The sequence below is a fragment of the Rhopalosiphum maidis genome, chromosome 1 (genome assembly GCF_003676215.2).
Source record: "Rhopalosiphum maidis isolate BTI-1 chromosome 1, ASM367621v3, whole genome shotgun sequence".
In the NCBI taxonomy this organism is placed as follows: Eukaryota; Metazoa; Arthropoda; class Insecta; order Hemiptera; family Aphididae; genus Rhopalosiphum; species Rhopalosiphum maidis.
This window is the reverse complement of record NC_040877.1, coordinates 61,540,568-61,654,723: the sequence shown is the minus strand read 5'-3', so window position 1 is coordinate 61,654,723 and position 114,156 is coordinate 61,540,568. Positions and strand designations below refer to the sequence as shown.

Sequence of the window (114,156 nt, the reverse complement as noted above, 5' to 3'; positions counted from 1 at the left end):
TTATATATATATATTAAATTATTTAATAATTGTTCTTATTATAATTGATCACTCTATTTTAGGTCTATCTTTTGGAAAACAATGGATAATAGTTATTGATAATTTTTATCATAAAAATCGAGTTATTTTTAGATTATTGTTGCTAGAAACGAGCGAAGTTAAGAATGCTAACCAAAATGTTGTGGCGTATCTACATAAAGGTTCCTATTTACAATTTTTTTGGACCACGTGTGTGAATCATCCAACGGATGTAATGTTTGTGGGTACATTTTAAAATTGAAAATAATACAATGTTTACGAAATTAGAATAATATACCTATTATTTGTCATAAATCCTGGATAAAAATATTTCTAATTAGTTTTCCTTAGAAAAAAAATACAAAAACTATATTTAAGTTAGATTACAGATTGTAGTTAATATTTAATAGTAATTTTGAAGGGAACGATTAATATATTTATTACTTCATTACACAGCATATTTTAGTGGTTTATTATTATTTTTCTGTAAAGTAAATTGTATTAAAAACGTTATAATATATAACGCTTACTTACATTTTTGAGTTTTTGGTGTATTATGTCACTTAAAAATGTCGATTTTCAGTAAATCTTAATATTTAATATCATTAACACAGAATCACGTCTCCGCACCCACAGCTTGCCTTCATAAGATAAATAAAGCCCTGCGCAGTTTTTCTATTCAAGTTTTGATTGTTGGTGTCAGTTTTCTGGATAATAATAAGAAAATTAAAAAAATTAAATATATATAAAGTACAATTAGTAATCGATCTATGAAATATATAACATAAAATAAACGTTTCAAGGAGTTTTACTGTTTTAAAAAATATGCGTTATAAATTATCATTATTGTGCGCAGATTTTAAATTTAAACATGTGTATAAACCTATTTTAAATTTAAAAATGTTTGAATATTATTTACTATTGATATATAATAACAAGCAATAATTTATAAGAAATTGTGACTTCAGAGCTTAGAGTAAACTCGATTTTATTCAAATTCTGTATCTAGTTTAATTTAATTTTTGTATTTATAACACTGCGAAGTACGAATAGTTGACTAAATTAGCAATATCACCACGTACACATCACAAATAACTATTCTTATTTACCTATCTTAAAATATTTAGCGATCTCGCAATAGGATTTTTTTAGGAACTTTTTTGCCGATTACTTAAGTTAATAACACTATGAGGACTGCGTGTTACTGTCCTACCTCGGGGTATTTTCTTGCTACATTCTACAAGTTAATAGATTATGCTCGTACTACGGACCTAATATGCGCTTTCTGTATTACTGAAACACCTATATACTTATGCGTCTCCTTTCGAATAACCAGTTTTGACGAGTTCAGAGCATGAACTGCAATAGACGCTCATTACATATTAATTATAAATTATTATTCTTTATTTCGATATAGTAAATCTTAGACACAGTAGCGTTTATTCAAAAAAAAAAAAACATATGCACACAATTAAAAACGTTATTTTTCATTGCATGACCACCTTTAGAGTACTTATTGTTGCAAAACGATATTATATCATCGGTTCCAATGCCTGCGCTATAAAAGCATACACGTACACGCAATCAATCTTAATTAAAGGGCGTCTCACCGCGTGTTTGTCTCGGTCAATAAACCCGATTGGCAAAAGAATATATAACCGCGTATCACTTCAAAACTACGACTGATGTTGCAGTTCGTACAATATATCTCCATTTACCTATACTAAAAATTTAATAATTACAATTTTTGTATTCACATGTCTCACAATAAGTATGCAAGACATAATTTTTGTGGAAATATTTAAAATTTGACTAATAAAAGTCACATATAATATTTAAATATGGTATTTGTCAACAATAATATATTCCTGAAATCAATTAATACGCATACACAAAATAAAACAAGTATATTATACTAAATTGAATATACCTATTTAACCAAAAATAAAATGCACCATTATTTTATGGAAATACATTTTTTTAAATACATTATATTTTAGGATAAGTTGATTAAAAACTGCTAGGGTCTTGAGTCTTACGGCTGAGCAACAAATACTTGAAGGCTGAAATATACATTGACATTGAATATAGTAATTGCTCACAAAAATAATATTGATTAATTGACGTACACAAATTTATCAAGAATGTATAGAAATCTAAAATTAAAATGAATGTTCAAATAATAATTATTTTATCATCACAATGTTTTTTCCAGATAAATACTCTTTTATTTCTAACTACTAACTATAAGCTGAGCTGGGTTAATAATTAATTTTTTTTGTCATAAACATAAATTCTGTAATTTAGCTGTTAGTAGGTACTCAAATGTCTTTAAGTGAAATTTTAAGTTAATAGATAAATATTAGGTTTACTTATAAGCAATTGTAGGCTCATATAGTCACTATTATTGTTGTAAACCTATATATAAACACACACACACATATATATATACACGAGTATATATTTACGTGAATAGTATTATAAATCAACACCTATCGTCCTTGCTGAGCACACATGTTACATGTATAATACACTAAAATGTCTATGCACGTAGGTACGTGACCGTGTCAGCATCAGCAGTCGCATAACATCGTCATTGTCGACTTCGCGAAGACCTTCGGCCAATTTACATAACGGAATTGAAATCAGTACCTACAGATCTGCCATATACGCACAACATGATGTAAACCTATAATACATAAATATTTTATACGAATTGAATTACTTAAACTCCGATTAAACGCATTGTACATAAACGAACTATGTTTATAGGTTGCTTTCGTACCGTAAATTCCAATGGATTACCTGATATACTAATAGCTGTTAGGTATATAAATATTATAATAATATAAACTGTATAACATGAATAATATTTGTGTTTTTGAGAAAAATTATTGATATCAATTTTAGAATATTTATTGACAAAATACGTTGAAAATAATATATATAATATTTATCCGTAGTGATTTATAACTACAGACATGCAAACTATTTTTATTTAATGTTCTCGGTTAGATTTCGTCATTATTGGTATGGTAACCTAAATTTAATGTAGAGAAAATATTGATTATGTACCTATTTATAAGATATCTAATTACGCTGTATGTACTTATAACCTATGTGATGTTATAATAGCATTTTAATAATAATGACCATGTTACTGTGAATTCGCACTTAGAAAATGCAGTTTTATTACCAAAATGTGTAAGGAGTAGGTTTCTTATATATTATAATGTAAAGTACAAATATAGTATTTGCGTATTATATTATAATTTATAATTATATAATATGTGCGCGTAAGTTATATGTTTGAACCACTTAAATATGATAAAATATTATATTTTAAAACTTTCATTAAAAAAAAAAACATAATTTTTTGAATGAGTAAGTACATTTCTTAAAATATTTTATTTTAATAAGTTTATTATTATAGTTATATTTTAGATTAGATTAACTACTTAAACAATGTACTTGTTATACTTAAAACTAACAACATTATTAATATTTTTATTAGATATACCTAGCTATTTCTTTACAAAATAAAATTTTAATTTTTCAAAAAATAACAATTATGTACAAATTTCATATTTAAATGTCTATAAATATAGTTAAAAAGTGGTCAAAATATTTTTAAATTAATAGGTACTTTGAGTAGGAAACATAACATTTGGTGGACATTTCATATACCTACAGCTATTTAATTTTGTTTGACGACAAATAAACAAAATTGATTTTATCAAATACAGTAGATTTGTATGTAATAATATATTTTTACTGCCCCAAAATAAAATGAGGGAAAAAAATACATATATCATTATGAAATCAATACAATCATCGTTCCGCTTAGAATCTAAAATGACAAACATCGTTATTAAATAAATAGATTTCTTGCCCCTTTTAAAATCTTATTAGTAAAAAATAAATGAGAAATATTTATTTTTACAGCTTATTGCGAATTAAACCATATAGCCGCTATAACTCGCGTTAATTTTTTGCCAAATGTCGGTCAATAATATTTATGGTTAACAGGCAACGTGTATAAGGTTCAATGCTTTATAAAACTAAAAAAAATGGTAAAATTAAACAGACAAATCGTTATTACCGACGTTAAAATTGTTTTAAAAAAAGATTTAGGCAAAACTGTTGGTCAATTACACACTTAAATCATAAATTCATAGGTATACTTATTAGTTTTAAGTAATAATTCGTCGTGTAACTACCTAGGTACTAATATTATTTTAAATTATTATCCCGAGATTTACAAGTAATTACTAAGCAATTAATGAATAAATGGTAAACTAATAAATAATCTCTTAACATGATGATTTATAGTGATCCATAAACGGAAACCCATCAATTGATCTACATATATACGTACTTTTCAAAATATTTTCAATTTCTTCTGATTTTTACAGTTTATGAGAAGAATACACAAATATAATATATATATACATATATATATATATATGTCATCACTCATCACACATTGTTGTGTTTTGCAATTTATTGTCATTTTTTGACCACGCTGTATAACTTATATAATAACATACAAGTTATTAGATATTTACAATGTTTTTATTTACATGCATAATTATCTGAAGTCGACAACAAATCATAATAATATTATACCGTGCCTAATAGATGTAAATAATATGATATAATATGATATACGTATTTCGAAAATTGTGAGAATTCCGAGTGTAATATACTTTCCGTACGTTTAAAACACTCGGCTACACGGTTTATATGTGAATTACACATATACACGCAGCGGGATCGGCAGTATTGCAGGATCGATTTCGGCGTCCCTTTGCCCTAAAAATTACTATACACAGTATGAAATAAAAATAAAGTGTTTCGACCCGAAGCACATTTGAAAAACGCGATCATCGTAATAGAAAAAAAAACCTATTACTTTTGCAATACGTAAATGTATATCTAAATATATATATATATATATATATACTTAGGTATTGTTACCATAAACTCGCGTTTTGACGAAGAATCGATTATGTTGTGCGGTCCACAGAGACTATAATATTATTGCGGGAATTCGATACGACTACGCGTACTGTATGACTAGGTTTGACGGACGGACGGACGGACCGTTGAGAGATCGTGAAAATAATCGTCAAACGGTCGCCGAGCCACCCGTTTATTCCACGCCCTACGTAATATTATATATTAAGGGCTCTCGCTTTCCTAAACCGTGTACGACTTGCGCATATTGCCGTTATAGCTATACTGATCGAATATTCGACGGCGATCGGTAATAGAAAATAATAAGAGATATTTACATAAAACTTGACGCCCTTTACTGCGCGCTATCGTTATTTTTTATTTTGAGATTAGTTGAACCAAAAATCCAAGTGTATAGGTAATACCCACTTAACTTTTGGCAGTCATATTTCAAGAATATTAGTTAGGAAAAAGTCGTCGACGCAGTGGCTAACAATTTTTTTTTATTGCGATGAAACTACGCCTTATATATAATGTTTAGGTATAAGTACAATATACAAGGTAGTTATTTTTAGAACAAAAGCGTTCACAGTCTAGAAAAATATTAACGTTTTCATAGTTTTGGAAAATTTAAGATGTATGAAATCTAAGATTCTATAACGTCCATTATGTTTATATAGGAATGATTAAACTATTGGGCCAGTGACTTCATTTATACATTTTTATACTAATATCTGAAATGTCTAATTACTTAACATTATGAAATTAAAATTGTAGGGTGCGATTTAAAAATGAAAAGTGGATAGTCGTGGCTTCGACAACAGTCATATAGTATAGGGGCAAATAGAACAATATAAAATGTTATGACTATACGATTCTAAAAATGTTAATAAATTATTTTCGAAAAAACTAAATTTGTTATAAACGACTAACAATTAAACGTATGCTTTTTAAAATATAAAGTGTTTTCCGTTAAGAGAATCACTCCGTATAAACGTAAAGTTCGGGAAATTATTATTTTACGGTCACATAACACTACAGAGGATTAAAAAGCATTGCACATAAATGGACACGTTTACGTATTAATGGATTATATTTCACGTGTTTCGAATGTAAACAGTTTATTAGTGAATTATACATACACTAAAATATATTTATGGACATCTATACGTTTTTTTAATAAAAAAATACAATTTTAATTTAAGTCGATGTTGTTTGCAATTTGTTAAACACTTATCAATATATATTTAAATATATATATAAGATAAGATAAGCATGTAATAATTAATAATATTATTATATTGTAAACGGCAACTGTTGGAAATTAAAATGCTGAAAATAGGATATTATTTTTTAGTTAGCACGTTATAGCGTTTAACCTAACCTAGTTACTATTACGACGTGGTCTGATGGTGTATACAAATGAAAATTATATGATTGATGATCACAGGTATGACGATCCGCTCTTGAAGCTACGCTAACAATTTCACATATTTTGATGTACAACGAGGTTACGAACTATCTATAGGTACTCATTAATATGGTAAGCAAGATGTTTTTAATCATTTTCAATTCTTAGTGAAGCAGAATCATACATTACAAGTTTATAAAAATTTTTCTTTAATGATACTATAAACAGGTATACTATAAGAAAATGTTTTAAAAGACCGTGTGATTATTTTGTCGGAAAAAACTGACCATGACACTATCGATTTGAATTTAATTAGTCAAATCAAAATGATTATAATTGTCGTTTTTTTTCACTACAACATATTATACTTCTATTGCCTACCACTGAAACGGTGTGGGTACAATCGAATCGGATAATAATGAACGCATCACACGCGCATTGTGCACTTGGAACTATCAAAGTAATTATGTCTTTATATTCATGACCTGACTAATGATATATCTACCTATACGTTGTTTTCCCTTTAAAACGATAATATGGTACTTACAAAATATATGTTAAGCTGGTCGATCGATAACACGGAGAACGGAGTTTCAAAATTTTCAAGAACATCATCGGCGCATGAAGTTCTCGTGTGTTGGGTGTACGCGAATCGAGTCTACGTTAAATCCTTTTCGAACGATATGCACACGCCTTTGCCCCTCCCCCTTTCACTCACACACACATCAGAAAACCGACAGCCCTAGATTATGCCTATAAGCGCGTTCGACTGCGACTGCGGTGGTATAAAATGACGATATAAAAATATTACTAAACAGTATAATATAATAATATAAACGCGCGTTCCTGTACATGTATAGGTGAAGCACAAAAAATAAAACAACAGTAATTGCGTAACGTTAAATAATATTATACATGGTCGGTCGTCGAGTATATATATATATATATATATATATATATATAGTCGTGTCGCAACTTCGTCGCCGCGAGAGTGTAATATATTAATATTATTATTATTATTATTATTATTATTACCGTCATTATTATCGTTGCATCTCACTCTATCTCTCCCTCTGATCGACCGCCATCGATGCCGTCGCCGCGACTTGACCCACTGGCTCACATTCACGCGGCCATCCATATTATTACGAATGAGCGCCCTCTTCTCGATCTCGATCCCGTACACATAATTTTAGATCGTCGCAATATTATTATATTGTGCGTTCGTATCAGTGCAACACGTGCGGACAGTCGTCTTAACACTCGTATATTATCATCATGCATGCCGCCGCTGCGTCTCCGATGCACCCGACCACGCTTCTGCTGACGGTGAGTGTGATATTATACGGTTATTGATAGAGCTATATTTTTTTTTTTTTTTACACTTTTAAGTCACCTGAACCCGTCAATTAGAAACCAATATTTTCGCCTCTTCTCCTCTCTCAAAAGTGCAATCGAAATGCCACGAATTTGTTTGGTATCAACGGTGCACGATGCATGTATTTTTTACGAATTCGTGTGATTTTTCATACTTTTAACACCGATTAAAATACTCGTTTCATGCATTTATGTCTTATGTAGTTATATAAATACGTTCAAACACTCGTGTGAAAGTCGTTTACACGCCAAATACGATTTGCCGGTTATTATATGCTTTGTTGAAAAAAGCCATCACGTGCTGATATTAAATCGAATTATTATAAAATTAGACATTTGGACATTGGACTGTCGCTGTAAATCATTAACATAAAATCGTCTTTAACATTGCGAAATGTATATTTATAGCTAAATTTAAGGGTATGATTATGAAATTCATAAGATAGGTGTAATTTGTATTCGATAGTAAATTACATTTTAAATCGTACCTATCTTACAAGTAAAATGGTATGTTATTGTTATTTCAATAATGGCCGATAATCAGTTTTATAATATGCCAGTCTATTCAATATTATAATAAATTCTGAAAAACACTGAATATTATTTACTAGTTATAGATACTTCGTAAAATTAAATTATCTTAAAAATTGAATGTCATTCACTAGATAAAAAATACTATAAATAATAAGTGCCTACTACCCACACACTCACAAATGAAATATTCTAAATTATAATGTCGATCAAAACATTATCGTGAAATAGAAAGTATTCAGTAACTTAATTATTAATAAAATATTGTTACGACACAATTTATATTATTGAGTTCATATTTATTTTAATCTTTTTAATTTTAATAGGTATTATTATATATTTTAACTATTTTATACATTTTTGTTGGGTTTATTATCATAGTATAAAACTTACTGTTTTAAATGTTTTGATAATTGTCTAGGTAAAATCGACATTAAATATTATAATTACAATATTACAAATGTATATATTATTATCGTTTATTATGCAATATCAAATTGTAATTCTCTTCAATTAATGCATATGTTTGTTGTGAATATTTTTTTTAAATTTAACATATTTAATTTTATAATTTAGAAAAATTGAACGGGTAATATTTATACTAAATTATATAATATGCGTGTATTAATTGTAAGCTATATGTTAATTGTTTAGCACTAAATTTTATTACTTCACACTTATACAATTATTTACGAAACAGCAAATTTGAAGACTGGTATTTCGATTGTAATTCCCGTGAATATAATGTGAATTATAATTAAACATGGTTTATTAATAATATAGATATATACAAAATACATTTAAAATACAGGATGATTCATCGTCTTTGCAACTACCAATACATTTTCTAGATAATGTTCTTGAAATCTGATTAGATGTAATTCCTACATTACTGTATTTTATTTTTGGAGGTCAATACATGCACAAATATTTTAAAAGTCAAATTAGTTATTTATGAATTTCCATTAAACATTTAAATAAACGTATTTAAAATAAAATATAAGTTATAGAAGGAGTCAAGTGTGCACAAATATATGATTCATACATCTATACTATAACTATAACAATGTATTTATTTTATGAAATTATAATTCAATTATTTTTTTTAATTTTGATGTAAAATGCGATGTGCCTGATTTAAAATTAAGTACTTGTCTTAGAACAAATTACCAACTCCCTGTTAAGTATAGTACTTCCAGAAATCGATGACGTGGCGGGAAGAGGTTTTGAATATACACTGATAAGAAACAAACAACTTAAACAATTTTAGTATTGTCACCAATGATTAATCTACTACCACCTCATATTACTGTCAGCATAATATTACTTAACAAACTGTTCATATATATTCCACAGTCGTCAATAATTGCAATGAAATATCTGCAAAATAACATGTTATATATATAGGTTACTGCCTAAAAGAATATGAAAGATTTTCGTTTCGAGTACGAGTTTTTCGGAAACATTCATGAACTCCAAAATAATTCAATTAAAACCTGAAACAACCGGTTTTTTTTATCAACTATATTGATGTTACGCCATAACAGGTTCAAAAAAAAAAAAAAAACACTAACTACTACTTACACTTTTTTGTTTTTTAGTATTATTTTCAAAAAGACTTAGGTCAATGTTCTCTCGTTTGCATGCGCGTCTCCACTAATTTGAATACAAACACGTGTACCTATACAATTTTCATTGTAAGAACTCAATATGTCTTAACGCAATGGAATAGGAAATCCGTTGACAGCAGTATATATTAAGATAACATTGAACTTTAATGTAATATTCGGTGACCAGCTCAAAAATGAATGAATGCATATTGCATAATATAGAATAAAAAACTCTCGATCTTTAAAAAATAAATTATAATAAATGTAGTATGATATAGCTGTAATAGTATAGAACTACCGCATATTATTATTTTTACGCATAATATAATATCTGAAAATGTATAAATAAAAGTAATCAAAAATTATATACCTATCAATATCTCTTTGATAAAATTATAATAGCATAATATACAAATATCATTAACAAAATAATTATTTTAAATAATGTAGGTAATTGTTTCATAATATAATATAATACAACTTTCGTGTGTGTTTATTTAATGTAAAATATATAAATTGAGGATTAACAAAATAACAAATCACAAAAGTTGGAAAAAATTTAATGATTTTTCTAAAACTAAATTATTCTTTTTTCTAAAATCTATTAAAATTATTAATTAAGCAGTGTATATTCCTAAACAGCATGTATCGATGATTAATTTGTGAATATTATACGCTATATATTATACACTATAATACTATAATAGTACCTACATATTATACTATACTACTCTACGCGATTTGCCAAACACAATCACATTAAATTATTCTTCTTCTTTTATTTATTTATTTTAAATTAATCATTTATTGAAATAGCAATCTTTACATTTTAAACTTTATAAGTAAATAGTTGAGATTATATTATTAACGAATACTTCGATTTTTTTTTTTTACCATTAAAAACTACTCGTTCTAATTTTGATTTATTGCAACAATGTTTTCATCAAAAAAAAAAAAAAAAATTATAAACATTAACCAGGAAAAAAGTTAGGACATACGTATATATAGTTAGTTAAAAATTTTTCATAAAAAATAAACGGCAGGTATTAGTGTTACAATATGTAGAAATTATACGTATAAATCGTATTTGATAAATGTACAAACTTTGCAGTCGTTAATCCTACAGTTGACTAATGTATGTATATGCGTGTGAACAACTGAGGGTGTTAATTGTAATGTGGTGCGTGAAGTGATGTTTAATTATCATAGGAGATAACTTTTGAAAACTGTTGAATAGAATGGTAATTGAACCGATTTCGAGCACAGGGCCATGAGGACAGTATAATATGCAATATAATATTGTCAACAGGGTGTATTTTATGTCGTTATACGCATGGTTTTTTAATGATTATTGATCGAAAATATGAAATGTCGAAAAAAAACAAAAATGACGTATTTCCTTACTTTTAACTGGCAATTTTTTCATTACAATTTTAAAATTTTGCACCAACAAAAATCAACTTAATATTTTTAAATGATAACAACTATAGTTATTAAAGAATTCTGGACGTAGTGATTTTTGTCAGAAAATTTTGTTGGTAGAATTATCAATTTCGGTTTGCCTGTTTATTAATTACGGTTCTCTAAATTTTAAAGAGTCTAAAGTGTAGTATATTCACTATTAGTGTTAATTGAAATAATTGGAATAAATTTCAATTACTTTAATATTTTCAACTATTTTTTTATACACAATTATTATGTACTATTTAAAAAACACGTGTTTTTCTTTTTTCCAAAATTTCATAACATCAATGCACGGTCATTAAAAAACCACGCGTACAACGATGTGGAATACACAGTATATTTTTTTAATCACTATGAGTACTACTATTAGGTCTAGTTGGAGCTTGATTTAGTTATATTTTGGACAGATTATACACAATTATACACAACTTCGATTCTTTTAACGTAGTACACTCATTATCTTGAACATTGTTAACTTTTGAAAACAAAACAGATATAATATATAGGCATATAATAAATGGTTACTATTAAAAGAATCTCTTATTTGTACACTCATACTATAGCCAGTATACATTATCAATTGAATCGTTCGCAACGATTCCAAAAGGTATATTTTCAGTTGGATAACTGTATAACGGGAAGAAGACCTTTCCGTTTTTTGGATTCTTCGGGACAACGGGACGAAATGCTGAAAAAAAAAAGATTTCCCATGTCGTATATATCGCGATCACTCTGAGTCTTGGATGGGGCGGGCTATCGTAATGCCTGATCACTAAGGCTCGTAGGCTTGTGCACAAAAAAAAAACACATATACGTATATACAACCTCGCTTTTAAAAATGAACTAAAACAATCTGAAAATGTGCAACATAAAAAACGGATTCCTATCCAATTCCTATATCGGTGATTACATGTTATCTATAATAGCATTAAATAGAATTCGACATGTTTGACGTGCAATTATTTATAGATGAACTTACGAGCCCGGCTAATAATCGTATGGTGATATAGCGATGTGATATACATTATACAGTCACCGCCGCTTATGGAACTCGTTCGCCTATTTGAATCAAACAAGGTAGTCTCGATTTACTCGTGTAAACTGACGCATGGGAAAAAAATCGTCTATTTGACTCACCAAACTGGTTAACGGGGCCAATGTGTGATTTTCAAGGACAAATCTCCACAATTTTTTAGTCAATTTCCCCGGTTTTATCGTATGTGTATTTTGACGATTAATGTACTATTTATTGGACGCATCACGTCGACAAGTATTAATAATAACCTTAAAAATCTCTATTTTTTATCGATCATCGTGTTTTTTTCCTAGGCGAACCGCAATATGTACATCATATACACATGAAATACATAAAAAAAATAATAACACGATAATGAATATTTATGAATACAAGGCCAAATTATGTTTCTTTATATCACGGCGCATATTATAGTGTATGCCTTTTTAATTTTAAACATTTCGTCTTAAATCGTGTCTCATCTCCCGGTCAATGGACTCGAAAATCGCTGTCTGCAAGTCGTCCCATAGCGCAAAACCAAATACGTATAAACGATGCGACTACTGTTCACTTTATTATCCGCATAGTCATAATAACACACGTATGTGGCGCCTCCGTCATATTATATTATTGTTATTATCATTATTATCATTATTATTATTATTATTATTATTACTGTTATTATCGTTATATTAATGTTGTCGTCGTCGTCGTTGTTGTTGAACCACAGACGTTTGCCGCCGCAGTGATGCTACAGGCTCCCGCGGTCCACGGGGGCATTATCGGACTCATCCAGAACAACGTGTTGGGCACGGCCGCTTTCCACAGGCAACAGTCGTGGCCGTTCGACCCGAACGTGAGCGCCCGCCGGGCACCCGAGTTCATCGCGCTGCACGGCGACAAGTCCGAGAGGCTGATCGAACGCATCGGCCTGGGAATAGACGGCCGGCAACAGGAGCGCCGCGAACAGCAGATGGTCAGGGACATCTTGTACGACCAGCAGCAGCAGCAGCAGCGAGACAACAACGTGCCCGTGTCCGGTTACCAGTACGTCCGATCGCAGCAACCGCCACATGGACCGGTGCAGGTTGTTCAGGCGTATCCGGCCGGTTACACGCGACGGCGGTGACCACATCCAGGTTTTGCCGGAGATGTCCGTCGATCACGCGTCATCATCGATCGCTCGCGGTAATACGCATAATAATATATTATTGCGTCCGAGACCATCGCCGCAGATGCAGCACTTGGCATCGGTGGTGTGGGTCCTATAATATATTGACGACGTGTGCAGCGGAATCCACGTTTCGCGTCTACATTAATATGATATTATATAATGTTGTGCATGAGATCGTGATGTATCAAAACGCACCTGTATATATTAAATTGAACGGCGATAATAATAATAATATTTGTAATTTGTATAAAAATAAAAAACTTTAGTTGTTAGAATTATTATGTATATACATATATATATATTATTATCATTATATATTTTGATTAGCGTGTCGCCCAGACGATTAGAATAAAATATAAATTATAATAGCATATAATACAGATGACAATACGTATCGATTAGAAATCCTCTATAAACACTATTTAATAACATTTCTATAGAAGATCGTTTCTTAGCTTCACCCGCGCCCAGCACTGCAATAAGTGCGTGTGCCTATGGCTATTATATAATTAGTGATGACACTCAAAAAAAATGTTTAAAAACATGGCCATTTTTTAAGTTTTGATTTGGAGATAAACTTTAAATTGGATTTAAAATATTTTAAACACTTATAAAGCGTGCTTGTCCGGTTTAAATCAAAATTATATATATCACCTTACACGCGTATTTTCGACGGAATAATTTAATTTTCATCAATATGTGGATCAGATAAATATTCACAAAAAACATGAACTCTAGAATCAGTTATAGCATAATTTTCAGTAATCATGGGTTACATAATAAAAAAAAATGTGGAAGTCAATTCTGAAAATATTTTGTTATCTGTTGGCTGTTTCACAATAATATTATTTTATCAGTAGATTAAATTTATTCGAAATCTCTAGACACCCATTAGTTATTAAAAAAGGTTACAAAATAAAAATACGTTATCCACGGACCAGTATATGAACCTATATGGCTATACATATGTATGCACCTTTACCATATTAGGGTTAGAAAATTTGTATCATGTAAGTAACAATACTATATAGATTTAAATTTAAAATATTTAAATACCTACAAAAATTGTTTTACGAATAAATTCAATACTTGTTATGTTTTATCATTAATATTAATTAGTTGATCGCTGATTGATAATACTATTATGTAAATGCAACCAAATGTATTTTGTAAATAACATATAAGTTGGGTTGATTATTATAAACGCATTATATTTTTATATTATAATTGTAAATTTTGTATTCTCCTTAACCAGGAATTCATGAAGTATGCAGTCGACTAGTTGAGTTATTCAATTAGTCTACAATTTACAAACGTATGTTTGTTTTTTACATGCACGTTATAAAAATAAAAATAAAACTAATTAAAAAATAAAAATACAACTCATCCTATTATAAACATACTACTTGTAGAAATTAAAATAATATTCTTATACTCACTGTCTTTTCTTTACGATTTTATGAAATATAACGTACTATTTTTATTTATTATTATTATTATTATTATTTTTTTTTTTTTTGATGACACATAATTAATAATTTAGTTGAAAATTGTACATTATACTGAATGATTTTTTTTTATCAAACAACACTCATTATTTCAAAATCCTTTATTATTTTTGAAACAAAAATTGTTTTCATAATCTTTAGTTAAAATTAAAAACAACATTTTTTTTTTTTAATATATAGTTTTTATTGTTAAATTTCTTTATTTGAGTGAGTTTTTACTTTTTTTTATAACACCATATATGTTTTTAATTTAGAAATAGAATACTTTTCAAGATATTTTAATACATAAAAATCGGAATATGGACGAGTTCCTAGTTTATGAGTTATAAATTTATAAGTATTTAAAGTTTAAGTAGGCGGAGTAGAAGTCCAACATTTTGCGGAATACTTCTCCACTCCGCTCATTTAACTTCAAATACTTATAATTCATAAGCTACTCTTCCGAGTTTCAATTTTTATATTTTATGTATATCGAAATACACCAAAAGATATTCTGCTTATAATATATTACTAAAAATTATCAAACAACATTTTTTCAAAAATGTTTATTGATTTTGATATAATGATTGTTGTTCGATAAAAGAATCACCCAATTTATATTATATTAAATATATAGTAATCACCAGTTATCTATTGACATCATTATTATTATTTTAATTTTGTAATTATTGTTACAGGTAACCGTTTTTACTTTAGTCAGAGAAAAATATGATTTATTTTCTATAGAAAATACGTAAAAAAGTAAGTTTATAACAAAAGTGTTTAATTAATTTTACTCAAACACCATCCGCAGGGTATACTGAGTAATGTCTCGTTCACGACAACTACAATCTTATTCACAATAAGTGACTTATTCACAATTTATATTTTATTGTTCATGACTACTGTCTTTTTCTTATGACTACTTTCTGTCTCACTGATATAGTATCACACGTATTACAATTATAAAAAGAAAATAATTTTAAATCAATCAATGACAAGCAAATTAATATTTATTACAATCTTTAATATTAAATTAAAAGTAATAAATATATTATACACTAATATTTTGGACATACCTGATACCTACCTACTGCATAAATCGTAAATAATTTGTCTACTGAAAATAAATAAATAAATAATTGTTGCGCACATTGTTCGTGTGAAAATGATCAGTTATTCTGCATCTGCATCTGAAATGTTTATAGAGATTTATTAAATAATAATTTATCCACAGTTCTTGGATATAATGTAAATAATGTATTACCATATTTCGTCCATTTCTAATTATATTCTAATCAATAAGACATTTTAATTTTAAAGTATGCACATTTATTTTTTTACATTTTTTAATCTACCTTTCATTTTGATTCAACCATTTGCATTTATTAGCTTACATTTTATTAATCTTTTTCTCGTGTAAACAATAGAGTTTGAAGTTAATAAACGACGAGGTATTCATTATTATATGTGTAGCAGTGTTAGTGAGGGTCTCAATCCATCACCTTTCATCATCATTCACCGTCATTAGATTAAGATTCCGATATTGAATGACTGCCATGATATACGCGCCTTAACCTCCACTTATTTACGTCACCTATACTGTTAGTTAACCATCAGCGTCCCCTGCAGCTTTAAATGTATGGTCAACCGCTACAAGCTTGGTAGTTTTGCTGTTGGGCCAAATAGCGTTGTTGATATAGCGCCCTAATTATTATAACTATCATCACCGTCCGTTATCGTGTATACATTATAACAAATAATAAAATAAAAAATGATAATATAGTAAATTATAGTAGTAGGTAAGCAATATACGAGTTGCAGTATAGCGGTAGGCATAATGCACAGTATGTTATTAGGGACCCACGGGAGGTATACATAATAAATTATAATCACCTAAACGTGCATTATGTATAAATATATATGCCTACATGATGTTATTTACTAACTATTATACATATATACCCTAAATAGTAAAAAAAAAACAAAAAACGGCGTGTTATATTCATTTGTGTAATTTGGTTTTAATTTTGTCAGAATAGCGTTTATTCGCGATACTACCTTTATTATATCTTATGTTTTCCCGTCCACTATATCATTTGAACGCATACACTTAAATATAAATGTTTAACTATCGTTGTTTACACATGTCGTTGAGCCGTTCGCAATTAAAAATGTATTATATAGTGTCAATTAACATATGCCATATTATACACATATGTACGGGCTATAATTCTTGTGTGTACGCCGTACTTACTCCCGAATAATGAATTTGAACTAAACGCGGCAGCATGAATGAAACAAAAAAAGTTCACGATAAAATGTCAATTTTAATGTAATATGGGCACTATATTGGCAGGTTATGTGATGATGATGTTTATGTATAAGCTCAAAATATAAAAGTCGATAAGTGTCATTGTACTCGCTTTAACGTTTTAAATTATTTATACTATGCAAAAAAAAAAAAATAATACAACGGCGTTTAATTCATTATATAATCGAATTAGAATATTTCTTTTCTCTTCGCATATCGTATATTTACATATAAAACTATTATACCTATTTAGTATATTTTTAGCAGGTGTGCTGAATGCATTTTATACTACAATAATAGGTTATCGTATATGTATAATATATATATATATATATATATGAGCATATCATGTGTACCTACATAATAAATATTAAACACTTGTATATCATATTATAATATACGTTTAAAAAACAGGAACATTTGCAGGTGGCGCATTAATCTTTTGCCTTTATACGTGTATCTAAATATTATACATGCACATCACCTGCGATCGTCATATTTTATTCTAGACACATACGCGCACGTGCATAATGTTGGTATTAACATTTTGAGGATTAATAAAGTCGTGCATTTCATGACTTGAAAAAAAACTAGAAATATCACAAAATAAAATATAATTAAAATAAACGTTAAAAAAATAAAACAAATTACTGATTACTATACGCATATATGTATCAATATTGTGCACACCGTATTTAGTGTGCATTATAGTCTACAGTATAATATATATACATTACCTATACTTGCCTATATAGCTATTAAACTAACTAAGCTACACGCATAGGTATGTTCGTTTATAAAATTAGTTGAGACATAGGATTTTTTGATAATGTTATACAGATAGGCAATTATATTTCTTATGCACTTAAAGTTATAAAATACAGAATATATAACCATGTGTGCAGAATGTATCACAATATTTTTCTTCATAGGTACACACGCGGCACGCCTAAACTATTACTACATTGTGACATTTCTACCGTGTTTTCCAATGTCTCTTGACTTAAAGGCATACGTCATAATGTTATACGAATATTGTAATTTAAAAATATATTTTGGTTTGGTATTGATAAAAAAATACGACGCGACGGCAATAATATTCAAAAGTCAAGTTTCCAAAAATGTTAATAGGAAAAAAAAAGCTGTTAGCAAGGTTATACGCAACGTACGTGTTCGTTCTTTATTTACCAATAACCGATGTGTGTATAATATATGATATGAGTAATAAATAATAATAATATACATTAATAAATTCTGGTTCCACATCGCCCTATATATTGTGCGCCTCGTTCGCGCCCGTAGTGGTGACCTACAAATACGATTTTGATACGTGTATTATAATGTTTCTAATTAAAATGTGCATATACCTACGACCTACGCGGAAAAAATGCACGTAGTACTCGGTGTGCGAGTCGTCGTGCCGCGTCCAACTGTAAAGAAATCGTCAGGAACGTAATAATATATAATAAACGAGTATATTGTTATTATTATTATCATACGGGTAGTCTGCTGCTGCTGCTAACACCACAGTGGCTGATACGGTTATTGGATGGTAAAAAAAAAAGTTATTACCTTTCGGGACGTCAGGCGTTGTCGTGCGGTTTTGAGTAACGCGATATTAGACGTACAACACAAAGTTATAATAATATTATACCCGACAATATAACGTGACGTGCAGATGACGTGTATCGAAAACTGTGAAAAACGTATATTATACGTCCTTTTGTATTGTGTATATAATATATATATAAATTACAAGTACCTACAGAGTACACACACTCGCAGGATGTACGGTGAAACGGCCCCACGCGAATAAAATGTACATATACAGGAGTTATAACAATATGGTACATATACGGTGCGGGAAGAGCGGCTAAAACCTTTTTACGGATAGTAATCGCGGTTTATCATAATGTACACACAATATTGTTGTCGCATCGTTCTGGCGCGCGTCAAAAACCGTTATAAATCATTCACCCACGCGATTAATGATATCATTATTTACTACACTCGATCGCCCGCTGTACACGACGTGTGCGTCTCGTCTGTGGACCATCACAACAATATAATCCATAAATGTCTAATTATAATAACAGTCATCGAAGTGGTCCGACATTCGTGTGCACTGAAGTAATTATTAACTTGCTAGTTGCTATACATGTGTTTGATATATTTAAGTCGCGTTTCCTTTGTTGATGTTGATGATTGTTTGATACATTATGTTGCATAATTGTTTTTAGTAATAAAATGGACAGTGTCGAATTATGTAAGGGCAGCCCACTCGTATACTAATCTTAATTGTTTTACTGGGAATTATCCATTTGCGTCGAAAAATATTAATTCGTTTTTGATATAGCACAACATCTGTGTCGAAATAAAAATGGTACGCTTTTTCTGACCGCCCATTTGCGCCAAATTTGCAGGTGTTGTACAGTGATCTTATACAGTTATACATGATAATAATAATCAATCAAATATAAATTATATAATGTATTTATATATACATTTAAATTAAAATTTATTATAGTTATAGGTAAGTATAGTTTAGTATAGTTATACTTAATACAATTTTTTTTTCAAATAACTGTTAATAGTACACATTGTTTTTAAAAATTAAAATAAACTTATACTTTTTTTCAAATAATTTAATAATTTTCAATAATATCAATTTTTAAAAACAATTGTCAATAAGAACAATTTTTTTTTTCTAAAACAATCTTATTGCGTTAAATTTTCGTTTTATTATTATTATCTACTGCTTTTAAAGTTTATTTTAATCTGATTTTAACTTGTGAATTTTTTGTATGGCGTGGAAAGATTCACAGTTATTAATGATTTAAGTCAAATTTGTATCATAACTATTATAATGTTAATATATATATATATATATATATACATATATATATATATATACATATATATATATATACATATATATATATATACAGGATGTATAAAAAAATTTAAATTTGGTTTAAATTTTTTTTGGATAAATTTAAAATAGCAAATTTGTGAATCAGATCATAAGAACAATTTTGATGGAAAAAGATTTATGTAAGTTTATTTTTTAGATTTTTTTTAAAATATCAATATTTTTTGATTAAAATAATTTGGAACGTAATAACTTTTTTAAAAATATGTTATCAGGGTATAACATATATATATTTATAATTATTATCATGTTAAATTACTATACAACAAAGGTGAATTTGGCACGAATAAGTGGTCGGAAAAAACGTATCTCATTTATTTTGGTGCAGATGGGCGATACCCAAATCCAATTAATTTTTTTAGCGTAAATGGACCATGCCCATTATACCCACCTACTCATGTTGTATTTAATATATTCGTATATTATTTACATTATTGATAGAAAAGTGATTCGCGTAAAAAATACTCGCATTTAGCATACGTAAATAAAATATGAGGTATAAAACACCTCCGAGCGCGTTGTGAAAGTCTTCTACACGTGCATATTGCGCTTGATTTACGTGAAGTGTAAATTGTGTTGCTTCAGTCTTGCGGTGTTCAGGCATAATGCGACACGATGAGGCCTACGCCTGCAAACGACGATTGCAGATCGGAGCGATTTCAATGGAATATTTCGTTTGGGGGTTTTGTTTTACGTGTTCGTGTCATGATTCACGACAATGATTGTTGAAAAATAAATAGACCGTGAGGGGCGTACGCTTTCCATTCAGATTCGTTCGCGATGCTCTTCCACGGGAAATTCGTTTCGTTTTAAAATGATAATTTTAGTTTTTCTTATCATCATTCAATAGACTACGAGATAGTAGATCAAGTACCGTATTCGACCTAATTTATACCGATTTATCCATTTAAAAAATATATTTTTTACTATTATAATTTTTACTTTTTCAATAACAACATGTATTTCTAATTTTGTATTCCAAAACAGAACATTTTTTCAATTACCTACATTGATACATAAAAATCAAATTTTTGACAAATTAGTTATAAATATTTAAAGTTTATATAAGTTGATTATGAGTAGAGTGGTACAGGGGTGCTTCGTAAAATGTTGATCCACCACTCTGCTCATTCAAACTTTAAATTCTAGTAACTAAAAATCACTTGTCCAAAATTTAATATTTATTTATACAAATACTCTGAAAATAATCTACTGTCTACTTAGGAATAAAAAATAAAAAAATTATATCAAAAATAATATTAATAAAAAATATCATTTTTTTCCAAAAATATTATTTTATAAATGATGATAAAGAAACATTTTAAAAAACATTAATTTTTACTGAAATAATATATTCATTTAAATAAACCAATTTTGAATTTTTTAGTATAAATACACAAACAGATGTGGTATAATAAAAATATACTGATTTTAAAAAAAGCTTTTGATCGGATTGATCATATAACTTATTATTGATATCAAAATTAAAATGTTTTGGTATACAAGATCCACTATTATCATGGTTTTCTTCATTTTTAACAGAAAGATTTCAAATTGTAAAATAAAATGATTTTTTCTCAACTCCGATATTTATTACATCCAAGGTACCAAAGAGAGAACATGTTTCTCCATTATTATTTCTATTATACATAAACGATATTTCTCCTGTACTAAAATATACGAATATTCTACTTTTTACCAATAACGATAAAATCTATAAAACTATTCGCTCCGTTTCTGAAGCATTGGAATTGCAATTAGATTTAGAGGCATTTTGTGATTGGTGCACCAACAACGACATAAAAGATAAAACTAAATATAAATAAATGTTCAATCATCTCGTTCTCTCTCGAAAAAAAATTATTCTTGATTTTAATTACAATTTTTTAAGTTTAAAATCCAACGTGTGAATTTAATAAATGATTTAGGTGTATTTTTTGATACAAAAATGATTTTCAAGGAACATATCAATAAAATAAAAAATAAAGCATCTTTAAAATTAGGTTTCTTAAAACGAAATCGTTTTAATTTTAATAACCATTTCGTCATAAAAAAACATTTATTTTTCAATTGTACGTTCTCAGCTAGAATATGCTGTTTTTATTTGGTCTCTTAGTTCCTTAATTTTAAATCAAACTCATGATTCCATTAAAAATTCATTTTTACGCTTTTTATCTTTTAGATGCAATGTTGAACACCCTTCTCATCCAGGTTAAGAAGGAGTATCCAGATTTTTTATAATTCCTAGTTTAAAGAATAGTAGAAAATATCTATATTTTATTTTTCTCTTTAAATTATTAAATAACAAAATTGAATGCCAATAATATTAGGAAAACTAAATTTTAAAGCGAAAACTAACTTTATAAGAAGTAACGATTTATTTGCTTTAAAAAATATACGTATATTGATTTTTCTTCTTCTTCTTCTTCTTCTTCTTCTTCTTCTTCTTCCCTAATAAATACACTGATGTCCATTGCAAATTCAGTTAATTTAGATTTTTTTTTGCAATATAAATAATATTAAGTCAGCATTTATGTATGATTATTTAAAATGTGTTTTTTTTTAATGTTTTTTAATTGTTTATTGTTAATTTAGTTAAATTATAATTATATTTAATAAATTGTAAACTCTTCTCGTACTATATATCTATATTTTAAATAATATGTAATCACTAATCACTAAACCAATTTTCATCATAATATATTTTGTTATACTGCAGTCTGCAACACTATATTATATTACTATTGAAATGGATTTATATTTATTCCGTAAATAAATAAGTATGTATACGTTATAAATGAATAATTTATTTTTCTGAAATAAATATCACTAACGGGAGATCGTCGGTGATTATGTACTGCGTTAGTTCAAAGAAAGAAAATAGGAAAAAGTAGTTGGGCTGCTGCCTGCTAGAAACAAAATATGAATCTACATAATAAGTAGTATAGATATAAATAATATATGGGTAGATAGCAGATACTCTCAATCTAAAAAAATGTTAATCCATACAAATATAACATAAAAATTACTTTAGGTAAAGATAGGGTCTATAAATAGTATTATGCTTTTTTTATATAAATTAAATAATAAAACAAAATTATATTTTTGGAATTTTATCGAAAGATTAAAGGGAAATTATAGTCCGCATAGTCAACCTCGTGTACCCGTTTCTAATAAATTATGTCCGTCGCGGCCGATACACAACAATTTATATTACGATCGGTTTAAACGTTGACATAATATTTTTATAATAATAATATTTAGTCATTAATCATTATAGTCACAAAATAATTCGGGGTAAAATATTATTGATATATTATTATTTTCTATTCGTTTTAACTTTCACTATACACGCGTTAATAACATCAAACCATGATGACTGATGAGTATAATGAACGTTGACATAAATATAACTATTGTTATATTTGTATAATATTATGTATAAAGTGTATTAATCGCCATCATATTTTGAATTCGTTTTATCGAAATTCTAAACTCCGATAATTGATTTATAGACACTTAAGACGCGTTTTATGTACGTCACGAACGGATTAAAGCTATAAGACTAAAATTTAGTGATACGTGTAAAATATAACATTATTATTATTGTCACTATATATATTCTAATATTATGCAAAACCTAAACCGCGATAATCCGCTCAGTATTATACCAAAAACTAATAGCACTGCAAGATGATGATGGGCGCATGCGTTAATTAAATATATAGTACTATTTGGTCATACAAATTCTTATTAGCGTGTTAATAGCACACTTTCACAATGTCTTAACGGGCTTAACGACATTAATATTATACAATATATTCGCGCTCGCGAGAGCGAAAATTGCAAAAATGTTTTTACCATATCGCGGTTTGTGATTCGGTAGAAATGACGAAGAATTTATTATAATATTAGATTATATTGACGCTATTATTACATAGTTTATCGTAGATATACGACCCATGGAGTACCTGCTTTACCGTAATAATAATAATAACAACAATAAAAATATTAAAATAAATATTTGGTAGTTTGAACAATGAATAATTAATAATCGCAATATAAAAACGTATACACTAAGTCACAAGCACTATATAATATTATATTATGTACTATTTACAAATTCGAAATTTTTGAGCTTCAATATAATATTATACATATTTCAATAGTGTTGTTTTAGTTTCCCATCGGACTACGCAATTCTGTCCGAAAACGGTAGGCTGTGATAATATTGTCTCCGCATTATTATTCTGTGCGTTACACGACGCTCTGATCACCATGTTATGCATTGATCATTAATATGTATTTATATCATAGGTACATCGAGGCAAATAACTCCATTTATATGCAATATGTATATATAATATTATACGTCGTAATTTTAAATGTTAGGTAATGATTTTTTCGGCACGTTGCCGACGGTTTATAAGTTTATAATAATATCTACCGAAAATTTACTTAATAATGTTATTAAACTGATATGAAACCTGCACACAACGATAATCAGCTAATACTAAACTAAAGACTTATTAATGCTGTTTTCAATTGTAATAAACCGTTTCTTCAAAATAAAAATGTATAACAATTGGCCTTGTAAATTTATAATCAATAATCGATGTGTCATTCTACGTCAATGCATACGATTAAAAATATACTTACTTGCGAGCTATATAATATTATATTATGCACATTGTACACGCATGTACGTTAAACCACGGGATCGCAATTTTTGTTTTCGTATTAACTTAATCTCGACGATCGTATACAATAACATTGAAATTCTCATACGAATAAATTACAGTAATTGTTACAACGATTTCTATAGAACGCAATTATTAAATTAATTGTTGATAAAATTATTTATGCTCGCAAAACATATTTTATACGATTTAACTAGACACCATAAGTATCAGTAAAATACCTAATACAATAAAATATTATATTTTGTTTGAGGATTTTAGATATTTTTCTAAAAATTTTATTTAACTTTTATGATCGCAAAGCATAGGTATTTAATTTATACGTGTTAATTATTATATATACGATAAAAAAATATTTAAATGTTGAAATAAATTTTTGATGAGTTTTAATATAGTAAACTATATAGGTGTACTGCATTTTTTTGTTTTAAATGTTTTGATTCATACAATCTATTACGCAAAAGAACAATAAGTAAAATAGACGATACAATAAAAAAGCGACAAAAAATACGAATTGTAAATATATACCATTGGAGGAATTACGACTTAATTTAAAATTAAATTCAAAATTATAAGTATTTGGAAAATGTTAAAAAAAACGGTTCAGTTTGTCTAAAAAAAAAATAATTAAATTTAAAACAGAAAAAACTGGAAAATCGTCGAAAAAAATCAATTACATTAAAGCACAATTGTGTGTATAATTTGGAATTCATGTAAACAAAAATAGCTGTGCGAATATTTTTGATCTTCCCGGGTATCCTAAAAACTGCAAACCGAAAAAAAAAGTTGTACACACAATACGTTATAATTAAACTTTAATAATACTTACACATAGCTATATCTTTACTTTATTCCGTTAAAAATATAAAATTATGTTTACCAATTCTGAGCTAAAAAGGAAAATATTAAAACGATATAATATTAACAAATAACAAAGACTTTTTTATTTTAATGTCAATACATAGTATACAATTCTTAATTTTACAGCAAACTTTTATTATAAGTATAAAATATATAAAGAATAAATATGTAAGTTACAGTATCGAATGTTATATTTGAACCCAAAAATCAAATTTTCAAAATAAATTTTATACAACTATTATACTTTTAATAGATTTATATTATATTATATGACGTATGATATTGAAACTCGTATGTCATTTTTACCATTATAATATATATATATAGCCCTCCGATATATTCTTATATTGACCTTTAATATTAAACATTTTAAGCAAATATATTTACTCTTGAACGAACAGAATCTTGAGAAATTCTTTTTTCGCAAATAACTACATTCAGTAAAACATTGATGGATTAAAGTAAATAATAAGTTTATCAAATATCATATGAGTGCGCATTTAAATACAGTATTACTTACTATCATAAACCTATCCAGTAACTATACACTGTATATTGCCAATTTATTTGTTCCAATATGAAATATTATACCATTTATTATTTTGTTGAAATATTTTTATCAATACTAAATACTAATACATTTATTCGTGCATTACTGTTTGTTATACTTACAATCTAAGGACAGTCAATACCGAGGTTGTGATTTTAATTTATATTACTATACACCTGTAATATAACATAATCAACGATTTATTACATGGATAATATATTTAACTAAAAATAACAGCTATATGAACATACGAAATACTAAATACATTAGTAGCAAAATTATTTAATTTAAATTTGTTTACACGGTTTTATGTAACTAAGTGGCTAGGTATATATTTATACTCACAATATTATTAATATTATTATTATACAATTATATTATATTCTGTATATTATATTAAATTTTCGAAGTTGAGATTGCATCGCGATGTCGAATATATTTAAATACCAAAAACATTTTTTTTTTAGATGAGAGACTGTTTTAAAACCTGAACTATATTATAGTATACATTTTTGGTGAACGTAATTTTAAAAAGCTATAACTATATACTGTTGATTTTTATCAATAAAAAAATAATATAAATATGGTCAAACGCGTTTTCATCCTATTATTATTGTTCCTAATCAACCACGCACCTATACTCAATATGTGCACATAACGTACGTATTATGTATACGGCTAAATAAAATGAAATATATAGTTTATATTCTGATACGTGTGCGCGTATGTGATCGAATAAGTATTGTTATATTTATATGTATATTATATAGTTATCAGGTAGGTAAGTATATTATAGAATATAGACTATAGTTATAATTGAAGGTTACACACACACGATTGTATATATACACAGATACCCGATAACTAAGTACATATATACCTATTACATATATTTCGATTTATGAATTTAGTATACATTATACATATTTATACTTAACACGATGATTTTTCTTATGTTTGAATACATTTTTCAATAATCCAAGTCAGTATACATAATATTATTAGGTATACAACAATATACGTGTACTTCTATAACTATACGCACAGACCTACTGTATTGACTATTTAATCCAAAAATGGCAAAATTACCATGCAGGTCTATCTATTATGTAGTACCTATGTATAAAAATATCTCTGACAAGCGTTAAGATTTGGCTTTGAATTGTAAGAAAACAACCGATAGTAAAGTTATTGATTTTTTTTCGTTTAAAATTATTTTTTTTACACATTTCGTTTACTAAGATATTCTTCCCACATCGGTATTAAATATTTGTACAACATAATTTTATCATCGAACATTTTTTTTAAATGTAATTTTCCTTCTGGTTTCCGCTGCAGCTATCACACGTTCTATGTACTAGATTTTTACGTTTATATATACATACATATATTAGTTTATTACATACGTGCATAAATACACACACGCATAATATATACCATATATTATATAGTATATACATCATCGCGATGCGATAAAATTCACGTACATTATCATGAAGCATATATTCAGGTATATAGTGTTTAAATATATATATTATAAAATATAAGTATGTACGAACGGTTGAAATATGTTTTGGACGATGACAAAAATGCGCAAGCTATATGTATTAGCTACAGTAAATACTGTATATTACTGCAACTGCGTATAGACTTACTAGAAATAATTCTATGAAAAAATTCTTTTAAACACGTGCTGTTTAAACAATTGTAGCTATTAGAATTTTGAATGCATCTGCGCGAATTGTCGAGTGATATGATGATGTATTTAGTATTTTAATGATATATAATATCGCAAAAGTGTTCTTCAAGGTCGGGAGAACCGTCTTAAAAACCCTATACATGAAAGTGATAATTGCGTCACAAGAACGAAATTCAAATATATATAGTCTTCCTGTCCATGTTATAATAAAGGTAAACGCACATGAATACCCGTGTCTTGCACAGTGCAAAGTCACAATTTTTAATACGATATAAATACATATTATATGATAATATGTACGATGTACGGGCCTTAATATTAATTATTTTCGCGAGTAGGTATTGTAATAACTCATCATATATATTCGCCTATTAACGTTGCATTATGTTATAATGTCATCACTGTCACGCAAACTCGTTATTCCAACTATACTCCATTGTGAAATTGTCTGATGATGAAGAGTGAAAACATTAACGATTTTGAAGGAAATACAACATATATTAAATATCTTACATGGGCATATAAATATAAACGCCTACCTAACTACTTATTTTTATTGTTATGGAATATCTGTGTTGAAATTATAATTATACATTGCAACATACATAATAATGGCGAACCTTGCAGCAGGTTAAGTAGGTTTAAGTTGTAACTTACATCGATCACAGTGTAACACACAGACATTTAACGTCAGTTACAACCTCCCTCTTTCGATCAAAAGATTAAATTATAATAAAATTAATTTTCATCGTATTTTTAATACACTTTTCTCTAAAATTAACAAAGAAAAAAAAAGATTTGAGATTTAAAAATTGCTGACAATCAGCTGAACAATCTTGTGAGAGAATGCACGTTAAATGTGTATGATAAAATATATAAATCTTATAATTTACAAATAACAATTTTTTTCTCGACAACAATATTTTGTCATCACTTTATTCATAAAATGGGTATATAGTCGATTCCTCTCGCGTTAATGTGCTCTAATTGATACCAGTAGTATTACAATTTTATTTATATATATACAGCAAAAAATACAATGTATTTTTGATTAGCTATATACAAACTCAGTACCAACTGGTTAAATCAAAAAAAAAAAAAAAAAAACTGATCTCGGTAGTATAAACACGCAAAGTTTGCAAAATGCAAAATGCACTGTACTAGTGTTCTATACCTTATACTTCTATGTTGGAAAACAATAATATATACTATTATAATGTAAGATTTTAAAAACATAATTATTGTAATCGTAAAAAATTATTGATAAATCACGATGTTGAAAAATAAATACCAGGTATTACTTTCTGAAAATTATCCGTTAACAAACAATTTATAGATTAGGTTCACATATAATACACTAAACATGTACAATATACGTACATAGCATAATGTATACTCACATTGTTACATACATTTTAAGACTTATGTGTGTTGGCAGTAATCTATACGTGTGTTTTATACGCGTACGTACATGAATGTCGATTATATTTTACTTTACATTTTCGCCGTAATGAGTACGAGAAAACGACGAATTGAGTTATTCATTTGGTACGTAGTATGTTTTATATTTCTATCACAAATAACTGTTATCAACGTATTTGGTTTTGTACATCTGTAAAAAAAAATGCAATACCTCAGTGTCATCAAAAAATTAAATAAATATTGTGTTTTATAATGTACCGTATAATAAAATATGTAGTAAATATTGTGTTTACAACGAAAGCACATAAAATTAAATTAGTTCTATTTTTCTAGAGATAACTATATGACCATTAAACTTTCTATGCGTTAAAATATTTGTATTATCATAATATGAAAATTGTATGTTTAACAAACATATGTTTTATTTTATTACCTATGACAAAAAAATTATCCTACTACATTGTTATACATTTATTTACATTTATAGCTTGATGTATTATGTACACCTATAAAATATATGCGTTATGTTAAACTTATAATTTAAAAATCAACTTCTGATGTATAATATATACAATGAAAAGAGTGAATTTTTTGAATGTAAAACTCATTTAAAGTTGTATGAACTTATGAAATAGTTGTGTTTCTAAAATGTATATTATACGAGTATATAAATGAATAAAAAATAAATGCCTTGAAGCTAAATCTTAATTTTTAATAATAAATAATATACTAATATAACATATAAGTGTATATATATTATATATACTCGTGTATTTATTTATTACTTATTATTTAATTTAAATACATTGATGATAATATTTAAATATTAAGTTTACTGAGTTATAATATATTTTGTGATTTTGAATCGACCTAAATATATACATTATACCATCAAACACTTTAATTTTGCATCGAAAATCGAGAAAGTGCTCTTTTAATACCAATATCCGGGTGTATTATTTATAGTATATGTACATTTACTCATACATAACTATATGAGTACATTATAGTACATTGTACATGATGTATATTATGTAGCTTATAGTATCCATTAGAGTACAATTAAATAATATATTAGGTATTGCAATTTTTAATTTAATCGTGTTTAAACAATATTATAAATTAAATACCTAACTAAATAGAATGTTTGAAGAAAACTTAAAAATAATACATAAATATTGTGAAATATACTATTGTAAAATTGTATTTTTTGTTTTTAAATAACTTATAGGTCAAATTTATATAATTGAGATAATTGATAATATTATATATTATAAATAAAAATAAATTATTCAGTTTTGTAACCATTGTTTAGAATTTTAGAACTTACTTTTTTTAGGCATATGATAATATAGGTTATTATGTACTCGAATATTCAAAAGGTATATATTTACATATACTAAACAGAGTACACAATCATCATATACATGCACTTTTTAGTTAATTTATCTAATTCAAAGTATGTTATTTTATATTATAGATTATTTATATACTTTAAAAAATTTGAATTGTTCATTATTACTACGTCTCTGTACATTAAAAATTATTAGATACTCTAAATCATTAAATAAAAATTAAATTGTAAAATAACTGAAATTAAAACTTTAAAAAAAATCTAAATATTAAATTAAATAATATACTTTAGTGCTTAGACATAAGAGATTTTACACGTTTTATAAAATTAAATAGGTAAGTAGAAAGTTTTAAAAAATCCATTTTATACAATACAATCCTGCTGCTTTATTTAGTTATTACATTTTGGAACAAGCTAATTAAAAACAAATAACGAATAAACGTATTCAAAAATAATTAGGTATTCTGAAATTGATTTAATAATGCAAATTATTAAACGCTATCTTATAAATTTAAAATAGGCAATTGTTTTTTGTCTTTTTCAAAAAGTAATTACGACCGTAAATTTATTTTAAAAAGTTTTAAAATGTGTGTTATATAATATTTATTAAAACAAGTACAAAATCCTATAAATCTATGTAAGCTATAGTCCATGAATAACGTTCATGTAATATACATATATATATATATATATATATATATATATTTATATATATGCTTCACCTTTTTTCCTTGGTGAACTGCCTTGTAGTAAAATTTTGTCTTCACGTGGGGTACCAATAATAGATTGTTTTTTAATAAATATTTTGTTTACACTTATACTTGGCCACGGTCAACTTCTAAGGCTTCTGTAGGACTGTAGATCATACGTGCCATTATGATTCAATAATATTATACTATTGTATAAGTATCTACCTTATTTTATGTGCACATAAAAATTGCGTACGCGATTGAAACTATTTGAAAGTAATTTTTGTTAATTGTTCAAATACACGTACACACGTAACATTTTAGACTGATAGATAACCTATTTTATGAATATAAATGTACATATTATTTTATGATGTTTACCTTTCAATAAAATATATTAATTTTATATTAGATGTTTTATTGTTATAGTTTACAAATAAATGAACACTTCCAGAAAAATATAGGGAATGCGGCATTTGGAGTTAAGGAATCACATAACATAACGATAGAAAGTTGTTGATAATATTAGGATGAGATATAAATATAATATATAATAGACATTAGACATAAATCAAGTTATTTTTAACTACAGTTAGTGGCTTAAAGTGGTTTTAAATAAAACTAATGATAGAATAAATAAATATAAACGTATCATACAGGTACTTTCTGTCTAGACAAAAATATTTAATAAGCACATAGTTATATCTTATATTATATTCTCTGAGATTGATGATAGTATATTGTTGTAAATGGTCGGCGTGCGTATTGCATACGGTCATACGATAAATACTGTATAATGTATGCATCGATGTCCCGCACCTTTTGTACGAGAACTGAACGCGCTTAGAAAGTGAATAAACGATAATTGTGTCTTATAAACTAATCGTGCGGGTATAAATAAAAAAATGCGATAAAACCTACAAAATAAAAAATGTTGTCAACACGGTAGACGTTAAAAACTGCACGTGTAAATATCATCCCGAATAGTTTCCAAGTCCCGTCCTGTGAATTATTTCGTGTATATAAAAGTAACGAGCACAATTACGAGTGGGTATATAATATAGTATAATATTCGCTCTTAATCGTCCCGCACAATGACTGCGGCGATTTCCCTCGGAACACCGTTTTATTTTATTTTTTATATTTTAAATATGTTTTTTTTCGCGGGAAGGGGTGATATGAAATACCAGTTGCGCGTCTCCCGCCAGCCGAAATAGAAAACTCGTACCCGCACAATCCATTCGTGCGTATTATTATTATTATTATTATTATACAAAATCTAACGGTATAAACCAACCCGTTATGTACCGTTTCACTTTTACTCTCAATGTCGCGAAATGGCACTTTCACCACGCTATACCGCAGCGCGTGCGAACATCAATATAATTTTAATTTAATATAATGTTTACCTCCGCGGTAGACAATACAGCAGGGTTATTCAACATTGTTCATTTGCTTTCAAATACTATATTATATTTTTTTAGTCTTCGGGTATATCGAATAATATAATATGGTACATTAACTATGAAAGAATGACATTTCAATTTGATCTAATAGCACCTATAAATGTAGTTCTATATGGCTTCCGTTGTGGGTAACATCGCGAATAACATCTAGTCGGATCTCGAATTCATATTCCACGCATATCCGTTGTAATCGACTTGACATCATTAATTTTTAGCTACTCTACGGTTTACGATGATAACGGCAGAGGAGTGGGGTCACATATGGTGTAAGATCAAATGACCTAAGTGACCAGGTGCAAGACATCGGATGAGTCATTTTGAACAGTCCTGCAGCATACTATCATCCGCTCGTGCCCAAACAAAAAGAAGGTATATCAGCTGCAACAATATCATATAGTACAAATTATAATATTATAGCACGATTTAAACGTTTTTAGATTATAAAATTTAACATTATGTCAATTATTACCCAGCTGACGACGCGGCGACATAAAAATACGAGAAGTTATTCCCGAGATAACAAATTCTTTTCTTTTTTTTTTAACGAGAAAACGATTTTCCCGGGCTTTTTTAATGTTGTTCTCAAACTATCACATCGCCATCATCTCACACCGGTAGATCATATACTAAGACCTCGATACGTGGCCAAGTGCGCGCTGATGAGTATGGGCAAACGATCTCGGACGACTGTACATCAGCGGGGATCGCGAGGAGGCCAAAACCAAAAATCGCCGACCAGATTAACTGCGGGTGAATCACCCATAGTACACAGAACATATACTTGGGCGCGTATATCTACTCCGCGACGTCTATATTATAGAACACACATCACAGACATATAGCTGTAGCACATATACGGCATATTAACCGATGCGCGATACTTATATTACATGTCGTTATTTTGTGCGTTCGGTATGGCCGCGGTTTCGGAAACAACAATTTCGGATGCCCTCGAACCGGACAGCCGAGACCAAGTGAAAGTCACTTTCACACGTCTCCGGGTGTCCCCCGCACGCTCGCTCGCGGAACCGACTGGCGCGACGGCGGTTCAGTAGCCAACGGACAGCGATCATGCCAACAAGCTGCTTCCCAACATGCCGTCTCTGAACCGATTGGTAAGTACCTGAACACAACATATTTTACATATATTATATATACATCGAACACGGTCCGCGATACCCCGTGACGCGGTGCCATAATAAGACGTGATGGAAACCGCGCGCGCCGATCCGCGATTATTGTCATATATTATAATAGGAAACGCGATGGTCACTTGTCGGGTGCATATACTTTTGTACCTTTATACGTATATAATATATAGTGTAGTGTAAACGTATATTATGCACACGATATGTTATGTATACGCAGGACTGTGTCGCAGTCGTTTCGAAAATCGAAAAACGATGACGTTTCGTGTTTTTGCGATTTACGAAATAGATTGTGGTAGATCGTAGAATATAATTATTATTGGTGTTGGCTATCGATTCGTGCAGAGACCAGTACTATTTAGACGCCTTTTAATAAATACATAATAATTTAAAGACGTACTCGTACCTTAATATGTTCTTTTCGCGGACTTGCCGCAGCCCCTTTGAAACCTCCTCACCAGGCGCACCTCCGCGTAATAATAACGACGTCGTAGGTACTGTAAAATATCTATAATATTATATTAAACGGTGTGTTCCGGGCCTCCGCGCCGCAGGTTTTCGAAGGCCCATAGTATTTCTCTGTAACAAATAAACTTAAACGATTATTGCTGCACGAACGGTTGGCCGGGCCCTATACATGGCTATGTATAATATACAGCTAGACTTATCGAATTCTACTATCGTAAAATCGCATGTATACGATGTGATAGCCGATCAATCAATCAGCTTTATCGCGATACACGAAAAACATTGAACCGTGATGCTATCGTATATATACCTATATTATGAGGTTATCCTCGTCGTATTCGCAATACACTGTACAAGTATATAGTTTGAAACGGAACGCGATCGGAGCCATGATCGAAAAGAATCGTGTCCACACATATTATTGGAAACAATTCAGAATTGCACAACCAAAAATTAAAACTTAAGTTGAACGTTTTACTTTTTTTTATTTTAAGTTGTTTTAGATTTTAGTTGTAGGTTATTGAAGCGATATTCTTAGTGTATTTTAGAGCTATCTTTATAGACATTTAATGCGATAAAAAATATGTTCATATAATGCGTACGGTATACGGCAAATAATAGCAGAAGGTTCAAATATTTTATTAGAAACACAAGCCTTATCGACAAACAACGTGTGTACAACAAACGTTTCGAAATCCTTCTAAATATAATATATTGTACGATATAATAAATTCGATTGGATTCCGTTCCGTCGGGATTTGCCGCTTCCCAACCATATGAAGTATTATATAAGTGCGCGAATACGTTTTTTTCGTCCGGTCACTTCGATCCCGCGCGTCCTGAATTTATAACAATAACATCATAATAATAATATCTAACAATATAATATAACCTGTTGCGTGAAACGGTAACGCTGTATATACTTATAAATACAAACACATATATAATGATAACGCGCGCGACTCCTCCCCATACGAGCGGTAGACCGACAAAGTCGCGACCCCCGCAATAAGCGGTGAATGCAAATTTCATCACTTTTTATTCTTGTTTTCGTCGTTCCTAGCGAATACCCTGTGCAGACTTGACTCGAGCTTTTCCCACCGTCATTTTTATTATTATTGTATATATGCATATATTATCGTGACGTATGCGCGCGTTCGCATATTATTCTATTTACACACATTGAGCACATATAAGCACTACGTTTATATATTTTTTTCTATAAAGTATATGATATTATTATTGTGTGCTGTATATAAAGCACGTCACTCGAGCGGCGGCTCAGTGAAAGTGATCGGCCGCCGCCGCCACTGCTGTTGAAGCGCTGCATATTGCGAGTGTGTGTGTGTGTGTGTGTCGGACGTCGCTATAGCGCGCGTGTGCATGTTCTGCGCGACGGCGGCGGCGGCGGGTGACCTACTTTTGTTACGGACCCGCCGCCGCCGCCGTCGCTGCTGCCACCGAGTGAGCGACTTGACGCCGGCCTGTCAAGTCGCCCGATCGTTCCCGGACGATCTCGCGGAGCACGCGAAAAAAAAAATTTCGCAATGATGGTTACGTGAGACGTCTCGCTGCCGCCGCCGCCGCCGCCACAGCACACAGTAAGTCTTTCTATTTTTATTTTTCCTGTGTGATTTATAATATGTACGAGTGCACTGTGTTTACACCGCCTACGACACGTTTCGTATAATATTCTGTTTGATTTTTGCGAGGGAAATTTTTTTGATTTCCCGACGGTTCTAGTAATATTTTTTCCGCCCAACGTTTTCGCGCCCGTTTGTAGGTCATCGCGGAGGAGCGGGTCGTCCGTCAAGGTCGTCGGCGGCGGTCCCTTCGTAAGCAGCCGCCGCGCCGCCGCGGGAAAGAATACATATGATGATATATGAACTCGACGCTCGTCGCGAAAATAAGTAGGTCAAATAATCGCGCGCACAGGGCGGATGGCGAGTTTCCGATTATGTTCATTTTTTTTTTCTTTTACCTTTCCATTTCCGCGGCGCCCTCGATATTTTCGAGCCCTTCCGTTGCAACTTATAATAATACATAACATACGTTTAATATAATAGCAGTATACACTATATACTTTACAGCACGTAAACACAACCCAGTAAGTGGTCCAACTTTGTAGTTTGTACACTATATTATATTATGACCTATACAAAGGATTTTTATACAATGTACCTGGAACCTATATTATATAAGTACATCACGCGGGCCGAATAATAGTTTTCGGAAATCCGACCCGGAAACGCTCGCAAAATAATTGACCGTAATTATAACGACGCGAGTGTATGTATAATTACGTGTTTTCAAGTATCATTTGCGGATTCGTAATGTATTTGTCTTTTTTTACCAGTTCGACGACCAACTGGCTCGTTATCGAACGCAACAAAATTAATATATAATACTGCACATATGCTGATACCGAGTAATATATCAATATATGCATAGAGTCTACCGAGTGTTCATTCCAGAATTTTTTTCGTGTTGATTAAATCACCAACCAACAGAAAACTTATATAATATTAAATCGTGATATTATATTATATTGTACAATTATTGTTATCGATTTAAAAAATATATACGCAATAATAATCGTCCGCACTAAATGCAAAGGCCGCGTTCTACTTTTTCTCTCGCAACACGGTTTACGAAAAAATCGACCTGACCTGTAAACAAAGGTCACTTATATATGTATTTTATTATAGGTATTGGTATAATACATCATACGAATATTAATTCTTAAACATAAATATTTTCAACGACTATTCTAATTTCCAATTATAAAATATAGTTTCTCATTAAATGTACCTATATTATTTATATGCAATTTATACATTTAATTTTCTAAATTATTATAGCCCATTAAAATGTTACATTATCAATTAAACCAATGCTGTGGTGCTGTGGTAATGAAGACGGTAGAATATTAAGAGTGACTTAAATTATATCATATTTTTAAATAAAATGCAAATTGCTTTTAACACTTTTGACGCATGTCTATATATAATATAAGATTTGTTTTTCAACGTGTATTTGAATGTTTCACAACGTTTATAAATATTATATACTAATATTAATAAATGCGTATTGTTAACACTATATTGTATTTCTGTTTCGATGATTTTCATACCACTGTAGGTAATTAATAATATACTAATTACTCTAAGTGTATATACAAATGAAATCGCAAAAGCAATTATTATGATTAGCACATATTATAAATGTATCTATTAGTCATATTATATAATGCCTATTATTACAACACGTACCAACAAATGTGTGTTATTTAATTTGTCATCTGTATTTAATGTACAGTATTTTACAACCATATTATCTACTCATCATCCGCAGAATACATTTTAGATTTTCGGATTTTATAGTCGATTAAGTTATAGACTCAGTGATTCTTTTAACAGTAAACATTTATTAACCTGAAAATCGTAACCGTTTTTGAGAAAAATATTTTACATGTAGTAAAATATAAATTTAAATTCATTATAATTGAACTCAATCATTTCTCACGTTATCATAGTATAAATCTTTTATCTTTTTAAATGACGACATACATTATAATTATTAACCATAATGTTAATATGATGTTCAGCAAATATTTTTTCTAGGAATTCATGTACATCAAAAATTAAATTTTTAAAGATCGATAGCAGTTAATTAGTTGTAACTCATAAGTATTATAATTTTAGATAAGCATAGCATTGAGCTAACATTTCGAGTGTTTCATCGATGCCGTCGGGATGAACGGCATATAAAAACTTACAATACTTATAACTAATTCACCATCACTCATTCGAAATTCGATTTTTAGAAATAAAAATTCTTAGATTCGGAATAAAATAAGTGCATATTATTTTTTATATATTTAAAAATAAATACAAATATAAATACTTTTTAAAATAATCATTTGGTATATTCATTGCGCTATACATAATTATAATCGATTTTCGAACGCTAAATTTATTGATGACATTACGATTTCAATCACCGTTAATTTGAGAACTTTCTTCCTCGATTGTATGCAATTTACATACCCAGTGTACTCTGTACCTGCCTACCTAAACAGTTTAAGCGTAGTATAGCAGTAATCGCTAGCTTTCATCGGTTTATTCAATAGACAATATGGATCTATACGGTTGTATTTACACAACCGGTAAATAGTTAACACTATTTTGTATGTATTGATTCTTCGCACATATAATATGGAAAAATATAGATATAATCAATATTCCTATACATTATAAATAGACATACATAGAACGGCATAATTTATATTCACTGTTAAAATATGAAACCACCACACGTGCCAATGTACGAATTGGCAAGAAAAATAATAACAAATCTATACTAAAATGACAATGAATATTCAATATAATTAGTTGCGTATTTTTTAGAATTGTTTGCTTCTTAAATATCGACTGATTTATGAATAACATTCGTAATGCGTATTTTTTACGTTAACTATTGGTATAGTATGAAAATTGTTAATGCTTTTATGATGCCAATACGATATACCATACACGATGTTGCGGTAAGAACGTGTTTCATCAAGAGTCGCGGGGACATGTAATATAAAGTTTACGTTTTCTCTTTATATACTCGCCAAACACGCAAGCGCGGGTGGGTCGTGTATTCGCGATACGCGACCTGTTGCTAATTGATCGCTTCGTGCCGAAAAAATGCACTATTTTATAAAATATTCTGACACCATTATTATTAACCTCGCGAAATCGCTGCGTGATAGCAAATTTGTCAACCAAGTATAATAATACGAGAATAATTATTATCATGATTGGAGCAATTTTAATTTTTTAAGACAGCGTTTGTCACGCATTTCTATTCAAAAACAAAAATATTTCCAAAGTGAAATCGTATCATATTGAAATATATATTATTAAAATATGATATATTGTAATAAACAAGTACGTCATATACACCTACTGCGATAATACTATTAGATTATAGGCAAACACAGGAAATGAAATAATATATATCTATAATAGGTACTTCTATCTGTATGTAGTATTATTTTGGTCAGCCTATAAGTATATATATATATATATATCATATATTATTTACTATATATATATAATACATATTGTATTCAGTTGTATAAAACAATACTGCACGACTATGCTACACGAGCTGTACGTTATATTATAAATATAATCATTTATCAATGTTTGTATTAGTGGGAGTCAGAGAGGAACAAGGAACGTGTATACTATTATACCCGTTCAATTTTTTTTTTTTTTAAATGACAGATCCGCAGATCATCGAATTATTAGAATTTAAAACTCACGAAACGTACACGAAAAATATACGTGAATAATTTGCAAATATAATATGCAAATACAATTTTTAAGACCATAATTTAACAAAATAAAGCCGCAATGCTATGGAGAATGAGCACCTGAAATCTTATATAGATTTTAAACATTTATTTTACACCAATGATACATAATATATATATATATTGTTTTTAAACGAATATAAATACATACTCATATTATTGTTTTTTTTTATTTTTTTATTTTTTTATTATATATGTTTAGGCATAGTTTTTAAATAATGAATTATTATTGTCGTAATCTTATGAGTTGTAAATTCTCCAATTTGTTATAATTAACTTATAAAAATATATCATACATAGTAAACCTATATTTTTGATTATTTCACATCTCTAATAATACTCAATTTTTCAAACTGTGATATCATGTGTATAAAATACTATACTTATATAGCCGTTATATACATTTACAATTACTACAGAATAGTCATAAATGGAACGCGGTTACGTTTGAGTGTAAATAATAATATAATCTATAAAAGGTATAAGGAAATAACTTAATATACTGAGTATTTTTTTTTTCGATCTATACTTATTATTTCAAAATCTATTAACGTTTTTAAAAATATTTTTATTTTACATAATTTTAAGTCGAAATCAAACAACATTTTTTTAAAAATATATACATTTTTAAATTAATATTCCGAAGGAGAATATTTTTTTGAGTATTTCGGTACATAAAAATCAAAATTCAGACGAATAGTTCGATATGAGTTATAAATATTTAAAACTTAGGTGAACGAAGTAATAAACCAACATTTTACAGAGTATCCCTGTACTACTCCACTACACTCCACTAATTTTCAGAAAAATTATACAAAAATTATTTACAATAGGAAACTGATATTGTAATTTGAAAAATAATAGTTTACATCTCGTCAGGACACTGTACAAAAAAATCTCTTCAACTTAAAAATACGGTCTTGATAATTTTTAAGAATTCCAAAAATTATATTTTTTATAACTGTATAATTGAAGAAAAAGGTAAGGGATGAGTATGGTGAATCATAATGATACGATGATATGTACAAAAATTAATAATTTATTGTTGTTGTAACAATTAGGTTACTGATGTTGACGATTAGGTATAATAAAATCCTTAAATAAATGTTCTGACCGAAAACAGCACGTTTAGATACACGACGATTATGGCTGAAACGTGTGATAAGAAAAACTGAATTGTTACTGTTAATTTCGCTTTCTCCGGCAGCCAGCAGCAGCTCTATTTTGTACATAAATAGAATATAGTACCTCTATAAATATATACATAATAAGATATTATCGCTCGAATCCTAACTATCGGCAGTCGGCGAAATTTACAATTGATTTATTAATTATTTATTCTTTCATTTCTTGGTTCGTAATTTATATTTCGTTCCTATGCAATTATATAGACAATATTATTTTTTATACCTACTGTCATTTAGGTATAGTCCAACTCATTTTCCCTACATAACAACATGGATCTTTTTTATTATGAATTTTGTTTTTCTACATTTAATTTTCACAAATTATATTTTGGCATTGAACATAGACCAATTAAAGATATAACAACAAAAGACTAACAATGATTTTAGACTTTAACCAAATTTCTTGACCGTAGACTATCCTAGAGAAACTTGTGTTATTATAATTTCCATCTATTATTAGTATGTATATATTCGGTAATCGAGCATATACATTTTCTACATATATAATATATGCACAATGCACAAAGTCACACGGTTCTAAACGATTTTACGTTTCAAACACAAAAGTACATTATTATTTATTTATGTGTAAGCCAAACCATATCACTTATAATATATGACCACAATATAGTTTATGACATGATAGCCTAAATTATGGTTATACATCCGGTCAATGAGAACAAATAACACGACTTTCACATATTTTTCGGGAACTTTGAGTATAATATAAACAAATTGGCCATCTGCAAAAACGTATGAATACGACGCAGAATCATATATATATATCAGTAAGCACACACGTGGCCCAATCATTGAACGTATGTTGTAGTCGTAAAAAAAAAATTATGATTGACAGCACATACACTCTGTATAATATTCAGAATACATCGAGAAAATATTAAAATATACAAAATGGGAGTCGATTATTATACGGGTCACGGGCCAGCCGTCCGTCCGTCCAAATGTGCGTATTATTCGGTTTGAACGGGTGTCGTACTGCCGTTCGCACCGTTCGAATATTTTATTTATGTATGCAACGAGAACTATAATGCGTTAACGAGTTTTTAGTCGCAGATAACGAAACGATTTGTGATATTATGTTAAGTTCGGAAAGAAATGCACATAGATACTGGTCGAAAGAGGGAATAATTAAAAAGAAAAACGGATTATTAAAATATATAATAATATTTCGAATACGGCGCTGGGATTTTCATTTTCGACAAGTGGACACCTCTTCACTCTTATTATAGCGATTAACGATACATACAAAAATTAACTTAATACTCTTCCGATTGCTTTAAATGATGTATAAGTATATATAACGTAATATTATAATGTCCGTAAACAAGCCATCAAATATTTAAAAACCTAATCTATAATAATTATTATTATTGTATTATAATATAGTAAGCATTAATCGTTATTATAGTAATTACTTATGTATCAAAATCGTGAGTTTACAATTTCACATGATTAAATTTTAGCGATTTGTACATTACAAGTCTTACATGTTTATTACATACGACATAGTTACAGAGATGTGTGTATAGCATTTATAAATAAAATAGTTAAAGCCTGTTGCGGTGTGCGCGGTGCTGCAGTGATTAGACGATTGCTTGTTTAGTTTTGGCAATAATAATTCAAGTGTTTCAATAATACTAATATGTTATTGGTCGACAATTAAAACGTGAAATGTACGTATCTAGGACACGGAAATCGGCCCACGTTTAAAATTAAAAACACAAACAATACTCTCAAAATTAATAAGTTTCAAATCTTAATTATCGATGTATAGTTATATATTATTATTTATCATGTAACCAAACTGCGCATTACAAAATACTTAAAATTTCAGATTATATGTCAACTAAACCGTCGTAACTACCGTCGTACACAATGACAATATTGTACGAAATACGATTGCGATACAATATTTAAAATCTTATATAAAAACGCATAGAATAGAATATTTAAATACACACAGGCCACAGCACACTTCACTATAATCAGACACGTATGCCGTTTACTCGTATATATACATATGTCTCTCTCCCCCATTATTTATTCCAAAAAAATGTTTCAAAATGATTTTTATGATAATCTATGACCAATAATTGTATAGTAGTAACATTATAGAACTATAAATCTACAGTATTTTGTCTATCAACGATAAAATGTTTACGAGCTCGACTTTAATACCTATCAATACAATATAATATAAACTATACAGTCTACTGTCTACAACAGCTATTGTAACATCGCGTCATAAAAATAATTGACCCGGCACGACGAACCAAACTATAGTGATGACAGCTGTATGAACTCTTTTCAAGACGACTTGTGCCGTATACATACTATTATCTTATAACAATAATAATTAATAATACATCGCGTGTTATTTACACGCGCCCCTATATTATGATGATTTTACGCGCCGTATCAGTCGTATTACATAGCGTGCATAAATATATTATTTTTACGATAAATAATGTGGCGAATATTATAATATATAATGATAATCTTAACTTTTTTTTTTTAGATTTTGCTGGCGCTCGCGTCGGTAGCGTTGGTCGTCTCCGTAGTCGGCGCGACATTAACGCCCAGAGCACCGAACTTTCAATACTTCGAAAGGTACGTGTATATAACTGCAGTTGCAGCAGATACCTGTAAATAATACAATGATAAATTATGAATAATAAATATCGTGGAATTATGTACCTGTATTTCTATACAACGAATCTTCTCGTAGTCCCTGCCAGTGATGTAAATTATATACGTAATATTGCATATTAATACAACCGTATAATTTATGCCAGGTACAAAAATAATTAAATACAAATAGTATGTATAAAAAAAAGTGATAAATAGTTTGCTAAAAGAGAAGATAAGATAAATTCTTTTTTTTTATTAAAAATGTGTTGTTTGGGGTCTAGACTTGTTGTTTGTGTAGTCACAGTAAACACTCACAAATTAAATAATTATATATTAATTATTAAAATCACTAAAAATATTAAAATCTAATGTTTAAAAGTTAAAAGCAATGCTTTATGCATTTACTTACCTAACAGTCACTTAAATATTTATAAAGTATTATTATTTTACCTGAGTAGGTACAGTTAGCTATATATAAAAATTATGTAAACACAATACGATTTTACGATTTTTGTAAAATGCTGTATATAATTATACGCACACATATTATAAAAATGAGAAATATAATACGATATTTTTTCATAATCGGTCCCCAAAGTTCAGCATAATAAATTAAGCATTCAATAACCTCCTAATTTCTAAAAATCATTTTTTTCTTTAATTTTTACTTACGGGAATACAAAAAAGTCCAACATTTTTTTTAAGTGTTATTCGTGAACGTGAATGATGATCGTTTAAATTTTCAATCACGGGTGAAAGGGAGTGACTACAGGGACGATAAAAAAAGTTTCTTGAAAAAGTAGGTGGTGTATATAGGGGCTTGTCCCTGAGCGAATTATGAAAATTCCCCACAAATACAGTACTACTGTACATTGTTCACGCATAAATATAAACAAACAAATATAATAATTTATAATACAATTATTAGTATATAACTTAATAGCATCATTGCATAATTGTGTGTGTGTTTCTGATTTTTCAGACCTAAGTATAGATATCCGTATTATGATGAACATGGCCGCGGTCGGCTCTTGTACGGTTACGGTGGACCGGACTTGTATCAATACAAGTCCTACTCGCCGTTGGAGGGCATTCATTGAGAACTGCAATGAATTAACTTACCATCACCGCGCCGTCACCGTCTCAGCCATCACCATGGCACCGTGATGGCGGTCTTTTCATTTCACCCGCCGTTCAGACGTGTCCCAGTAGTTTTCGGTGTTTTAACATTAAGCGTGTAATTTTTGTAAACCTACAAATACACAATATCATTAGACAAAGAATAGTATTTTTTTAAATTAAATTTAAAAAAAAAACAAACTAAAAAAAATCCTTTTAAATTTAATTTAATAATAATAATAATAATAATAATAATAATGTTGGATTATATAAAATTAGAATATAACTAAGAGAAATCCTCTGATGAGGCTCGCTGGTGGTTCGAATGTTACCAAAAACTGACAGCAGACACGTTTGCATTCTTTTACGAGTTTAATATAAATGTTTAAAAAATTCGATGAAGGGCTTTTAAAAAAAAAAAAATACAAAGACCAATATCGATTCTCGAAATTCGTAAACGAATAGCCTAATAGAAAAAATAACGGTCTGCCGTCCGGTTGTATCTTAATAAGTAGAATCGTATATTATGTTAAATTTTAAGCAAAATAAATAAAACGACGATAATCGTAAATTATTGGTTTTTGTTTTTGTTTTCATTTTTTTTTTTTTTATCTATATTATAATATACTCTCCCTATATATTCTAATAATAAATATAAATACCTATGCGTATAAATAATTTTAAAACTTAAATATACATATTATCTCTTAACGCGTACATATTATATTAATATATTATATACACGCGGTGTATATATTTCGATACTATTAAAATGTCGATCAATTAGCTTAAGAGGTATTGTAAGAGGTCATTATTAATACCTATATAATATACTATGTTAGTAGTAAATAAAATATGTATAATTCACCGAGAGACGTCTAAACGGCTTCGAAATCAAAAACACCGCCAAAACGCAAACCCACACACAGTCATACACATACCCACACTACACACATTTACAATAATAATATTATTATTGTCCTGAAAATGATCACAAAAATAATATGAAATATGTAATATTATGTATATGAGGTAAAATGTCAATTGTTAATTTTATTAAAATAAAAAAAATTGTTTTTTATTTTATTTTTCTGTTTTCTTGATATAAGAAAAAATAATTAAACGTTGTTAACCCATCAATTTATTCTATGAATAGTTGCATTGCGTGTTATTATTGTAATTATTTTAAGAAAAAAAATGTTTGTGTAAAAATATATAAATATATAATATACAATTTGTTGCAGTTTACAAAAAAAAAATAAAAATGATGTTCTTATTTCTATTTAATACTGAATATTATTATTACTTAAACTGATACTGCATATCATATGCTTATAAATACAATAGTAAAATTAGGATAGTAATTTCAGATAAAATAAAGAAATCGTAAAAATCAACTGGAAAATAATTAAAATTCATCATTTATATCCAATAATACAATTATCAAATATAATGTACTTATATAGAAAGAAAATTGCTTAAGATCGTTATAAATATAATAATCAATAACCGACAATGCATTACATAAGTATGTAAATATTTTTTTAAACTTTTTTTATTGTTAAAAAGTCTTATACGCTCTAAATACAACATAAAATATTCAATAATCGTATGTGATGAGATTCATGTTAAGTATATAGAGAGCATAATATTATTATTAATTGTTTCTCGAACACAGCGACACAACTATACAACAATAATGCACTAGAAAAATTGGCAGATAATGTACACTAAGCCTGTGTATGCATTATTATCGCTTTAAATTACAATTGAGATTCCATTTGACATAAATGACTATATAAATCATCACAATCGAAAAACAATTTCATATGGCAGTGTCGAAATTCTGTAAGTATAACGTTTCCATCAATTACCCACAAATACGATAAAATTAAAATTAAAAATGACTTTCAAAGTATGCCATATGCCTTTATTGACAACATTCCCTGTCTAAAAATGTATATTATACAATGTTACACATGCAACTTTAGTTTTATAAAAATGTGTCCATAGCAAACAAAATTGTATAAAAATAATACTATAATCAATATCGTATAATAATACTATAATTAATAACAACAAAATTGGTAGTACAATTATTTTATTATAATATATATATATATATCAAAATTCCAGGCTAAATAACGTTGAAAATTCTCAACATTTTAATAAAACAATCAAATATTTCTAACTATAAGCATACATATCAAATCTGCAGTTTATAATGTCAAATTACTTATAATATGATGTTCATTGTTCAACCTAAGTATATATATAAATAGATATGTAAATAATTTTTATAACTTAAAAACTTTCAATTCAATTATACTTAGTAGTTTAGTACTTACTATTTATCCCTACAGCGAGGATCAAAATGGGACCGAGAAAATATAAAAAATACTTATCGGAATATTTGAAAATAAAATGGGTCTTTAGGCATACCTTTAATATTCAAAAAATTAGGATTGTTAAAGGTATAAAGAGAATGATGCTCGTATACGGTAAATCGTATAGGTAAAATGTACCATATATTATGCAATATTCACAATCCCTTGAAGCTATATTTATTATATTTGTGGCTTTTAACACAGAAGTTAAAATGCCCAAAGCAATAAAGTTCAAATTTTTATTAGCATGCATCACGTATAAATCGCTGTATTGGCGTTGATCCAAAAGTTCACATTGAAAACAATAATATAATAATATAATGGAATGGTATATTATAGTTTAAACAGTTAAGAATGGAATTAGGAATTTCATTCTTTTATTCGTTTGAAATGTATAATATACATTATTTAAAAAAAAACTGTTGAATAAAAAACAATATGACGCTGATACGCAATATAAGCGTACATCGTATATATCGTTCGTGACACTATGTGTGTGTGTTTCGCTATCGTTTTTCAGATAATTGCTTAAGTTCAATCTCACGGTATCAATTTACCAATTTACTGTAAAGTTTAAATCGATTCTGTATTTACACGCACGCACACATAATATTTACCCATGTTTGTATGTATACTATATGTGTGTTAGTGTATGAATGTTTTTTTATATATATAAATATATTATATTTATTTTATATATTTCATTATTGGCAACGCAGAAATAAATGTTCGGAATAATGGAATATAATATCCCTTCTTATTGTTTTTATAAAGCTGTTCGCTGTTTTGGAAAAAATAATTTTCTGTAATATTAATATCACAATGCAGACTCTATGTGTCTAATTATAAAAATATTACAACTAACAGCACATCGAAAACCAAGAAAACGCAGTGACTCACTCTATACATACAACATACGCAATACTGCACACCGGATACAGTAAAAGTTTCGAGAACGGAATCGTTAAGGGATAAAATACGTTTAACTTGTCCAAGTGATTAAGTTATAATATACTTATATAATATTAGAATATTTAATTTAATAAAATAAATTTTCAAAGAAAGCGGTCTCGGATCTAGTGGGAGATGGTGCCAAGTTACCAAATAATAAGTGGATATATTAACTACAGTTTTCATTTATTATATAACGAGTGCTATCAAATTACAAATTACAATTTTTTTCCCATTTATTTTTTTTTTATAAAGCTACTGGGACATAAGTTTAAGTAGTATAACAGTAGCATAATAGAGGGGGTGCTTAATTATGAGAGGGCGCTAATTTTAAACTTCACCCCGGTTAAAAAGTATGCTAGAACCGGCCCTGATGAAGAGTTTATAAGAAAGTTATGTGTACTAGATCATTTTTTTTAGAATAAAAATATTATTATAATGTATATAAGATCTAGATTAATATCATGATGTTAGTTAAGTATATTACTTTAGAAAAAATGTATTGGTGAGTAGTGAGTGTATATTTTGTGTATTACCGAGAAGAATCTTTTTTTATAATTAACTGCAATGTGTATACATATTTAATGGCACGTCTTAAAATTCTAAAATAATCAAATGTCGTTATACGTGAGCTAAAAAAAGTTCACCAACCTCGAAATATAATACTTGTACAAAAGGGTCATCAGATATAATGCTATGTACTTATATGTCACACAATAAAAAAATTGATCGACAAGAATGTTTTATTATAATATTTACTATTTACCACTATCAAGTATGTATCTCCAATACATTTTTTGTTTTGCATAGAATCTCTAATACAAAATATGAATTGGTTAACATTATAATTTATAATTCCCACTAAAAGAATGTTTTTTTTAAAGAAAGTCAACAATTCATCATAATTTTTTACTAAAATATTGGTGCGGATTACATATTATTAAACAGAATATATATATTTTAATTCATTGATAATAATACAATAAAGCTAAATAATTACTTAAACAGTATTTAAGATACCAACTTATTGATAAATGCTTATCGAAAATTACTTGAAAGTTGAAATACTACCATAGTGATTATATTAAATTATTTTCAATTATACAAAGTTTAATGTATAGGCGTATAACTCTTTTATATAACAATAATCATTCATTAGATTTGAATATTTTTATAAAAATTTAAGTAATCATATTTTAATATTTATTTTTTATACTGTATGAATATTTTATTTTGACATTATGGTAGTAAACAAATGGAAACTGAATTTATGGATTTTTTATTTTTTTTTCATTCATAAAATCATAAAAAGTTAGGTGAGTGAAATAGTTCAATCACTTATAACTTCACAAATCATATCATCATTTAAACGTCTATAAATGATACTTATTAATTCAAAGTATTAAGTATAGGTACATATAAATATTCTGTTTCAGATAATATGAAATTAAAAGAACATTTATGCGTGGTTGTCGTTGAAAAAAAAGAAAACACCTAAAATGTCTATTATAGTAAAAAAACAAAGTGTATATTATAGAATAAATAAGTTTATTGTAAAAATATATCAATAGGTAATGTAATATTAAAACGACTATAAGTAGCTACCTACTAAAGTACTACTGTCACATCATACCAACTTCATTTAACGGTTAATATTAATTTATCAACAACATTTATAATTTGTAAAAATGGTCCTAGTAAATAAAAGTATCTAATCTATGTATTCAAAGTAAACATGCTTAGTGAATTACCTCATATAATATAACCAACACTAAATCAAATTTTATATTTAATTAAAATTTTTATAAAACTATTTTTAATGAATATCATCCTCAGTATAAACATTTTTACGACTACTTCATAAGCATCAAAAACAATTTTCAAGAGTTTGAAAATTTGGATTTAATTACGTAATTATATTTAATAATTTCGAAAATCACAATTTAAATAAATACATTATCAAAAAAAAAATGAAGGTAAGTATGTTTGTTATAGTAAATCATCCTATATTACAATAAATAGATGCGCTAAAGTTATTTTCCTTCTGATAAAGTGTATTAGTTAAACGCAAAAAGGAGAAACACGCCGGGAATCACCCTGTAAAGGTTATGTTAAGTCCCCTCAAAAATCCACTGCAACGATTCTCGACTCACCATCACCACATTGTGGTTTCATCGTAATACCTAGTGTAATCAATTTGTTTTTTTTTTTATTATATTGACAGTTTTGTGACCAACGGGAAATAATACGCTCTATCCAAATATCCAATACATTATATATAATTTGAACCCCAATCGCGTCCGTAGTCGACACTTTTATAACTACATTATGTGTATATATTGTCACATAAACGTGGAGAGGATTTAATATCTAAAACGCGTAAATATCCCACGCTACCGACCAATCGATAATATTAGTCTAATAATAATTTATATAACGACGCAGCCGTCATGTTTGCACTGTAACTCTGTAAGGACCATCGGAAACGTCTGTTTTTCCTCCTGGCGAATATATCAATATAGGACAAAGGGGCAGTGCGGTGCCGTGATTTTTGTTTCCGACTTCCGCTTCATTTCTTTTATTGCTCGTTATAATATTGTCACACTACAATAATCCGTACTACATTGTTATTATTTTGGTCGTGTTTTGCTTTCGAAATCCAGGATCCTCGGCAACTGGAGAGCATCGAGTTTTTTTTCGCGGAAAACCGGAAATGAGATGACCAAATTTTCCATCAATATTATACCTAAAGCAAGAAGAACGGTCGACTCCGTTGACTGATCGGTACACGCGTGCACACCTTTGCCGTCACGGCACTGAATAATATAAGAACATACTTTAAAAGATATACATTGGTACATATTTTATTTGCTAGTAAAGATACTTCACATTGTTTAGTATGAATTATATTAGAACTATATAGATATTATTTTTTCGAGGAAAATTATTATATATTCCATTTATATTTAATGGCTAGGACGATGAATATTTATTACATTATTTTCTGATGGATATAATTTTTTTCCATTTCAGAACTATATAGTACTACTGCAGACGACTCTTAATATATAGCTATATAGTCAAACTCGTGGAAAACGGTTTCTGTTACCTATGGGGAATAAAAAAATATATACATATTTTATTATTTCAACAAACATCATAGATAATATATATATGTGTGTGTATGTACGTTTTATGATATATACTTATTTAAAGACATTTTTTTCATTTAAAATGAACGTCATGATGTAACTGCAATATAAGCAGTAAATTAAGTATACAATCACCAGTCACGTCAACCTTAATATAATTGTAATAAAGCTGCATAGCTGTTCACCCTATACTCTCAAAACATATACAGTGCGTCAGTTGTCCCAAAACTGATAAGAGAAAAAATGTTTGTATTTATAAATGTCAACAAAAAAGACACAAAATAAAAACTAAATACATTGTATATACATATAGACTGTACTATTTTTTGCTTTTTTTTATATTACAATTACAGAGTAATATACGTGCAATATACAGAGTGGCTGTTGTGGTTTTTTATAGGGCACATGTTAATTAGTATTTATTTTAAAAATTATTGACTTTTCAATCAATTTATATTGTCTTTATTTTTTTCACTCGTCCCTCAAATCAACTTTTAACTTTTCAACAAACCGACATTTTTATATTTTTAAATGCATAATCTGAAATGGGATATGTATTTCTAAACAATTAAATGTATATAAATAAAATATATAGACTAGTGAACAAATATTATATTAATAGTTATTTGTATTATGTATACTTATTACTTACGCATGCATAACACGTTTAAAGACAAAATCAAATATTTTTTCTAAATTGTAAAGACAAACCGATTCACGGTTCATTACATTATTAATAAAAATACTATCGGCATTTTATAGATAATTATAAAATAATAGATTGAATAAAATATACTAAACACATCTTTCAATTTTATTTTGCTTACCTATTAATTTTTCTCTATTCACTCTTCAGAAAAATTACGACAAATTGTAATTGACTTGTAGATATAAAAACTCATCAAATCACTATTAACTGTAACATTTATAATAATTATTATTGTCTTCACTGCAAATTTGCCTATCAATTGTATTATACCTACAAATTACAGTTAATTAATAATTACAGTACCCAGGAATTTTCGATGAGGGGGATATATGTTATAAGAAAAGATTTAATTGCATTAAAAACACACAAAAATTGTATAATTATACCAAAAAATACATAAAAATTGTATAATAAATTGCACTGTAAAAAACAAATCATACAAAAAAACTTTAAATTCTTAATTATAATAAAATTAATTTAAAAAAAAATGATGAATGTATTACTTTTTTTAATTAAAATTAATAATTAAAAATATTTCCATATTATGTTAATTAAGATTAAATCTTTTATTACTTATGTTTGTACAAAGAAAAAATACGTTCTACTATTCTACTACACTAGTTATTGGTGCATATCAAAAAAACTCAATAATGTAGGCATTATATCTAAATAAACATCGCTTTACCTGACATTACTTCATAGTAAGATTTAATATATGGTCGAAGGGCATAATACTTTCTTATCATTATATTTTACGATAAGGAATTTTACAATCAATTTTTTCATATTCGTTATAAATGTACAAATATTATTATGGCTATAGGTTGTAGGTTTATTTTGCATCAGAAAAACTGATGATTTACAAATTCACTATAGACTATAGTAAATGTTGCATTCCCTGCGTCCTGTTTCAAATAAATAGAAAGGGTATGCTAAAAAAAAGTTTAAAAAAAGAAAGAGAACTCCATCCCCTCACGTCTACCCTAAATTCAAGCGCTGGTTATTAATTAATATATTATTATAATAAACACACACAATATCGTAATTATTAGAACCTGCCGACAAAATCATAAACTATAATATAATGTGTCATAACTTTGTGGTTTATTAGCGGCTATATGTACACGACAAGTTTTCAGTAACATTTACAGTTAATTTATAGTAATTTTTAAAACACCTTTACTTTCAATTATAATATAATATGTTTTTACTTACGCGCAAAGTTTAGTATAAGTAATTGAAGAAAACCATAAATATTTATTCCAAATACATGGGGGAAGTACCTAATCACTTCTAAGTAATCTGCTTAAAGGTCGATTACATTTTATTAAAAAATAAATAAATAATCTCAAGCATAATATAAGACGGTATAGGTATACGCGTAACACATAGCGTAACTATAGAGGTATAGAGTATAGACTATAATATATACACATAAACATATACAAAAAATATTATAAATTTATAAGTTCGATGGCTAAATTCACATTAACCCATCCTAATCGTTTCTGAACTCAGAAATGTGTGTGTGGGGGGAGGGGGTGTAATTATTAAATAAATGATTGGAATTATTCCGCATTATCCCAAGCCCATATAAACATGAGCCCGCCGTGTAATATAACAGGCGGATAAAGAATTTAAGATGAGTGAGTATACGTCAGCATCCCGTCAACGTAAATCTTCTTAAGCTGGTTATTATCACCTAAACATGCGCCCCAATCCATCTACACAAACCACACACTTACGCACCTACATACTCGTGTATTGAGATACCAGAGCAATAAACTGCAGTTATACTTATATCTAATATAAATTATAATAATATCAACAACAACATAATATCATAATGTAGTCAGTGTATAATTCATTATTATGCGATAAACATCTTTGGACGAGTTTCGTTTACCATTTATTCATCGTCATCTTCAGTCGAATATTGTTTAGTAATAATAATGTTTATTTCGTCCTTTACTATTGGTAGTTGTATTGTTAAATAAACTATCTCGGATCCGTTATGGTGAAAAGGTGACGTGGAAGATTATTCCCGAATATTCTTCGTTGTATCCATATAGATGTACAGCTGCTGAATAACATAAGTAATTGTTGTGGAGCTTATTAATTCTTCCAAAGCTAAACTCTTTCAATCGAATGTAATCATTTTAAATGATATGTCATTATTCTCCTGTATTATGAAATCTAAGTATAGTTTTTAAATTTTAAGTTAAAAAAAAAAGAAAAGAAAAATAAGCAAGTATAGATCTGAGGTCTAGTAAGTGTGGAGTGGTATATATTTATACCATATTACATTATTATTATTATTATTAATTTTTGAATCAATACCGCCTTACCATAAACAATGTGAATAAGTTTGTTGTATAAATAGATAATATATTAAAATTAATTTATATATTTTAAAAATATCATTGCGAATGGTTAAATTCATAATAATACGTGTAAAAATTACAAGTATCTACGGTTAATCGTTTTTGAATTACAATTAAATAACAAAACATTTTTGTTTTATTTAACCTAGTGTAACATTTTTAACTAAAAACATTGTTTTGTTGATTTTCGCGATTTTAACGAAGTTTGTTAAAATTCTAACTTGATAGGTACGGCACATATAAAATTATTTGATTATTTAATTTTTTTTTCATTTATACAAACTTATAAGAGACCTTGTATTAAATTTTCACAATTTTTAACCAAGCTATTTGTATTGAATTTTTTTTTTTAAATAGAAAATTTCAATTATCTATTTATAGCTCAAAAAGAATAAAAAATATTTTGAAAATTATCATTTTTTTTTTTTTTTATGTAAGCAGAAATTTTCGCTAGATACTATATTTATTTCGATGATTAGTTAGGCAGGATACGGCGTATGTGCTGCTAAAATTCCCAGGTGGTTAATCATCCAGGAATTAATTGGCTTAAAACTAATGCCACCAGGAAACTGGAGCATCTACTATGCCTCGCCATACCCGATTTTGAAAATTATATTAAGTATAAAAATTATAGTATACATTTTTGGTAAGAATTACCATTTTCCTTGATTTAACTATGGGTTTTCCGATTATTCAGAAAATCAATGCATTATTACTGTCCGCGCAGAAGTTAGGTTAGGTTACACGCACAAAAAAAAATATATAATTTTAAATCTACACATTCATCCGCTCCGCTCATTATATATTCATATAATGCCTAAAAAATAAATTAAAGTGAAAAGTCAGTAAAACAAATTATTATTAAATACAAAGAAAAAATTAAACAGTATAATATTATACTAAGTAACAAAATGTATAATGTACTTAAATTAATTATTTAATAATTCCTACTTAATTTAAAAATTGTAATTTATACTTAAACATAAAAATTCTCTCATTAAATAAATTATAATATTCTGATATTTAAGCTAAAATGTTAATTTTTAACTGAACTGAATAATTTAGGTACTTTCAGCTAAAAAAAATAAAAGTTTTTATAAAATATTTGTATTTTTTGATTTTGTATTTAATCAAATAACTTAGACGAACCACGAATGGCACAAATTACGCTAATTATGTGTAATTGACTTCACCGCAATATTTCTCACAATTATTAACAAATTTATTAAATACCAAAACACACTAATAATTATTATTTTTACTTTTAAAATTAATACAAATACAACTGTATGTTAAATAATTGTATTTCAATTATACATAAATGTTAAATACATTTAAATTGTACATAACAAAATTGAATAGTAAAAATATTATATTGTACATATAATATATATATTATACTAATTAGTACTTATCATTATCTTGCTTTTAACTTATAACGAGAATATTTAATATTATCAATATACGCGTATGTCCGTATAACAATTACTTATCAATATTACCGAATATTTACAAAATTAGCATTCACTAATAAAATTATATATTTATAGGTTAACAGCAATATGTTTTATCTAAATTAATTTTATCACTAACCAATCATCTACATTGGTATGAACAATCAATCTTCATCAAAACCATAGTACGGTTAGGTTATAACGAAGGATTTGTACATAATAACGATGCATTTAAAACAATATTCAACTGAATTTACATGAGCAAAATACGTTTTTACCATTCGTTTTGTTGAAATCATTGTTTCGAACGTAGAGGTTCTAAATTCTTGATTACTAAAGATTTATTGGAAGCTTCTCCTGCAATCTGTAACAGCAAAAAAAAAAACAGTTTATAATGACATTTCAAGTTCTTGAAATAACGCAGTATAATGTACTCGTATGCTTGTGAAATAAAGTCAACAAGTTTTATAATTGCAACTCATTTTTATCATTATTTCATATCTCACACATATATAAAAATTTAAAAATTTTTCTTTTACATACATGTTCTTAAAGTCTGTTAAGAAAAGCATAATATGTGTTTGAAAAAGAGGTAAAAACGAACTTTTATCATATAATAATAACGGGATTCGTGACAAACAACTTATAAACTCGCCGTGTGTTACCCTATTTTCACCTGTTGGACGTCAATTTTAACCTTATTCAATGGTTTTTTTTTTTTTTTGTTCACTCTAGTTATTCCACCTGTTATCTTCTTAAGATAGTATTATGTTTATAATTTTGTATGTTCCTATTTTTTTCATTTAAACTATATTCAGTTATAATATTATGCAGTTACTGTATAGTGTATAAGAGGTATCTACTTATAAAATATTCATAATTATTTGCGTCAATGAACTTTGTGGACATAATACGGATAACACATACGTATCATAAACTTTATGCATCAGTATAAACAGCTAAATCAATATTTTATTTCATTATTGTTATATAATATACACAATATACGTATATAATTTATGAATATGATTTAAATTCAAGGAAATAAGGAATGTATGCATTTGATTAGGCATTGGTTTCACTGTTGTACATACGTACAAATCTTATAAAAAGCATTCTAAACTTTTATTTTCGAAAACGTTAGGTGTTATATTTATATACTACTTATATGGATAAAACTATTAATTATGTTTACCCATTTATATGAATATAGAATAAATATTAATAATACTTACTTTTATATTTAAATTACTTATAAACTACAGTATCTGATTTTAATTTCTATAAACTAATATAACTCCAAGCAGTGATGTAGAATATTATCAATCACTATAATATAAATTATAAATAAATGTATAATGATAGATGATTTATCATTAATGTATTATTTTTTGTGTAATATTCAAACTTTTAATCTAAAAATGGCGATAAAATCTACAGTACATACGACAGAAACAATTATTTGTAAACGAACTGTTCGAAATTGACGTTATGATAACGTTATTGTCAGCTGGCAATAAACAAAAGAAAAAAAAATTGATATTTCAAGGTTTCGACTTTATATAAGTAGGTATATTATGTATACATAATACATATATTCATATGTATATATTATATAGCCTGTTATTTCATAGATAGACCTCTCTCCTTATATTAAAAGTTAATTTATTATAGATTTTACCAGTAAAATAATTACACAACTTTTCTGTACACAGTTTTGACCGCGAAAATAACGTAAAATTGATTAAAAATCTAATTATAAAACTATATAGATATTTCTTTTAATAATGCTAATTCACAAAATAACACAACTATAATCACAATAAAATCATAGTGAGCTTACTCAAGTCGATACATTCCGAAAAAATATCTAATAAGTAACAAATATACATGTCAAGTTTAAAAAGATAGTATATAGTTATTAATTTTTTATTAAATTACTAGTACTTTATAAACCGATCATAAGAAACGTGGATTTTTTTATTCTATTACATATATTTTAAGATCATTTTTCATGTTTATCTTTGAAGTTTGATAATACATTATAGGAAAGTACAAATGAAAATTCACCTATCTTATACATTCATTATAATTTCATTTGGTACTGTAATTAATTTCATTCAATTTTTTAATTTCATCTGCATTAACTAATCTGATTACTACAGTATACGTCAACTATAAAAAAAATTATTATATTCTACGAGACTACGACATACTAATAATGTCAATGACACGTAAATTAAAATTGTAAAACATATACTACTCGAAATGTTTTTGTGTTTACTCACAATATGGCATTCAAGATATTATGCATGTCGGCAATATAAAAATAAATCAATATCGTTAAAAATATTAATCACCATATGTTGACAACTACAATTGAACGACGTTTTGATTAAAATTGTTATAATACTATTTGAATAATCACCTCAGTGGCGTTGTGTATAATTTATGTATAGCTAGTTTATGTTATATTAGGATAGAACATTTTTTCAAAAGTAAACACTCATCATTATCTCAAAATAATATTTACATTTTGAAAATATTCTATTTTATATAATTTTTATTTATCACAAAACAACATTTTTGAAGATAAATAATTTTATTACTATGAGCCACTGTTATAACATTTTAAGTTTTCTACTTTTTTAAATACAATATCATGTGTTTTTAATTTAATATTTCAAAGATAAAGAAAACTATAACTAATATAAAATATAATACTATAAATGTATGTCTTGTATATAGTACAAAACTATAACACCATAACCGTAAAACGATAGGCTAAAATTTGTATTTGATTGTTTATAGTTTATTGTCTGTGCTCTATTTTAGCCAGAGAACTACTAACCTCGAGGAGGGTGTTCAGAAACAACCAACCCCTCCCGAAATTCTTAGGAAGAATTAATTTTTTATTAGATGCATTTTTGTTATGAATAACAACGAAAAACTAAAATATATTATATCTTTTCAAATTGATTGTATTTAACTTAATTATAGTAAATTGTCCACCATGATAAAATAAATGGTTTACATTTTAAAACCTTTGTATATTATTTTATGTAATTATGATTATAAATATTAAATAATACAACTGAACATCATATAACGTGAGTACCTACAATATATCCCTATAGGTATTCTAATTTCTAACCCATTTACACTATTATACATGTTATGAAGAATTATATTAAGAAGATATCATTGACGCTATCGTTGCAAATTTATAATTATATAACTCGCACAACAACGATTGTAATTATGATAATGATTATAATAATGTTAGCTCACCGTGATGTCCGTATTCTGCAATCGGTTCACTGCTGTCGCCTCACCAGTCTTGTACGAACCTCGTCCCAGACTGTCGATCAGATCTCGTCCACGGGGTCCATGTTTTTTTTCGAATGACTCTCGAAATTTAGCACCGTCACTGGGCTTGAACGCTATGTGACGCATGACCGGACTTACAGCCGGTTGTCCGTAAGCCCTGGCCATGAGGAAACCGAAAGGTGTGAGCCCTTCAGCCGGAGCCGCTTCTGTTGTGCTCAACGACATCATTAATACGGCGACCGCCGTCTGCAGCAATGCCTACAATGAAACATAAATAATATAATATTATATATATTATAATAGCCCCTCCAAGCTAAGTATGATTTCTTAAATAAGTAATCTCGTGTTTTTTTCCTACTCTTTTCATACAATATGATTATTGCGCCATTACTTACATATTGTACATTTATCAAATATTTATATTAATTTTAACCTAGTCACCTTGTTCTACGTATGCACCACTAAATGGTATTGACTTATAAATCATTATAAGATTGTTATATTTTTAATATTTATTTTTGTCAAATGTTAAATCAATTTACTGTATCTCAAATAACCAAACTACATCATTACTAATAATAGTTTAAATATTTAACAAAATCCTTAAAAATATAAGCTGACAAGTCGACTTTACACAGAATTGTTTTTCATATGCAATGATTTTTTATTGAATTCAAAATTTGATAAACACAATAACACCTCCATTGCAATGACGAGGTACAATCGAAACTATCTATACAGCAGATGAATGAATTTTTTAAAATTATAATTACATATTTGTGTACACATAAAATACAAAATATCTTAATTGAATTTATTAAAACGAAAATATTAATACAAAAAATAGAATAAATAGCTCGAATTTTTAAGTTAAAAATGTAAATTATTGAGTAAAATTATAAAGTTTTAAAATTTATCATAAATTTATAGATAAGATTAATATAAAATTATAATTATTTTTTTCTTTTATTGAAATAACAATAGTTGCATACTACATTTATTCTAAATCAACAAATTTATAATACTAAAATAAATCTATAAAAACAGCTTTGTGTAAAATTTACAGAATTACAATTTACAATTATTTAAACTAAATACACAATAGGCATACAAAAAAAATATAAGCACGCTATTTTATTTTTCTCTCTAACTATTTTCAAGCTGTTAAAGTTACATATTCGTTATAAAAAAAATGCTTTCATAAAAATTGGAATATAATTTAAAAAAAACCTACGTACAATTAATTATGGATAACGTTATTTAATTTTAGCAATAGATCAATTCACTTTAATATTAAAGCTAGATATAGGTACCAAAATATTATCAATCTTGGTTCTGCTGAACTCAAATTATTTGTGTTGCGTGTAAGTCAAAATGAGAAAATAAATAGTGCTCTGACATTCTCTAAAATTCTCTACCACCATTTCTTTAATTTTAATTTTTTGTCATAACAATATCAGTTAGATAAAATTGCATTAAAGTGTTTAAATATTAATTTGTATTATTTTATTGTCGAAAAAACTAAAAGCCAAAACTTTAAATTTTCATAAATTAATTAATTATTCCAGTAGATATTTTATTATAAACTCTAAACAATTTTTTAATAATTTTTATAAATATGTTAAGAAGAATTTTTTTTGAAAAATTATGATTTTTTTCTTTTTATTTTAATTTTATTTTTTATTAAAAATATAAATAACATTTACAATCTAAATATATATAAAAAAAAATACAATAATTAAATAGGAGAACAAAATAATGACGGACAAGAAGACGGTGAGTAGGGAAGCTATTCAGTGATAGGATCCTTAGACCCTTACTGTCTTAGTTATGAATTTTACAACAATAAAAAATTTAAATTTCTATTTATACCAAAATTAGTTAAATTATTTTTAAAAATGTTCACTGCGACTATAACAATAATACATATTTATATAATAAAATATTAACTTAAGAAACAATTGATTAATACAATTTAATTTTTTTTTTTTTTGGTTTTTAAATAATATATAATGAAATAACAAAAATATAGTATATATTATATTGTAACGTAAATGTCTGCATTTTGTCGATAATTTTCATTTGTTTTTAGTAAAATTGTTTTGCTTTTTTAATTAAAAGTTGTAATTTATGATGTATATAATATCGTGTTTTATTTTAATAAAAATATTATTATACATATTAATATACAATATATTTATATACCTATATAATATGGTTTTATGTGCCTAAAAGATAATGTATATGCTATATGGGAGGAAGTTATTATTGTTTTTTTTTTAAATAATAATTATCAGTAATAAGTTATTATAAATATTCAACTTACCGAAAATAAACTTGTGATCTGCATGGTTCCTGACGTATATACAGAAGATCGCACTGGACCGTGTGCAGAAATCGTAAAAAGTATATTTCCCACACCAGCTTCCGATTCCCGTGTAGCTTGTTATACTAATATAATATACATAAACTTCAGTGAAAGTGGTTTGAATTTCTCTCTCCGTATTTTCTTTTCTTCCTCGTAACATCATCATCGCATTATGTGCATTAACGGTATTATAAATCGTTTACGCAACCGTGTTTAGTATACTTTTAACGCATGCGATTAATTATTACGATAAACCGTTTCGCACGTATTATAATGCAACATAAAACATTCAGCACAATGTAATATATATTATAAAACATGCATTATTGTAATTCATAATAATTATTCGTTGTATGTGCACCACAATAAACTATGACGTCCCACGTGATCAACGAAAAATACATTTGTAATAAATGTATAATATTATATTATTCCTATTCGGCTCTAGGTACCTACTTTCGGCGATTTCTTTTTTTTTTTTACAATTTACTCTTCTTTACATTATACAGTGGTTGTAGGCGTTTAAAAATAGGTATACTTTAGACGGCTAACATCGCACATTCAACGTGTTGGGTATATACTTACGCAATATACCATATTACGTATAAACGACATATAATAATAATAAGTATAAAGTATAAACATTGTAATACCTATTACATACGTATTATGGTTCTGCGATGTCAAATAATTTATAATTAAGTAAAAAGTCGGCGTATCGGGTATGCAATTTCAGTACACTAATGCGTCGATTGGGGGGTTGTTTCGCATGTCGGCGATGTTAGGGCGACTATAGGACGAGTGGTAATACACATTAAGTACAATAAAAACGTACATGCATGTGTCGTCTCCGTCTTACGAACGTAAAACATAGCAAATTCGTATCCAGCAGAATCAATTTCATGCTTGTAAGCTACAAGCATCTTAGAGTTTTAATATTTTATATTGGTAACTATAACTCACTTACAAACTAAAATATCAACAAAAACCTATGAGATGCGCTAGATAATAGTATTATCTTTAAGTTAGTTTAATAACAAGTAAATTAACTCTAATATTATTGGTAACAGCATAAAATTGATTCTGCTGTAAATTTGCTATGTGTTACGGTCGTAAGACTAAAACAACACGTGTATGTATGACGTCCTCTTAAATGCAGAAGTTAAGCTCCGCTTTTCGTTCGAAATTCACTGTATAAAATTGACGATGACCTTGAAACAAACACATTATTCCAAAATAGTAATGGCTAGGATTATGGTAATAGGACTATATACAACTATACCTTTATGCGATTATAATACTATCATTCGCGCATTTTATAAAAGATATACGTTATAATTACTTCTTGCCTATACATTACTTTAATCGCACACGTTTTTCCAAAAATGTGCTACTGAAATATATTAATATAATTAAAAACTTTTATAATTGAAAATCTATAGGTATTTTTTGTAATGCCTATTACTTAATAGAATATTTATTATAACTAATAATTTTATTAATAGGTAGGTAGTAGATAAAAATAATTTCAGATATAAAATGAAAGTATAGGTAGTATGAATAATTTACCAACGTGGCAAAAAAGGATATTTTACATTTTATACGCTAATTATAATAATAATATATAATATATAAAACTGTTATGTGACGAAAATAAAGGGAAATTTAAGAATTCTAAATTAGGTGCCTAACACTATAACAGGTATCTAGTTTAAAATAATAAAGTGGGGGGGAAATACAGAAACTCCCCGATGCCATAGATGATCATTGTAGTTGTTAGCGAATAACTCGGTATAGGTTTTTGAAGCATAGGTATTATTTTAAAATTTTTTTTCCGATTATATATTTATATTATACTGTTATAACTGTACACTTCAATATTCGTAATTTACTATATGCGCATTTAAGTACTTTGAAACATAACCGGACACTCTATCAAACCTAATAAACAAATATTGACGATTAGTTTGTGTAACTGCAGTTGAACTGTTCGTAATTCATACCTATAACTTAAGTTAATGATATAGTATGCTGCAGTAGTGTAGTTTGATCCATACTCTGTGATTTCCCGTTTCCCTATATCCGTCGTATTATAGATAAATGAGAAAACGGGAAATCCCGGTTGGCCACATTATATTTTAACCAAAATAATTACAATTAGTTCCGCTTTATAGCTTATTATAAAAGTATTGCACCTATTGCTGGTGCCTATTACCATCGGATTTTTATAATACTCTTTATTGAGACATGGCGGCGTTACCTATATAATATATTATATTATATAGGTATTATGAAATACCTACTAGACAGCGGTTGACAGTGTTCTAAACATTTTATAATGACTTGTAATAATTAATTTTAAATTTGTAAATGGTATGGTAATATGGTATGCAAATAAATAATAATAATTTTTCATCCATCTAATATTTAAATATTCTCAAGATCATGAAGATCATAATGTTATCATAATATCTATTACCTAGAATCCTGAAAAAACTGCTGCAAATAGCAGTCAATAGGTAGGATTAGCAACTATTTTGACATTCGTCTCAGTAATATAATATTAATCACAGTATAGCCTATAGGTACTACGAACTGACATCTAAGAGATAGAGACACCCGACTTACAAACCCTAGCTAAGCTCACTAAAATATTTTTATAGCATCTAGAAAAAATCTAAATTATACGTTTGCCGACCTATAGGTATAAGTAGTAGGCATTTACATTTTTTTTTAAATTTATATTAAGAAAATATACAATCTGTAATTATTATTAGTTAAGTACAAAAAGTAAAAGCGATGGCTGTACATAAACACAATACAAATTACACATAGCATAATATAACTCAAGAAACACACGATAAGAGAAATCAATTAACGATGGAAGTATAGAACCCCCCCCCAGAAGCAATTACATTTAAATGGCCGAAATGGATGGCATTTACTATTTAACATGTTGTAACGCGAGATTATTATATAGAAACGATTTGTTCATGCCCAGACATTTAATACCTGGTTTCCTAGCAGCAAGCCCGGATTAATACAACCGTAGGCCCTAGGCAAAGCCGTAGCTGGAGGAGGGTCCAGAGGTCCGGACCCCTCAAGATTTTTTTAAAAATAGAAATATTTTATAGTGATGAATAAAGTTAATTGACTATAAATTTTCAGTATTTATATTTAAAAAAAATGTTGAACCCCCCCCATCCGAATTTTTTTTCAGTTGCAGCCTTGGTTCTAGGCACAGTGCTTTTAATTCCTATGCGCTTATATAGCACTGCGGTATCCAGTATTTAAATGGGTATAAAACCTTCTGTTTAGGAGGGAAGTGTTGAATTTCGATGTTAATCATTTAAAAACAATTAATTTTACTCAGTCTACAAATATATAGAAAATTAAATTGTTAAAACCATAAAAAAAAAACTTATTTTACGCCAATTTGAATATTTTTTTTATCCCTCGTATTTAAGTATTAAACAAGATAATTGTAACAAAAAAAAAATAGTAACCACACATTTTATATTTGTAGGCCCCAAAAATGTTCGTAGGCCCTAGTCACAGTGCCAATAGTGCCTATGCACTAATACAGCTCTACCTAGCAGTGATGAGTATTTTAGTATTTAATAGTAACTAGTTACAAATAATTAAAAATAGAATTAAGACTGTTATTGTTTTCGGTAATTTTTAACTTATTAACTATTTTTAATTATAAAAATTAATTATTTTAATTTAATAATCGTTGTGATAAGTTTAAAAAAATAATTTTTCAGAATTGAACTACATAATAATTAAATGATATTATGACAATTATGATTTACATTACTTACATAGTTACATTTCAGATAAGTTCTTTAAATTTCCATCAATCTCTTAACTTTTTTATTACTGGGTTATACTATCCAATATCAGATTTCCTTTCACAGTCATCAATTATACCACTATCTGAATTATCGTAACCGTATCTTAATACATTATCTTAATCCGTGGTAACTGCTCACTCACGATTGGTTTTTTCCTTTTTTTCTTCTATAGGTCTATTGTACATCTTAAAATCATTGCAAAACAAAAAAATGTTGAAACAATTAATTTAGTAAATAAAAAACTTTTCAAATATAATCCATAATCTGTGGATGAACACTATAGGTGGTACCATAAGGCACGTAATTTATGGGGGACAATCTATACATAGTTATATTCTATTAATAGATAAATAGATAGTTAATATTATTTTACAATTGATATTTTTTTAATTTGAAAGTTGAACTCGTTTTTAACAAAAACATTCACACCTACCATTCTATCAATAAGGTTTGTGGTCATAGGCGTAAATAGTCCTTTAAGTTAGGGGGGAGAGATTATAAATATAATATATCTAAATATTTTGATCATTAAATTTATGTGTACAAAATAGTATAAAAGTAATAGTAGAATATTTCAAGTTTATATAAATAATACTTTTTGAATTTCAACAATGTACATAATACAATATATTATAATAAATAATATAAGTTTGAGAAATAGTCATTATTTGATAATTGAATATCCGTTTTGGTTAAAATTTATATGCTTATAAAGATGTGGCTATATATATTTCAATATTTTGAAATAACTATAAAAATAACTTAGTTAAAATTATATTGTCTATTAAGTATTCATAAATATTTAGTGAAATGTCATCATTATGGTTATTCTTTTCTTTATTACAACATAAATATTAGAAATTAGGTGTTACTACTTATATTATATTTTTACTATCTTACCTATTACTTGTAATATTATTGGAATTATTATCATGTTAAAACGTATATGTGTTATTTGTATTAATTATTTAAATTGTAAATTGTTCTGTTTTAAATTGTAGTATAGAGCTCCGCCCATTAATAGAAATAGAAATAAATAAAAACAAAATCAATCTTACAAAAAACTAGTAGAAAACAGAATTTTTCCACTACTTTTTATTAGTCTGTTCCCAATTATTTAGCGAATAACTAATTTTTCTATTTTTGACTACCTAAAACAAAGTATTTACTCTCAAAGTAAACATTCAACTTTGTAAAATCAATACATTCTCCATTACACTAAAAATCTAAAATCATATGATAAATTTAAAAAAAAGATAAAAATAAAAAATATATTATATAACACATATTTATATTTACTTTGGTAGAAATCAGTTAAAAATAATAGTAGATAACATAAAATGATTTAAAAAAAAAAACAATAAGTAATATTAATTAAGTAAAAATAGCTTGTTATAAACATTAATCAATCTAAATAAATGAACATAATAAAATGTTTTATTTCGAACAAAAAAGCTTGATCTATAAAACAATAAAAAAATAATTTTAATAATATTAATAGTATGAAATGATAAAACTATCGATTAAATACAAAAAAAATAAAAATATTTGTATTTCAGTCTTCAGTGATTCAACAAATCATATCATATTGCCAAGTAAACAATTGTTCATAGCTTTTTGTACCTAAAAAAAAATAGTTATGATAAAAATGCACATTTTTTGTTGTTTAAAATTTATATTTACAATAAATATTATATGCATGTTAACAATATTTTTACACAAAGCACTAAAAATATTTGTTATTAACTTATTAAATATAACAGTTAAAATTATACTTTTTAATACTAGGACATATTTAATTTTCAATTTCAGTACAAGTTTCATGCTAGTAAGTCAGCAAATACCTTATGCTCTAAATTATAAGTGAACAAATGTATTTTTTCAAAATCATTAAATTATTACTTAAGTACTAATATAAAATAAAAAACTAAACATTTTACAAAATTATCAAAATTGATTTTAACGAATTCGGGTTTATGAATGAATAATTAAGTTATATTATAGTCAAAATTCAAATCTAAATTAAAATTTAACTACCACAACAATTTTTTTCATTAAAATGAGTAAAAATAAATATAACATTTTATAGTACAATGATTAACTAAATGAAAACAGAACATCCAATAACGGAACTTTTATATATTTTAAAATAATAATTACATTGCTGTGCATATAAATGGCACTTAATGGCACTTCAGTAATATAAATTATATACAAAGCAAAAGCATAATAAATTTATCACTAGTTAAAATATTCATTAAAATAAATTAACAATATCCAATAAAAAACATTTATTTAAATAAAAAATATTAAAATAGTTGTTACCCAATTAAATTTAATACTAAATCACTTTCGGCAAAACTTTTGGCACTATTAAAGGATAATATTATATTTTTCAACTGTTCCAGAATTGAACGTCCATTATTATGTAATATTGTATTAGTTTTTTTATAATGCACTGACAAAAGCATTTTATCTAATACATAATGCAGCCAGTATATATTTGTAGCTGGTTTGAAAGATTCCCATTGATCACTATGTGAAAATAATTTAAAATTTAATTAATTTAGATAATGAAATATAATCATAATGCTTACTTAGTTTCTTTTTTCATCATCCGATAAATATCAAATTGATAGTCGCCAACCGAGGTAAATAATTCTGTATCTTTAGCAAGATCATTATACACATGTTTGGAATTGTATGTCATTCTACTTAAGGTAAAATCAATTATTGTTATCTGTCAAAATAAATATATAATTTATTTTATTGTAATCAGGGGTTTTCAATTTGATAGTATTAGGAGAAGGTAAAGCAATTTTTGAATTAACAAATAATATGCATTGGACCCTAAGAATTTATTCTCATTGTTCCATACATCAAAATAGTAATAATATTTATTATGATGATTTCTGCATTATCAAAGAATAAGTTTAAACAAACAAGGTTTTTGAAAATATAAGTATTAAATATTTATGGTTTTCTAAAAAACAGCAACTGGGAGCTTGATGTTTGCGACTAATTTATTGTAGGCCACACTATAATTTTGAATACAAAATGTAAAATGCACAATAAAAAAAAATCGAAGAAATTATTCAACCCAAATGGATTCACAAGTTCTCAATTTAATAGACTTTTTATGTCAAACTTAATATAAATTTGAAAGCCTTTCTTTGGTTTCTACACTGTCACTCTAAAAAATAATCATTGTCCTAACCAAGCGTGAGACACATCTGTAAAATTAACTTATTGTCAACAAGACAATTTTTATTATAAGTAAAACTCTTTTACTCAATATGCATTCTACACTAAAATTATCAAAGTTATGGATTAATGTAAGCCGTAAGGTGGTATGCAACTTCTGTCATCTTTAGTATAATAGCTAGTTACATACCTTAATTCCTCGTGACGGTACATTAAAATATTCACCCTCCAATTTATAAGATATATTCTTGTTTGAACATTTTTTTATTAAAATGTTACCAATATGTAAATCACGATGTTCAAACTTATATACTTCCTCCGCTACAGCTAACCCAAAAACAATCTGCAAAAGAAGTTAACCATTAGAGTTTAAATAAATCCATAGATCATAAATTTGATATTATACAAAATGAGTTATTATATATTTTATTTGTGATATTTGTTTTATATTATATGGATATAGCTTATGGTTTGCTAAACATCTAAGATATGTATTTGTCTAAAAGCTATTTATATTACAATACTTATAATAATTATTATTATTTCGGTTATCATAAAAATTATAAAACACTGAATTATATTTTAAACATTTACCTGTATAATAATAGAAAAATGTAAGTTGTTTATGGGAATATAAGTAATTATTTTAAATTTAAATGCAGTTAATGAAAAATAACATTTTTATTATAACATACCTGTAAAAATGCAAATAATGATTGATCTGCTGAGTTGAAAATAAAATTCTCTACATCAATACCACCATTTTCCATTTCCAAAATCATAAAAATTTGATCCTTTGGCAATATGTTAGGATTATCATTATCAGAACCTAATGTATAACATGAAATTAATATATTATTAAATTTAGAGATACTTTAAAATAATTTAAATAAATTATCTTTGTTTTTGAGTAATATGACAAATATATTTTTTAAATTTATATAAGGCTTATTTATTGATTAAATTAATATTGTGTAAAAGACAGAGGTTTTCAACCTGTGTGCCAACTCTCTGGGTGTTGCTGATTATCAAAGGAAAGAATTCTTTTGGGTAGAAAATAAAAATTTGTTTATTTTATTATTACCATTATGGAAACTATGGACTAAAAAAGGTGGAAAACCCTCGATGTCTTTGATATGAAAAACATTTTTTTTTTGTACATATAATCACTTAGTTACGCCTGATCATTAAATAATTGCTACCTCTCAATAACAAATATAGTTAGTAATACCGTTGAAAAAAAAATTATATTATATTAACATAGACTGACTTCTAATCTTAATAGGACGTCTTACCCGCAAGTGTTGTCTCCGTCTTACACATGTACTAAATAGTAAATTTTCGTTCACCAGTTTCAATAGTGTGCTTTTAGTTTTAATATTAAAGTGAATTGACCTATTATCAAACTTTTGGGTAGGAACATTATCTGTGTTCTCTCGTTGGCTTTTTACAATATTTTAATTTTTAGGTGAGTTATGAACATGAAATTATTAAATATTTGAAAATGCTCATAATTCATTAAAAAATTAAAATATCGTAAAAAGCCAACGAGAGAACACAGATAATGTTCCTACCCAAAAGTTTGATAATAGGTCAATTCACTTATTAAAACTAAAAGCACACTATTGAAACTGGTGAACAAAAATTTACTATTTGGTACATGTGTAAGATGGAGACAACACATGCGGGTGAGACGTCCTCTTAAGTTAATACCTCATAATAATAATTACCTTTATCGTTATCATATTTTTGCCAGTAACTAATCAAAATATTAGGATATTTTCCTTTAACACAAGAAACACGCTTAAGTTTGCAAAATGAACTGGTTTGATTCAAATTACTTTTGTTCCATAATTTATTCAGTTCTGTTGCTATTATGATTTCACTGTAAACTTCAAACATTTTCTTCTGATTCTCACTATTAATATTTATTTCCCCCTCTACAGGAATGATTTTAACAATAGTACATTGATTTCCATTGGAATAACTAAACACTTCGCCATAAACACCTTCTCCGACTTTTTTCCATTTATTTGTACACCTTAAAATAAAAATGCTATAATAATAGACAATAAAACTAACATCATACATACTTTGGCCCTAACCACGATTCAAAAGATATTAATTCTTGTTGATTACATGCTTCAAAAATGTAATCTCTGGCTTTTTGATTTTCAAGATCTACATCACACAAATGTTTAATTAATAAACTCACATTATCTAACATTATACAATTTATTATACAAAAGTTTTAAAAAAACATGTTTATTGTGATCACGAATCATCAGGTTGTATTCTAAATTTTAATAATAAATATTGAATTGCATAATAAAATAATTATTATTTTCTTAAATGGTTTACAGTCTTAATATATAAATGAAAGAACATTTCATTGAAATAAGCTTATAGAAAATATATCTTGTTAGTTAAGTATAATTTATAAATTATGTTTAACATAAATACAACTAAAATAAACATATTAATAATTACCAATCGATTTTAGATGTAAATTTTGGCTACAAATTGAATTTTTTAAAACATTGCTTTGATCTAAATTTTGATGAATACTAGTATCTGCAAATAACAACATTTATAAGAATTTACTGCATTGAAAAACTAATTTAATTTTATGAACATTACTTATACATTGCTGTCGTAATATATCATCGACTGTAAAAGCCCATTTTCGACCTTTTGTAGAATTTGTAGATTGATTCTTATTACTATCTGTATAATTTCGAACAATGGAAATAGAACGACGCCATTTTTTACCTGGTTCTAAATGAAAAACTGATGTGTTTTGATCTGGCAAAATGGTCTCTAATTGAGTTGACTCTTTAATGATATCCAAACTTTGAAACCGAGCAGCATATCTCCGCCGCGGCATAATGACAGACAAATTAGACTCACTATTTTTTAATAAACCATTTGATACACTACTAGAAATATTTATTGGATTATTATTATTAGTTTTTTCTGGATCAATATATTCGTTATTAGATAAATTTATATGCCTGTATGACTCATCGTTATACTTTAAGGTATCTTCTTTAGAATCACATATACTGGATGTTTTCAACTCAATACTTTTGTCATTTAATAATAAATCATAATCAGAATTCTCTTTTTTATAAAACATATCTGTACAATTTTGTTTACAAATAACAGTATTTTGTTCCAAACTAGATGAACTTTGTAAAATAGAAGAATTATTTGAAATGTCATGTTTATGGTTTGATGTTTCAAAAGACATACATAATGTATGATCAAATTCTCCAATTAAACTTTCCTCATTAATAGATTTATTACACTGCTCATCAATTATAATATCTGAAAACTTATTTGTAATATCTAGTAATTTTTGAGGTTCAGAATCTGGTGAACAACATATAATTTCATCGTCATCAGATTGAAGTCCAATGTTCTCTTTAAACGATGTTAATGAATTTTTATTATTTTGAGGGTATGAACTTTTCTTATTATTGTCAATTCTGTCTAATATACTTAACAATTTTAAATCAAGGGGGTCTGCAGATGATATTTTTGAATATTCCTGGGATAAAGTAAATGAATTATTCAAAAACGATTTTACCTCATTCTGTATCATGTGGCTTGCGTTCATACTGGAAGATGTTTCATATTGATTTAGTTGAAATAATTTATAGTCTTCATTATTTGGTTTATTAACAAAAGGTTCATCATTTAAACTATTTACAGATACATCATCAGTATTTGGTAACCTACAGTTTTCAATTGCTTTACTTTTATCAAGTACATTATATGATTCATACAAATATTTTTTTGGTTTAGACACATATTTATCACATAACACATATGGTTGACTTGATTGAGACTCCTCAATAATTCCATCCTTTATATTATCAATAGTTATATTGCTATTCTCTTTATATGGTTTAGAACAATTTAAAGACAAAATACTATGATTTTCTTTTCCAGATGAACTCTTATTGAAATGTTTTAAAGATTTAAATGATATATTATTTAAATTGGATAATGGTAATGTTTGCTTTTGTTGCTCTAATAACATTAATTGTTTAGTTTCATATTTTAAAACTGGTTCAAAATTACTATTATTGTCTATGTATTCTTCTGAAGTTGAAATATCTTGATTTTTTGAGTTTTCTAAAGTAATAGTTTCATCACCAAAAATATCCAATACTTTATGATACCAATTTGAGTTTTTCTCTTTTGAGCAAGGATTTTTTTTTTTTTTAATTTTATCTGGTCTATTAGAACTGTTTACAAGCTGGTTGTTAGATATTTTATTTTGTGAATATTTGTTTAATGATGGATATTTCCAACTAGATATTTGAACAGACTGATCAAATGGGTCATTATAATCATCAATTATGCTCATTGAGATATTAGAACTATTTCCATGTGAATTTTCTAGTTGCAAGCTGAGCTCTGAAGAATTAAGAGTATTAACAGCATGTAACAACATTTTCTTTGATTTAGTTTTTTTTCTTTTTTTTGATGAAATACTATTGAATTTATTACAATAGGCCAAAAACATAGATTTTTGCAATGGTGTAGAACATTGTTCTTGAGATAAAATATGTTTGGTTTTTAATTTTTTTGTTGAGATTGATGTAACCCCTGCTAGAAATAAAATAATTAATATATTAAAAACATTATAAATATCTAAATGAATATATACTGTATCACTTTGTTTTCATGAATAAATGTTAAAAATAGAATAAATTTGAAGAAAATTTTGAGCAGGTAACCCAAAATTAGACATTTATGCTACATCATAATTTTACTAGTATTTATGTAATAATAAGAATAAACTATCTAAAAGAAACAACACTTAAACTGGACGAGTACTACTTATAGTGTATTATAGTGAGTTACTTTGACTAGTATACTATATTAATAAATTACAATCAAATTTATTAAATTCTTATAAAATAATTTTAATTAATTCTCAACTGTATTTAATCATATTGTATTTCATACCTTTTGAATTATTTTTAATATTTAAATTTTTCTTTTTAGCACTTTTTAACAATATTTTTTGCTTGTTATAATTATTATCTAAATTGTAGTCTGTATACCTAAAACATAAATTTAAATGCAGTTATATTTAATGGTAAATACCTTCATACAAATAATTCAGCCTAATCATTAGTATATTATTACAGTAAAACGTCCATATAACAAAATTTTTTATTTAACAAATAATTTTAGAGAACTATGACCTTCATTGTTAATTATACATAAATTTATCTCTATACAAAGAGTTTTATGCTTCTATATAACGAATAAATTATTTAATAACAAACCTGTTTTTATAAACAAAATCGAGACATTTTATAAAAAAAAAAAAAAGGTATAATTTATAAAAATAATAAACAAACAAAACCCACTTATTATTTCTCAATAATTAATTAAATAGATAAATATGACAAATATGTAATTAAATAATAATATTTATAATATGATACGTATTTGATGTTTCTATTTATTTTATTCTTTTAATACAATATAAAATATGAAATACCTATGAAATTCTATTTAACAAATTCCTCTATAATGCAAATGTTTTTTTGTTCTCCATGCGACTTTGTTATAAGGAAGTTTCACTGTATTTGTTTTTATGCGACTAATAACAACAATTTAAAAAATTTAATATATACCAAATAAAATAATTGACTGGGTTTCATATTAAAACAATTAAGTAATAGGTATATACAATGCATGTAATAAATAATAAACATGATTTATTGTAATAAAACTAAGATGTATTATGTAAACAAACCAATAATAATGCCTAATAGTTCCTATTTTATTGTTTTAAGTTTTAAAGCCTGTTTTTAATTTTATATGTAAATAAAACATAACTTACCTCTTTTTTTTACCAAAATTATTTTTATGACTATCCAAAGTACAATGTAATTGCATTGACCATCCACTAATAGAATTCTTTTGATTTTCATCTTTTTTTTTATGTTTAGCTGACATGTACATAGAAACTGAACCAACTGGTTCAGGTGAAATAAATGTTGTTTGTGGGACATCTTCAATACCCAAACATTTATCAAAATCATCATTTAAATCATCATTCCACAATGAATTATGTCCTATAAGTTGGGTGCGCCTAGGTTTCCCATAAGTCTTCACAAATTTTGAAGTATTTAATTCCTGAGCCATTTTATTAATATTTTAAATTGCTATATAAAAAAAAAATATTATATAATATACATTATTGACTATTGTCCATTATTTAATACATCATATCACATTAATATCATATATGATTTATGTAATCTTTAAAACATATTAATATTTATATATATTTTTTTTTTAGATAATATGAAGCAACTGAAAAGGTGAGTAGGAATATATGTGAAACAAGAGAACTTTGGTGGTATTGTATACTCTGTAAGAATAAGAATAACATCAAGTAGAGACTGACGTCTAATTCGGTTACCCCTGCTAAAATCAATATTAAACATCAGCTTTCATTCCTGAACAATTAGATGCAGCAAAAACTCAGTCAATGTTGCTTATATCTAATATTATCATTGTATGCAGGCAGAGCATTATATAAAAGAAATATCTCAGTTTATCTGTCTACATTCTCTGAATATATTTAACATATTCATGCCTGTATTTAGGGAAGGGGGCAATGGGGACATTTGCCCTAGGCGGTAAAATATTGATCTATTTAGGGGGGCGGCCGGGCACCGCTGTAGTGCGGTGTAATATTGTATCAATAAATATTTTTATTTGTGGGGTGGAGGGTGTAAAAATATGGTTGACACAGGGCGAAAAAATTGTAAATACAGCCCTGAACATATTGCAATACATTTAAATTACAATTACACTTAGCCACTTAGGGCTTTATACATAAAAATTAAAAGAACTTGCATCCACAAGGAGTTAAACAAGTTACTAAAAAGAAAGCCGATTTTAAACTATTAACATTATGTCATCTTTATAAATTAGTCACAGTTAATTTAAAGTAAGGTTAGTTATTATCTACTAATTACAAAACAATACCTAAATATTTATAATTTACATTTTTGTAACTATCCTCATTGATATTTGATTATGTCATCATACTCTAAACTTTTTGTAATGTCTAATTCAATATATAATATAACGATAATGTTTTGTCATTCATCAGTCATCTTCGACTGCAAATAACTTTTAATTAGTTTTAGTTCACTAATTAGTAATTGATCGCTCTGAAGAGTAGTTTGATACGGGACAACATAGATACATTAGAGCAATATTTACATAAGAGACAAGTGTCAAGGGTGTATGTCTTCAATCCTTCATTTTTAAGTGTTAGACACATATTATCTATAACTAATTTTCATTAATTGTTTCTTAGGTAAAGTAAGTAAATTACTATAAAAGTATACATTCGTTTGGAAATGATAAATACAGATCTGTTAAATAGTGTTTTCATTTTTTCAAGACGTTATACAGCCGTATATGTTGTCTCTGTCTTATTAACGTAATATTATCTAGGACATGCCATATACCAATGTTATTATCATTTTAAAGTAAGTGATATTACCATTAAAATTATAACTTTAAAATGCTCATAACAGTCATAACTCACTTTAAAATTATAATATCAATAAAAGCATATGAAATTTTCTAGATAATATTCTTACCTTTATATTTGATAATAGATCAATTTACTTTAACATTAAAGTTAACAACACAAAATAAATTCTGCTGAACAAAAATGTTTTATATTATATGTATGTAAGACAGAGATAACACATGTGGGTTTAACATGCGTTCAGCTTTTTCTCTAACTTCACTAAAGCATAATTCGGTTATATTAAAGAAGAATTTTTGAATCAAAAACATTACATAGATCAATAAAAAGTGATATTTTAAAAGCACAATTTAAATAATACTGATTTACACTTACCAATTATTAGATTTTGGACAAGTAAAATTATTATAATTCAATCTAAATTACTGAGCGCCTGTGAGCACAGAATAAATGTTAAGACTGTAAACTCGTTGTAAATGTAATTGGTGCATTTTTATAGAGGACGTGAAAGAACAAGCCACCAGTGAGTAATAATGAGAAGAATTAACAAATTGAATTTAATGGAAGAAAAATTCCGGACTCAAACGTAGAAACAAAGATGTTTAAATTTTTAATCATAATTCAATTTTCAACGGACAACTGATAACTGATAAAAAATAAATTGTGTAAACAGCGGACCGTAAAAAAATAACACTAACGGACAAGAGTAGTATTGTTTATGTGACTATGAGAGGCTGGTAGAGGGAGACGGACTCTGAACAGTTCGTAAATATCTCTTCCCCTTCCATTATATTTTATCATATATACCACCTGGAATTGGAAATACAGCGATATCAACGCACCTAGTGGTTTAATTTTAGAACTATTCCCTCTACCAGCCTCTCAGTCACATTGTATTATATTATTTTTGTTATTATATAAGTACTTATATAGCATATTATAATATCGTTAATTACTTTTAAGTCTATTTACTGATTAAATTATAAATAATCCAATAAGTAAACTAGTATTTATCCGAACACAACATTTGTCCATGAAATGCAACAAAAGTTGATTCTGTTGAGATATAAGAAACTGAGGAGTCCGAAAGTGAAAATGAGTCACCCAGTGGAGATGATGAATATGTGATATAATTTTGTATAATTTATAATTTGTATAAATTGAAAAATAGTATTAAATATATTTTACATTTTTACAGTATTTATTTATTATTTATTTTAATCGGGTTAATATACCTAGTCTAATTAGGTACTCAACTATAGTTTATATTTCACCTTAATAATGACATGATTCATAATATTATTCACCCAAAAAATGACTATGTCCCACAACTTGTTAAAATACGTAAAAAAAAATATTAAAATTTCTTATAGGCGCTGCGCGTGGCAGTCAAGTAGCGTTGCGCGCAAGCGCATAAACGTAAAATCGCAAATTTTGGAAGGCTATAACTTCCAAAATAATGGTTTCCGGGAAAAAAAATACATTATCGTTTTAAGCATAAAAAAAGTCGTCTGAAAAAAAAATTGAAAATTGTGAGGGGATTGGTAAAGTGCACTTTAGCCGACTTACTGCTATTTTTTTTTTATTCAAGTTTGTAGTCTTTGACATTTTTGGTTCATTTAAATATTTTTTTTTTTTTTTTGAAGATTATAAAAGTAATTTATCAGCTTCCAATAAATCATTTGTCCTTATGACTATCCACCAGAATTGGACATCATTCGAATAAAATGTTATTTAGATAATATTTTTAGTCATTTTATCTTAGATAATATAGGTATGGTTGGTATTTTGGTAATTAAAATATTTACGAATTAAAAAACAATAGTTAGCATTGTATTTTAAGTTCACGATTGTAAATCTTCTTTTATTTGGAATAAATTAAAAAATAATACAAATGAAACAAATATCTTAAGAAAATAAATTTGACAGCCATACTATGGTAACAAATTCCTATACTTTTATCACTGCACACGCATTGCAATTTCTTGCCAACTTTATTCACAACATGTGTCTTATTACTTATTAGATAAGATACCTATTACATACATGATACAATCTATACATACAAATGATTTTTTTTTCAATAAGTAATTGATTTAGTTTCAATTCTATTTAATTATAATGTTCTTTACAACTAATGTTATGTCTTCAGTAATACTGTAGTTTTATTGAAAAATGCTGCAAATCTATTTATTTTGAAAGCTCTATATCTGTTTTTTTAAATAATACTCAATATTTTTCTCTAAGTATTTTAAAATAGTTGCAACCGTTTCAGCTAGTAATTGTTTAATTAACATCTGCACTGATCACTGCAAAAATCTTTGTCTTTTGTAAAGCGGCCCTCACACGATCAATATTACTGACAGTATTTTTGACACTGACAGTATTATTGATCGTGTAATGTGAGTACTGATTTACTGTGAGTATGGAAAAACGATACTGATGACTGATGAAAAATTCGGATATCGAGTCGTCAGTATTTGTTTACTGATGATTATATTGATAGTGTGAGGTCGATATTGACACTTCGTCAGTATTGACATCGCAGCGATGGATGACGGAAGTGAAATCACAAGCCGCGAATGCCGCGATCGGTCCATTTTGCGCGATTTTATTTCAGAGTACAAACAATTACCCGAATTGTGGGATGTTCGTTGTAAAGAGTACTCCAATAGAGATAAAAAAAATTTTGCCTATAAAAAACTCTTAGTTTATTATAAACACTTGAAAAATGACTCTACAATTGAAGATGTAAAAAAAAAAATTAATACATTAAGAAGCAACTTTCGGAAAGAACTAAAAAAAATTAACGACTCGAAAAGAAGTTAATTTAAAAATATTTATACCATTTACAATATCAATAGACAACAATCGATCCGAACTACAGCGAAAGTAAAAAATACTGAGTATTGACTGTAATTTGTAATGACCGTTTGAGGACTATACTGTCAGTTATGTAAATATTGTCAATATTTATAGTGTCAGTAATATTGATCGTGTGAGGGCCGTATAATGGAACGTCTGGAACATTTGTAAATGAATAGTTCTCCACCTTCTGATTTAATTAGTGGTTTATTTGTACAATTCATTATTTTTTTTACCTGACAATAACTAGATATTTAAACAGATATAATATTCTCCTAATAAGAATATTCATTGTTCACGATATCTAATAAATAGCATTATTTTATTTTTTGGATTAAATATTATAGACCATGGAATGGTGCGTAACATTAATTTATTGTATATAGCTGAAAAAGAATTTCCACTGTGAAAGCATTCTAATATTATTACTTATAAATTATAATATGTATCTAATCACTTTTTAATAGTTTAGTCTATATAATATTCACAATAATTATAATTTTTTCAATTTGAAAAAGATATAAGACACAAAAAACATGTTAATACACAAATAGAATGGTACTTACCAAAAATCATGTCCAAATGAATTATATTGTAATTTTAATAGATATAGGTACTTAATCATTGTTCTTTATAAATGGCTTTTGAATATTATATTCTCGCACGTTTTAAATAAATAACAAAATGTAGTTTGTACAAGCTCGAATGATCTGTTTTATATATTTGTAGAATGATCACAGTTAGTGAATTCTTTTTTTAATTCGACATATTGTGATTTGTGATAATATCGGTATAACTCTAATTTGGGTAGGTTAATTTGTTAAATTAAGTGTCCCCAAAACATTTTACATCCAATAGTGAAATAAACATTTTTAAGTCAAATATATTCTTTACAATATCTAAGTTGTGAATAATTACGGTAAACGTAATAACGTCAATAGTTTCTCCATAAACGGCATAAACACTAACAAATTAAAACAATAAGATGATTTAAATTTAAATTCTATATAAATTTAAATTATACAAAAAAATAATCTTATTGTTTCTTAAAGCAAAATAAAATATTTTAAAAAAATGTACACAATTTAACAATTAAACCAAACGTATATGAGCACACCGGCATTGAGTTACACCGGCGTATTATTATTAGTGATTAAATAAAAAAAAAAATGTTCTGCCTTTATGTGAGTAAATACTACCTTGTGGAATTAAAAAAGGTTGGTAAACGGTTAATAAAGATATTTGTTTATAAATATCCTGCTTATAGCTCTGTGTTTAAAGACATATCTTATGTAATATCGCCTTGAGGTGGAATCATCAACCGCACATACGTTTGATCGTTACTCTAATGTAAAGATACTTTATTTTGATTTGAAAGGAAGAGGTTGCTGGATAAATTATACGAACTCAGTCCATACAATAATGTGGTACTAGTCTCACTTGTATAGTAATAATCTACATCATTTTTGGGAATGATAAATAAAAAAATTCACAGATAATTAATTACAACCTTTATTAAATTACGAATAATTACAAAACAATCAAAATGGGTTAATAATATTCGCTAAGATAATATCATTTTATTATAACCAAGAGAGAAAGCAATATACCTATATTGCACGTACAACAGCTACTAAAATTAATGTTTTCTCAATAGTATATTAAATACATAATATTATTTAATCATTAAATATAATTCTTAAACATTATTAATAATTAAGTTATAATATATATAAATATATATACATATATATATTAATATATTTATACGTAAATGTATGTTTCCATTCTAATTTTGGCCTTAGCTAATAGATACAAAACATTACATAATAATTGCATAGGTAATTTAAAAACCACAAATAGAAAGGAAAACAATGTGTACGTCATTTTTATAGGGCCATTTCACGCCCACAAGATATTTAAGTGAAAATTCGATCAGAAATCTTTAACAGCCAGGTACAAAAATTATTAGTTGGTTAAAAAATTGCAATTATTATCACTCGATTACATGGTAATACATTTAAAATTTATAATAATTAAATATATATATATATATATATATATATATAATGTATAATATGTACGACTCATCTTAAATAAAACAAAAAATACCACTAAAAGGCCACTTAGTCACTTAAAAAAAAAATTTTTAAAAAATGGGTCAAATGCCATAAAATATGTATTTTTCTTATAAAACATACGATATAAGGCAAATCCATTTGATAATGTTAGCAGTGAACATTGAGATTTCGTTAAATGTAAGTCTCCGATACTCGTTTTTTTTAAAATCATTATGTATACATAATAATGATAACAATAAAAAAAGACGTCCAAGTTAGTTTTCAGGCGGTATCTTATTTTATTTCTCAAAGCAGAAATAAAAACTATTAAATAATAATATATTATAATGGTCAATAAGTTTCCATCACCGTCTAGGTATATATTATATAAATTAATACGATTTTAAAGTTAAAACATTTTCGTTTCATTATTAATTTCTAAGTATGTTCTGTGACCAATTTAGATATATTATACATACATAAATATATATATATACATATATGTATAATAATAATAATAATATATTCTTAACTAATTTTTATAATACATTATAATTTTTATATGATTAAAAAATAAAATTAAATAAATAAACATAGTTCAACGATGTTTTTTTCTCCCAAGTATAATATAATAATATAATATGATATACATTTACCACTAGGCATGACTAGAGTTATTAAATATATTGTGTAAAATAAAACTAGCGGCACACACGAAAATTTAAAATAAGTCGACTATTTTTTTTTTTTTTTGTAAACATAATTTTTTCTTATGAAAATCGGCGTTGGCAAAAACAAAAAAACAAAAAAAATACTTTTAAACACGTCGAAACCCATACATTTAAGTTTTTGGTCCTTTTCGAATATACACAAACATACGCATAAAATATTATGTTAATTGTATGCAAAAAGATGTTTCTCACACAGGGAACTACATACATAACATTGTGTTACGGGTAATATTAATTATATTATATATTTATATTGAATTGAAATTCTATAAAAGAGAACAATTTTTAGAGAGCAAGAGGATAGACAGGCACAAAAATATTTAATTGATAAACATTTGTGTTAAGGCACATATTTTATTTGTAAACGTTTGAGAGATTCGAAACGCACATTTATATATGTATTTATAATATGTAGATACACGTTTTAAGGAAGACAGATGGGGTTGATGGCGGCTGGGAAACGAATATAATATCTATACACAACAATAGCACCTAGATTTGATATATATGTAAGTATAAATCATCAACCTTAGGTATCGGTTCTCAATACCATATTATATATAATAATATACGGTACTTAGCACCGTTTGCATTCGTATTATTGATATCATAATAAAATATCCAGGGGGTCCACTTTCGTTTACCATAAAATATAAATACACACCATGAAAAACAAAAAATCGTGTTAAAAATGACTGATAGGAAAAACAGAACATCGCCATATAACGCGAAGATATATAATTCATATGAATATATGTCAATTACGATATTAATATCGATATCAATACAATATATAATATACTGATATTACAATGGTTGTTTTTGATATTTATTGTTTTTTAGTTATTAATAATATTATTCACATTTGATGTTGTAAAAGAAATATATACCTTTATGCGGATTGAGCTTCTCTCTCTCTCTCTCTCTCTATATATATATATATACACACACACATATTAATTTTACATCAGTTTTATTTATTCGTTTTGCCAACATCAATACTCACAAAAAAAATATGAAACCTTTTTTTTTTTATTTAATATTTATAATAATAATAATAATAATACGGCGAACAAAGCGAGAAGAAAATTTTAAAAATTGGTATAACATTAACCCTGTTTATCATTATTTATATTATTATTAATTTTTTTTTTTTTTTGGTAAACCATATCCGCAGCAAAGTAATTGATTAATAACAGACTTGCAAAAATCACTAAAATGGAAATCATAGTGCGCAGAGACCTATTACTTTTGAGCAAAATAAGACGAAAACTTCAGTTACCCCTGAATATAAAAATGTGCTATTCATTATAATATATATAATGGAAATATCTCGAAATAATTATTTTTAATAAGTTATTAAAAAAAAAATAATTTATAAGATATAAGATTTAAATTGGAAAATATTATCTTTTTTCATTTCAAAAATTGTAGAAATCACACATGCGCGCACATACATAATAATATTGTTTCGTACAAAACCCAACGAGAAAATAAAAAAATTTTCAGTCTAACCGGCAAAATCACATTGATAACAAATTATAGTTACTGACAAATTAAATACACGGGAAGCTGATAACATATTTATCGGATTTATAATAATAATAATATAACAGATATGTTAAACCCCTATACATTATGGTCAGTAAAAAGTTAGTAATTGAGTATTTTTTTTAAATTAATTTATTAAAATGTTATTATTATTATTGTCAAACTATCAACAAACAATATGATTGTCTGTTGGTTAAGTATGGTTAAAGAACTGGACTAGTTTAGATATTTTATGTATAAATTAATTTATTCTTTTAATAATAGGTATCTAAGAATATCTATTTTATCAAATACTTAATATTGTTTAGTCTTTTCTTTGCTTGTAATGACTGCTGGTTCATGAGAACATATTGTTATTACCGGGATCGTGGTATTGAAATTATCGTACCTTCGCAGACCCTCAATTATAATTTATTTGAACGCTCGCTACAATTCTTACTACAAACGACGTGATTAAATAAGACAGTAATTTAATAGGAAATACAATTTGCGATATATTGTTACATATGAAACATTTAACGAAAACATGAAAAATAATAGATAGTGGTAAAGAAATCACTTGGTTAATTTGGTAACATATCTTATATATTTCAACAAAATATTTTAACATGAATAAGTACACACTATATTATAATATAGTGTTAGAATATAAGCAGAATATACCGGTAACCAGTGGTAGGGGGCAGTGGTTAAAAGTGTTGTTCAAGGCGTACACAACATTAAAACGTAAATATTTTAGTTGAACACATTAACACACCCGATCAACATTATTTACGTTGTGCATACAATATAATAAATTTAATTCACCAATTTCCCGAAAAAAAAACCAATAATAATAATTATAATAATAATAAACAAAAATAAACAGTACACTACACTTAACATTTACAAGTTTTATTAATGATATCAATCACATGGTTACAAATACAACTAGTATGAATTTAAATATTTTGAGAATATTAATACCCCGCCCCCGCCCCCGGTCATTTAAAATAAAGAGAACAAATTGCAAGCTCAAAATTACGCAACAAAGTCTAATCCCTAATTTATTATTATTTATATGTTTAGAACATTTTATAATTATTGGAAAAACACACTTAATGATCTGGGGAACAAATAGCATACGCATAAACACATTGAATATGTACCTACACAATCACCCTTAATCGTTTACTTAATTAAAATTATTTGTCTATAGATTAAAAAAAACCGCACGTTACTTCCTACGAGCCTAGAGACACACATTTCTAGTCGCATGGGCACGAGAGACACTCTCAATATTCATTATCAGTCTCATAAAAAAACATCATTATCCATCAATAGGCTCTGCGATTTAAGGATCACATTAAAAATAAAATAACGCTTTACTTAAAATTAATTTTTTCATAAATATTACAGTTATTACACTTGTTTTTTTTTAAACTTTATTATCAGTTTTATTCTTTAAATATTTAACTAATTGAACATCGTGGCACTTTTTAATCACAAATCTGTGTTTCGATATGAATTCGACATAACAAATAGGTAAAATGATGAATAAATATAGGTAATGAAAAGTTAACACGTAAGGATAAAACTTAAAATATGAAACACGATAAGACCCCCTTTTTAATTTTTTTAAAAAAATGTTCATTTTACATATTTTATTATCATTTATTAGTTATATTTAATTTTTTTTTTTTTTTGATTATGAAACATGTTATATTCTTTAAATATGTATTCTTTTTATGTGTCGTTTTCAAAAATACAATAAAATGCACATGACACATGTGGTCAATTGAATTGAATTAAAAGGTTTTAATGAGAATTTTTAAATTCTACTGAGGTAATCACCCATGAGGAACTTTGTAAATAAACTAAAGAATAATCAATAACATCAAATTATGTATCTATATAATACATATATATATATAAATATAATATATATATATTATATAAAAATAAAAACTAAAGAAAACAAATGGACAAAATGAGTATTGCTTAAAAAGGACTATAATGTTTAGGAATGCACTCATGAATGGCTAAGAGTATGCGAATGATTACGGGTCAGACTAATTCAGTAGGAAATATAATACCCGAATATACAATCAAAATCAAAACGAATGTTTAAGTTAAAATCACATGTGGGACCAACATTTCAATATGTAATATGTAAAGGTATAATGCATTCAATTCTGAGGAAAATAGTTTTCTAACTCATATAAATAATTAGATGATGGGGTTAGGGACAAGTAGGGCTTTAATAAGTTGTCGCAATTCATTATAAGTTTATAGTTTTTGTTACACATAGGTCATACACACATATCGCTTAATAAAAGTGATTATTGCTTAATAGTTTAGACAAACAAAAAATGCCAGGAGTGTTAAATTATTCTTATTTTTTTTTTTTGTGAAATGTTTTTTTTTAAATTTTTTTTTTTATTAATATCACAAAAATAAGTGAGCAGTGAAATGTTAATATACATATATTTATATATATATATATTTATATTAGTATAATGCATTAATGATTATTTGACTATGACTTTTCATGGTAATACAAGATCACAATGCTCCCTGGCAAAAGCACAAAATTATAATTATATAATTACTACATACCCCTGACACAACCCCGACTCTCATACACACCTTAACTTATATCTAATCTTAGAAAAAGATTCCATTATGTAAAATAACTTTTATATAATAATTATCAATTATGAATAGTCTATAAAATAGAAGGACGATTTGTATATAGTTAACACATGTGACAAATTATCTTAAAAATAATGTTATTTAGCTTAAAAAACTATTGACTAAAAATTAACCACACATTAATTTTTTTACATTTTTTTTCTTTCAATTTTGGTTATTTAGTTTTAGTTTTAATTTTTAGCAAAAAAAAAAAAATATATATATATATAATCATAATATAATAATAATAATAATAATAATAATAATAATAATAATAATAAAAATAATAATAATAACAAAATAAACATGGAGTTAATATTACTTTTTGGTTTTACTTGGCAAAGACAATTTATCTACGGATGTTTTTCGTGTGTTTAAAAATTATCTAAAACTTAATTCTAGTGCAGAGTGCATCACACCACCCTTCCCCCACAAAAAAAAAAAAAAAAAACAATTAATGATTCTTATGTATTTAAATTAAATATAAATTTATAACTATGGAAGACATATCTACTTGCCTTCTGAACACAATCAATCTTAAATTTAATAATAATTGGGAGAGTATCACTGTCCGTTTTCATATATTTTTTTGTTTTTTTCTTTGTTTTTTGGAACATTAATTTATAATAATTTATAATTTATTATTGATGTGCCAAAAAAATAAGAATACAGAAAAGTGTAAGAGAATAGAACACTAAAAAGGAGATCAAATAAATTGTGTTAACAACTTTTAGAAATTTTTTTATTTTTTTTTATGACAAAAAATTAAGTAAAAATATTTATTTGTAGTTTAATGGCACGTTTGAAAAAAAAATATATGGAAGTACAGAACAAAAAATTTTTTAACTGGTGATGAAATTTGTCAGTCGGAAGAAAGAAAATTAATTTATATTGTATTTAAATAATAATAATAATAATAATAATAATAATAATAAAAATAATAAAAAAAAAATTCATATTCATAGATCACAGTATAAGGATAAGCATCTTTTAACAATTTTATTTATCACATGAAGCGTATTGGTTTTAGATCGTCTTAAAATTATCAACATACGTGTTTTAAAAATGGTACTTTTGGGAAGTTACTTCTCCAAAAAGACATTTACCCCACAATACTTTATAATACTTAAAAAAAAACTATTTAATAAAATAAACCAACAGATATTGAGATCTACGGCTAAACTAATTTTACTGGTGATATTTTCAAAGGGGATGGGGAGGGAAATTTTAAAGAACTAATTGACATTTTTTTTTGTTCTGCAACATAAAATATTTTAAATCAATTATTTTTTAAAAAATATTGCTAAATGAACGTTTTAACAAATTTTATATTGTATTGCAACAAAATTGATTGTATTTAGAGATCATGTTATTGTGCATGAAAAAAACATTATTTATTGGAATATTGTATGTATAACATAAATATATATATATTTTTTTTACAATTTTATTTTCCAATAAATTATATTTCAAGTCTTCATAATTTGAATTTAGAATAAACTGACTTAAACGAATTGCTAAAACAAAATCAAAATTACAAACGATCACCGAAAATGTATTTTAACATTTAGTATGCGTATGTGTATGTGTATGTGTGTGTATATGAATATTTTTTTTTAAAATAATCAGTCTTAATTTATATTTAAGCAGTCACAAAAAAAGAAAAAAAAGAAAGCTATTTCCCCCAAATTTGATTTAAAATATTTTATTTAAACTGAATATTGTGTCTACCAATTTTTTATCTTTCATTTTCACTCCTTCATTTATAAATTTGAATTAAAGATATGCCCAACAATTCATTAAATGCTAAAAGGTAAAATTGTGTAATTTCCTAACATTAAATAATCTAAGAAATTAAAATCTAAAAAAAAAAATTAGGCAACAATTTTTTATGGTTGGTCATCGCTTAAGTCTTTAACACGAAATACTGTTTTTGTACTAGTAACAATCTATTCAAATACATGAAGGCCCATATACAAACACATGCGCATATACATTATTATCAATTTTCTTTTAATATTTATAGGGAAGATATTTTTGTACTTAACCATCTAATTTAAAACACAACAATAATAACAACATGGACAATAATATTTTTGCTTTTTTTTTTCTTTTCATCTTTTACTTTAAATATATATATATATATATATATATATATAATATACATAATATTTTTAGACCTATAAGTTTAACACTATCCTAAAACAATTTATAATCATACTTTTTAATTCCTTTTTTAATAATAAAAAAAAAAACATAGGAAGAAATTTATATATAATATTGTAGCTGGTGAACATGATAAAATTAATCACTAAAAACCTCATTCATAAATTAAAAACACCCCGTAACCGTCTTAATGTCTAAAGTCACAAAACTACTAAAATATTAAAATTAATTTTTAATCCTTATTTACTTTGGTAGTATACAATTAAAAATAAAAAGAAGAACTCACATTATAAATTAATAAAATAAAAACATTCAAGTCTTAAAAAATTATAGGTGTGCTGCCAAAACGATTACCCAGAGTCGAATGGCAAGCAGAATAAAATTATATAATATCTAAAATATAAACTTGGCTCGATTTGTTTTAAGCTTAATAAATAAGTCGATTAAGTGTTCATGGTGTTCTAAGACCTTATTATAAAAATGACGTTAAATTTGGACTCTGTTATAAGTCAGGATTGTATGTATAAATATATATGTAGATATATACATATATATACACGTATTTATCTTTACATTGTTTCACTACCTAAAAGATCGCCAGGCATAAAAGAATTTAAAGATGATGGAGTGGTGCGGTGTGGATCAATTTGGTCAGCTCCAGCCCCCCAAAGAGAGGATGTATTACCAGGAGGTCCAGAGTTGTTGCCACCCCACAGTTGATTATTGGCCCAAGTATCTGAACCCTGTTGCCCCTGAGAGTTGCCGATATTTCCGTTCCGGCCATTATTCCAGTTCGGTTGTTGTTGTTGTTGTTGCTGTTGTTGTTGTTGAGCAGAATTGTTGCCACTTGTGTTGCCCCCACCACCACTCAGATGTGTAAGTAGCATTTGTACTTCAGCATCTGTAGGTGATTCAGCAAATATTGTTGTATTGCCAAGTACACAATTGTTCAACGCTCCTTGAGCCTAATAAACAATCAGGCCCCCAAAAATGTTTGTATAGATATTTTGCTAGTAAAATGTAGATATCTAATATATAAATAAAAGTTCTTTAATTTCTATTTACAATAAGTAATTACTAATTTTGTTTACACACTAAAAAAGTTTTTTGTATCCAGAATGAAATAACATAGAAACGTTAAAATATTTTCACTTACTTAACTTATACTTATTAATTAAAACCATGAAACAATTGTTGTACTTTATTATTAGTATATACTCTAATTTATTATACTTGACATTATTTTAAGCTAATTATGGCCATTCTCTTTAAGCACAATAAATATATATATATATTTTAATCATGTTCAATTATTTAAAAACATTAATAGAAAATCCAAATCAATTTAAGAGCATACATCATAATGTCATGACAAAAATATTGATAATTATATATCAATAATAATATAATATACAAATTACTTTCTTAGTCAAAAACTATTTTCTCTTAGAATAAATATGGTATTATGAAGAGAATTATTATATTTAGTTAGTCATTAATAATGATTCATTAAATTATATTGTAGCTAAAACATTATTTATAAATAATTAATACCATGGCACATTTTATTTTCAAAATCTTAAAATAAATTACACTTATATACTACTATACTAGGATACTGTAACTAGGGTACATAATGTATATTAATATAATTCTTTTAAAAAATGACTGTTACGTTAAATTGTAGTTTCCGAGTGTAAATTCATTTTTTTTTAACTAAATGCTATGCACAAATATTTTTAAAATAATTGGCAAAATTTTTGCATTTTTAACATCCCAAGAAAATAAAAACAAGAAATTTATTTAAGAATTCATTAAATATTAGTCACGAAAAGGGATTTTAAACAAATAATTATATAAAAAGCTATTTTCATTAACATTGGTTAAATGTGATTTTAAGTCAAATTAAAGTTTCTACTCAGAATCAACTAATACATAAGACATATTATTTGCAAATTATTAATTATTCCTTATTCCAAAATGTTGGTGAACTGATTATCTTAAACATATGAACTTATATTCATGGACAAAAATATTAAAAATCACTTACCTTGTTAGCTTCTTCTCTAGTTGAATATTTGGCTAATGCTATTCCATGATTTAAATACATATGAAAATTCAACAATGGTCCATGTTGAATGCAAAGAGTTTTTAATGTTGATCCATCAATCTATTAAATAAATATAAACATTAAAAATAATGATGGGGATTACTTATATTCAGATGTTCAAATATTTGATTAACATATAGTTTTGAGTTGAATTTACTTAGCAATATTTAGATAATTATTGTGGATATTACTCAAACATTAGTTAAATCAAAAATAAATATACAAACGATCCATTTAAAAATAAAATATATTATCGTGTACATAGATTTACTTGAATTATCCTTATAAAATATAAGGTTAATTATTAATTATTGTTTTTATATTAATTACTTGTTGTGTTAAGTTTCTTAGTAATAGCCATGTACTAGCTACATTATTAGATGAGGATTGCCATGATGAAGTATTATTGGAAGGCCATCGAGGCCAACCATTATTAGGTGCATTTCCTGCTTTGTTGGAACTTCCAGTCAGTCCAGGTGGTGGTCCACGAGACTTACCACTTGATCCTAAAACACCACCCCAAAGATCACTTCCAGGATTATTATCAGCCCAATTATTTTTTGGTCCATTCACTTTTCCTAGTGGACTAAAAGAAAAAACAATTTTTTAAGTTTTAAATAATTAAATTATAAATTTAAATGTTTGCATACCTAGTAAATGATGATTGTGTAGATGAAGGAGGTGGATTAAAACTCCAAGTTGAAGATGAAAGAGACAAAGGTGTTAATGGCATATCAACTGTTGATTGAGAATTAGTTGGTGAAGTCTTTCCACCACTGTTGAACAAGTCTGAATTATTTGAGTCTTTAATTGTGGCTGCTAATGATAGTGGACTACGCACTACTGAACCAGGTGTAATAGTAGGATCATCTTCAATATTTTTCATCTGATTACCCTACAATATAAAAGTTACATTTAATCAATACAATTTATAATCAAAAACAAACATATGTGATATACAATTATAAAATAATTTGCATTTTTGTGCTATTTATAGATGTTTTAAATTTGTAATTTTTTTTTTTTTAATATAAAAAAGGTTTAACATTCAATACAATGTTCCTTATAAGTTTTTTATACTCCAATTAAAAATTATTGAAATATATCAAAATTATAATGATTTGCAAATTAATACAGTTTTTAAATTTAATACCCTAAGGTGAAATTATATAGTTCTAGATTTCTTGACATACTCAGTAGTTTGCCAATTTATTTTAATTATAAATGATGATTGTAGTGATTACTAATAAAAGTTCATAATTAATTTTAAGTTACATTTTCTTATCTTATTTTTATATCATTTTATTTTAATACCTTCAAACTTATATCAAAACAAATATTTTGCTTAGTACAACAATAATCAAATAATAAAAACCAAAAGCTAAATAAAGAAATTAAATAGATACTAATAACTGTTGGAACACTTTGTTTAAACATTGCATATTATTGATTTTAAATATGATATATTACATTGTAATTTTAAAAAAAACATTACTAAATAATAATAACTATAAAGGTTTTAACATTTTTTTAATATAGTTTAAATCAGAAACGGATGATAAATCTAGAAATAAAAATATTAAGGTAATTTTTTTTATAGTTCTTTTTCTAATATATCTAAACTAAGTTAGATACCATTAACTAATCTGGTTCACTAAATTCAATGAAAAGATATTTTTACAAATAATATATATTTTAAACGGGGAGTATGAAATAAGAAACAATGAAAAATTGGATAACCTCTATAAGGAACCTAACATACATTATTGAGTCTCTGAAGAGCACAAGAAGTTGGGCGGGTCGTGTATGGAGATCAGAAGGAATGATTGGATCAATAACTAAATGGAGACCCAACACAAAGAGACCTAGAGAACGCCTTGACAGATGGATTTGGATAGATCGAGTACAAGAAGACTTGAAATTGTTGAACATAAGGAACGCAGAAGAATGTGCAAACGATAGAGAGAAATGGAGACAATAAATTGTATTTTATATGTTACGCTTAATACTACATTTTCAAATTTTAAATATAAACTCAAAATTGCCACAAACTTTGTTAAAATTATTTAATTAATAGCTTATAACAAAAATATTGTGACTATTGATTTATAATATTTTTTAATTGGGAAATTAATAACTTATAAGGAGCTAGCATTGTATTAATATTTTAAGCATTTGTAACCAGCAAACTAAATTATTTTTAATTGAAATTTATATATAAAAAAAAAAAACTGAAAAAAAAAATAGAAAATAGCTCAAAAGGAGTTGAAATATTTTATATAAAATGTTTCTACAGTTATTTGTTCTCAAGTTACACCAAAAAATTAAAATCAATTATGTTAACAATTAGATTTGCATAAAAATTCTTGTTCTTTAATTCTTTTTTCTCAGTTATTAAAAGAAAGTACTTAGAATTTTTAACTACTTATCATTTACACATTGTAAAATCAAATAATAATCACCTTCCACGGTTTTCCTGGTTCAAATTCGGGCACAAGATCAGTAGCAAATGCGGATGACGTAGAATTAGACTGAGAGTTTGATCCATTATTGGGCCAAATATCTTTATTGTCCTCAGCATTGTCTGGCCATCCACTATCAGAACGAGCACCAACATTAGTCCAAGTACTAAAATTATTTGGTAAATGAAACAAAAAAGAATTACTAAATACTTGTTTATTAAATATAACAAAGGTATAAATCTAAATTTATTTTAAATACAGGAAAAATTGATCAGTTTTTATACAGAAAGATTCACAAAATATATAATATCAAATTTACCCGTCTCCTTGGCTGAGTAATGAATTGAAGGTAGGAGAAGTATTTCCAGGAGTAGATTTAGAATTGGCTCCTGGTGCTCTGCTAAAATCGTTGCCCATTCCTAAATCATCTTTATCTAAATTAGGTAATTTCCACTGGTTTAACCTTGATTGTTGACTTGTTTGGAATCCTTGTCCACTCTAAACAGTAATATTAAATGTGATCAATCAGTAAAGATAAAATATATAATTGGAAAAATAACAAAATGTAGCCTACCATTTGAGAATCTTTATTCATTGCTAAATCAGAAAAACCTGATTGTAAAAGTGTTAACGGATCATTTTTGAAGAAATCACCGACCTGACCACCCATTAAACCAGATAAACCAGAAAAGTTGGACTGATTTTGGTGGGCTTGTGCTTTCATATGCATGGCTTGATTATTAGCAATTTGATTCTATAATTACATGATTTTAATTAATATCAGTAATCCAACGAGATATTAATCGCAAATTACTTGTAGTGATGCTATTTGTTGCCGGGCTTTATTGATGGCTATTGCAGCTGTCACCATGGCAGGGCCAGATTTAGGATTATTAGCAACGGCTGCTTGTATTTGAACATTCTGTTGCAAAATTTTGATCTGCTGCAGTAACTGATTAAGCATAATTAATGTCTGTGGTGCCAATGGCTGATTTAGTATTTGGTGATTTAAATATCCTGCTTGCACAGCCATTTGAATTTGTTGCACTAACATTCTTAACTGTTGTGCGGTAGGTTGATTTTGCATTTGCCTTGAACCGCCACCCTAAATATAAGATAATAAAAATTAAGCTGAATTAAAATTGTCGGTTACAATTTATATAAACAATATAATATTATCCATACCTGAGAATATTGTTGTTGCATTGTATTTTGTTGTGCAGGTGGCTGCTGTTGGGCTAATATTTTCTGTAGCATGGCTTGTTGTTGGTTAGAATTATTTCCAATCTTTAATTAAAAATTAATCAGTTAATGAATACTTAATATTAAAATATTTATAGATTTTAATTGAACTTACAGATGGCACAGCAAAAGGTAGTTGTTGTGAGTTGAATCGTTGTTGATTAATATTAGATCGATCAAATGGATTTTGATCATCTGGATGTTGGCCACGACCACTATGTGTATTCCATGAATCTAAACCTCCTCCTCCAGGACCTCTAGTAGACATCAAAAACTCTAATGCTTCTTCCATACTAATATTATAAGAACGTGTAACTGCTTCAACATCCTCTTTCTGAAATTTATTTTTATTTATAAAAATATAATTGAACAGATATAATAAAACTGAGTAGAAATACTACTTAGTTGAAATTAGGTACCTTGACTCCCATTTCAGCAAGAATTCTGTATGATTTACTTTGCCATATATAATCTTTATTTTGATTCTTTTGTCCCTAAATAATAAAAAAAAAAATTAAATTGTATTTACAGACTAAAATTTATGAGTAGCATTAAAAACACGTACAATATTCTTCTGTCCCCAAGAACTTTGATCCATATCATTGTTACCACAATCACCCCATGAATTTTTAGATTTAGGACCTGGTCCCCATTCAGAATTTGGCCAAGGACCACCTGCATTTCCACTTAAACCCATTTTATCTTCACCCCAAGGACCAGCAACATTCAAATCATGTTGACTTCCTCCACCAACATCACCCCATGTACCATTTCTAAAAATAATTAATATTATATAAATTATATTAATTAAAAACAATATGTTTAAAGTTACCTTGGATTTCCAGGCCATAACTGTTGTTGATCAACCATTTTGCTAGGTGGCATACCTGCCCTATTTGGTGGAACACCTGGGGGGCATTGATTACCCATATTACCAGAACCATTATTATTCCTACCAGCTGCAGCAGCCACTGCAGCAGCCATATCAGCTTTACCCCAATGTTTACTCATATTGTGTTGAGTGCTCAATAAACCACCTAAAAATAAATTATTATTATTAACAAAGTTATTCATTTTGAAATAGGATAATTATGTTTAATAGATCCAAAATTAAAAAATGTATAGATAAAAGAAATATTTTAATTTTCTAAAAAACTTCTTTACTCAGTATGTTATTAACCATGAATATTTCCTATTTATAATAATATAAGTATAGCAAATCTTAGATTTTTAATACAATTATGTGATTATAGTTAAAAAAAAAATATATATATGAAATTACAAAAGAAAGACAAGATAGAAAAGATAGGAGTATTTCAATCAGAATACAGAATAATTAATAATATGTGCTTTATGGTCTATACAAATAAATCTTCAAACCTTTTTTTTTTTTTGGCACTTTTAAACATATAACTATATAACTATTCTCGGTACTACAAAATTAGGGGAACTAACCTTAACATTAAAAACAAATAAAAATAGACTATAATATATCAAACTAAACACTAATAGGTTTGGTTGTCTTACCGCCAGGCACATTGGGCCTAGTTTGAGTATTTCCCCACAAAGATGTGCCATCATCATAATTTAATAAATTGCGCCTGTGATCTGTGGGTGAAGGTTCTTCCCATCCATTTCCTTTGTTGTTGTTATTCATAGGATTTAAATCTTTGGGTGGTGGTGGTCCTGACCACTGATTAATTACTGAAAACAGCATAAAGAACTTTTTGCTTCAATTCATAAAGAATCTATTTACAACCATGTATATGATATGTAAATATTTAAATTAGTATTCACCAATGACAATAGTAAAGCATTAAATAAAAATTTAAGCTAATTAAGCTTTTAAAAAATAAATATTGATAAATGTATAGGTTGTTTTGGTCTTTTATACATAAAAAATATTTATAATTACTCATAAATAATAAATTAATAGTATTAATTTAAAAATGACAATCTCATTTTAGAATTAATACCATTTTCATAAAAAAAAAAAATTAATAATATTAACACATGAATTGAAATAATTTTCGAATATAAATTTTAAAACAAAATATTCTAATTCTAAATGAAGAAATAATTTAAATGTATGAAAAGTAATTTTAAAATTATATTGTACTAAAAATAAATAAGTTCTTGCATTTGACAAAGTTAACATCTTAAAACATGTTTTTTTTATCATACATAACTTATTAACAAATATTTTCAATTTAATTATACTTTTATAATAGAACAGTCATTATATAATACCTAAAATATGCTCATAATAAAATGATTTAACTTAACCACCACCTTCATTAATTTTATAGACAAATATAATACAATTGAATTTTTTAAATCAAAGATATAAATATATTAGTTTATAATGGAACATACGTTTACTAACCAATTATGTATAGATCAAAACGTGAATTTTAATAATCTATATACAATATTAAGGAAGACCCGCTTAACTAAAATACATAGAAACCAGAATGTAATGTGTACCTAAGGTAAGGCTTGAAGATTTATAATTATTTTACAATCACTGTTGGTAAATCATGCACCAACATCAATAATATAACTAATAATAAATTATATAGATATTTATAGTTAAACATGTACAAAGCTAATACATCTGAAGTATACAACAAACAAATTTAACTATAATTAATAGTTTATATATTTAATCTATTTTTTTTTTTTTTTTTAATATAAATTTTAGCAGCTATAAGAAAACCATTTTTAAATTTTAATACATCAAAATTTAAAATATTTCATATTTGATGATATTTAAGAAATATTTAATATTAAACTTCTATACAATAGAATAGAATAATTTTTAATAAATAAAAAGAATTATATTAATTTAAAATGTTAGTTGTAACTTGCATAACGTGCTAATATAACCCTTAAGATAAGATACTAAAATGATTTTACTTTTATAAGCAATATACTCCTGTAAGAATGTATCAGAATCTAATGAAAAAAATATTAAAGAACTATGCTTAAGTCAAAATAGATATTTTTAAATCTATATATCTTGTAAAAATGTTTATTTTTAATGAACAACAATGAGTTTAAGTTATATTTTTATTTACAAATTTATATTAAAAGTAAAATTATAAGTATTAAAAATGTTATGTTAGTTATGTATGAATATGTTGATAGATAAAAAAAAACACTTGCTCTAAAACAGAAAAAAATATAACTGATACATAGACCTACATTTTAAATAATTTTTTTTTTTTTAAATGATTCAATTTTAGGTAGTAATTTATACCAAGTAATAATATATTAAAAAGTAAAAATGAATTTTAAAATAAATTCCATACATGTTGTTAACAGAACATATACGGACATCAAGTAATTCAAGTTAGTAGCCAGTAAGTAGATTAGTGTTATTCTTATTAAATTCATAAAATCATGTAAGGCATAAATCAAAAATTTAATATAGTTATAAACTAAGAGATAAATTAGTTTTAATTACAAAGCATTAAAATGCAATCATATTTTTATAAATTTTATATTAATTAACAATTTGATTTACACGAACAAGTATTTATTATTATGCTTTTAAATTCAAACCTTTAAACTCCAGTTACTTATAATTATTAAATATAATATTTAAAACAATGATAAACTACCTGGCACAGGTCCTTGTCCAAGTTTTGCACCTGGTGTAGCTATAACTGAAGGTGGTGGTCCAACTGATGGAGGTTGAACATGATGTTGCATGTGATGTGGTGGTGGTCCACCCCACATAGGTTCCATACCAGCACCACCACCTGATAAAGTACCATTCAAACGACCACTTATACCACCCCGAGCATCACTACCAATTCCTCTGCTATTAATAAATAAATAAAATATAAATAATTAACTTGTATTATTTAGATAGAAATGTTGTAATTAAAGGTTATCTTAACTAAAATATTTGCATATAAAATTACCTATGATCAACAATTCCATTTGGTAAAATGTCTCGACGATGAGGACCCTGATCAATAGATCCTGGTGGCCGATTGAGATCATTCCATGCAGTATTGCCAGAATTCCAGGATTGACCTTCAGGTCCAATGTCTTTCTTAGGAGGCCCTCCCCACATTGGACCACCAGGTCCCTGTGGAGGAGGTTGTCCTTGACCCCACTGATTGCTCATAGTAGTAGTTGGATTAATGCCCCAATTGCCTGTATTTGCTTCTGCTCCACTTACACTACTAACATCATCATCTTCACCCCAAGTACCGCCAATATTGGACGCTGGAGTATGTCCCCAAGGGGTTTTAGATACATTTTGTACTGGAATCTATAAATAATAATGAAACAATTTATAGATTTCTAATATTAAGGTATTAGTTTTATAATAAATTACTTGTATAGGAGGTTGTCCACCATTTCGTAAAGTTGCTTCCCACAAATCTGTACCATTATTGACTTTGCTCCATCCAGGACCACCAGTTAATCCTGTTAATGGTCCATCCTTAGTATTAGGTTCTGGACTATGCGGAACATCCCACTGACTATCTTGATTAACATGTTGGCCACCCCATCCATCTTGAGCATATAAAGCTTCTCGCATTGTATTTATTTGTTCCAATTGTTGTTTAGTTGAGGAGTTAGTAGCTCCATTCCCACCATTTGTTGGAGGTGAATTACTAGATTGAGGATTAGAAACTGCGCCTGAAGTAGTGCTAGCTGTAGTAGTTGTTGTTGATGAATTACCAGTAACCTGAGGTACTGAAGAGGCAGGTAGATTTTTTCCAGCTGCCTGAGCCCATGATGTAGTATTTTGTTGATTAGTAGCCTGTGATGTAGATATAGTACCATTGCCGCTTGATGATCCAGGGTTTGAACTTTGTCCTTTATTACCTATTAATAAATTACATAATTAATATAATTACTTAAAACAATACATAAAAATAAATAATATTCTAAAATACCTATGTTAGATGTTTGACTAGTATTATTTGAGCTGGTACTAGAGGACTGAGGGCTTTGTTGCCAAGGGCCATTAGAGACAGCATTTGGTGGAGATTGGCCATCAACAAGTGGACTTGTATTCCAGTTCGAAGTACCAGTGACAGATGCGGGTACTTGTGTAGTGCCGGGATTTCCCCAACCAGCTGTAGCTGTACCGTTACCAGATGCCAGAGTTGTTTCACCACCTCCTAACAAACGACATACAGTGGAAATACCCCAATTTCGTTTGTACTGTGCGATCGGATCAACATAAAGTTTGTTAAATGGAATGGTTTTGTACATTGCGCTTTGATCATCACTGTCATTATCACTTGTTGAACAATTAGACTTAACCCTAAAACTAATAGTAGTAGTAACATCTTTAATGTGAGCACCAGAGTAGCAAGCCAGCAAGGTTCGTTTTCCAGTTCCCCCCCTTGTAGAACTATCAACGTCACTGGCAGTTACCATCGTACCATACAAATCCTATAACAATTAATAAAATATATCAATTTGTTTTTAAGAAATATTTTCATACTTAGTAGTAATTTAGTTTACAATAATGATAATATAATAAGTATTTACTTTAAATCTAAATAATTTAAAATCAGTATTACATTCATTAATGAAATAATATTAGTATTTAACTGTACACTCAGTTAAAATATGAAAAACTCAATAATTTACCTGTGTTTGTTGATGGGACGGAGGATCTCTAGTAAATCTAAATGTTGAGCTGGATATCACAGACCAATTTAGGGGGATGGTGGGCAAATGCAACACAAACGATGGTGATGATTGTCGGGAATGGCAGAGGGAGCCAGCTCCTCCTCCAACTACCACCCCGGTAATCTTATTTCTTGCTATTACAGCAAAGTGATCAGCCTTATCAATGACATTACACCATTCTAATAAATTTAAAAATATATATTATTTCTATTAATATAATTTTTAAATAAGCAACACTCAAGGTTAAGAAGATTTGTTATATTATATTCTTTACCTGTACTTAAAGACAAAGCATTATTACAACTTAAGTTGGATGGTAAGGTAACTTTTGTGGCACACACAATATCATCCTAAAATATTAGAAATTTCGATAAGTGTATACAATAAATTTACTAAATTTATTAGTAATATATTATAATAAATGAATGATTAGAAGCATCAAAATTAATTTAAAAGTTTATTTTATATTAGTTTTATTATGAACTAATCATCATAGAACTTCTATTAATATTAAATAAATATATATAATACAAAACATTATAGAAGAACTAAACTCTAATATAATATAATATAATTTTAATAATAATAAACATAGATAATTATCTAAATACTTTATATCAGAAATAAAATCAATAAAATATTTTATATTTACATTTTTTTTTTTTTTACAAAGTTGTTTGTATATATTTGGTTCTAAAGAATCTACAGTATCTCTTAATAAATTAGTACATAAAATATATGCATAAAAAAGAATGAATAATAAAAAATATATATTTAATAAGAATCCCCATTTAATTTAAATAAAGCTAATATAGATATTTAAATTTAAATCTTAAAATAGTTAAAACATTTATTTTATAGAACTAAATAAAAAATACTTGTTTGACTTACCATCAAGCTCTTATTTCCGTTTGTCTTTATTTCCTCCTGAAAAAAAATAATATATTTTATTAACTTAAAAATATTGTAACTAAAAGAAATAGCTATAAATTATATATTGTTAAATGTATATTATTTATATGTATTGTTCTAAAAGTGTAGAGAATAAAACAGGGTTCAATATGGATAACAGCAAAATTAAATGAGACAATTTTTTTTTAGGGGTTATTCATATACATACATGTACTCCTGATTTATAAATTGTTATTTTTATTATTTACAATTTCAATTAAGTAAAACAAAAAAAGGAGAAGATTTTTATGCAATGCTACTATATAATATGTTTTTAATGTAAAAAAATAAAAAGGATGTTTTATGATTAATATTACAGTAAAACCTCAAAAAAAAAAAAAAAAATATTTTATCAACATTTATCGAAATAAATCAATACCTATCTTACCTCCGGAGGCATAAAGCCACTCCCTAAAAGGAGATACAGTTTAGTGGTTATCTGAATTGAAAATCTTAATTTTTACAATACCATAACTTTTTGTTATTTGTATGAATACTTAAATGTTCTGTTTCTTATTTAAAATTAAATGTTAACAAAAAAAAATTTAAAAATTAAATAATGTTGATAGATTATGATTTAATACAAAATAAATTAATTAATCAAAACATAATAATCTATACATGTGTTTTGTACAACAACCTCAGAGGCAACCGAGGCAATGCCCCTGTTGAGGACCGCTAATTGTTGGCTCAGGGGGCATCTATTTAAAATGATTGCATTGAAGTCTAATGTTTAAGTCAAATAAAAATATTATTGAAAATTTTTATTTATATTATAATTATGCTATTTAATTTGTTGTTGAAGAACGGAACCCAATATCCATAATTATATCTATATTTATCTATATAATTATATTATTATAGTGTTTTATTGTTTTATTTTTATTGCGTTACTTTTATAAGAGGAATTTAGAATTATAATATCATTGTAATCACTAGGGTAGGGTTAGAAATGTTTATGCAACTAAAATGTATGAATATGTATGCATATATGCACTAAAAACCAACTAAATATACGTGAACATTTTAAAAAATATGCATTATAAAATAAAGAAATGTGGACAAAAAAAATACAATAAATACATATGTAGAGACAAATTTAATTAAGAAGGGGTTATACCCGCATGTGTTATCTCTGTCTTACTAATATAGATCATAGTAAATTTTCGTTCTGCAGAACACATTTTGTGATGTTAGCTTTAATATTAGAGTCAATTTACCTATAATCAAACTTAAAGGTAATAATGTTATCTAGGGCATCTCATAGGATTTTATTGGTATTTCGATATTTAAGTGAGTTACGAGCATTTTAAAGTTTTAATATTTTACATAACCATAACTCACTTATAAATTATGATATCAATAAAAGCCTATGAGATGCCCACGATAATATTCTTACCTTTAAATTTGATAATAGGTAAATTTACTCTAATATTAAAACTAACATCACAGAATGTGTTCTGCTAAATGAAAATTTGATATGATCTACATTACTAAGACAAAAAAAACAGATGCGGATATAACGTCCTCTTAATAGAATATAAACAAATTAGGCCGATGCTAATTTTATGTGCTTGTTGTATTGTCCATTACATTTTCAAATTTTTTTATTTACTATATGAAATTAAATTAAATATTAAAAACACATATTTTAAAAAGAGTTACATTGAATAATTATTGTTTGTTTTAAATGTTTCGTTGTAAATTATCGTCTTATTGGTGCTGAAATGTATATAATATTTAAGTAGGTACCTTTACACAGTATAACCATAATAAATTCTTAACAATAAATAAGTGATAATTTGACAAATACAGATAATCACACTTATTTCAGATTCGATTAATAAAATATATATTTTTCAGCATTTTGCATCAAAAACCGACAAATATGCGCTTAAAAACAGAAAAGAACACAAATAATGCACTTGTAAATAAAAATGGTAAAATATAAAATTATATGCAAAATAAAATTTTGATATTTTGAATATAGATAATATGAACACACATTTCTATATAAAAATGGAAGCTATGGACAACATAAAAAAATATGCAAAATCATAAACATCCTAAACCTAGACTATAATCACTAATTACCGCCCATGACCCGTGTCATTCGTTCTTACTCCTTCAAAGCCTAGTTATATAATTTGTTGAATTTTTGTCTATTGTTAATATCAAGTAATAAGTATGATCAATTGATATCAGCATTCAACAGATATTATAAATTGATAAATTAGGTAAATTATATAGAATATTTCCTTTACAATGACACATACATTTTATAATTTTTTTAAATTATTTTCATTAAGAAAAATGTATAATTATTAACATTAAGGTAATAAAAGTTACATGTTAAGCAACATTTTTCTTTTAATATTAATATTAATACAAATAATATAATTTTTAAAGATCTAAATGTGCAAACTATATGAAAATATATTTTTTAAATCACTTAATAATAAATATCAATTGTATTTTTTTTTCAACACATTATAAATATGAAAAAAGAATTATAAAATCGTATAGGGTTACTAAAGTTATAAAAAATGTTATTTAATTTGGTTTAACAAAATTATCAAAATACAAAAGACAAAAAAGTAATTTATATAATTACCTAATACCTACTTATTTAACCATGAAAAATGTTATGAACATTAAAACAAATGATAAATAATTAGTTTTCGTAGATACTACTAATATATATTCATATTAAATTAAAAATATGGTTAACTTAAATAACCTAGAGTTAGGTTAAGAATCGGAGGATGTCTTGTATGAAGTACTTGTAAAATTGATAATCATTTAATCAGAAACCTTTTATAGGTACCTATTATTTATAATATGTATATCATTAAACAAGATAATTCAAAAATATGCCGTTTAATAAACATTGCTAAACAATTTAACAATTAATCAAATAAATTGAAAAAATTAACTAACCTCTTTTTGTACAGCGCTTGAATCATTTATATTAGATACACATATTATAACCATTAGGCTTATAACCGTTTATTCTTTGGCAAATTGATGCATATACCAAGTCTAAAACATTAAAAAAAATATATTAACAAATACTCTCTTGGTTAACATTAACCTAACCACAGGTGTTTACAATATAATACTAAACAGATTGATTTAATAAACAGTATGAAAATAGACATCTGTTTAAACACAGTGGTTGACAATAATATAATAAAACTGGAAAGAGTAAAATGTTAATTTTATCATTTATATGTTCTATACGTCAAATATTCATGTTTTATTTAACATAGAATTGTTCAATGATTTACCAATCAAAGAAAACAATCAAATTGAAGAATTCAACATAATTAAGAAAGTACCTACATGGCTACATGTATAAATATTTGATTTTTGTTAAATTTTATATTGAAATAAAGTATCAATTAAACAATGTTTTACTAACGCACACAAAATTAAATAAGGATGTTAATAACTATGTATAATATGCATAAGATCCTATAAATATGACAACCTACAACAAGTGTTAGAAATGTTCTAATCTTAACTTTTCATCCAAGTATAGACATATCTTATTAATCACTATAACTAAACATCGCTATACATGTGTTTTATAAAACAAATGTTTATAACAAAAAGTACATTTAGTGAGAACTTAAGATTATGATCACAATTTATCATTTTAATACATTTTTCATCATTAATTAACTACTATATAATATAATATAGACTCTACAATACATATCCATAGTCAATAAATATAATTTAGTGAACACAAAACATCAACTATTTTTTTTTTATTAGAAATAAACAATTCATATACCTAATGCACAATAAGTTTATGTAGTAGGAGAAATACAGGACATGCTGTGTTGAATAAGTGGGTTCTAATTTACATACACACATTTAGTATAAATAATCAACTATTTAAAATAATATTGAAAATATGCTATAACCACATGTGATGTCTTAGTCTTACGCTATACATATCATGGAATTAGTAGTTACAGTTTTGTATTTTTACCTTAAATATTAGAGAAAATTAATCTATTTGTAAACTTAAAGGTAAAACACTAACTGTGTTCTCTTGTCAGCTTATTTAACAATATTTTAATTTTTAAACATTTTTTTTAATAATTTATATATATTATTAAATTTTAATATTTTATTTATTAATAATTTGTTTATAAGTACAAATATTGTAAAAAGCCAATAAAAAAACAGAAATAATGTTTTTACTTTTAAGGTAGATAATAGGTCAATTTACTCTAAAAAAAAAATGTACTCAACATAAAACTGGAACAGCTGAACTTCATTCAATGAGAGTACAAAATTATGTTCATAATTTATCAATAAATATATTTCTCACTTGATATTACTACACGCAATTTTATTATAAGTATATAAGACAGAAAAGATTACTTTAAGCTTACTTTAAGTATTCAGTGAGAGAGTTCAAAATTATGATCACAATTAATCATTTTAATATATTTCTCATCATTAATTCAAATAAATATAAAATGTTGTAAATTTTTTCCTGATTTACATACCTAAGTGTGTACTAGTAATTTTATTATAGTATCTTACCATAATCAATAGATATAATTTAATATAAAATTCAAAACTTACTATTTAAAATAATATTATAGGTTCAGTGAGAGAGTTCAAAATTATATTCATAATTAATCATTAATTATATTTCTCATCATTCTATATTATTATATACAATTTTATTATAAGAACATTAAGACAAAAAAAAGATTACTTTAAGCTTACTTTAATTAATCAGTGAGAGAGTTCAAAATTATGATCACAATTAATCATTTTAATATATTTCTCATCATTAATTCAAATAAATATAAAATGTTGTAAATTTTTTCCTGATTTGCATACCTAAATGTGTACTAGTAATTTTACTATAGTATCTTACCATAATCAATAGATATAATTTAGTGTAAAATTCAAAACTTACTATTTAAAATAATATTATAGGTTCAGTGAGAGAGTTCAAATTATGTTCATAATTTATCATTAATTATATTTCTCATCATTCTATATTATTATATACAACTTTATTATAAGAACATTAAGACAAAATAAAGATTACTTTAAGCTTACTTTAAGTATTCAGTGAGAGAGTTCAAAATTATGATCACAATTAATCATTTTAATATATTTCTCATCATTAATTCAAATAAATATAAAATGTTGTAAATTTTTTCCTGATTTACATACCTAAGTGTGTACTAGTAATTTTATTATAGTATCTTACCATAATCAATAGATATAATTTAATATAAAATTCAAAACTTACTATTTAAAATAATATTATAGGTTCAGTGAGAGAATTCAAAAATATGATCATAATCAATCATTATAAATTGTTCACATCACTACAGTAAAAAATTATAAAATTGATTTTTTGTCGTATTTTTAGAATGTCCAACTTTAGGAAAATCTAATTTAAAGTTGATATCATAATGTCAAAAGTAAGTATGCGAGTCATACTATTTCAGATACAATGATAAGACTAAGTTAAATTTTTAAATTTACTAGGTGCACGGTGCACTTCTGATAGAATATGGGATTTAATCTAAAAACACAAATACCTATCAATTATAATTTTATTAGATATATAATTTAAAAAAATATCAAAATTAAACATAATAAAAACATACCTATATATACCCCATATTATATTTTAATACCCAGACAATTTAGTAACTTAGTTTAGAGTCCTAACAAACATATTTGTTTATTAAAAATTACAAACAACAAAACAAATATTAACACAATTAAATCTGAATGAACCAAAAATATCTAAATGTCGCACTGGCGCTTAACATTATCAAAAATATCAGAATTAAGCACAGTGATACCAACATTAAAACAGCCTTACGGGAAATTCGCAATAGTATACGACATCACTGCAAAATGTCATTTACTTGTAAAAAATAAAAATCGATCCGTGGGGTCGATATTTTCACGACATATTATAAAATGTTTTGAAATGAAAAACTACTAACAATTACTATAAAAAATATTAAGTGTGAACACCAATTAAATTATGAGTATTAACGAAATGGTTTTAGAAAATGTTTTTAAATCTCTCATAAGTAATCTTTTAGGCAAACATTTAGAAAGGAAAAAACAGTTGTCAACACGTAACGTTTTTATTTGCATTTTTACACTACAATTTGAAGTTTATATCTTACTTTAGTAGTATAATACTAGATTATGCAAAGTGAAAATATTCCAAATTACTACGTGACGATCTGATTGAAAAAATAATAAAAATACTGTTATTGCCGAACAAGAAAGAAAAATAACAATAATAAATTACCTTCAGACTGGTATATCCAATATTCCACAGAGATTAAGATATTTGTCACTTACACTAATAACACAGACGCGTTTTTATTAGAGATTATTCACTTAATACTAACATATTATTTGTAACAATGTATGTATTATCATTTAATTATCATTATTAAGTACTTAATAGTTAATATTTATATATTTAAAACGATTTATGCTCAATTCTTGTCGATTTTCGTTGAACAAAAATAATAACAATATTATAATGACTTTAATATATTCGTAGGGTGGAGATGTGTTCGCGTTTTTGTGAGAGATGAACGAAAACACGACGGGCGAACGAAAACGCGAACGACGCCGAAAAATACAGGAGCACGACCGTGCGGTGCGCGAGAGGGCATCGTTCTACTGTCAGCCAATCGCCGCCGATCCGGTTCACCTATTCCGTTCGGCCAATCTTCACTCCCTCGGCCGCCGTCGCCGTCGCCGTCGCCGACGTTACCACCTAACCCCACCAGCACTACCAAAGCAACGCTGCCGCCGCCACAACCACCTCCTTTTTAGACACCGCCGTCACAACTACCGTCGCCCGTTCGCCACGGCGCGACAATAAAAATTGATCTGGGACGCGTACTAAGCGCGCGATAAAACGCACCACACTCGCTCTGTATAATTTACAATAATATTGTACAGTAGACGGCGGTGGCGGTCATGGCTCGATAACTAAGGGTAGTGAGTGAGTGAATAATAATATGTGTGTGATTGCTAAATTTGTAAAACTTCAAACTTGTAATATTATTTCACTACTGCCGTGCTCATGTACGGTCGTTGAAATAAAAATGTATATATTATAAACACCTCGAAAGTACGAAATTAAGTGCCAAAAACATTTCATCTGTTGTTGTTATTATAATATTGTTATTGTTATTGTTATGAAACAGAGTCCGTTACGTCTTGCGATCGCGGCCCTCATGTCGGTGCGCACAATTAGAAAGTAACTACATAGTAAATACAGTTTTATTGTGCGTATACGTTTTAAGCGTACAACAATGTATGAACGATATATTACTATGTACAATGGCGGAATGTAAGACCTAGGCCGACGACACGGCGGTCACACTGTAGCCAACGAATACAATAATTATGGCGTGAATGCGTGATGTTTTGATTCGTATTTCGTATTTCTTTTTTAGTTCCCTTTCGCTACGCTTTACACGCGCAAACAACGGGACTTTCCCCTCCGACGACGACGCCGCGGAATTGCCGCTGCGTCCGTTACAGTTAGATAGGTTTATTATGCACAGATTTGTTTTTTTTTTGCTACCGAAACATCCAAAAGATAATAACCGATGGAAATTGCATCAGTCAATAAGCTTCCCTTCCATCCAAAAAACTACGACCGTCACGTGCGTTACGCGGACTACTATTATTATTATAGTTTTGTTGTGCAAAAAGGCGGAAAACAACAATCCAAAGATGAAAAAAAATAGTAACGCAGAAAATCGTTCGCAACGACGACACGGCGACGGGGTCGTTGACATTTGACCGCTGCATGCAACGTGAAAGTCGTCGACTGAGCCGGGAAACAAAATATCGTTAGTCGGTACTTATTTGGGGCCAATCGGACAACCCTCCTGAACTCACAACACCAACAAGGTCAACCCTTTTCATCCCCACGCTCACTGATGATTTTTTTCTATGCATTTTTAGTTTGTACAAATCTAGATTAACATACATGTATTGAATACCTAAGTAATATATTTATTATAATAAAAATATTGTAGTGAGATTATTGATTTTAGAAAAATCGGAACTGGTAGTTGGTACTAACACCACACCGGCGGCGGGTACACACAATAATAATAAGAATAATAATAATAATAATAATAATAATACAATAATATAAAAATAAACACGCGCAAGACATGGTCGAGAGCCAACAGCAGCTGCTGTTGCTGGGCAAGTCTACAGAAGGGGTCACGATGGGAGGGGAGCAGCGACCGATGTGTTTTCGTGTGCGGCCAATGGATCGTGAAAAAACGATAAAAAAATAAACTCCGCGCCGCCGCCGTTGCGTGGTATGTCGACAACGGTTGGTCACACTGCGATCCGAACGAACGTATCTCGTAAAATACGGTGCAGCGGCAGCTTCCGACCGCACTAGCAGCGCGGGACCGGGGACACGCTCAAAACGACAAAATACGCTTCGGGCACTACCAAGGTTGCTCCTAATTTCTATGCTTGTAACCGTCGTCGTTCTCAGGGTCTGATCTAGCCTGCATGGATAGTCGACGTTAACTGCGTAATTTTCGTCAATAGGATTTTTTTTAAATATTTTTTTCTTCTACGCCTTCCACGCGATCGCAGCTATTATGTACTATTATAATAATTCCCTTCTCTCGCCATAATAATATTATGGTATCGGCGACTGTATACGTTTTGCAATATAATAATATTAATATCGTCATTGTTATAATTACACAATACCCTTCGTTGTCACCTGATACACGAAATGTAGGCATTACTATACGGTCAACGATTGATGAACATCAACGGTGACCGGCAAAATGTAAACAACGGCTACGACGAATCAGACGATCCGCGATTTTGAAAGTACAGGCCACGACCGACATGCGCAGAAAAATCGACAACAAAATCAAAGCACCTACGCGAGACATACAACCTTGACTGAGAGAACTTTTTTTCTTTTTTCAAAAACAAGTTATTGCCGGTTGAACACTACACTTATAATGAACGTAACAGGAATCAAAAATCTAGCTGTATTTAAATATTATTATACATAATTATAATTATATTTAACAATAAACGACATTTTCTGTTTGTTGGGAAAATATTTAAAATTTTTTAGGATTTGTATTGCTCGTCAAGTTTCATAAATCTGTAGTAATTATTACAATTACATTTGAATCTAAAATTATCAACTAAAAATAAATTTCTTGTCAATTAAAAAATATAATTTGATACTATAATATAGTTATTACTTACAATTAGTTAAATTTTGATATTTTAAAATAACATACAACAGATAGAAACATTTATTTATTTTCATATTAACTGTACAACCATTTGTTATCAAAAATCTACTACTAAACGGTTTAAATTAAATAAATCCCACCAATAAAAGTTATCATATAAAATAATAGATACGTACACTTCAACAACTATATTATTATCAACAGTGTTACAAAAAACAAATGAGAACATGTTGTGAAATAGCTGCAGTTTACTGGCTAATTATTTTGTTGAGAATAGTTTTAATTGTTTATTTTTATATAAGAACACACACACACACATATTTTTTTTTAAATACTTCGAAATATTAATGTTTACTAAATTAATACAGTATACACTATATTATTATTTCATCCAAAATTGCATTTTCGTCTGAAAATATGTATTGAAATTTTTTATAGACATTTAATTCACAGTAAATAAAGTAAATAATAAATTAGTTTGTATGATAAATCGATAACAAATTATAAATGTTTTTTCTAAAAATTACGAAAGAATAGATTTAGAGTGTATGCCAATATGCTATAATTTACATAAACATGTCAACGTCAATACCATGCGAATCGCGATTGTGTTGTTACTTAATATTTATCAACATCAGAAAAAAAATTCTGACAGATGATAAGACACGTGAAACAGCGAGAAACTATGAGATACTCAATTTCGTATTATGACTTTAAGAGTGCCAATAAATTATTAAATTCTACACAATTAATATCCTCGTCGTTAGTAAAATACCACGAATAAATTCCTTTTTTTTAAGTTCATTAAATAATGATACCAAAAATAAATAGTAAAAATTTTAAATGTATTAAATACACTAAATTATATAAAAACATAAATGGTTCATCAAAATTATATGGTTTATAATAAGAATGTTTCATTATTATTTTATTTTACGATTTTTTCCATATTTTTATTAAAATGTAAAAAATAAAGAAAGGAGGAAGTTAAGGTACAAATCAAAGTAGCAATAACAGACATCAATAGGAAATGAATGTTTTGGTTGAGCGCGTATAATTATTTAGGAAGACCTAATAGTGATTTTCATTTACATGTTATCTATTATTTCTAAAATTGCTTTTCGAGGGCAAACAAGAATCATTCAATTCGTAAAAGCTTTTTTATAATAACATGTTTATAGATTATTTAATAAATGATGTAGGTACTAAATGAATTAACACAATTTGTTCCATTAAAAGATATTTTATCCAAATATTTTGACAGCAAACATTTAATCAGATTAATGTGTTCTAGTTCTAAAACGCAATTCATAAAAATAAATAAATATAAATATTTCAAATTTACACCTAAATTGTTTTTAAAAGATTGGTTTTACTGATCTGAAATCCACAAAACAATAGTTGATAAATATTCTTTCTATAATTTATTCATATTAATTATTAACATATTATAATTATATTTAATATTATATCTACGTGAAAAATCATTGAGAAAACGAGTAGGTTTTACTAACTAGGTTAATTCAAAATTGAAACTTTAGTTGTTTTATTAAATTTAAACAAGATTAATTTAGGTTGAATTTAACACAATAAATAATAATCACTATGAATATAATTTTTATTAAATTAATGAAACAATTGCCTGATCTTATAAAAGCTATGCAAAGTAAATTTGAAAATTTGATTTTATTACATATGAATAAAACTTACATTTGTAGAACAAACAAGTGTTAACTAGGAAATCTGCAGATCTTCTTACATTACGAAATGGGTTACAAGATTATACTCCATAAATAAACAATACATATATGGTATTATGAGTATAGTATACAGAATCTTTAAAATTAATGAATACGAAAAACTAAATTTTTTTTCACTAGAATGAACAAAAAAATTTAAGACAATTAATAAAATTTAATATCAGTATAGTTAACAACTATAGAAATTACTCTCACTGTCACCGTAACTGAAAAATTTATAATATTTTAATGACCTCAGAAACGACGGGGAACGAAAAACCAGAGACAGTATAGTAACAAAATGCATAGACTAATATCATCCATCTCGCGCTTAAAGTCTGTATGGCTCCGATAAAATTAACTATAAAGATAACGAACATTGAAGGTTTTAACTCCTGTTATCACTATCATAATTATGTTAAATGTTTAAAGAACTAATTATAATTATCAAGGTACATAATATTAAGGCTACCTAAATAATATTAATAATAATATAACAAGTAATTTAAAAAATATTTAAATACGATAAAGAACGCTACATATTATTAATTTATTAATCGTGACTTGCGAGTGTACCAACTATATCATATCGTATCGTTCATTTTTTAATCGATTTGTTTTTATCACGCAATAAGATTTTACAAAACGAATGGTGTCTATCTCTGTATCAATATTATTGTAATCCTAGGGTAAACGTTAAATAAGTCAACGTTTCTTGGATTGTGGGTTAAACAAACTCGTGTAAACGTGTTCTATTTTCGAAGATATCGTTAACAAAAAATAGAAAATTGTTATGTCTTAAATTTTTATTATCAAAAATAATAATTAGCAGTATTAGGCGATGCAGTTTTAAGTAACTTGGTTACTAGTTTAGCCAAACTATTATATATTGTTGTTCACTAAACTAGTAATCGGGTTGCTCAAAACTGCATCACTAGAACATGCTTAATAGTAATGATAAACATAAGCGCAATCTGAGGGAAGTTTGGGGGGCATAGCCCCCTCAAAATCAATCATACCCCCCCAAATGGTTTGTAAATATTTCCATCTACCTTTATACATCTCAGGGAGCATACACACAGTACATACATACAAATTATAATAGCCCTCCCAAATTTAAAACTCAAATTGGGCCTATGATAATAACAACCAAACTACGTAGTCCTATCATGGGAAAATTTGTGTGGGAAAATTTGTGTGGAAAAACGCAAAGTAATAGCAAGAACGCGACAAAATAAAATAGTATTTTGACGAACGAAAAATAATTTTTTTCAGATATTATCAATGCTATGAAACAAGGCAAATGCTAATACTGATGTATTGATCGGCTTTCAAAACTAAAACAACGATAATATAAGTAATAATTATCATTACCATAATATTAGAACGATATATATACGGAGAACCCGTACGAGATGGAAAACGATTTTCTTACTTCTTTTTATGGTAAGGGTCGTAGGAAAATCGACATAATTTGACCTTTATATTATTATAGGTAGTGCGTATTTCTGATAACGATTGTCCCCACACAAACGCACACACACGCACGAGCGCGCGACGGTTTAATTCCAATTTCCAGCCGTAGATATATAGAGGGCACGCAAACGTAAGCACGCACGCTCACATACGACACGTAATTAACGGATGTGCAACGATAATCTATTGACGCAAAAAAGTATTTTATGGTCAGGGGCTCAAAGCGGATAACGATATCGTATTATTCTTAATTAAATCAATTACATTACGAAAAAATAAATTTTTGTTGTCGTCGTTGTCATTATCGTCTAGTTTCGGGGGAGGGAGGGGAAGACGTGGGCCATAAATGACAAAACAAACGTAAACAATTTTTAATAAATAAAAAAGCAAAAACGTAAAACAACGTACCTTGTATGTGTGTGATGCAGACGACAAAATGTGTTTTATGCAATCCGATTGTATGGTATCACAGGAATTGGTGTATACCGACGCCTGTGAGTGCGGTCGTCGTTTCAATCGGCCGACACGATAATTCAACGCGAATACGTCAACAAACGCGAATCGCATCCGAACAAGACAGAGCAGACGCCATTTTTGTTTGTGATTATAGAAATGGGACAAGACAACGAAAGTATGCGGCGGTACCGCGCGCGCATCCGTCCGGTCGGTGCTGCTCCTGCTCGACGGCCGCTCGCGAATGCGCAATACGACGCGCATGGAAAAAGAAACCGACGCCCGCGCTCCTGTCACCGTTTCGTCCATGACAGCTCAAGCACCACCGGCGGAATTATAAGTACCTTAGTACCTATACCTACCCAATACATATATAATAGTATATTCATATTCATAG

The 114,156-nt window shown here is 27.2% G+C and overlaps 5 protein-coding genes across 14 annotated transcripts; 2 read left to right on the top strand and 3 right to left on the bottom strand.

Moving 5' to 3' along the window:
- The first annotated feature begins 7,544 nt into the window (after nt 1-7,544).
- On the top strand, nt 7,545-14,964 carry LOC113548313. The gene is made up of 2 exons (XM_026949124.1): nt 7,545-7,717; nt 13,116-14,964. Exons 1-2 carry the CDS (start codon nt 7,667-7,669, stop codon nt 13,512-13,514), a joined length of 450 nt encoding a protein of 149 aa, XP_026804925.1. The 5' UTR covers nt 7,545-7,666; the 3' UTR covers nt 13,515-14,964.
- Nucleotides 14,965-34,002: 19,038 nt separating this feature from the next.
- LOC113548762 lies at nt 34,003-45,546 on the top strand. Of its 2 annotated transcripts, none has more exons than XM_026949809.1 (3): nt 34,003-34,148; nt 43,744-43,835; nt 44,839-45,546. In XM_026949809.1, the coding sequence occupies exons 1-3, from the start codon at nt 34,128-34,130 to the stop codon at nt 44,954-44,956; spliced, it is 231 nt and encodes a 76-aa protein (XP_026805610.1). In that variant the 5' UTR covers nt 34,003-34,127; the 3' UTR covers nt 44,957-45,546. The 2 variants fall into 2 exon arrangements, 1 of the variants encoding a protein (XP_026805610.1); XR_003404899.2 differs by lacking the exon at nt 34,003-34,148 and adding an exon at nt 36,093-36,250.
- A 10,427-nt stretch (nt 45,547-55,973) lies between these two features.
- On the bottom strand, nt 55,974-61,773 carry LOC113549296. The gene is made up of 3 exons (XM_026950526.1): nt 61,669-61,773; nt 59,304-59,600; nt 55,974-56,376 (listed from the first exon to the last, which is right to left on the bottom strand). The coding sequence occupies exons 1-3, from the start codon at nt 61,690-61,692 to the stop codon at nt 56,308-56,310; spliced, it is 390 nt and encodes a 129-aa protein (XP_026806327.1). The 5' UTR covers nt 61,693-61,773; the 3' UTR covers nt 55,974-56,307.
- Nucleotides 61,774-67,034: 5,261 nt separating this feature from the next.
- On the bottom strand, nt 67,035-77,093 carry LOC113549599. 3 transcript variants are annotated; one of them, XM_026950980.1, is made up of 12 exons: nt 76,693-77,093; nt 74,644-74,968; nt 73,755-73,852; nt 71,412-73,394; nt 71,262-71,345; nt 70,865-70,952; nt 70,502-70,812; nt 69,467-69,600; nt 68,962-69,114; nt 68,165-68,307; nt 67,893-68,102; nt 67,035-67,190 (listed from the first exon to the last, which is right to left on the bottom strand). In XM_026950980.1, exons 2-12 carry the CDS (start codon nt 74,946-74,948, stop codon nt 67,175-67,177), a joined length of 3,525 nt encoding a protein of 1,174 aa, XP_026806781.1. In that variant the 5' UTR covers nt 74,949-74,968; nt 76,693-77,093; the 3' UTR covers nt 67,035-67,174. The 3 variants fall into 3 exon arrangements, with proteins under 3 accessions (XP_026806781.1, XP_026806782.1, XP_026806783.1); XM_026950981.1 differs by having other exon boundaries at nt 71,412-73,391; XM_026950982.1 differs by lacking the exons at nt 73,755-73,852; nt 76,693-77,093 and having other exon boundaries at nt 71,412-73,391; nt 74,644-74,814.
- Nucleotides 77,094-88,452: 11,359 nt separating this feature from the next.
- Nucleotides 88,453-113,948, bottom strand: LOC113560183 (protein Gawky). 7 transcript variants are annotated; one of them, XM_026965961.1, is made up of 23 exons: nt 113,715-113,853; nt 103,739-103,840; nt 100,739-100,774; nt 100,122-100,197; nt 99,806-100,026; nt 99,100-99,604; nt 98,532-99,028; nt 98,110-98,465; nt 97,804-98,006; nt 95,705-95,881; nt 95,010-95,214; nt 94,743-94,950; nt 94,597-94,671; nt 94,293-94,511; nt 94,121-94,222; nt 93,750-94,040; nt 93,510-93,689; nt 93,255-93,433; nt 92,936-93,101; nt 91,124-91,368; nt 90,804-91,059; nt 90,414-90,533; nt 88,453-89,328 (listed from the first exon to the last, which is right to left on the bottom strand). In XM_026965961.1, exons 2-23 carry the CDS (start codon nt 103,790-103,792, stop codon nt 88,933-88,935), a joined length of 4,767 nt encoding a protein of 1,588 aa, XP_026821762.1. In that variant the 5' UTR covers nt 103,793-103,840; nt 113,715-113,853; the 3' UTR covers nt 88,453-88,932. The 7 variants fall into 7 exon arrangements, with proteins under 7 accessions (XP_026821762.1, XP_026821765.1, XP_026821757.1 ...); XM_026965964.1 differs by lacking the exon at nt 113,715-113,853 and adding an exon at nt 107,121-107,489; XM_026965956.1 differs by lacking the exon at nt 103,739-103,840 and having other exon boundaries at nt 92,936-93,068; nt 113,715-113,948.
- Nucleotides 113,949-114,156: the final 208 nt, after the last annotated feature.

Bases quoted from the DNA above. Each gene is read 5' to 3' on its own strand.
- LOC113548313 (XM_026949124.1), top strand. From the start codon at position 7,667: ATGCATGCCGCCGCTGCGTCTCCGATGCACCCGACCACGCTTCTGCTG. The intron at 7,718-13,115 runs GTGAGTGTGATA...GTTGAACCACAG, and splicing joins CGACCACGCTTCTGCTGACG to ACGTTTGCCGCCGCAGTGAT.
- LOC113548762 (XM_026949809.1), top strand. From the start codon at position 34,128: ATGCCGTCTCTGAACCGATTG. The intron at 34,149-43,743 runs GTAAGTACCTGA...TTTTTTTTTTAG, and splicing joins TGCCGTCTCTGAACCGATTG to ATTTTGCTGGCGCTCGCGTC. The intron at 43,836-44,838 runs GTACGTGTATAT...CTGATTTTTCAG, and splicing joins AACTTTCAATACTTCGAAAG to ACCTAAGTATAGATATCCGT.
- LOC113549296 (XM_026950526.1), bottom strand. From the start codon at position 61,692: ATGCAGATCACAAGTTTATTTTCG. The intron at 59,601-61,668 runs GTAAGTTGAATA...GTTTCATTGTAG, and splicing joins AGATCACAAGTTTATTTTCG to GCATTGCTGCAGACGGCGGT. The intron at 56,377-59,303 runs GTGAGCTAACAT...TTGCTGTTACAG, and splicing joins TGCAGAATACGGACATCACG to ATTGCAGGAGAAGCTTCCAA.
- LOC113549599 (XM_026950980.1), bottom strand. From the start codon at position 74,948: ATGGCTCAGGAATTAAATACTTCAAAATTTGTGAAGACTTATGGGAAA. The intron at 73,853-74,643 runs GTAAGTTATGTT...TTTATGTTTTAG, and splicing joins AATTTTGGTAAAAAAAAGAG to GTATACAGACTACAATTTAG. The intron at 68,103-68,164 runs GTAAGCATTATG...ATTTTCACATAG, and splicing joins ATGATGAAAAAAGAAACTAA to TGATCAATGGGAATCTTTCA.
- LOC113560183 (XM_026965943.1), bottom strand. From the start codon at position 113,873: ATGCGATTCGCGTTTGTTGACGTATTCGCGTTGAATTATCGTGTCGGC. The intron at 99,605-99,805 runs GTAAATTATTGA...TAATTGTTATAG, and splicing joins CGTCCCATCAACAAACACAG to GATTTGTATGGTACGATGGT. The intron at 98,007-98,109 runs GTAATTTTATAT...ATTTATTAATAG, and splicing joins AATGGAATTGTTGATCATAG to CAGAGGAATTGGTAGTGATG.